The sequence below is a fragment of the Neophocaena asiaeorientalis genome, unplaced genomic scaffold (assembly GCF_003031525.2).
Source record: "Neophocaena asiaeorientalis asiaeorientalis breed wild unplaced genomic scaffold, Neophocaena_asiaeorientalis_V1.1 scaffold206, whole genome shotgun sequence".
NCBI lineage: Eukaryota > Metazoa > Chordata > Mammalia > Artiodactyla > Phocoenidae > Neophocaena > Neophocaena asiaeorientalis.
The window spans coordinates 1,334,362-1,478,540 of NW_020174578.1; the positions used below are offsets into that span (position 1 = coordinate 1,334,362).

The 144,179-nt window shown below is 42.3% G+C and overlaps 3 protein-coding genes across 5 annotated transcripts in view; all 3 read left to right on the plus strand.

Annotated features, from left to right (window-relative positions):
• Positions 1-19,815: 19,815 nt before the first annotated feature.
• On the plus strand, positions 19,816-65,498 carry TCAF1 (TRPM8 channel associated factor 1). Of its 3 annotated transcripts, none has more exons than XM_024758090.1 (9): positions 19,816-19,869; positions 44,659-45,292; positions 53,698-54,692; positions 54,982-55,079; positions 56,214-56,427; positions 56,743-56,982; positions 58,025-58,362; positions 60,033-60,283; positions 62,856-65,498. In XM_024758090.1, exons 2-9 carry the CDS (start codon positions 44,673-44,675, stop codon positions 62,863-62,865), a joined length of 2,766 nt encoding a protein of 921 aa, XP_024613858.1. In that variant the 5' UTR covers positions 19,816-19,869; positions 44,659-44,672; the 3' UTR covers positions 62,866-65,498. The 3 variants fall into 3 exon arrangements, with proteins under 3 accessions (XP_024613858.1, XP_024613857.1, XP_024613856.1); XM_024758089.1 differs by lacking the exon at positions 19,816-19,869 and adding an exon at positions 35,896-35,976; XM_024758088.1 differs by lacking the exon at positions 19,816-19,869 and adding an exon at positions 37,950-38,073.
• A 12,900-nt stretch (positions 65,499-78,398) lies between these two features.
• Positions 78,399-106,546, plus strand: TCAF2 (TRPM8 channel associated factor 2). Its single transcript, XM_024758095.1, has 8 exons — positions 78,399-78,475; positions 80,899-81,532; positions 96,890-97,881; positions 98,163-98,260; positions 99,170-99,383; positions 99,723-99,962; positions 101,467-101,804; positions 104,481-106,546. Exons 2-8 carry the CDS (start codon positions 80,910-80,912, stop codon positions 104,733-104,735), a joined length of 2,760 nt encoding a protein of 919 aa, XP_024613863.1. The 5' UTR covers positions 78,399-78,475; positions 80,899-80,909; the 3' UTR covers positions 104,736-106,546.
• A 28,045-nt stretch (positions 106,547-134,591) lies between these two features.
• LOC112408468 (olfactory receptor 10AC1) overlaps positions 134,592-144,179 on the plus strand; it is a 31,814-nt gene continuing 22,226 nt past the window's right edge. Inside the window, 3 exon segments of the mRNA XM_024758072.1 lie at positions 134,592-134,708; positions 142,325-142,521; positions 142,671-142,968. Coding sequence (XP_024613840.1) covers positions 134,592-134,708; positions 142,325-142,521; positions 142,671-142,968 — 612 coding nt within the window.

Here is a 144,179-nt window from a genome sequence, read left to right on the forward strand (position 1 = left end):
TGTTCTCCTATAACCCAAGTCAAACTTTAGTCTTCAATGCCCCAATCTAGGGAGAAGTGATGCGGCTGCATCTAATTCTAGTGTAAATACCATTTCTCCCCTTTTGGATCCAGATGCCCTTATTTCTTCTCCTAGAGACAGGAGAGAGGTACACCTCAGTCCCCTGATGTACGTGCAGTCTCATGGGCTTCTGTGAGCACTGGGAGTATAATGGACATCCTAGTACATTTCTCATAGTACTACGAGCTCAGAAAATAGACATCAGCATTAAATAGACAGATTTTAAAATCCAGCTCTACAGAAAGTTGATAAAGGGAGCTTCAGCAACTACTGAAAAAAATGGAAAAGCAATAAGGTCACCCAAAATCCTTAACACAGAAGGGTGAAACTTCTACACCTCTTTAAACATTTTTTCAGGCTTACTGATGTATAATTAACAAATAAAATTGTAAAATATTTGATGTGCACAAAGTAATTATTTGATATATGTATACATTGTGAAGTGATTCAAACTATTTTTTAAATTAAATTTTGTATTTTAAAATCATTGTGGATTTACATGCTGTTGTATTAAATAATACGGAAGTATCACTTGTACCCTTTTCTAGTTTCCCCCAATGGTAATATCTTGCAATTTATAAATTTATAGCTTTACATGTAAGTCCATGGCCCATTTAGGTTAATTTTTTAAATAAGCTGTAAGACCTATGGAGCTGCTTTTTTTTCTTTGGCCTATGGATGGATGGCCAATTGCTCCAGTACCATTTGTTGTAAAGTCTATCTTTCTCCATTAAATTGCTTTGGACCGTTGTCAAAAATTAGTACGGTACATACATGTATTTATTTCTGGGTCCCCTATTGTGTTCCACTGATCTATGCATCTATCCCACATAGATGGGATACCACATAGTCTTTATTACTGTCGATATATAATAAACCTTAAAACTGGATAGATTGATTCCCCCCTCATTTTACATTCCTTTTTCAAAATTGCTTCACTATTCTACTTCCTTTGCCCTTCTATATAAATTTTAAAATAGTCTTCTGTATACGTACAAAAAAACTTGGGCTTTTGATAGGAATTGTGTTTAGCCTATATATAAATTTGTGGAGAATTCAAATCTTTGCTGAGTCTTCCAATCTGTGAACACAGTATCTCTCCATTTATTTAAATAATTTTTATTTCTTTTATTTGCAATATGTAGTTTTAAGCATATAAATTCTGTGTATTTTGTCAGATTTACATAAAATTATTTCATTTTTGAGCTCTTGTAATTGGTATTGTATTTTTAATTTCAGTGTTCACATATTTATTGTTAGTATATAGAAATACAATGGATTTTTGCTTCTCTTATATCCTGTGGCCTTGAAGAATTAATTACTCTAGGAGATTTGCATAGATTTCTTGGGATTTTCTAGGTAGACAATAGAAACTGTCTAGTAGGGACAGTTTTATTTCATCGTTTCCAATCTGCATGCCTTCATTTTCTTTCTTACTTTACTGCATGGCTAGATGCCTAGCACTATGTTGAATAAGAATGTTGAGAGCAGATATTACCACCCTATTCCTGATCTTAGGGGGAGATCATTCATTTATTATTTAGTATAGTGTTAGCTGTGGGCTTTTTGTAAATGCTGTTTGTCAAGTTGAGGAAGTTGCTCTCTATTCCTATTTTTTGAGGATTTCTATTATGAATGTATGTTGAGTTTCATCAAATGTTTTTCTGCATTAGTTGATGATTATGTAATTTTTCTTTCTTAGTCTATAAATATTGTCTATACATCGATTTATTTTCAAATGTTGAACCAGACTTGCGTTCCTGAAATAAACTCCACTACGCTGTATATTTCTTTTTCTATATTGATGTATGCTATTTGCTAATACATTGTTAAGAATGTTTACATCTATTTTCAAGAGATATATTGGTTTGTGGCTTTATGTGTCATCTTTTTTATGGTTTTGGTATCAGGATAATACTAGCTTCATAAAATGAATTTGGAAGCACTTCTTTCTTCTAATTCTGGAAAATATCACAAGAATTCGTGTTAATTCTTCTCTGTCTGGTAGAATTTTCCAGTAAAACCATATGGGTCTGGAGAGTTATTTGGGGGGAGTTTTTACATTATGAATTCAATTTTCTTAACAATGAGAAGATTAAAAGGAGAAGGGTACCTCACTACAGCCAGGTAGGGGTGAAAGTCTAGGCTCTCCACATAGTTTCCACTGATGCCCAGGTGGAGAGGTAGCTCACTGCTGGCTGGCATGGAGGAAAATCCTGGCACCCTACTTGGTCATCTCTAACACAACCCCAACAGGAGCTCTGCAGAAGGTCCTTGCCTGAGACTTGGGAACAAAGGATGAGCCTAAGACTGAGAATCAGAACGAGAGAAAAGAAACCTCTACCCCCATCAAAACTATGTGCCGGGGTTTCCCTGGTGGCGCAGTGGTTGAGAGTCCGCCTGCCGATGCAGGGGACACGGGGTCGTGGCTCGGTCCGGGAAGATCCCACATGCCGCGGAGCGGCTGGGCCCGTGAGCCATGGCCGCTGAGCCTGCGCGTCCGGAGCCTGTGCTCCGCAACGGGAGAGGCCACAGCAGTGAGAGGCCCGCGTACCACAAAAAAAAAAAAAAACAACTATGCGCTGGAAGGCAATGGAGTGACAATTGTTAAGTGCTGACGAAAAAAGAAAAGCTGTCAACCCAAATTTCAGAGAAAATATCTTTCAAAGATCAAGAAGAAATAGGAGTTCATCAGAAAAAACAAAAACAGAACTTATTGCTAGAAAAACCACACTACAAAAAAGTTCTTGGAAATTTGTCAAAGGGAACATAATACCAGACAGAAATCTGGATACACACAAAGACATGAAAAGTGCTGAAATGATAAAATTGAGGATAAACATTAAACTCATTTTTAGAAAGTTTTAACAGACGACTATATAATAGAGTCTAAAGCAGGGTCCACTCAGTGTTACCTCATGCGAAGGACACAGGGGCAGCATGTGGTCTTCAGCCTCTACAGACCAGACCATCGCAGGGTCAGATCCAGGCTGGAGATTCAGTGTGCTTCTAATATAGTCTGCTTTTAATTTGGTGTATCCCTGATCTAATACCTAAACAGTACAAAGAATATTTCTAAAAATTAGGATGCAAGTGGGAGAAAAGTAGTCATATGAACGTTTAATGGATAATTGATGATTTAAGGAACTATTGTTAATTTTATTAAGTGTAATAATAGTATTTTGGTAATAAATTTAACAAGTCTCTGTCTTTTAGAGGTACATAATGAAATAGTGCTTCAGAATAACTGAAGGAAGGAAAAATGGTGGTGTTATATATAAAACAAGGTTGGCCATGATTTGATCACTGTTGAAGCTGAGTGTTGTACACATATAAACACGGAGATTCATTACTATTCCTTCTCTTTCATAGATTTTTTAAATTTTGTATTAAAAATGTCTTTAATCGTATCAAGAGCCAATCATTTTAATGTAAAAATGAGTAACTCCTTATATATTAATGACATAAAATGGATTCCAAGATATGTTGAAGAGTAAAAAAAGTAAGATATAAAGCAGTCTGTATGTGTACAAATTGTGTTAGAAGGGCTATTTGTATATACATACATACATACAAACTGTGTTTGCTTTGGAAGAAGACTACAGTGAATGTGTAGAAAAGATTTATGTTTTATAATATACCCTTTTGTACTATCAGAAAATTTTGTCAGCCCCAAGTAATTCAAAATAAAATAATATGTTCTAAAAATCAATTTTCAAAATCTTGGCTCTATCTCCTACTTGCAGTGTGGCCTTAAGACATTTCTTAACCTCTCTGGGCCTCAGGTGCCTCTTCTATAAAGTAGGGATAATAAAAGTGTTTTCTGCAAAAGACAATGTACTAAATGAGTTAACAGTGAAAAGTGCTTCCAACCACGGCTCATAAGAACTCAAAACTCATAATTTTACTTGTATTCTTCAGAAAAATAAATAAGGAAATGGTCTAATGCTTAAGAGATTCAAAAGTTTTACCATGTAGCCCATTACCCAGGTGGAAGAGTCTATTGAAAAATTCGGATATTTCCAGCTGGGAAACAATGTTTTGTGAGGGTTTTGGGTTGTATACACTGTAATCCAACGGCTCTCAACTGGGGGTGATTTTGCTCCCCAAAGGGCTTGCTTTGCAGACAACCTTCAAGGATGCCTTTATGGTTATTAAATTCTGAATCAGATTTTTATTCTCAAACATTTTTAGCGTCCAACTTTAAAAAACAAGGTTTTTCTTAATGGTTTTATTGTTTAGAATTTCCTCTTCTGTTGCTTCTGTATTGACAGCTCTCTCCTCTCGCCTACAGACCCAGAATGGCTTTCATAAGCAGCTACTAATTAGGAATGCCTGTAGCCTCCAGGTGGCCAGGAGGAATTTAATTTATCGGCACTGGCTGAGAAAATACCTCCCTGAAAAAACATAATGTCTACAAAATGAAAAAGAGAAAAACAGAAGTCAACAGATAGACTCTGTGGTACTCTGTGGTACACGGTATTATGTTTCTACATAGGTAATGCCCACTCTCAACATTTCTGTTTTCTCAGAATGAACCTTGGTTGACTCTCTGAGTGAAGTGAAACAAGCAGTGAAGCTGGGTAAGGGTAAAGATATCATGGGACAGATGGTGGACCAAAGTCACAAGTACTGTGACCTCAATAGCAGTCACAGAAATAAGGATTCGGCATCTTCACACATTTTCTTCCTTGCTGTGTCCTGTGTGCACTTTGCACATCTGACCCATTTTCTTTTCATTCCCTTTCCCCCTCTCTGACATAATGTGTGTGCTCATGGTGCCGCATTTTTCACATTATCCCACCAATCACAGAATATCCAGAGAGGATTTTCACATTCTAGAGAAGGAGCAGGGTCCATCTAGGAATTCTGGTCTTAGAGATGGATGAGTCTTTGACACCACGGGAGAAGTCAGCTAGTGCACTTGAGTTGTGCATTGTGGCAGACGAGTTTTTTTTACAGGGGAGGAGTTGTTAAGGTTATAAGAAGGAAATATGTTTTTTAACCCACATCTGAATATTCCCTCTCTGTTTGGGGTATCCTCCCTCATCAGAGACTAGAATGTTCTCAACATCCCTTGCAGCAGGGGCACAGGCGTGACCCAAGCTCCGTCGCTCAGGTGCTTTTGTGCCAGAATTTGGCACAAAGACCAGTAATGGTAGAGGGAGGAGCTGCCCAGAATTAAATGTGATAAGGTTGGCACTATAAGCTGTAGCAAGTCCAGCACACACCACACTGTCCAGGCCCACGAAAGACTGTTTGGGGTGGTGTCTTCATGGAATCAGTCCTGCAGAATGATTTTTGACCGTTTTGCATGACACTGGTCAACTCCAAGCCTGATTCTCAGAGACTATGTGAGCTATTTTGTACCCCTTCATAAATGTGTTTTCTGCTTTAATTAGCCAAAGTTTGCATCTATTGCTTGCAACTATGAATACTGGATGATGATGATATATGTGGAAACTTGGTAAATAACAGGAGTGGTATAATGACTGGGGTTTTTTCTTCTTTCCAATTACCTGTTAAAATGCCATAAGAGAAGAAAGAAAAAGAGCAAGTTTCCTTTTTTGTTTGCCCATCTGATTTTTCTTTAAAAAGCTTGGACCCAGGCTATAACCACAGGGAGGAGACCCTCAAAGAAATGTTGCAAAGATTAACCCTTGAAACTTCAAGGCAGCAATCTCAGTTCACCATCTTGCCCTGACCTGAATGCACCAGCAGGACAGCTTTGCCCTATAAATGGATGACTCACCACAGACAATCAGGAAAATTACTTCCAGCTCCCTGAGCAATTGCCTCTGATAGTTTTCAACGCCTGCCTTCTGTCCCTGCCAGAGTCAATTTCCTAGCTTAAGCATCCAGAGCTAATTGACGAGATATATTTGGTTTGTTTTCCTATCTACCTTCCTTATCTGGAAAAATCTTCAGTATTTCCTGCCCTCAATCTCCTCAATCTTTTTGTCCCATCCACTTGAAACCCAGAATACAGCTTTAGATTCATAGAGGCATGCCTTTCCTAAAATCATGAAAACACCCATGACTAGTTCTTTCCAGTCCTAAAAGCCTTTTGATTTTTTTTTCTACAGGCATACCTCATTTTACTGAGCTTCCCAGTTACTGCATTTTTTACAAATTTAAGTTTTGGTGGCAACCCTGCATCAAGCAAATCTATCAGCGTCATTTTTCCAACAGCAATTGCTCACTTTGTGTCTCTGTGTCACATTTTGGTAATTCTTGCAGTATTTCAAAGTTGTTCATTATTACTGTATTTGTTATGGGGATCTGTGATTAGTGATCTTTGATGTTCCTACTGCAAAAATATTATGACTCGCTAAAGACTCAGATGATGATTAGCATTTTTAAGCAATATTTTTAAATTAAGGTATGTAATTTTTTTAGACGTAGTGCTATTGCACACTTAAAGGACTACAGTATAGGGTAAACATTAACTTTTATGTGCACTGGAAACCAAAAACTTCATGTGACTCCCTTTATTTCAATGTTCACTTTATGGTGGTGGTCTGGAACTGAACATGCACTATTCCCAAGGTATGCCTGTATTCATTTTTTAAAATTGTTTATTTTCTGTCTCTTCTCAATAGAGTAGGGACTTTTGCTTGTTCAATAATATTTTTCTAGGGCCATAACAGTGAAACTGTGCAAAAATTAAAATTGTATGTTAGGGTGCATGTGGCTATAAAGGGGTGGCATGAGGAAGCTTTGTGGTGATGGAACAGTTCTGTACCTTGACTGTGGTGGTTACACAAATGTACACGTGATAAAAACAGCACAGAGGGCTTCCCTGGTGGCGCAGTGGTTAAGAATCCGCCTGCCAAGGCGGGAGACACGGGTTCGAGCCCTGGTCTGGGAATATCCCACATGCCACGGAACTAAGCCCATGCGCCACAACTACTGAGCCCATGTGTCACAACTACTGAAGCCCACGCGCCTAGAGCCCAGTGCTCCGCAACAAGACAAGCCACCGCAGTGAGAAGTCCGCGCACCTCAACAAAGTGTAGCCCCCCTCACCACAACTAGAGAAAGCCCGTGCGCAGCAACGGAGACCAAACGCAGCCAAAAACAAAAAAAATTTTAAAAAAAACAGCACAGAACTATTTATACTATACATACACACAAATAAGTGAATATAAAACTGGTGAAATCTGAACAAACTCTGTGGATTGTACCAATGTCTGTTTCCTGGCTGTGATACTGTAATATAATTATACAAGATGTTACCATTAGGGAAAACTAGGTAAAGGGTACACAGAAACTCTCTGTACAGCTTTTTACAACTTCCTATGAATCTACGATTATTTCAAAAAAAATTTTTTTAATAATTGTTGAACGATTTAATTAATTAATTAAACCCAATTTGCAACTATGTTTTTAAAAACAGGAAAAGGAAGAATATATTTAAGGTTAAGAGTAGCTTTCTTTGGATCTTGTAATGATGGGAGGTTTATTTTTATCTTTCTACCTATCTGTTTAAATTCTTAATGGAAATATTTCACTTTTGGCTTTAATTTTTGGTCCATACCTTTGTTATTCCTTTAGATATTCTTTCGGTCTCCTACCACAGAAGGAGGCCTTTAAATAATCTTTGAAATTTAAAGATATCAACCTTCCTTCACCCACAGCCCCTAAACTGAGCCCCAAATTTGCGCTAAGGTGAAAGACCATCCATGGAACATGGTGAACCACATGGATAATTATGGAAGCTGTCAATTATAATCCCTTTAGACGGCCTTTTTAAACTGTTTTCCTTCCTCTGCCACTGCAGTGATCAATTTGTAGTATTTGTGGTATTTGAAGTTCACTGAAAGAACACATTTGATTTTGTTAGTATGACTAAAGGAAATGTTTTCTGCTTGCCCCATCCCCTGAAACAGAGAAGTTCTGAGGGCAGGCAGAAGCACGGTGTTCCTAATGCCACTGGAGAGCCCACATCCATGACTAATTATCTCCATCCCCAGACAGCAGCTCAGCTTTTTAATTGTATGTATGTATTTTAATGCAAAACAACCTTCTTCCTTCTCCTGTATGCTCCTTTACCTGAAAGCCCCTTGGTGATAATTTTCAGAACCGTGTTGGAACTCGCCACCTCCAGCTGTGCAGGATGTGTCTGACAGCACTTCAGTGAGAAAGCTATGTCAGACTTGACCCTTTAAAAGAAGAAAAATCACATTTTAATAAGATTAAAATATTTTTAATAGTTTTGTAATTTCTTTGCACCCAGCTTTATGAGTTTCTTAAGCATAGGAGCCCCATGAGCTGTGTCTATAAATCTTGTTGAATCAGAAGTGTCTCCACAGAGAACGCCAGCTCCTCGGGCCTCCAGTGAAGCCCAGCAGGAACAAAAGAGGCCTCTATGGATAACAACTCTCCTTTTTAACTCTCTTTTCCTACTTTTTAAAACTGCAGGCTGTTTATCTGTCTCTTCATCACTCCTCTGACAATGAATCTCTTTCTAAGCACATTCTGAGTGGGAAGAGTAGCACAAAAGAGGGAGATTTTACCTCTAAGAGTTGCAGGAATATGGCAAATTTAGCTTAACAGGTGTCAAGGATGAGAGGACAGATGGAAAGTTCCGTGGGTGCGGGTGGGGAGGAAGGCAGTCTTTGAGCACTCATGTGGTTGGAATCTCGGATCTTTGTAAATGTGTGGAACGTAGGAAGGTGTGTCTCTGGGTTAGAGACTGTGAGCCCAAAGTGGGCAAAAGTTTTCTTGACGATTATCTGTTTCTGTTGCACTCCACTTGTGTTACTCTTGCGCCTTATTTCTCATCTCAGAATTTCACAGTCCTGACATATCCCTTTTTTCCCCCTAAGGCATGAAAACTGAGGTCCAGAAAAGAAAACGGACAGCATCACATAAGGAATCACGGATGGAGCACAGGCAGGAGTTCCCAAGTTTGCTACCTTCCATCTGCTCTTTCTGCTACATAACCCCTGGAGCTGAGTATACCCACCCCCGTTTACACATGTTGGAGGGACTGGAGATGGCAATCCGCCACCCAGCACTAATACATGTGGCATCCAGGCCCGGGTGCAGTCTCCACTCATGATGGCAGATGTGGATGCAGCTTTCCTCTCCCGTCTACTTTTACCATCTCACTTTCTTCCTATCCTCCCGTCAAGTCCTTCTCCTCTTTTGAAAATCAAAATTGCATTTTACATATGATTCCCTAACAACCTAATTTAGACAAATAATTCTAACACATATATTTTGTTTTTATATAGAATAAAAGGATTTTTCTAATTAGTCTTCCTTATAAAGGGTTGTATAAACTTGAAGAAATATACTTTCTGCACAGTAATTTGTATGTTCAAAGTGAGATATTAGAAACCAATGGTACAATGTTCCTACATATGAACTGTTCTAGACTGAAGCAGACTAAAGAGATAATGACAATTAAATGCAACACCTGTTGCCATTTTACATATTCCTTTGTCTTTTATATTTCTAATAAAATGATAGTTGGTTTTCTCTACATTTTAAAGTATCCAATATCAAAAGAAACTACTGTCTTCTAGGCAGAGGAGTGAATCATGATGGAGTCACTATTGCCTGGGCATATGTAAATTTAACCATCTGAAATATAGGCCTTAATCGTCTTGCCATCTTTGTTGAGTTTTTTCACATAGAAAATAACACAAGCAGTTGAATTTTAAATTTAATTTGGAAGCCTAATTGTAGTTAAATATTCTTCAGAGATATTGCTCTGAAATTCAACTTTCAATAAAAAGTCTAATTGAAATGAAGTGTTTGTATATAGAATAACACTTAAGTAAAGGTGTGGAGTATAAATTGATCATAAATGAAGCAAGTGTTCATAACAAGAAAAACTCACAAACTCCCATATTTTCTTGTAAAGCAACAGGCAAGTGCTTTATAGGACCTAATACAGGTAGACTTGCACAGATAGAGATGCATTTCATTTTGTCATCAAGATGCATGCAAAACCATTTCCAGCCACACATTCTAGGTAATTCCATTTAGAAGCATAGGTAGTGCCAAATTCTTCAGAGGAGATAACGGAATCTCCAAAGGTCAGGGAGGTTTTGTGATCAATAATGAGTTGGGCCGGTCTCTGATCCAAATGCACAACATCTATTTAACAAAATCATCCAAATGACTATTAAGACACTTTAACTTCAGTACTAAAGTGAAATCCCTACAGGAGAGTAAAGTCTGTGATCTCATGCCCATCCAGTCTTCATGAATAACAAAAGTTGAGATGTCCTTTCCACCTGAATCCTCCCCCGGCCAAGGTGGGGTTTGCTGCATCTCAGTCCTCTCTGCCTTTAGAAGCAAGAGCCACCATCAGTTCAACCTGTCACCTTGTCCATCATACTCAGACTTAAGCTTGGGTCTAAGATGCAGTCTCAGCCGTTCTATCTTGAGTCTCGTATTTCTCCCTGGCTTTGGTTTCCTCCTCTTCCATTTCAATTATACATTAGTAAAAAGAACCCCAAATGGCTCTGAGCCTGGTTATGCCAGTGAGTCAGTCAGTTGTGTTTGACTCTAAATGCCTCCTGTCTGTGCCTTAGCTGAACCAGGTCACATTTTTAGAGACTTTATTATTGCCTTACAGAAAACTCTGTATAATCTCATTGCATAATTAGAATGTTTTGCCCATTGCCTGATAGACAGTCAGAAATCTGGTATACATTTTCTCAGTCCTCTCTATTTTAGAGATCTGTATTCTGACTTACATACGATCTCATTTCTTTAGCATTTCTTCTTATCTCAGAACACTTCTGTGGAGAGTGGGAATCCTGAAATTTTGCTGGATTGTGACTTTGTTTCTGGGATCTTTGAGTAAAGAGTACTCACAGAATTGTAGATCTTAGCACTGAGGGGCCTTCAGAGATGATGTGGTCCTGCTCCCGACTTCAGATAAGATCTTACTAGCCCCACCTGAAGCCAAGACAGCTCAAGAGACCTGCCTAGGGTCTCATAGAACAGACGGGGGATCAAAGGCAGAAGGAAGTTAGGATTTACCCAATAAAATTAGGACATTTGGGGGACTTATCTGGTGGCACAGTGGTTAAGAACCCGCCTGCCAATGCAGGGGACACGGGTTCGAGCCCTGGTCCGGGAAGATCCCACATGCCAAGGAGCAACTAAGCCCGTGCACCACAACCACTGAGCCTGTGCTCTAGAGCTCGCAAGCTCTACTTGAAGCCCGCGCACCTAGAGCCCGTGCTCTGCAACAAAAAGTAGCCCCTGCTCGCCGCACAACTAGAGAAAGCCCGAGCACAGCAACGAAGACCCGAACACAGCCAAAACTAAATAAATAAAATTTTTTTAAAAATTAGGACACTTGGTCACTTCCATTGTATGCAAGTGTCCGTGGTTCTTGGTGTCAAACCCTCAACTTCCTAAGAACCAAGGGCATTTCTATACAAAAACTATGCTTGTTCACTGCTGTCCCCAAAGGCCAGTTACAATTAGATGCTTCCTCCAGACTTAGCTATAAAAGGAACAATAATTATGATAATAACAGGTTAATGCCATTTTTCTATTTTCCTACTGGTTTTCTTTCTAGTTCTGAGAATTGCAAAATGACAGCGAGGGATGTATTTCAAGCTGGAAAAGTGACAAAGGAAGAGGGAACAGAAACAAATCCTCACCAGGAAATAAAAGACAAGTAAAGGACAAAGTGAGCTTAGGTGCCTCTCGGGACAAATCCCCGCCCGGGGCAGAAGCCCAGGCCCACGGGGAGGACGCTAAGACCCGGCCCGAGGGAGCGAGCTGGAAGGCAAAGGGCCGGGAAAGAGTGACCTTCATTTTCAATCCAGTTGGGCTGCTGGGAGACAGAAGCAAAACCTCCGCCGCAGAGCAGCAGCAGGAACAGGACACATTAGACAGAGAACATATCATCGTGTGCTTGGAATTTCCATTCGCTTCATTCTCCTACCAGGCGCCCAGCAACACGGCAAACAAAAGACTGGCCTGCTCCCGGGTAAGTGTCCTCGACACCGGCACCCGCTCCTCCCAAGAAAACCGAGGTCTGACTCCAGCGCCCCACACCATGACTTCGTTTGGACAGAGCCTCTCTGGGGAGGCAGAGGCGGCGGCTACATGCCCCATCACGCCTCAGTGCACAGCTTCACAAATGTCCCCTTGAAGTATCTGGGCCGTTTTTAACCCATGTTCTGCCCCAGAAGTGTCACCAGGTTAAGCCCATTAACTATTTCCTGGCAATAAAAATAAAATCGGGTAATAAAATAAGGCCTAACCTTTCTTTTTCCTTTGTACTTAGTCGGGTTTCACTTGCTCACAGGGGGCTACGTGCTGAAGCCTCGCACCCGGCTCTTCCGACCGGAGTTCCTAGGGCGGAACGACGGCTGCCGGTACCTCGCCTCAGGCGGGCGTGTGCAGAAGTGAGGCGAACGACACTGCATCCAAGATGGCGACCGGGGGCCGTGTGCAGAGAGGCTGCGCGTGACGGTGCCATCCAAGATGGCGGCAGCGGGCGTGTGCAGAGATTGCTGTTCCCGGCACTGTCGTTTGCAGTCGTGAGCAGCAGATGTATCAACCGCAAATCTGATTTTAGGCTAGTAAATCTTTCTAACGCCCCCATACACTAGCTTATATTTCAAAATATGCCTCTGTCTCGTTTTAGGCTCTACATGTGTTGGACTCCGGGAAGGAGAGAAAGTAGAGAAAAGCCCATTAGGCCACACATGTTTCAAACTATACCAAAACGGATTTCAATCAACATGTGGAAATACTACATAATGTTTAGAAAAGAAGATATTCAGTCCATTGGAAGTCCAGATGGATACATTTATGTTGAGCTGAAATATATCAAACATTTCTAGAGGATAATTTGGCACTATGTATCAAAAATCTTCTAAAGGCTATGTCTTTGGGCTCATTACTTCTGCTTCAAGGAATCCATCCTATAATCAGAATGCAGATCAAGATGTAAGTAAAACAGATGTTTTTAACCAGACGCTTTTGACTAGCAAATTTCTGGAATAACCTAATTTCAAAATGGAAAATAATTAAGTATAATTTCAGTAAATGAGTTGAACTGTTATACAGCTATTAAAAGAATATGTTTAAAGAATATTTAATGACATGGTAAAATGTCCAAAATATAAATCATGGCGAAAAGAATACAACATAGAACTGTACACAATACACACGATAATTTCAATTTTATAAATATCTGAATATACATAAATCTAAGATAGATACCTATATAGATATAGATAAATTAAAATTGATTAGCATGTTAACCACAATTATCTCTAATATTGGGAATGCATATATAGGTGACAAATATTTTTGTTCTCTGATTTTTGGTATTGTCCCAATTTTCTGTAATGAACGTGTGGTAGTTTTATAATCATGAAAAATATGTTATTTTAGTATTTTATAAATAAACCAAAATATTGACAAAGCCTTATTCATGTCTAGATTCTATAAAGTTAACATAGCTTTGGTAGTAAACCTGGCAAAGTTAGAACAAGAAAACAAACCCATAGACCAATTTGTCCCCAGTTGGTATTCCACAGAACTCTGTCCCTAGATATCCCAGAAAAAAAGAGTTTCATTTCTAAATAAATATAAATAGCTTAATAAATGTATAACAGCTTAATGAAAACAGAATTTACTATAACCAAGTACATACATTCCTCCAATGTAAGAAGTTAAAATCTAGAAATCTACTGGATCACTAAGAAAGAAAACAGAAAAAGTTCAATAAGATGCTTCACCCATTCCAGATTTTATATATTTGGGTACACTAAGAAATAAAAAGATACTTCCTTAACCTGATAAATATTATATCAATTTTAAATCAATAACTAATATCATTCTTGATAGTTTCTTTTAAAAAAATCAGTAGCATTCCTTCAGACTAGCAATGACCAGTCAGAAAATGTAATGAAAACACACACACACACACACACTATTTTAGTTGGGAAAAAAGCAGGATATAAATAGGATTTATACCCTGAAGCCAAACCCTCACATAATCACAGTGTTTGCATACCCAGGTTTGGGTTTGACCTCTTCAGCCCTGCTGCACCTGCCATTGGAAGTGCCATCAGTCACGTTGGTAGGTTGCACCATTTCTAAGGGATGTTTTTTAGTTAATCCCCATGGGTATCTAACTTAGTGAGGATGTTAATTTTTCTATCCATAAGCAAATCAAAACATAGAGGTTTGGGGTTTTGTTTTGTTTTGTTTTGTTTTGGGCAACAGCAGAGATTGAGGGCAGAGGATACCTTCTAGATAAAGAGGGTCACTATGAACATGGATTGACCATTACTAGACCAGACATGGAGACCCTAGAGTGTGATGGGTTCGGGGAAGAACTTGCAGGGTTGTGAAGAACTTAAGGGTTGTGGGTGGGTTGAGGAAACAGGCTTCCCTTACATCCAAGGGTCTGTTTGAGTCTCCTGCCTTTCAGAACACACAAGTCTAGGTCAGCTTCCAGCCCCTCTGGGACTTGCTGACCTAGTATTCAGGCCCTGGTTTAAAGGGATGAGGGTAGAGCAGCTGGCTAGCTCAAGATGGATGGATGGGTTGGGAGGCTTCCCCTGTCCCAAGCTCTGTTGAGGCAGACCCCTAGTGTCTTCAGGATCTGGGAGCTTTCTCCAGTAATGGCCAGCCTAAATCTGACTTGCCCACGGTCACATGCCTAAAATCCAGGCCCTGAATCTGAGGGAATGGGGGCCTGGGAAGAAGCTAGCTAGAGGAAAATGAGTGGATTTGGAGGCTCCCATGCCCCCAGGCTCTGGTAGTGCCATCATCAGTAACTTCTATAAGCCAAGGAATGTCTGAGAGTGCCTCCCCAAGAGTGTCCCAGCCTGAGCCTGGACCAAAAAAAGTGTCAAGACTTTTTTTGTTGCTTTTGGATCCTGCTTTAAAATAGATTGTTTTTCTTCCCTTAGAAGGATGTTAGGTTATTTTTTTTTCTTTCTTCAAAACACCTTATTTGAATTTCTAAATGGGATTTAAAGAGAGACAGACAGACAGAGAGCAAGAGAAAGAGACTGCAGATTTAGGGTAGAGAGACTATTTGAGAGACTAGGAGAAAAATGACCCATAAAACTTTTTTAAGTTAATGTAAAAAGTGTGATCACTTGAGAATTCTATAAAATAAAATAGATGAAATCTTTCCAGAAACGTGTTGCTTAGCATAAATGCTTACTTCTGTTAGATGGCAGCTGTAGGAATTTCCAAGTAAAGATGGCAGAAGGAGACCAGATCACAAAATTCCCTTCCATCAATATGTAATGAAATTAATTTAAAGAAAGGTGTAAGAGCTCAAAAGAAATATTTCTTATCATACAGCAAAGAAGGAATGGGGGCACAACCTCATTTCATAAACTTCTGAAAGTGAATATAATTTAATAATAAATGCATGGCCCTTGCTATATACCAGGCTCTCTTCTAGCCATGTCTTATATAAAAATGGGTATTTGAAGCCAGCTTCCAGATCCTGCCTCTACAAAAAATTAGATTTTGGTTCATCCTAGAATAATGTTTAAACACTACCCTCACTCATGTTGCTAACAGCCCCAGCAGAGGCTGAGAAATTGTACTGAGGGAAGAAGGTGAGTGTATAAAATGCTAAGAATTCTCACTGCTATCATCCAGTCCTGAGACAGTGGAATGACATGGTGAGTAGCCCTGGAAAAAGTCAGAGTACAATCTTTCAGGTGTAGAAACTTCTCTCTACCTCCATCATGGTCTTGGCAGAGAACAGGGAAACCTGCAGCACTCATGGTTTCCCAGGGTTCAAAAGTATCATGCCATGAGTAGAGGACACACCCAGCCCAGTGGAGAAAAACCTGGTGCATTATTATTAATACTTAACATTATTTCAGATGTTCTTGTTGTAGAGAAACATGTACCTGAGCAATTCTTCATCTTCTTTGTTGAATTCAAGTTAGCTTAAAAGTAATACTGTCATGGAATGAACGTGTCCCCCAGAATTCATATGTTGAAATCTTAAACCCTAATGTGATGGAGGTCATTATGTCATGAGGTTGAAGCCCTCAAGAATGGGATTAGTGCCCTAGGAAGTGGATGAAGAAATCTGAGCTCTCTTTCTCTGCCATGTGAGAACATCAAGAAGACACCATCTATGAACCAGGAAGAGGGTTCTTGCCAGACACCAAATCTGCTGGCAACTTGATCTTGGATTTCCCAGCCTCCAGTACTGTGAGAAATAAATATTTCTTGTTTAATTCACCCAGTCTATATTTTTGTTATAACAGCCCAAACTATCTAAGACAGATACCTTTTAAATTAAATAGTATGTACAGTATGATCCTCTTTATGTTTTTCCTTTTTTCCCCATCTATTTATGCATTGTATTGCTTTCATTAAAATGAGGAAGTCATTATCCTAAAAAAAAAAGAGATAGCATTTAACCTTTCTTTTTAAAAAAAAATTCTCCAGCTTAATCAGTCTTCCTCCAGTTTTCTCCTGTCCTCCCACTGTTCCTAATTTGATTATATTTATTTCTCAGTGAAGTTCCTACTTAAGACTGAGCAAACTTGAGTTCCAAACACAAAATATTCCAAGCTTGAGCTTTAAAAATTTTCTTCTTTGCGTTGGTGTTTGTAATAATTCCATTTTAAACATCTATTTTAGTCCCTATAAAAGTCCACAGGGAGGGACGTATGAGGAGATGAGGAAAAAAATGGGGAGAGAAGGAAGCAACCATAAAGACTCTCCTGTAGCAGATTCCCTTGGGGTTTTATCCCAGACTAGGGTGAAGAGTTACAATCAGTGTACTGAAATCTCCCCCTTCCACACTGCAAGTCCGTTTGCTGTACAACATAGATCTCTAATGGGTGGTGAGGAGAAAAAAAGCACGAGGAAACACATGGAGTAAGGCCTGTCCTGAGTTCACCCTTTGCTTCTGTGAATAAAGAGGAGCCCCTGTGAGGGGCTTGTATTCAGGAGTTAACAGGAGTGACCAGCAGCAGAGCCATGTAGAGGCTGGGAGCAGTGCGGGGGGCACGGGGGGTGTACATAGTGCTGGTGAGCAAGTTCCAAGTGAATAACCCAGGAGAAGGTGGGGGCCGTATTAGAGTTCTCCAGAGAAACAGAACCAACAGGATAGATGGATGAATAGATAGATAGATAGGTAGGGAGAGATTTATTGATATTATCAGGAATTGGCTCCCACAATTATGGAGGCTGGCAAGTCTCAAAATCTGCAGGGATTGTCTGCAAGCAGCAGGCCCAGGAAAGCAGATGGTGTAACTCCAGTCTGAAGGTCAACAGGCACAACACTCAGGAAGAACCCATGGTTCAGCTGGAGTTTGCAGGCAGGACAAAAGGCCATGTCCCAGTTTGAAGGCAGGAAGAATTCCCTCTTACTCAGGGGAGGGTCAGCCTTTGTGTTCATAGCACGACCTCTGCTCCCTTCTCCCATACCTCCTTTCCTCGAAACCCCGGCATGTCATGAGTCCCCTCACTTCCCTGCAAAGTATGATCTCCCTCAGAGCTACCCTACCAGGCCTGACCTGGGATTGGAGGGCAGACAATGGGGTTCACTTCTCAGAGGTTTCCAGAAGTGAGCAACCCGGCAACCCAGGCACAGAGGGGTAGTTTCTGACTACAAAGTCCTTTGAAGGTGAAGGGAAAAGCCAATGTTCGTGCAGTTGAGTGGGGCATCCTGGGGGACCGGGTGGATGCAGATGGGTATCGAGGGATTGCAGACTGAGTGTTGCTAAAAGACCCGGGTTCCTTGGCCTTGAGCTCTCTCTCTCATTCTCTCCGCCAAGACAGCTGCGTTTCTCTCTTGCCATATCCCTCCTCCTCTCAAAAACTGACAGTCAGAAGGCAAGCACGTGCCTGCCCGCCCACACTCTCTTCCCAGACAGCAGCAGAGCCCACCATTTTCAGCTGGGGTTGTTTTTGCTGTGCAACTGGTCACAGAGTTCCAGAGCTAAAACATCTCCTCCAGTTTCCACCTTTATCAAAAAAGGAATACTGAAACACAGGCAGCAGAAAGGGTGAGCACAGGTGGAGATGCAGCATGCCCTTGGCATTCAGATGTCTAATTAGGCTCCAGTGGTTTCGGTACAAAATCCCTGAGGCCAAGATCACCGGCCCAGTCCTTTAGGTCCTTTAGGCTTTGCTGTGAGAGAGAGAGAGACAGAGAGAGAGAGAGAGAGAGTGTGTGTGTGTGTGTGTGTGTGTGTGTGTGTGTGTGTGTGTGTGTGTGTGTGTGTGTGTGTGTGTGTGTGTGTGTGTGTGTGTATCAGCCCCCTCTCCACTCCTCTGACGTCACAGACATGCTCTTTGCAGACTGGCTCTGGGCCTGGGGAGGAGAGTCTGGCCTTGGGGAGGGCCTGGAGAAGAAAGGAGGGAGAGAGGAGCCCACGAAGACTGGGAACTTGCCTGACAGCCCCTGGGAGTTTAGAACGTCCTTCTCACGCATGTCACATGTGTGTCAACAACTCTGAGAAGCAGCAGACTTTTCAGCGGGAGTAGAACAATGCAAGTGCTCTGGTGATAAGATGTTCTACCACAACACTCCCTACCTGTAAGAAACTAAATTATCTGGGGTTCAAAGATGAACGATGTAAAAGGGACAAGAGGAACAGAAAGACCGAAGGAAATGAGCATAAAAAGGGCAGTAGATTTAGAACTGAGGGAGGCCTGCTGGGTCCAGGACACAAAGGAACTAACAGGTCAAACTCACCCAGAAACAAACGAAAGAGGAGAAGCAGAGAATGGGATGTGATGACAGAAACAGAGATCCAAGGGATGAGACTGTTGGCTTTGCAGATGGAGCAAGGGGCCCAAGCCAAAGAATTCGGGCAGCCTCTCGAAGCCGGAAAAGGCAAGGAAATGGATTCTCCCCTAGAGCCTCCAGAAGGAACTGGGAGCCCTGCCTACACCCTGATGTACCCCGTGAGATGCTCACTCGCTGGACCTCTGACCCACAGAGCTGCAAGACAGCAAATGTGATGTTTCAAGGCACCAAGTTCGTGGTCCTTTGTTAGGGCACCCATAGGAAGGAAGGCACTCCCCAGCTGGTAAGCTGAAGGCGCGGCAGTGGCTTCAGGGTCCAGGCTTTCAACAGCTACACCTTTCTGTCTCCCTCATGCCCGATATCTGTCACCTATTTGTTGGTCAGCAAAAAATTTTAACACCTTCCTGTTTTATTTGATTTATAGAACAATACATGCGATAATTTTAAAAAATTCAGTGGTTATGAAGATAAGTATCAATAGCCAACTTCTTCATTCTTAGCCCTTCGCCCTATATAAGCACCGTGAGATTGCCTTCTTCTTATATAAGCATGTAACCATACCCTCCATTTTAAGGCAACTTCATTCTTTTAATTCAAAATATGTCTAGGACCCATAGACTTAACTCGTCCTTGGAAATAATTGTGCATTATACTATATGAAAATATATTATTTTCAACCGCTCACTTGTTCATAGTCTGACGGATTTCTTTTTCGACAAATGGCCCTCCTGCACTCCCAGCGCAGGGGCTGGGGTCTGCATCCTGGATTTAAGGCGGATTTAAGGCTGCATCTTCGTGCAAAAACTGACACAAAGCGGGGCCTCTGCAACTGGGGCCGCCGGCCAGGCTCCGCCCCCACCAGCGCGGCCACCAGTCAGATCCCAGGACCGCCCCCCTCTTAGCCACCCCCAACCCCCCGTCCTTTCTACGTCCCAGTCCTCAGTCAGCCGCCCAGTCCCTTTTCGTCTGAGGAACTCCTGCCCCTTGGGAACCGCCGCCGCCCCCTCCTAGCTGGTGTTCTTTGCCCCCAACCCGCGCTGCAGGGAATAGCGGGGCTAAGGGTGAGTGTGGGCCCGCGATGGGTTCTGGACAGGAGAGGCCTGGCGATGACACAGGCCACGGTCCGGAGCGCGGGTGGCCGGGCGGGGAGACGGGCGACGTGGGCGATGCGGATGCCCGGGACGTGCGTTTGTGTGGGGTCCGGGAGGCGTGAGGGCTGCCGTGGGGCCTCTGCGGTACCCAAGGGGAGGCAGCAGGTGAGTGCCACAGAGGATTGCTTGCTGTTTATTTCTCGGCTCCTTGTGTCTCCCTGCAGCTCCATCTCTGTTCCCTTCTTGCTTCGTTGTTACTCACCCTTGCTGGTCTGGAGGCGCGGGACCCCCTGTTTTCTTGTGCTTTTTTGTGCTCCGCTGGGAGCCGTCGAGATTTCAGCTGAAAGGAACCGTGGAGGCGATGTCATTTCACCTCCCAGGGACTTGCTCTTGAATTCTTTGGGGGTGGCTTGCTTCTGCAGAGCCCGCAAGGTGAAAGTGCTTTCCTCCTCAAGTGCTCTACGCGCCCTCAGGCTCTGAGTGTGTCTGCGGTGGGGGAGTGAGGGGCAAGGTGCGGGAGAGTGGGTGCGGGGCGTCGGGCGGACTCTTCGGAATGCAGTGCCTTTGGCCTGAGGCAGTCAGGGTTGGATTGAACAGTTCCCAGGTAAACAGACCCAAGCTGGCCACTGACTTGGCTCAACCTGAAATGGAGGGAGAAGGCCTTACGTATAGGAGAAAAACATTTACGAATCAGTTAATCATGGAAACTTCTTGGAGGACGTGCAGGTCTAACTAGACATAAAGGACAGAACGTATGGCTAGCTGACCATCCATCCATCCATCCATCCATCCTTCTGTACCCCAAAATATTTATTTGTGAATTGACTTCACTTCAGTACTTTGCTTTCTTTTTTTCTTTGGTTTGATTTTTTTTTAATTTATTAATAAAAGGTATATACGCTAATAAAGTGAGTGCCTGACCATCTCCTAGGTCAAGAAGTAGGACCTAGCAGTACCCCAGAAGCCCCTTTGTATCCTAGGTCGTGCTCATCCTCCCTTCCCTGAGAGATAACATCTATCCTGATTTTTTGTATTAATCATGCCTTTGCTTTCCTTTATAATTTTACCATCTGTGTGTATATATTTTTTACTTTAGTATTAATGGCATTGTACCACACGTATTCTTAAGTTTTTGAAGTTCACGCCAGTTGATAATTCCTTCATTTTCACTGTTTATGGCTTGAGTCTACTATAATTCATTCATTCTACATTTGTTAGTTGTTGCTCCTTTGGGGTTTATATTAGTTATCTATTGCTGTGTAACAAATTACCCCAACACTTAGCAGCTTAAAACAAAACAAACAAACAAAAAGCATACTATCTCACAGTTTCAGTGGGTCAAGAATCCAGGAGGAGCTTTGCTGGGAGCTGACTCAGTGTCTTTCTCAGGCTCTAAGCAAGGTATTGGCTAGCGCTACAGTCATTTCAAGGCTGGGTGGAGGGAACCCCTTTCAGGCTCACTCACATGACTGTTGGCAGGCCTCTTGGCCTCACTGGCTTTGGTTGGCCTCACTTCTTTGCCACATGGGCCTCTGTATAAGATCGGCATGGCAGCTTGCTTCCACCAGAGTGAAGGCTTCCAGAGACAGAGAAAGACAAAAGCCAGAGACTTTTTGTAACTTAATCTCAAAAGTGACATCCCATCGTTTTTGCCGTCTTCTGTTCATTAGAAGTGAGTCACACTCAAAGGAAGGGGGTTAAACAAGACCATGAATATCTGGAGGCAGCGATTACTGGGGGCCCTTTTAAAGGCTGCCTACTACCCGGGATATTAACAAATAATGTCCTCTAACTATCTTGTACATGCCTTCTGGTTCACGTGCACCCATTCACTCTGGTTCCTTGGAGTGTACACCTAGGTGTAGAATACTGGGTTTTAAGATTTGTGTATGTTCAACTTTCTTAGGTTATTGCTAAACTGTTTCCAAAGTGTTGAGCCAGTTTGCACTCTCTCCAGCAACAGATGAGAGTTCCTGTTTTTACATATACCTGTCACAATTTGGTATTATCCAACTTCATTTTTAGCCAGTCGAGCAGGCATGAAATAGCACTGTTTTGATTTTGATTAACATTTCTCTGATAACTAATGAAACTGACCATATTTTCATATAACGATGAGCTATTTTCCTTTCTCTCTGAGAAATTCTGCTTCCTCTCTTTCATTCATTTTCAGGTTGGGTTGTTTGTATTTTTCGTATTGTCTATTGGAATGCTTTCTTTACATAACCTGGATGCTAGTCAATCCCTAGTTAACCACATATGCTGCAAGTATCTGCTTTCACTTTGGTGCTTAGCTTTTCTTTCTCCATATGTCTGCCTATCTCTGCCAATGAATTAAGTTCTGAATTTTAATTTCACTTTTACTATACTTTCCTCTAAAAGTTTTTAAAGTTTTGTATTTGGCAATGTCTTAATCCACCTGGAAGTTTCTTGTTATACTATTTACTCCATATGAATAATCAACTGTCCTAGCACCAGTGATCTGCATGAATCAAGTTTTTCATATGTGCATGAATTTGTTTTAAGCTCCCTACTCTCTCTGATTATCTATTTGTCTAACTCTACATCAATACAAAATTGTTTTTAACTACTATAGTTTTATAATAAGTCTTTAAATCTGGTAGGAAAGATTCTCCCACCTCTTCATTCTAATTCAAGAGTTTTTTTTAGCAATTCTTGGACCTTTGATCTTCCATATAAATATTTAAATAAACTTGTCAAATTCTTCAAAACAGGAAACAAACAAGCAAAGAAACAAACTTGCTGGAATTTTTATTGATACTGAATTAATTCTATGTATCAATTTTGGGAGAAATGTTCTCTTCAAGGTGAATTTTTCCATCTGTGAACTTGGTATATAATGCCATTTATTTAGCTTACCATTAATATTTTTTAATGTTTTGTAATGTTTTATAGTATCTTTCATTGTTTTCCTTTTGCTCGTTTCTGTTGACTTTATTTCTAAGTACATTATATTCTTATTGCTATTGTAAATGTTTTCTTTTATAAAAATATTTTGTAGCTATTGCTTGTTGCTGGTGTATAGAAATCCAATTGTCTTTTATATATTGATTATATATCAAACTTGATAAGCTCCATTAATAATTCTAAATTACCTATAGAGTCAGATTTGCTAAAAAGGCAGTTATATCATCTGAAAATAATGACAGTTTTGTTTCTTCCTTTCTAATCTTTACACTTTTAATTTCTTTTTCCTGTCTTACTGCATTGGCTAGGAACCCCAGCATAATGTTAAATAAAAGTAGGGAGGGGTGTCTTGTTTTATCCGTAAGATAATAAAGAAAAAGATTTCACTATATCAACTTTAAATATTGCATTCATGATGGTTATTTTGTAAATGCTTTGTCCTATGATAAGAAAATTCAGTTCTTCTTTCGGTAAGCACTCTTATTAGTAAATGTTTCATTGAATGCTTCTCCTATAGCTATTGATTTTCTCACATGATTTTTTTCTTTAAGTATGTTAATGTGGTGAAGTTTAGTTTATTCAAAGTAATATTAAATCAACTTTACATTCCTGGAATAAACTCTCTGTGATAAATATCTAATAACTTTTAGATATAGATATAAGGATAAGCATTAAATATTTGTATCTATATATGTGAATTAAGATTGGCCTGTAAATATTCTTTATGGTACTGACCTTATCTGTCATTAATATCATTTCATAAAATAAGATGAGTAGTATTCTCACTGTTGCTATTCTCTGGAAGAATTTGTGCAAGATTGGAATTATCTGGTCAAATATTACTTTAAGTCACCAGCACAACACTCAGGGTTTAGAGTTTACTTTGTCAGAGGATATTAAACCTGTTGGTCCAATTATTTTAAAGATTATAGGACTATTTAGGTTTTCTTATGGAATCAGTTTTCATAAATTGCATTTTCCAAGATATTTAACCAAAATTAATGGAACAAACTTGTTCACAATATTCTCTCATTATCCGTTTAAATATTTTCTATTATTATGACCCCCTTTTCATTACTAATGTGTGTATATTTTCTTTCTCTTTTTGGCTTGATTAATTTTGCCAGAACTTGGACTACTTTGTTAACTCTTTCACACACACACACACACAAACTGTTTGTTTTCTTCATTATTATTTATTTATTACTTCTTTCTGCTTTCTTAGAATTTTTCTGTTATTTCTTTTCTAAGCTCTTAAGGTATATGCTTAACTCATTAATTTTGAGCTGTCATTCTTACATACGCTCTTCAGGCTATAAATTTGTGTCACTGCTCTTTAGCTTTATCTCACAAGATTTGATATGAATATTTTGCTATCATACTGTAAATATTTATCATTTCTATTATGGTTTCTTGTTTGAGCCATGAAATTTTAAGAAATGTGTATTTGAATTTCCAGTCACTCCATAAAGAATATTTTATTATCTTCTAGTAAATGTTGCCTAGCTAATTTATAATTAATTCAGAGAATTATGATACCAATTCCTTTGGATTATTGAATCTAGCTTTACATCCTAGCACATTGTCAGTTTTGTGTGCTTGAAAATAATGTGTAGTCTCTAATTATATAATGTCCTGTATATACCTTTAAAACAAGTGTGTTAATTATGAAATCCAGAGCTGCCATATCTTCACCAATTTTTATCAGCTTAAATTATCAATACAAAAATAGATACATTAAAATCTCACTGTGATGGTGAATTTTGAAATTTCTCATTGTAGATCTGTTTATTTTTACTTTATATATTTTGAAGCAATGCTATTAGGGAATTGGAATAAATTGAAAATTTTATCATAATGTAGGGATATAAAATATTATGGCTAAAATAAAATAAAATACTAATGCTTTTGTTTTGAATTCTTAATGTGTTCATATATCATCAAATCAAGAGTTTCTTGATTGATGTTTACCTCATTTATCAATCTTTCATCTTTTCACTTTAAATCTTTCTAAATCTGTGTTTTAAATATATATGTTGACTTTTGTCAAAAGCTTTTCTGCATCTATTGAGATGATTATATGGTTTTTATTTTTCAATTAGTTAATGTGGTGTATCACACTGATTGATTTGTGGATATTGAAAAATCATTGCATCCCTGGGATAAATCCCACTTGATCATGGTGTATTATCCTTTTAATGTATTCTTGGATTTGGTCTGCTAGTATTTTGTTGAGGATTTTTACATCCATGTTCGTCAGTGATATTGGCCTGTAATTTTCTTTTTTTGTGGCACCTTTGTCTGGTTTTGGTATCAGGGTAATGGTGGCCTCATAGAATGAGTTTAGGAGTGTTCCTTCCTCTGCAATTTTTTGGAAGAGTTTCAGAAGCATAGGTGTTAACAATTCTTTAAATGTTTGATAGAATTTGCCAAAAGCTTTTGACAAAATTCAACACCAATTTATGATGAAAACTCTCCAGAAAGTGGGCATAGAGGGAACATACCTCAACATAATAAAGCCCATATATGACAAACCTACAGCCAACATCATACTCAGTGGTGAAAAGCTGAAAGCATTTCCTCTAAGGTCAGAAACCAGGCAAGGATGTCCACTCTCACCACTTTTACTCAACATAGTTTAGGAAGTCCTAGCCACAGCAGTCAGAGAAGAAAAAGAAATAAAAAGGAATCCAAATTGGACAAGAAGAAGTAAAACTGTCACTGTTTTCAGATGACATGATACTATACCTAGAAAATCCTAAAGAAGTTACCAGAAAACTACCAGAGCTCATCAATGAATTTGGTAATGTTGCAGGATACAAAATTAATATACAGAAATGTGTTGCATTTCTATACACTAACAATGAAAGACCAGAAAGAGAAATTAAAGAAACAATCCCATTTACCATCTCATCAAAAAGAATAAAATACCTAGGGATAAACCTACCTAAGGATGCAAGAGACCTGTACTCTAAAAACTATAAGACCCTGATGAAAGAAATTGAAGCTAACACAAACCTGAAAAGATATACCATGTTCTTGGATTGGAAGAATCAATATTGTCAAAATGACTGTACTACCCAAGGCAATCTACAGATTCAATGCAATCCCTATCAAATTACCAATGGCATTTTTCACAGAACTAGAACAAAAACATTTTAATTTGAATGGAAACACAAAAGACCCTGAATAGCCAAAGCAACCTTAAGAAAGAAAAACAGAGCTGGAAGAATCAGGCTCCCTGACTTCAAGCTACAATACAAAGCTACAGTCATCAAAACAGTGTGGTACTTTCACAAAAACAGAAATATAGATCAATGGAACAGGATAGAAAGCCCAGAAATAAGCCCATGCATCTATGGTCAATTAATCTATGACAAAGGAAGGAAGACTATACAATGGAAAAAAGACAGTCCCTTCAATAAATGGTGCTGGGAAAACTGGACAGCTAAGTGTGAAAGAATGAAATTAGAAAATTCTCTAAGACCATACACAAAAATAAACTCAAAATGGATTAAAGACCTAAATTTAAGAGCAGATACTATAAAACTCTTAGTGGAAAATGTAGGCAGAACACTCTCTGACATAAATCACAGATCTTCTTCAATCTGTCTCCTAGAGTAATGGAAATAAAAACAAAAATAAGCAAATGGGACCTAATAAAACTCGAAAGCTTTTACACAGCAAAGGAAACCGTAAACAAAACGAAAAGACAGTCCACAGAATGGGAAAAGATATTTGCAAACGCTGCTACTGACAAGAGATTAATCTCCAAAATTTACAAACAGCTCACACAGCTTAATACCAAAAAACAAACAACCCAATCAAAAAATGGCAGAAGACCTAAATAGACATTTCTCCAAACAAGACATACAGATGGCCAACAGGCACATGAAGATGCTCAACATCACTGATTATTAGAGAAATGCAAATCAAAACTACAATGAGATATCACCTCACACCAGTCAGAATGGCCATCATTAAAAAGTCTACAAACAATAAATGCTGGAGAGGGTGTGGAGAAAAGAGAACCCTTCTACACTGTTGGTGGGAATGTAAATTGGTATAGGCACTATGGAGAACAGTATGGAAATTCCTTAAAAAACTAAAACTAGAGTACCATATGATCCAATAATCTCACTCCTGGACATATATCCAGAGAAAACCATGGTTTGAAAGGATACATGCACCCCAGTGTTCATTGCAGCACTGTTCACAATAGCCAAGACATGGAATCAGCCTAAATGTCCATCGACAGATGAATGGATGTAGTACATATATACAATTGAATATTACTCAGCCATTAAAAAGAATGAAATAATGCCATTTGGAGCAACATGGATGGACATGGAGATTATCATACTAAGTGAAGTAGGTCAGACAGAAAGATATCTTGTGATATTGCTTATATGTGGAATCTAAAAAAAAACGATACAAATGAAAATATTTACAAAACAGAACAGACTCACAGAAAACAAATTTATGGGGAAAGGTTGTGGGGAGGGATAGATTGGGAGTTTGGGATTGACATATACAGACTACTGTATTTTAAATAGATAAGCAACAAAGACCTGCTGTATAGCACAGGGAACTCTGCTCAATATTCTGTAATAACCTAAATGGGAAAATAATTTTAAAAAGAACAGGTATATGTATATGTATAACTGAATCACTTTGCTGTACACCTGAAACTAACACAATACTGTAAATCAACTATAGTCCAATGTAAACTAAAAACTTTAAAAATAAAGAAATAAAAACCACAATGAGATACCAGTACATAAAAAAGCATATATGTCATAAACTTATGTGTATTTCTTTAAATCCTAGGTTTTTAAAATTTTTGTTAGACAATTTATAACATCATTGAATAATTTAATCCAGTTATATTTACTGTGATTAGTAATACAATTGGATTTATTTTTACCATCTTATATTTGCTTTTAATTTTTTCTGCTTTATCTGTCTCTTTCATTCCTAACCACTCTTTCTTTTTTCTCTTTTATTCCCCATTTTACTCCTTCTCTTATTTAGAAGTTACATGTTCTAATGTTTTAGGTCAAATGTTTTAGCAGTAATTCTAGTAGTACAGCACACTTAACTCATAACATTTATTGAAGTATAATTGAGAAATAAAACTTGCATATATCTAAGATGTACAATGTGATGTTTAGATATATGTATACATTGTGAAATGATTACCACAATCAAGCTAATTAACATATTGATCACCTTGCATAGTTTACCGTTTTTTGGTGAGAACAATTGAGATATACTATCTTAGCAAATTTCAAGTATATAATACAATATTGTTAACGACAGTCATTGTGCTATACATTAGCGCTCCAGAACTTATTCAGCCTGCATAGCTGAAACTTTGCAACCTTTGCTCACTATTTCCCCATTTCCAATCTCTCCCCAACTCCTGGTAATGACCATGCTACTCTCTGCTCCTATAAGTTCAACTTTTTTAGATTCCACATATGCGTGAAGTTGTATAGTATTTGTCTTTCTCTTTCTGAATTATTTCCAAACTTAGCGCAATGCCTTGAGGCTCATCCATGTTGTCACAAATGGCAGGAGTTCCTTCCTTTTAAAGGCTATATAAATTCCATTGTGTATATATGCCACAATTCATTTATTAATCCATTTGTTAGTCACTTAGGTTGTTTCCATATCTTGGCTACTGTGAATAATGCTGCAATGAACATGGCAGCACAGATATTATTTCCAGTTACTGATTTCATGTCCTTTGAATATATACCCAGAACTAGGATTGTTAGAAAATATGGTAGTTCTAATTTTAATTTTTTGATGACTCTCTATACTGTTTTCTATAATGACTGTACCAATTACCTTCACATCAACAATGTGCAAGGGTTTCCTTTTCTCCACATCCTCACCAACACTTGCTATTTTTTCTCTTTTTGATATTCGCCCTTCTAACAGGTGTGAAGTGATATCTTGTGGTTTAGATTTGCATCTCCATGATGATTAGTGGATTTGAGTACTTTCCCATATACCTGTTGGCCATTTGTATATCTTCTTTTGTGAAATGTCTATTCAGGTCCTTTGCTTATTTTTAATTGGATTATTTGTTTTCTTGCTATTGAGTTGTTTGAGTTCCTCATATATTTTGGATATTGTTAACTCCTTATTGGATATATGGTTTGTAAATATTTTCTCCCATTCTGTGGGTTGTCCCTTTACTCTGTTGTTTCCTTCCCTGTGCAGAAACTTTAGTTTGATATAGCCCCATTTGTTTATTTTTGCTTTTATTGCATGTGTTTTTGAGGTCATATCCAAAAATCTATTTCCCAGCCCAGTGTTAAGCTTTTTTCCAATGTTTTCTTCTAGTAGCTTTACAGTTTCAGATCTTATGTTTAAGTATTTAATGCATTTTGAATTGCTTTTTGTATATGGTATGAGGGAAGAATTCACTTTCGTTGTTCTGCATGTGGATATCCAGTTATTCCAACACCATTTATTGAAGACACTATCCTTTCCCCATTGTGTGTGCTTTGCACATTTGTCAGAGATCAGTTGAATGTATGGTTACAGGATATAAAGTGAACTTACAAAAATCAGTTGTGGGGACATCCCTGGTGGCACAGTGGTTGAGAGTCTGCCTGCCAATGCTAGGGGACGAGGGTTCGGGCCCTGGTCAGGGAGGATCCCACATGCTGCGGAGCTACTGAGCCCATGTGCCACAACTACTGAAGCCCACGTGCCTAGAGCCCGTGCTGTGCAACAAGAGAGGCCACCGCAAGGAGAAGCCCACGCACTGCCATGAAGACCCAACGCAACCAAAAATAAATAAATTTAAAGAAATAAGTGAGTACCAGTTAGGACCTAAATTAAAAAAAAAAAAAAATCAGTTGTGTTTCTATACACTAACAGCAATTTAGCAATTTCCTGAAAGGGAAATTTAAAACAAGAATCCCATTTACAATAGCATCAAAAACAATAAATACTTAGAAACCAATTTAACCAAGAAGGTAAAAGACCTGTACACTGAAAACTATAAAACATTGATGAAAGTAACTGAAGACACAAATTAAAAGCTATTCTGTTCATGGATTGGAAGAAGTAATAATGTTGAATTGTCTCTGCAAGTTTATATATAGAAAAGCTTAATAAAAGAAGTTAGTCATCTGTAAACAGAGATATCTGCAAACAAAGGCAATTTAACTTCTTTCTTTCCATTTTGGATGGCATTTCTTTTTTCTTGCCTCATTGCTCTGGCTAGAACTTCCAGTACTATGTTGAAAAAAAGTGAAAGGGGGACCCCTTGTCTTGTCCCTGATCCTAGAGGAGAAGCTTTCAGCCTTCACTCTCGAGTGTGATGTTAACTGTAGGCTTGCCGTATGTGGCCTTTATTTTGTTGAGGTACATTCCTTCTATATCCAATCTGTTGATAATTTTTTGTCATGGAAGGGAGTTGTATTTTGTCAAATACTTTTTCTGCATCTGCTGAGATGATATTATCCTTCATTTTGTTAATGTGGTAGCACATTTATTGATTTGCAGATGTTGAACCATCCTTGCATCCCTGGAATAAATCCCACCTGATCATGGTGTATGATTTTTTTAATGTACTGTTGAATTCACTTTGGTAATATTTTGTTGAGGATTTTTGCATCTATATTCATCAGGGATGTTGGTCTGTAATTTCCTTTCTTATAGTCTCCTTGTCTGACTTTGGTGTCAGGGTATGGGTAAGGCTCAAACAATGCAATAAATTTAAAACCATTTATCTTCATTAACCACCATCTTGCAGCTGTGCTCTTGTTATTGTATGTTTATTATGCTTTTATATCCCACAAGACATATTTGTTTATTTAAATATCAATATTGATATTTGCCCAGGTATTTACTCTTTCCAGTATTCTCAATTCCTGCTATAGTTATGTACTCCCATCTGGGATCATTTTTCTTAATTTTGAAGTACTGCTTTTTATACTGTAATGCTAGCAAATTCTCTCAGCTTTTGTTTATCTAAAATTGTCTTTATTTTGCCTTCATTTTTTGAGAGATATTTTTGTTGTGCATAGAGTTTTAGGTTGGCAGATTGTCTTCTTTTTTTTTTTTTTTTTTAACCAATACCACTATGTTCCGGTTTCTATCATTTTCTTTTGAAAAGCCAGATGTATTATTGTTCCTCTAAATGGAAAGTATCCTTTATTTCTCGCTGACTTTCAGATTTCCTCTCTGAATTTGTTTCTTAGCATTTGACTGTAATGTGCCTAGGTGTAGTTTTCTTTGTATTTGTTCTGCTTAGGGAATGAGGAGGGTTTTTTTGTTTTGTTTTTCTTGTGTTTTTTTTTTTGCGGTACGCGGGCCTCTCACTGCTGTGGCCTCTCCCGTTGCGGAGCACAGGCTCCGGACGCACAGGCTCAGCAGCCATGGCTCACGGGCCCAGCCGCTCTGCGGCATGTGGGATCTTCCTGGACCGGGGCATGAACCTGTGTCCCCTGCATAGGCAGGCGGACTCTCAATCACTGTGCCACCAGGGAAGCCCGAGGGTTTTTTTTTTTAATTTGAGTTTTGATGTTTTTCATCTCTTGAGAATTTTCAATCATTAATTATTAGCATATTGCTTCTGTTTCACTGTCTCTCCTCTTCTGGGAGTCTAATTACACATATGTCAAGACTTTTTACTATGTCTCATAATTCCTATTATAGTTTTACTGTATCCTTTCATCTCCTTATGCATCCTTTCTTTCCTCTGTGTGTTATTTTTACATACTTTCTACTGATTCTTGTTGCAGTTCATCAATTCTTTGGTCATTTGTGTCTAATATGGTATTACAACCAACTATTGAATTCCTGATTTCAATGATTATGTTTTATTTCTAAAATTTCTATTTTAATATTTTACGTTTTAATTCTATACTGGTATTCTCCAGCCTGTTTCTGTTATTTTTGAACACATTAATCACAGTTATTTTAAAATCAGTCCCTGTCTAAGAACTCAAATGTCTGAACCACTTGTCTGTTTCTATTTTTTGTTGTTTCTCTTGAGTTCTTGATAATTCATCCTTATTTTTAGCCTCCTTCTAAATTTTTGATTGGATGCAGGACATGATGAATGAAAAATCAGAAAGTTCTGGTTGATGTTATTGTTTATCAAAGAGGATTTTTCTGGCATGGGGGACAGATAAAGTACCAGCAGATTACTTTAATACTATCAGAGATTAGCTTTAAGCTTTCTTAGAACTGGTCCCTTTCAGGTTTTTCCTTTATCCAAGAGCATAGACCTTACTTCTCAGCATTATTTTTATTCATATGCCATGGTTTTTCTCATGTCTCAACTGAAAGCAGATAGTGTTGATAAAAATCAGTTACTTTGGTGGGACTGGACCTCCATATTTCCATAATAGTACAGCTACTGAAATGACTGCTCAATTGATTGGCATTTTAGCCATTATTTTCTGCAGGTTTTTTGGGTCTCTCCCTGTGCATGCATATAGCTTAGGAGTCAGCCAGTGACTTAAGGGGAATTTGTACATAGATTTTTAGATTCACTTCTCTGAGGTTTCTTCTTGTCTGAAATTTCACTCCTTTGAGTTTTAACTGGTTTGGTAATCTTGAACCAGTAACGCTGACACTTCCTGCTTGGCCTCAGTTATCCTGCATTGTGAACTGGAAAATGCCCTAAAAGAAGAAGCCACAGTGAATGTGCAGTTCATGTCCTGAGTTTTCCTTCCCTCAGGATTGTAGCTTCTCTCATCCTGCTTATATTGTTTGCTCTTCAAAGTCTTCCCTTGTTTCCTACATTTTATCCAACTTTTATTGCTGTTTTTAGTGGAAGCATTGTTCTGAACAAGGTATTTTCTCAATGACAGAATTGGAAGTCTCTCACCATTTTGTCTTACATCTCAGATTATTTATCTAAGATTATTTTATTTCTTCTTGAGATCTATGCTTTAGAATTTCTGTTAAAGCAGACATTTTGATAATAAATTCTCAATATTTGTGGGTCTGAAAGTAACATTTAAGACTCTTATAATAGAAAGTAGGGGACTTCCCTGGCAGTCCAGTGGTTAAGACTCTGTGCTTCCAATGCAGGGGACGCAGCTTCCATCCCTGGTGGGGGAACTAAGATCCCACATGCCTCAGCGTGGCCAAAAAATAAAAAGTAGTTTAAAGAAGGTAGTGCCGCAGTGGCACTAGGGATGAGAAAGCAGTGAGGGTAGCTTTTGGGTCACTTCCAGACTATTAAGGATGGTGCTGCTTTGAACATTCTAGTACATGTCTTTTGGTGACGTGTGTATGCATTTCTGTTGGATATATACTTAAGAGTGGTATTACTGAATAGTCTTATTTTTTATTTCAAAATAATTTTTGTAACATTTTAAAAATACAAAATACCTAAAGAAAAAATTACTGGTCAACCCTTCCCACTTCCTGAGGTAGCCAAATATATCCTTATTTTTCCTGTTAGATAAACAGAAACATACAAAAGTAGGATCATTAATTTTTCACTAAAAATATATGTTGAGAGCATTCCTCAAGGTTTGACTTGAGCTCATCTTTTTAAAAACTGCGTAACATTTTGTAGTATGGACTGTTAATAACTTCTTCATTCATTCCTATGTTGCTGAGTATCTACAGAACTTAATCTCTCAAAAGTTATTTCAGTGCTTTCAGGATTTCATGGCAGTCTCTATTACTCAGGGCAGAAACTGGAAAGTAAAACAGAACCTCTAGGGGAAGTAGAAATAAGAAAGGAATCAGGGGGCTTCCCTGGTGGCGCAGTGGTTGAGGGTCCGCCTGCCGATGCAGGGGACACGGGTTCGTGACCCGGTCCGGGAAGATCGCACATGCCGCGGAGCGGCTGGGCCCGTGATCCATGGCCTCTGAGCCCGCTGAGCGGGCTGAGTGAGAGGCCCACGTACCGCAAAAAAAAAAAAAAAAAAAGAAAGGATACAGGATTTATACTTATACTTGAGCTAGTAAGGTAGAGTCTGAAACAGAGAAAGAGAGGACAGAACCAGTTGAAATTTTGGGAGACACAGAAAACAAAAGGCTTAAGAGAGAAAATTAAAAGAGCACGAAGATGAGGAGAAAACTTACAATACAGAAAATTTGCAATTTGGTCAGTTTTCTATGTCACGGTCCTATTTGTTTCATAGAGGAGTGATCCTAGGATTGCTTTCCTCACCCCACAATCATCTGTCTTGTCCATTCAACCATCAGTTGGACATCACGGATCACCTGTTTACGGCCACATGAAGTGGAGAATCTGGAAAAGAATGACAGAGTTCTTGGCTTGTGCTCTAGTTTGGGGAGTTGTAATGAAACCCTGAAGTAGTACAAGGTGTGGTACTCTATCCACTTTACCTTGAATCCACATTCCTGTGGAAGGTCCAGCCTGGACACTGTTTTGTGCTAGGGGAGAAAGCTTTAAAATTGTCTCTTCCTGAGGATAGTTTGGTCTGGGGACATCTTCTCCTTAGATACCCAGTGTATAGGGACCAGGGTGGTGATGCGTGAGGGGTGAGGAAACAGGACAGTATACAGAGGCCCCACAGATCTTGTAGGCCTTTGGGGCCAGCCATAAAAAGGGGCTGTGGGGCTTCCCTGGTGGCGCAGTGGTTGAGAGTCCGCCTGCTGATGCAGGGGGCGCGGGTTTGTGCCCCGGTCCCGGGAAGATCCCACATGCCGCGGAGCGGCTGGGCCCGTGAGCCATGGCCGCTGAGCCTTCGCGTCCGGAGCCTGTGCTCCGCAACGGGAGAGGCCACAACAGTGAGAGGCCCGCGTACCGCAAAAAAAAAAAAAAAAAAAAAAAAAAAAAAAGGGTCTGTGGTTTTCACCCTGGTTTCTAATGTTGAGCTCACCAAGCTAGATGAGCAGACACCTGATTCAAGACAACACGTGGTCAGGCATAAAGCCAGATCCTGGCTCAAAAGTCAAGTGTTGCATCCCACTCTTCCTTGATTAAAATGAGTCAGGACTAGGAACGAAATTCAGGAAACCCATACACAGGGAGAAATCATTTTCATAGAAGGGTCACTACTGGCTGCTTGAGCAAGGATATTTTATCTATTTAGTTGATTAAATGTATCTATTTTTATCACAAAATAATATATATTACCGTTGAAACGTTAATGAGGTGTATGAAGAAAAAATACAAATAATCTTCTCTTTACTGTCCGATTCTTATAGTTTGATGTATGTCTTCCATAAAATTTGTGTTTATATAAGCATATAAAAATACTTTAAAATTTATTTGTACAAAATTGCAAAATCTGTTTTACTACCACGTTAAATGTTTATTAAAAATATAAATATAGTAAGACAGGAATAAAGACACAGACCTACTAGAGAATGGACTTGAGGATATGGGGAGGGGGAAGGGTAAGCTGTGACAAAGTGAAAGAGTGGCATGGACATGTATACACTACCAAACGTAAAATAGATAGCTAGTGGGAAGCAGCCGCATAGCACAGGGAGATCAGCTCGGTGCTTTGTGACCACCTAGAGGGGTGGGATAGGGAGGATGGGAGGGAGGGAGACGCAAGAGGGAAGAGAGATGGGAACATATGTATATGTATAACTGATTCACTTTGTTATAAATCAGAAACTAACACACCATTGTAGAGCAATTATACTCCAATAAAGATGTAAAAAAAATAATTAAAAAAAAACCTTTGTTAGCTGTGATAAAAATAAATATAGCCAAACTCCTGGCAAATATATATAGATTTAACACATCCTTGGAAATAGTTGCATTATTTTATATAAAGAACTACCACTATCCACCAACTCGTTTGCTGGTAAATAGTATCACGGATTTCTTTTTCCGCAAACTGCCCTGCAGCACTGCCAAGGCGGGGGCGGGGGTTCTCCGTCCTGCATTTGCTGGGGGCATCTGCGCGCAGAAACTGACACAAAGCGGGGCCTCTGCGGTTTGTGGGCTGCCGGCCAGGCTCCGCCCCCACCGCTGCGTCAGCCAATCAGCTCCCGGGACGGCCGCCTTCTCCCTCCCCCACCCCCGCCGCTGCTCACCTCCACCCGCAGCGTCCACCACCACCTACACCAATTTTCAAATCCCGGGTTGTGTGCCCCTTCTCCTTGTCACGTCTCTGCAGAGGAGTCCCTTCCCCCTTTGAAGTAGCGGGTGTGGATATTGCTGGACTACGGGTGAGTCTTGTACAAAGATGGTTTCTGGGACCAGAGCAGGCCACGGAGCACCAACCGAGTTCCCTGCGGCCGGGCTTCGAGAGGGAGGGACGCGGCCAGGGTCCCAGGGGAGTGGGCCCAGCGGGACTGAGAAAGTGGTCGGGTTTTTGCTCTGAGACCAGTTGGGCCTAAGGAGGCAGATGTCTTTCAAAGAGGATTCCCTGCGGTTTCTCCATGTATGTTTCTGGCTCTGCTTTTTTTCCCACCGCTCTGGCTTTTATTTCTTTAGTTCTGTTATTTCTTCTCCTCCAGGAAGGTAACCATCAAAAGTCTAATGCATTCTTGCCCTTTCTAAACATTTTTCATAATAAAATCTGTCAAAGCTACAGATAAGTACAGAAAATAATATAACAGATTTATCAGGTGTTGACATTTTATCACCTTTCCTTCAGCTCCCTCTCTCTCAACGTCACTCCCCCTCTCTCCCTCTGTGTGTGTCTCTCCTCCTATTTAAGAAACAAAATCTGACATTTAAAACCTTTTCCCCACCAAGTCTCATGCCACCATCCTGAGAGGTAAGTTAGGTTGTATCCCTCCCATGTATATTTTTGTCCTATTATTTATTTTTATGTATGCAGTATATGCATTTTTGTTTTGAAGTTTAAATTTTTCATGAAACAATGTTTCAGGTTTTACCTTGGTGCTACTAGTCTTGGCATTTCAGACCCAAAAGGGTCTTAGCAAGCAAGTCACCAGCCCTCTTTGTTTAGAAGAGGACCCTGACCCCTGGAGAAGATAAAAGACAGCCTCACCATCACTCCTTCACCAAGCAGGATCCTGAATTCAGGTCCTCTTGATTTCTGTTCCTGGCATTTCCTCTATGTAAACCCTGCCAGTGAGCTCACCTGCCCACATGCTCCTATTGAATTATTGTTCATAGGATTCAATTTGGGGAAAGAGGATTGAAGGGAGATGGAGAAAGGAAATATGACTTGGATTTGGACCAAAATCCTAGTCAAGATGAAAAAGTATGCATTTTCTTGAAACATATTTATTAAATCTTAGGATGACCAGAATATTTATTTTATTTAACAAGCAGTCATACAGTCTTACTGTATATGCCAGACATTGATCTAAGAACTTTGTATTCACTCACCAGGCTTAAGCCGAGGAACAGAGGAATTAAGTAACTTGTGCAAAGTCACTCAGCCCCTAAAGTATAGCACTAAGATCTGAATCCAGGTTATCTGGTGACAGTCTGAGTTCCTAACCATTATCCTACATTATACTACCGTAGCACCTGAGCTAGGTGAAGTCACCACACAAAGTAGGAACTTGGAATTCAGAGAAGGGAGGAGCAACTGTCAGCTGGTCATCAGAAAGGACTTTAGGAAAGAAAGAGGATTTGAAAAGTACACAGAAGAATCCATTTTAGCCACCTATTGTTTGCTTGAGATATAATATATTCTTATTTTTAATTTACCAGACAACACAGTAACACTGCAAATAATGCAGCGCTATATAAAAGTTGCCCTGCGCTATTCCTCAAATTAAACAAATATTAGCAGGTAGAGATGTAGCTATCCTTTCACCCACCATAATACAAATATATGGAGGGATGCTTTTTATTATAAAAATGAAAGCATATCCAACAATTTCTGCAATTTTTATTTTCCCCTAGGCAATATGTCAAGTACATTCCTCCAACGAAATGGAGATCTAACCTCTTCATGAGAATTGAATAATACTCTGTAGACCGTGTCCTATGGTTTGTTCAGCCATTTCCTTTACTAATGACTAGTCAGAGAAGTTTCGTCTTTAATTAGACGGCCGTCCCCACTGCCAGAATGGGGACCACCGCAACGCCGAGCCGACAGGGCCGGCGACACAAAGAAGTGCTGTCCCCTGCCAAGCGCCGCCCCTCGGGGTCGCGGTCCCGCCCAGGAGGAAGCGGGGAGGAGGAGACTAGTCCGGAACCCCACCCCCGCTTCGTCTCCGCCCAGCTCGCTCGCCCAGCGCCGCTTGCTGGGACGCCCCTTCCCCGCAGAACCCTGCGTCTCCCTCTGCCCCCAGCCCTCCTTCTTCCAGCTAGCGCCTTGGAAGTTGCAGGGCGACCTGGTGAGTGGCCCTCTCCGAATGCCCCACAGGCTGGACCAGGGGCGGGTGGCCGTGAACTGAGCTCGGGTAGGGAGAGGGCGGTGCCGGAGGCCGAGGGGGCGCGAGGGGGGCGCGGGCGGACCTGCGGGCCCCGGCGAGCGGCAGGGTTGCCGGTTCCCAGATAGGGGCACAATCCCTCGCTGTTGTGTCCGCCTTCCTGTGAGAGATTGTTCTGTGTTCTCCGGCTCTGCATCCCTCCTGCCGCATTGCTCCTCCTCTTGGGGTTCTAACATCTGATGTTTGTTTAATTGCTTTGTGTTGTCGAGTTGCGCACAAACATGGCCTAGAGAAACAGCATCTAGTTCGCAGCTTTATCGGGTGAGACTACCGTAGCCCAGGGAGGTGGCAGGGCTTGCCCAGGGTCACACGGGGAGCTGGTGGTAGAGCATCACTTCTGTCCTACTGCCCTTTGATCTTTGCAAACACTCTCTGGGACTGAGATCCCTCGCCCACTTGCATTGCCCCCACCGAGACTAGGGAATGTGTGTGTGTGTGTCTAAGAGGAGCCGATGGTCTGTGTACCTCCAACCAACCCAGACCTCCGTGCCAGCGGGCCTGGAGAATTCCCTGCCAACGCACGCGAGCTTTTCCGCTGTCTTCCCTCCTCTCACCCCTCCTTCTGCTGCTTCCCCCCACCTCAGCCCCCTCTCCACTCCTCTGACGTCACCGACATGCTCCTTGCAGACTGGCTCTGGGCCTGGGGAGGAAAGTCTGGCCTGGTGAAGGCCTGGAGAGGAGAGGAGGGAGGAGGATCCCACACCAGAACTTAGTCCTGACAGCCCCTCGGAGTCAAGGCCGGCCCTCTCCCATATTGTCCATTTGATAGGACACCCTCTGAAGCCAGATGATCAACAGCTAGGAAGAGGCAACACCTGGATTTTTTTTTTTTTTAACTCAGGTCTCACTTATGCGCTCATACTCCTACATTATGCTGTTTTCCTGGGATTTACCTAGTGAGAAAAGTGAGCAAATATGAGTGAGAGAAAGACAGAGAGCCCAGGGGGAATTAAGAAGGGAGCGCATTAAGATTAAACTAGAGGAATGGAAAAAGCAGAGTTCTGAATCATGCCTATTTTTATGGGGATGGGGGGAGGAATTGATTCTGGAGGGCCACAAGAGGGCCTTCAAAAATGTTAGTAACGGTCTGTTTTTTAATCTGGGTGATTGGTGTATGGAAGTTTGTTTAATTTTTAAATTGTTTTATTATTTTACCATCCAGATTCTTCCACGTGCATTACATATTCTTTTAAATGTATGAATTAAACCATTTTAAGTGAAAAATAAGTAAGATTGGGCTGGTATGAACCCACCCCAATTCTGGCTACTATTAACAGAAGATGGTGGACACTGGAAAAGATACTGGACATATAAGGAAAAATAAACAAAGCGTTCGCAGAAAAAAAGGCATGAAGATGAGAAAACCTATAGGATTGGATGTCTGTGATATGGATCATTTTGCAAGGCCCGAGTAGCTATATGCTGAAGAATTGATCCCAGGTTTGCCCTTACGTTCACATCCATGATTCAGTCGCCCATCCGTGGAGCACCTCTTCATTCTTGTGGGGAATCCAGATATATAAATCACGTCCCCTGACCTCAGATACTTACTCTACTTTGGGGATTTCAAATCAAGCTACAGTGCAGGATGCGGTGCCATATCCAAGGCAGGCCCACTACCCTTCTTGCGTTCTAGATACGTCTCTTAAAGGGAGACCCCGTTTAGGTGCCATGGGGCCTCTTTGTGGAAGGGGTAAGGGATCTGTAAAGCTCTCTCCTTGAGTTACAGGTCGTGCCTGAGGTGCCTTCTACTCCCGAAGTGCCTTGGGTTCCATTAGTTAGCGGGCCTGGGGAGAGAAAGCAGGATCCACAGAAGGAGAACCAAGGATGAAGAACTTAAGGGGAGAAATAAGAGATTACCCCAGGCTATGTCCATCTGCGCTCACCAAGCTAGGAGGGCAAACAGGGATTCAGGCACAAAGAAGAAGCATTTAGTTGAAAAATTGAGTGTGGGACTCATTGATAGCTGGTTAAAGTGGGGACAGAACCAGCTACAAAGTTCAGGGAACCTCCATAGAGGAGGAATTCACATTTATTGGTGGACAAACGCACAACTTGGGAGATGAAGGAAGACATTTTAGAATGAGTGAGATAGGATCAGTTGATGAATCCAATCATTTATATATTCAATCATTTAATGTGTTTACTTGATTGAACTTATATTACCTGTGCTATTTTTCATTGCAATAGAAATACATGCAACGATTCAAAGGATCGCTGTGCAGACTTACATAAAGAGAAATACTGTTCACCTCTTCCTTTCCTATGCAGTCAGTGTTAGCTTGTTGAAATGTGGCCTCCATAGTTTTCTGTTTATATAAAATCCTAGTAACAGGCTTATGTATTTCTGGTACTTAAGAACGTGGACTCCAGTGCTAGATTTCCTGGGTTTGAATGAAGGATCCACTTACCACCTATGTGACTTAAGCAAGTAACAAGTTCTCTGGCCATCAGGTTGTTTGTTTCGTTTGTTTTCTGGTCTTGCGCATTTTTAAAATTGGGATAGTGATAGTACATACCTCACAGGTTTATTGTCAGGATTAAGTAACGTATGTAAAGCGCTTATAACGATGCCTGCAACCTGGTAAGCACTATATTGCCGTCACTACTACTAAAATTGCTAGTACTACTATTGTTAGTAACTTCATCCATACAAAGGTGGGGTTTTGTCCTACATGTTATAGCAACTTGAAATTTTCACTTCAGATATATCTAGGACATTCTTCTAGGTAGAAGACAAATAGGTGTAACGCTGTTCTTTATGAAAGCCTCGTGATATTCTGTAATACAGATTATCGTGCTTTTCTCAAGCATCCTCCTTCTCAAAGCTTGTCTTGCCACGCTCAGAGCCTTGCTGTCAGACTAAGGAACAAGGAAAACCGGCAGAGAGAAGGGCGCTCAGGTGGTTCCACCCAAACCCCACTCACCTCAGGCCACCCGTCAAGCCCAGGAACCAGGTGGGAGACTCAGCAGGAAAAGCACCCCTCTTCTCCCTTGTCCCCTACTTTTCAAATCTCCAGGCCACCCTTTGTCACTTCTCTACAGATACTTCTCCCATGAACTAGCTCAGAGTACAACGAGTGAGGCAGAGCTGCGAGTTCCCTGCTCTGGGTGTGTTTGGAGTATCAACGCTGGGGGCAGCATGGCAGTTGTTTACAGTGTGTGTATGGGTGGCCGCCTGGGGGCTGTGCCCCGGGGTCTCAGGTTCGGTGCCATGGCAAACTCCGGGGGTTACATGGAAGTTGGGTAGCCGTGACTTTGGGTTAGAGATCCTGTACCCATGGGAGTCAAAAATGGTTCTAGGGAATATTGTTTGTCATCTATCTATCTCCCTGTCTAGATTTTCACTTATCTATCTCCATTTGCAGTTTTGTTGGGCAGTGACCATCCTTGTGCGTATATCTTTAATACTGCTGTTCTTATTTTTGTAAGAAAGGTTATGAGTAGGCCTGCTCATCTTAAGATGGGCACACCTTTGAAACTGAGTTGCCACTGTCAGATTGCTTTCAGATTCTCAGTCCTTCTAACAGATCGTGCTAGTGTTTCCACAGCCTTGGGGCATTGGACATTATTATCTTTACCTTCCTCTCCTCCTCTTCCTCTTTCTTTTTTGCCCCCTTCTTTCTGGACAATCTTATGGGCAACGTACATTGTACTTAAATTGCCTGATTAGTGATATTGAGCCTATTTGCAGAGATTTATTAAGTTTCCTTTTCTGTGAATATTTTCTCTCAGAAAGGTAGGATTTCAGTGGCCTGAAAGATGTGGGAGAGGGAACAGGAATAAAGAGAACGGAAAGAGAATCTAAAATGAAAGCAGGGCATGTCCAGGAAGGCCAAGTATCCTGGAAGCTGCAAGAGATATGCTGGAAAGTAAGAAGCAGCCAGCCCTGGAGGCCTTAAACCCCAAGAGGAAGCTCAGATTTTCCCCTGTGGGCAAAGGCGAAGCTCTGGGGGGTTCTTTTCTGGGAAATAATACAATCAGTGGCTGTAGAAGAATAAAGGCGAGAACAGATGCTGGTGACTTAGAAGCCGGGTCCATTTAGTCCAGGAATGAATCACTGAGGACCCAAACTAGGTTAACGGCAGTGTGATTGGAAACCATGAAGGACGAACGACACTGTGACCAGCTGGATATGGATCAGAAGAGAGAAGGGACACAACTGTGACTCCTTGCTGTTTGCTGTCCTGGCTGTTTGTGGACCCCAGGAGGAGCCAGGGACGTGACAGATTCTTATTAACCAACTGTTTGCTGATTGTATCTTCTCAGTAGTTCTCTGGGGTGGAGGTTACCCTCTTTAACAACTAGGGACCTCGAGCTCATGTTTTTACCCAAGAGGAGCTAACATGGAGGGAAAAGAATAAATTTAAGACTTTTCAGTTTCAGAGACAGTTACAAATGGCAGAGTGTGCTTTCAATAGGGGTCTTGAGTTTATGGCTTATGTCAGGACCAGGGCCTTTGCATCTGTGGCCTGGGGAAGGCACAGAGAAGGCCTCTGCCAAGGGCCCGTACAAATCCTTGAGAACTGAACAATCATCAGTATTAGTACTGGCTCCAAAATATGAAACCTGTAAAATCAAGAGTCAACAAATGCTTAATCCAGTGTTGGTAAAATCTAACCTTAGGTTAGATTTGTTTTCGCTTTACAATAATTCCCTATTTTGCACATACTTAAATAGCTTATTCGTAACCAAGTAATTTTAAGCAAAGATATATATATAATAATTGAACACGTATATGTATGTACATATCTATAGATCCATATATAATACATAATGGAAAGGCACTTAACCTATGCTATTCCTTTAATCTTCAGAACAGTCCTATGTGGTAGATAGTATTATCCCTACTTAATGAACGAGGAAGCTAAGTTCAGCCTAACTCCAGAGCCTAAGCTCGCAATTGCTGTGCCGTAGTACCTTGAGTGAGCATATTCTTTCACAGGGAAAAAAGCAGTAAGGGCCAGAGATAAACACCTAAAGAATACCTGCATGTTCAGAAGAGGGAAGAGAAGGATAGGAATGAAGCGGTTTGAGAGGTTACACATGATGAGGTTGGCTCGGGCCATAAGGCTGGAGGTGGTAATAGCCTCAAGGACCAGGAGAGCAGCACTGTCCAGACCCACCAAGTGGTCAGTGAGGCCTGGATGTCCTGACTATTCAACGCGTCTGTCCTTGAGGGAAGTGCTTCGGTGAAGTGCGTATGGAGGAGTTCAGACTGCAGAGAGACCCTGAGCGGGGAGCTCGTGGTGAAGAAGCAGAGGGGTTTTGTGAGTACGCATCCACAGACATACACACCTTTCTCTGCTGTGTCCAGGTGCAAGTAAGAATCCGCCGTAAGTTCATAAATTGTTACCTCGGCTTCTGATTGTCTGGGACCTGGACTCAAGCCAGAGGACTTCTGCTTTCCTCTTACCCAGCCTATGACTGTGACCAGAGAACCCTCTATGAGGACCCAGACTTTTCAGACTGAAATTCTGGCCCCAAGCTGAGATTAATACGATCAGTGTGGAAGCCAAATGGGGAGGAGTGGGGGTGGGGAGATAGCATGCTACACCACTGCATTGGTTTCCACTGGTTACCGCAGCAAAGTACCACAAACTGGGTAGCTTACAACAACAGAAACGTATTCTCTAACACAACGGTCCCCAGCCTTTCTGGCACCAGGGACCAGTTTCGTGGAAGACAATTTTTCCACGGACGGGCAGGGAGCGATGGGGAGTGGCAGATGAAGCCTCACCCGCCGCTCACCTCTGCTGTGCTGCTCAGTTCCTTACAGGCTGCACACCAGTAGTGATCCGCGGCCCAGGGGTTGGGGACCCCTGCTCTAACAGTTCTGGAGGCTTAGAAGTTTGAAATCCAAGTGTTGACAGGTTTGGTTCTTTCTGGAAGTTCTGAAGGAGAGTCTGTTCCATGCCTCTCTCCTACCTTCTGGTGTGTGCCAGCAATCTTTGGCATTCCTTGGCTCATAGAGACATCACCCCAGTCTCTGCCCACATGTTCTCGTAGCCTGTGTGTCTCTCCCCTGTGTACCTGTGTCTGTGTCCAAATATCCTCTTCTTATAAGGACACTAGCCATTAGATTAGAGCCCACTCAAATCCAGTATGACCACACCTTAACTTGATTACATCTGCAAAGACCCTATTTCCAAATAAGATCACACTCACAGGCGCTGGGAATTAGTACTTAAATATATGTCTTTGGAGACTCAATTCTGCCCGAATTCTTCATTTCTGTTTGCTTCCTTATGTGATGCAAAATGTCGAGCTTGTTTAGTCTGACCATGAGAATGTTAGCTGACAGCGCACAACAGGGTCTCCTGGATTGGAGACACTGAGGGCCCTGATGAGTGCTTGAGTCAGTTCACAGTGTCCGTCTCATCTGCTTAATGGGAAGAATTGCCCCAGCTAGTGGAGGATTGAACTCTTGGCTTGTTTGTTTGTTTATCTATTCTTCACCAGGCTGAGGCTTTGCTTTCCTCTCTGCAGAAGCCGATCCAGCCATGGCGACTCCGTCTGCTGCCTTTGAGGCCCTTATGAATGGAGTGACAAGCTGGGATGTCCCTGAAGATGCCGTCCCATGTGAACTGCTTCTAATTGGAGAGGCCTCCTTCCCGGTGATGGTGAATGACATGGGCCAGGTCCTCATTGCTGCCTCTTCCTATGGCCGAGGCCGCCTGGTGGTGGTGTCCCACGAGGACTATTTGGTGGAGGCCCAGCTCACTCCTTTTCTCCTCAATGCAGTGGGTTGGCTTTGCTCTTCCCCTGGGGCTCCTGTTGGTGTACACCCATCCCTGGCACCTCTGGCCAAAATCCTTGAGAGCTCTGGTGTAGAGGCGAAGGTTGAACCAGAAGTGAAAGACTCCCTGGGGGTTTACTGTATTGATGCCTACAACGAAACCATGACTGAAAAGTTGGTCAAGTTCATGAAACGTGGAGGGGGCTTGCTAATCGGAGGCCAAGCCTGGGATTGGGCTAACCAGGGCGACGATGAAAGGGTTCTGTTCACGTTCCCTGGGAACCTTGTGACCAGCGTGGCCGGCGTGTACTTCACCGACAATAAAGGGGACACGAGTTTCTTTAAAGTCTCTAAGAAGATGCCCAAGATCCCAGTCCTAGTTAGGTGAGTGCATTACCCCAATGGGGAGTTGGTCCCAGGTTAAAAAGCAGAAGGTGATTCTTGTCTTCAGGCTACTCCCAGGCTAACAGAAGAGAATTTGGCACTCAACGTGGACTCGCCATAAATCAACCAGTGTTAAAATACCCTGAGGTGCAGGAGGGGCAGGATCCCTGTTGCCTCCTCAGACCAGATCACTTAGCTCTTTGAGGGGAGAAACATCTTAGTGACCATATGTCCCCCGGCATCTTGTTTAGTAAAATATATTGCTGAATCCCAGGGTTCACATGACTAATCCAGGAAGGTGACAGGTGAAGGTTGCCTGCAACTGAAGTGTAAGGAAAAGGAAGACGGACGCGAGGGGTCCAGTAAGACAAAGTCTAGAGAGCTGTGCGAAAGGTTTTGCAATGTCCAGCCAGATAGGGTTAGGATGGAAGTAAAAACTAGAGGATTTAGAAGTTGAGATACCAGAAAGATGGCATAAGTTCTATGTGCTAGATCTTAAATCTAGGAGTCAGAGATGATTTTTATCTCTGGAAGCAAAAGACCTGCTGATGGAGGATGAAGAAGGCAGCTGATAGGTTCCAAGACAGGCTACACAGAAAGTTCTTTGAGGGCCTTGCCCGGCCTGTTCCTTTCACATTGTGCTCCAGCACCTCATATGGTGCTGAACATGGAGCAGGTTAGTAGGTGCTCAGTAAACATGTGTTGGATGGATGACTGGATGGATGAAGAGAGAGATGAGAAGCTGGAGTAGTCCCAGAAGTAGAAAAATCACACGAGGCCACGCCCTATATTGTGCATGAAAACTGTCAGCATCCTTGGAGCAAAAAGCATTGGTATTTCTGTCCAGTGGGAGCAGAACGAGGTAGAACTGAGTGAGGATGGTACACCAGGGTAGTACAGAGACTTAGGGAATGAGCTGTGGCCTCTCCTTGGCATGGAACTCCTGGAACACCCCACAGCTCCATTCTCACATGTGCAATGAGGAAAGAGTTGTTCAGAGGCACAGTGATTGATCAGATTGATCAAACTTCAGCTTACTAGTGATCTTCAGTCTAAGGAACAGGAAGGTAAAACTTGGGCGTAATTCTATTTCTTAACAACGTAATCCCCTTTAGTTGCCTTAAAAGATGTTTTTCTCTATCAAAATCATACCTCTTTTTTCTTTGGCTATGCCTATATCATCTCTCATCATCACTGAATCTGAATTTTTTGCCTTTTGGTTAAATCGTGTGTGTGTGAGTATGTGCACGCGTGCACGTGGGAAATCAACTTGAAGGCTAACGCAGGAGGAAAAATCAGACGTAATAAGGGAAGTGCATAGAATCTCCTGTGGAGATTATGGGTTATTAGCATCGGTTATTCCCTAGGTAAGACTTCACTGCAACTCTTGCCTCTGTGCTTGTGCAGGTAGGTATATCATAGAATTACCTGTATGTTATGAGGGTCATTTTTTGACTTGTGGATGGATTCAAGATGGCAGCAATGATTTCCTAAGTTAATTGGCTGAGATGAAATGAAGAGAAGTAAAAGGTACAAGAGAATATATGTCTGTGTGTGTGTGTCACATATATACATTTCTTAACTTATCTACATTAAGAAATACCTATGGGGCTTCCCTGGTGGTGCAGTGGTTGGGAGTCCGCTTGCCGATGGAGGGGACGTGGGTTCGTGCCCCGGTCCGGGAAGATCCCACATGCCGCGGAGCGGCTGGGCCCGTGAGCCATGGCCGCTGAGCCTGCGCGTCCAGAGCCTGTGCTCCGCAACGGGAGAGGCCCGCGTACCGCAAAAAAAAAAGGAAATACCTATGCATAGGTTGAGATGAGTAGGGAAAAACAAAAGAAAAACCTCTCCTCCTCACCCCAGTTTCCTTAATATTAGCTCTCAAGCACCCAGTATGTGTGTTCCATCCAACCCTCCTTCCCTCCCTCCTTCCCTCTCCCTTGCTCATCCCTTATTTCCTTCCTTCTACAAAGTAATATATTCACAGAGTTCAAAAAATCAAAACAATGCTGAAAGGTCAGCATCAACCTATCTTTCTCCCACCTCCTGTTGTGGTCGTTACCAAACTATACATTTATCCAAATTCATTCATTATAAACCTAAATTGTGTGAATTTTACTTTATGTAAATTAAATCTCAACCTTTGAAAATATATTTGTTAAAATAGGACTTTAAAAAATAAATAATCTGAGATATAATCAGATTCAGGTATAAGGATTGCAATTCAGCATTATTTGTTATTGGGAAGGGTAGAAATTATAGAACACTATACAATGGATTATTAACTAACCATAAACATATTATGTTTCCAAGAATATTTAAGGACAAGGGAAAGCTCTTTGGGGATACTATTAAGTGAAATAAAATAGGATACTAATGGTGGTTCAATATGTTCCCAGTTTTGTTAAAAAAATATATAGCCATATGTAGAAAATATTACATAAGAAGAAAGCCCCAAATATCAGTAATAGGTAGATCTCTTGATTGTGGGATACTGATAGATGATTTAAAGTTATAAACTTTAATTTTCAAACTTCCTATCAAATTTTTTAAGAAGGCATATACTTCATTACCTTGCTTCACATGCAGTTCAGAAATCACATTTAAAATCTTCCACGTCTTTATGACACACAAATGCTTTTTTATTTAATAAGCAGAAAATATTTTTAAAATTCTAACTCGTTAATAGATCACTTTTTTTTCACTTTCCTTTCTAATATTTCTGAAACATGCACACACACATGCGTGTGCAGTGTTGCCAATACAGCTGACCCTTGAACAACTTGAGGGTTTGGGTCATCCCTCTACACAGCTGAAAATCTACGTATAACTTACAGTTAGCCCCCTGTATCTTCGGTTCCGTAGCCTCAGATTCAACCAACTGCGAAACGTGCAGTACTGTGGTATTTAGTATTGAAAAAAACAACCTGTGTAGAGTGGACCTGCACAGTTCAAACCTATGTTGTTCAAGGGTCAGCTGTACTTTTGAATTACGATTCTTCTTCATTGGATACTCTTTTAGATTACTTTTTCAACATTGCTGGATCTCTTATTTTTTTATTTTCATTTTAAAATTATTAAATCATAAACCCACAATACAACTCTCTTTTCACCTTTGCACATTATTTTCCCCACTCATTCATAATTTTGCTCCCTTGTCATCTTAGTATACATGCTATTTTGAATTCTGCTCATAAACTTTTTCATTCTATGTAATCTTTAAAATTATACTTGATTCATTTTATGCAAATGCCAGTGTATATACCTCATTTATTTAATCATTTGCCTACTGTTGAAGATTTGGATCTTTCTTCAGTGTTCTTGTAATTATGTAATACTGTATAACATTATCATCAATGCATTTTCAGCAATACTAGACACCAACATGCTTCTATTAGAATTCAAGAAGGAAGATTATTTCCATCACAGGCTATCAGGTTCACATTGAAAGTCCCTGTGGGTTTAGTTACTCTGCCCAAATATCTTATTTATTTTTAAACCCACATTTGAACATGCGAGTGTGAATTAAGATAGCTTTAACCTTGCTACTTGTGCATTTCTTACTAAATTAAATTCTAAATAAGATATTAGGATGAACCTTCTAAGAATAAACTGTCCACAGGTCTTATCAAGATGAATCAAATTTTTATCAGAAGAAGTTACTAATTTTATGATGGAAAAATAAAACCCTACATAATAAAACCAGATGATCTACTTTTAGCCTGGTGAGAATACCTGCAGATATCAGGACACAAGTCTCATAGTCACTGCCCTCACTTCCTGCCTGGAAAGCACCATGATCTGCACTTAGAGCACTGGCCACCATGTTGTCTCTATGGCCACACTGCCTGTACTCTGTTCCCTGAACAATTTCTAATCTTCCATCCGCTTATCCTCGGAGGTCTCCACTGTATCTCCAGATCTGAGGGCAATGGCTATTGTACTTTAAATGCAGAACCAGTCCCACCTTCTTTCTATTAAGTATTTCATTTGAACACTGGATCCATTGTCATAAACACAGCCTCATTTCAAGACTCAGGATTCTAGTAAGAGATTTCATATCTACTGGGAAAAGCACAGATTTTAGTGGAGGCCAAATTTAATAAGTTCCCAAGCTCTGTCTGGTGCTTGCTCTAAAACCTTGAGCCATAAGTAAGCCTCATCTCTAAAGTAGGATTAATAATGACTACCTTTAAGGGTGGTTGTGAGGATTAAATGAATTAAGAAACATGTTCAAAGTACCTAAAACACTTTAATTATTTTGACATCAGCTTTCAGGCTGTGGTAATGTAAGCGTATGAGGTCATGAATATCATTTCCAAACATTGAAAATTACTTGGCAGCCATCATTATGCTCTTTTGCCCCAAGTCATGTACGTTTCTCCAGTTGTATAAGCTATCGATTTTTTTTTTTTGGCTGTATGCGGGCTTCTCACTGTTGTGGCCTCTCCTGTTGCAGAGCACAGGCTCCCGACGCACAGGATCAGCGGCCATGGCTCACGGGCCCAGCCGCTCCGTAGCATGTGGGATCTTCCCGGACCGGGGCACGAACCCGTGTCCCCCGCATCGGCAGGCGGACTCTCAACCACTGCGCCACCAGGGAGGCCTAGCTATTGATATTTTAACTGGTAGTTTTCCTACTTTATCCACCAAACTGAGGCAGCAGCATCATGATGGATTGCCATGTTTTACCCTTTTTCTACATTTAACAAAACAGGGACTAGACACTGAATTGGCTTTACCGATAAAGGGACTTGATGCTGATTAAACATATCATTAGATAACCGATCTGAGGGAGGTTTGGGGAGAATCAACCACAACAGTTTAATCTGTTTCATGGATAAGAAGGCCCTTGTCTCATTTTAACACAAATCTCAGGCTTCTGTTAGAGTTCTAGTTCTATGTGTGTTCATTCATCCATTCATTGAGCCAGCAATTTATTCGGTATATGCTATGTCTCAGGCTTTATTTCTTATTTCAAAAAAATGATTTCCAAATATCTGAGAATTAGAAAAGCAGAAACGTCTCCAATAACCAGGCCTGGAGGAAGTCACAGAAACCAAGTAACTGTTGTAGGAAGAAGGCTTGTGATATCAAGGTTCGGTAGAACCTGGAAACCTGGGCTTGCTGCCAGCAACTGCACGCCGTGACCTTAGCGTGTGCTTTCAACTCTCTTTCTCCCTCTAAATGGGAAGTGCTGGAGTAGAAGGTCCTTGCCCTCATTTCAGCCATTACTCCATTGAGACTGGTTTTCAGTCTTCAGTAATCCCTGTATATTCACGGTCATCAGAGATGCAGAGAAAAGCATGTCGAACAGTGGTCATGCTCTGAAATGTCCACATGCTCCAAATTGCTTGGCTTGAAAACACCCCTGTGAAACCTGAATGGGCAAACATTATCTAAATTGATGCCATATGTGTATATATACACACACATATATATATGTATATAGACATCTCTACTTCATTTTGAAAGATGGCCAAGGGATATTATATAGAAAAGTCTTTTGAATTCCAGATTTTGAAGATTTCAGGATTTTGAAAATAGACTACTTCAAATGAGCCGAAATGCAACAAGAGAACTGCCAAATTCCTGAAGATAATCAATGTGTATATGACTCTCCAAGTAGTTTGGAAAACAAAAATACCTGAACAGATATTAATACGCTTATTTGTAACAAGGATCCACAAGTCTTTGGAGGTCATTGCTAGGATAGATAGAATGCTAACTGCAGATGTTGGTCAGGGTCATGGCCCTGCGAGATGGGGTGAGCATACCTACCTAACTCTGAGCATCTTACTACAGTCCTAGCCATGTATAGTAGAATTGTATTAACTGGTTCTCACAAAATAAATTAGAAGTTTTTAGAGAGTGAATTCAAGTGGGAAGATATGCCACTTTAGAAGAGAAATTGCTAGGTCACAATTCAGTTTTCTTTTCCTTTTTATGCACATTTTCCTTTTTTCAATTTCAAAATAATATGCTTACTGGAAAAAAGAGAAATAGTCCCAAAGTATACAAAGTAAAAAGTGAAAGATCTTCGTCCTCCACCTCAGCCTCTTACTAATTCTTCCCAGAGGTAATCACTGCTTAGTTTGGACTGTATCTTTTTTGATGCTAACGCTACATGAACTCTTTCGGAAAATAAGAGGAGAGGAAAGTTTTTGTAACTTATTAAAACATTATTTCTCTGATGCTAAAACCAGAAAAAGACATTGCAAGACAAGAAAACTACAGAACAATGTCCCTCATGAACATAGATAGAAAAATTCTTACTAAAATATTGTAAGCAGACTACAATATATAAAAAGGATACTACATCATGACCAAGTAAGGCTTATTCTAGGAATGGTTGGCTGGTTTAACATTCAAATATCAAATTAATTATTCTGTTCATACAGAATAAATGAGAAAAACCATATATAGTCAATAGATGTACACAGACCAAAAAAAACCTTTGACAAAATTCAGTGTCAAATCATGACAAAATTTCAGCTAACTAGAAATAAAAGGGAACTTCTTCAGTGTGATGAGTCCTCTTTGAAAAACCTATAGCTAAGAACATACTTAATGGTGAAATACCCTGAGACTGAGAACAAGGCAAGGAAGGATAGCTGTTTTCACAAATGATGATTAATCCCTGTTCTTTAGTTTTCTTGATCTTCTCTTTCACATATGTGCAGTTACAGACTCTTCTGTTCTCTTGGGTTTCTGATCAATCTGATTTCATTTGATTTATATTTCTTATAAATTCCTCCTGTCCCAGCTTGCGGATTGCACCCTTCTTGAAATATAGTGAATCTAGTGCTATCATGATTTTATTGTCTTTTTTTTTTTTTTTTTTTGTAAATGCTACTCTCACTTCACCCCAGCTTCCCCGACCCACTCCAAGCCCTCAAGTCCATTCTCTACATCTGTGTCATTATTCCTGTCCTGCCCCTAGGTTTTTCATAACCTTTTTTTTTCTTTTAGATTCCATATATATGCGTTAGCATACGGTATTTGTTTTTCTCTTTCTGACTTACTTCAGTCTGTATGACAGACTCTAGGTCCATCCACCTCACTACAAATAACTCAGTTTCGTTTCTTTTTATGGCTAATATTACATTGTATATATGTGCCACACCTTCAATAAAGATCTATTTAAAAAAAAGAACTAAAACCTTTTCTATTTAATCTTGTATGCATAAAGTACTTAAATTTTAAAACGAATGTTTTTTGCTTTAGAATCAGCAAATTAAAGATATACTAAGATGTTGCTAGAGAAATATAAATGTCACAAAAAAATAGAAGATTTTGGTTTTCCTGGCCAGTGACTTCTTTCTTTAGGCAGATGATCCTGGGAAGTACTATTATTATCACAAGGTTGTTTGGTAAATTTGGAATCAGGGCACGAACAGCCAGTTGAATGATTTTAATGGCTAGTGCTTCAAGGAGGTGGAGAGTCATCTTGTAGGGTGATACCTTTATCTTCAGGAAAGGTTTGTACCTGCTAAGAGGACTGTAGTTTCCCCATCAGTTAATTACAGCTCTGCCAACCACAGAGAGTACAACACAAATACTGTAAATATGCCACCTACCTGACCCCCATTTTTCAGTGTTTCCTTACAACTGCCTCTGACCATACGGTTGCCAGAGATTTACCTAACGAGAGTGACTTAACCAGCTCTGGGACCTCAAGCTTAGAGATCACTCTACCTCTTACCCCCTCATAATCCCACTACCTGGGGCTGCTTCCCCCATTTTGGGGGTTATAGGGGTCCTGAGAGTCTTATAGGAGTTGGTTACCCTTAGAGAGGAACAGGTGGTGATGAGAAAAACCTTATAGCATGGATGTGTATCACTCCTGTTGGGCCGGCAATGAATGTGTGGGATTCTGGGTGTAGGCAGTCAGTCCTCTTGGATTCACATAACCCGAGAGTCCCACTAGAGTTGAGGCCGGTCTGCCCCACCTTTTGAGATAATAGTGATTCTTCACTAGCGCCACTGACTGACTCAGCTCTCCGTTAACTTTATTTGTAGAAAATTAGATGCATGAAATTATAAACAAGCCTCCTTATAGGAATGAAACCATGATTTTCCATTCAGTTCTTTGTATAGTGCTTAAAAGGCCGAAACACACACTTAAATCCAGAATATTTAAGATACAGTATTGGGTACACCCAGCAGGACTTCTTTCGAGATTTCCTTTGGAGGGTTTGCACACAGAGAAAGAGCAGAATTAATGCCGAGTGCCTCTGTCTTCCCTCCAACAAGTCTCTATACCCAGTGAGGCCAGGTCTGCCCACTTTGTTCTCCCAGTTCCCTTGTAAGAGCTAAAAATGGTATTGATAAGTCTGACACTTGCTATATGCTGGGTGCTGTTCTGAGCGCTTTGTAATAGAGAACACGTGTGTCTTTTGCAGTTGTGAAGACGACCTCTCCGAGGACAGAGATGAACTCCTGCACGGGATTTCTGAGCTGGACATCAGCAACTCAGACTGTTTCCCGTCCCAGCTGCTAGTGCACGGGGCTTTAGCCTTTCCCCTGGGGCTAGATTCCTACCATGGCTGTGTCATAGCGGCTGCCCGCTACGGCCGGGGCCGGGTGGTCGTGACTGGCCACAAGGTCCTTTTCACTGTTGGTAAACTGGGCCCCTTTCTGCTCAATGCTGTGCGCTGGCTGGACGCGGGCCGCAGAGGCAAGGTCGTGGTGCAGACAGAACTGAGGACTCTGAGTGGGCTGCTTGCAGTGGGGGGCATAGACAGCAGCATTGAGCCCAATCTGACCAGCGATGCCAGTGTCTATTGCTTTGAGCCCGTGAGTGATGTGGGAGTCAAGGAGCTGCAGGAGTTTGTAGCAGAGGGCGGGGGCCTATTTGTTGGAGCCCAAGCCTGGTGGTGGGCCTTCAAGAACCCAGGAGTGTCCCCTTTGGCTCGGTTCCCAGGAAACCTCCTCCTCAACCCCTTTGGCATTAGCATCACCAGCCAAAGCCTCAACCCTGGGCCCTTTCGTACTCCTAAGGCAGGGATAAGGACCTATCATTTCCGTTCCACTCTGGCCGAGTTCCAGGTTATAATGGGCAGGAAGAGAGGGAACGTGGAAAAGGGCTGGTTGGCAAAGCTGGGACCGGATGGTGCAGCTTTCCTGCAGATCCCCGCAGAAGAGATCCCTGCCTACATGTCAGTGCATCGGCTCCTAAGGAAGCTGCTAAGTCGCTATCGGCTCCCAGTAGCGACCCGAGAGAACCCTGTCATCAACGACTGCTGCAGGGGTGCTATGCTCTCCCTGGCCACTGGGCTGGCCCACTCTGGAAGTGACCTCTCTCTGTTAGTCCCAGAAATTGAGGATATGTACAGCAGCCCCTACCTGCGCCCCTCGGAATCTCCTATCACTGTTGAGGTCAACTGCAACAATCCAGGTAAGGAATGAGGGGTGGGAGCCTGGCGGGTGGGAACTGGAGGGCAATGGGTCGTGATGACTTGAGCAGCTCAGCTCCAGATCTGATCACCCCCAGGAGGCCATCTCCGTCCTCTGCTGTGCACTCTCAAGGAGATGGGGGTTGAGGTTTTAGGTGATGTTTGGAAGAGTAGAGCCAGGGCAGCATGGAGGCAGGAAGATGTACAGAGCTCGTGAAGGGACTCTGGAAGCTGCGTGGCGATGGAATCACGGAGGAAGGGTAACGTCTACTCTTCCTTTGCTTTTGGCAGGCACCAGGTATTGCTGGATGAGCACCGGGCTCTACATACCCGGGAGGCAAATTATAGAGGTCTCGCTGCCTGAAGCCGCTGCCTCTGCTGACCTGAAGGTAAGGCATGCCCCATCTCACCACCTAACGTGGAACCCAAATACGGAAGCCAGATGCTCTTGCTTTCATAGTGGGCATCTTACCTGACCTTCCTACAAAACCAGCTGGCACTACAGGGCATGTACTTGTACCCCCTTAGTTGCTTAGGATGAAGCAGCTAAGGTGCAGAACAGCTATAACTGATTGATTGAAATGTGTGGATCTGATACATTTCAGCGCCCAGGACTCAAACCTAACCAGCTTCTGGCTCAAGTTTTGTGCTTTTAACTTAGGTCATAGAGTGGGGAATAAGAAAGGTACCAGACGGCTGGTGCCCTAGCACACAGTCCAATAAATCTTAGCCCACGTTCCATCCCGTGTACATTTCACATCAAAGCATGAGGTCCTTCTGACTCCAGCTTCTTCCCTGTGACACCATAGGCTGTTCCTAGCTTGCGCGGTCCGCGTCAGCTCTGTCACTTTCACGTGAACACACACGGTATTCACAACATTAAGCTGCTGTCCTGCTCCATCCCCCTCGCGGGTCATCGTGATGGTTAGCGTCCGTTCTGTGCCTGTATCTGTCCTGGAACTTGTTTAGCATAAACCCGGGAGAACAGTCCCAGGATGCCTCTGAGGACAGGGGTGACTCCACTGGCGCAGGAATAGGGGCCTGCGAGACCAGGTGGAACTGAATCCATCTTCCACGTCAACCGGTCACGTTTTCTCCCACTGGGCCTCTCAGGTCAAAAGGCAGGATCCCCTCTGCCCCTTCCCAAAGCCAGAGTCACCACGGGGGAATAGGCAGCCGAGGATTCTGGTGTTACAGAGACAGCAAGGGACTCTGTGTGGGAGTCGCCCACCTCAGAATTAGCATCTGGGCCACACCTGGTGCCCCTACATCAGCGTCTCAGCGTGACCCTTTGTGGAGCTGTTTGACCCGCCCCGAGAGTGAATTTACACGATCTGGTCCATACGACCTTGAGGGATGATACAATTTCATGGGTTTAGCGCACAGGGCTTATAAATGGTGGGATGCCTGGACTTGCCTAGGGTCATGGCCCCATGACCCTTCCTGTCCCCATGTCCTGGGCGCTCTCCCCTTTGGCTCGTGCATGCCCCAGGGTCACTACGTGGGGGATCTCTCTGCTCCAGGTACAGATTGGCTGCCACACCGACGACCTGACCAGGGCCAGCAAGCTGTTCCGAGGCCCCCTTGTGATTAACCGCTGCTGCCTGGACAAGCCCACAAAGTCGATAACCTGCCTCTGGGGGGGCCTCCTGTACATCATTGTGCCTCAGGGCAGCAAGCTGGGCTCCGTGCCTGTCACGGTTAAGGGGGCTGTGCATGCTCCCTACTACAGGCTAGGTGAGTGGACGCCCTGGAGCGAACCCGAGGGACAGGGGGAGCTGGGGGTGAGGAGGTCATCTGGGGCTGCCTGGTATGGGAAGAGGGAGATTCGGATCCGTGGAGTGAAGGGAGGGAAGCTTCCTTATCGTCAGCTTTGAGGCTGAGGGGATAAAGACCAAACCGTATCACATCCATGGGACCTTTGTAGGAGAAGGATAGGGCAGGTATGTGGTCGTTCATGGCATTGGTGTTCTCCTGCTGGGGTTCAAGTTGAACGTGGTAATGTCAGGGGTTTGGGAGAACAAGTTTCAAGCGCTGTGGCCTGTCTTCCAGGGGAGACATCCCAGGAGGAATGGAAGAGGCGTATCCAGGAGAATCCAGGTCCCTGGGGAGAGCTGGCTACAGACAACATCATCTTGACGGTGCCAACCGCAAACCTTCGCACTCTGGAGAACCCTGAGCCGCTGCTACGCCTCTGGGACGAGGTGATGCAGGCCGTGGCCCGGCTAGGTGCTGAGCCTTTCCCCCTTCGTCTGCCTCAGAGGATCGTTGCCGACGTGCAGATCTCAGTCGGTGGGTACCTGGGGCGAACCTCTGCATGCTGCCCCCCCCCCCCAGGGCCTTCCTTCTTGCAACAGCCATGCAGTGGGCAGCCAGCAGGGTAGAAATGTTCTTATGGCAAGGCATATAAAATGTAATCCTTGCTATTTAAATGGAAAGGGAAAAAATGCGTCAAAAAAAAAAAAAAAGACTCACTGTGTCCCCCAACAAAACATTGGAAACTACCTAAGTGCCCAACAGTTATGGAATGGTTCAGTAATGTATTGTGTATACCTTCAGTGGACATTAAGGAAGACATTTAAAGTGATATTTTGATGGCATAAGGAAATATGATGAGGTTATGTGACACATAAAAAGCAGGCTGTAGAACTATATGTACACTGTATGTTAAAATATGTAACAGTTTTAGTCAAGAGATGTTATCAAACAGTGGGAATGGTGCAGAAAATACATGCTGGGTTTTCACAGACTTCCATCAGGGGACTTCAAGGAGTGGATAAAACCGACCGAGGGCCTCTTCCTAGGTCACAGGTGTTGGGAGAAAGCACTGAATAAAGAGATCTTTGCCAGCAGGTCAAGAGGCCTGAAAAGTGAAGGGCGTATAGAAATTAAAGAACCGAGGAAATCTCTCTGGACCTTAGTTTTCTTGGCTTATGTAGATGATCACTATAAGGTAGTCTCGACGTGGGCAATTCCATGTCTAAAGAATGAGAACCACAAGTTCTTAACTTTGAGAAAAGAGTATAATGATGGGTTCACAGGACAGAGCACTCCCAGAGAAACAGAAAAATTGAATAGTGACACGAACGGTGATCTGTAACCTGCCTCGGCTCCCATAGCCAGTCAGAGCGGCGATGAAAGCATTATTACAGAATGAGAGGGTAAGGAGGAAGGCCCAGGAGGCTCTGGGTTTTGCCTTTCTGAGCATTACAGGGTTCTGGAAGTCATGGGATCAGCGGGGACTGGGTGTTTGGGGAGATACAATAGAGAGAATAATTTTGTTAGATGGGTGGGGAGCGCTCTAACCTTCTTTTCCCCCTCCTGCATCTCCCAGGCTGGATGCACGCAGGCTACCCCATCATGTGTCACCTGGAGTCGGTGCAGGAGCTCATCAGTGAGAAACTCATCAGAACCAAGGGGCTGTGGGGCCCTGTGCACGAGCTGGGCCGCAACCAGCAGCGGCAGGAGTGGGAGTTCCCCCCGCACACCACTGAGGCCACCTGCAACCTGTGGTGTGTCTATGTGCACGAGACGGTCCTGGGCATCCCTCGAGGACGAGCCAATATCGCTCTGTGGCCCCCAGTTCGGGAGAAGAGAGTCAGAATCTACCTGGGCAAGGGTCCCAATGTGAAAAACTGGAACGCGTGGACGGCCCTGGAAACGTACTTACAGGTGCTGGGCCAGTGTGGGCGGTGGTGGGAGCCCCGCAGTGGGGACCCTGAGCAGACGGTAGCGTGGTGCCCGGGGGAACTCCCGCTGACCCGCCTCCCGCACCAGGTTGGGGAGGTCCTGACAGCGCCCAGGTGTGAAGGTGCTAGTTGAGGATGCTTCTCAGGGCATCACTTTGCATGGCCCTAAGGTGGACTTAATTGCCTCAGCCCCACCCTTCACCCCAGGACTCTGAAGAGATTTTTGAGAGTAGACAGAAAGCACTGAGAAAGGTTAAAAATTGGTAGAGGCAAATGTGATGCTACATATATAGTTGCTGTCACTGGCTTTAAACCTAGACATACCTGAGACTGAAGCCAAACTGCGCTGTTTAAATAGCTCCCTAAAGCTGAACACACCCTGATTTGCGCGCGCACGCGCACACACACACACACATACACACACACACAAATATGTGGGAAAGGAGCTGTTTTTTCCCTAGGTGAGTAAACTGTCTTCTTATTATGACTTGGCTGTGCCTCAGTTTCCACCTTATAAGCAAGCCAGGTTTCCTCACTGAACTGGACATGGGGGTGGCCTTTGCCTTTCAGTTATCACACAACACCCCAGTGGATCAGTTCCCAGCTCACTGTGGAGAGTTTCATCACCTTGGATTCTGGAACTCAGTCTCAGGCCAGCCACACTCCATTCTGGCCCTTCCACCTGCTGGAGTTCTCACTGCAGATCCCCTCCGCCACAAGAATGACGATGACACTGCTAGAAAACTGCTTTAACCTTGTCATCGGGACAGAAGTTCCTCCTCTGTGAAATCAAGTTGAGGTTGGAACTGCTTCCCTGGTGGCGCAGTGGTTAAGAATCCACGTGCCATTGCAGGGGACACGGGTTCGAGCCCTGGTCCGGGAAGATCCCACATGCCACAGAGCAACTAAGCCCGTGCACCGCAACTACGGAGCCCGCGCTCCACAACAAGAGAAGCCACCGCAATGAGAAGCCCTCACACCACAGCAAAGAGTAGCCCCCGCTTGCCGCAACTGGAGAAAGCCTGCGCACAGCAACAGAGACCCAGCACGGCCAAAAATAAACAAATTAACATGGGCTGTTTCCAACAGCCTCGGGATGGCTGCCTTTTCCCAAAATTATGCCTTACTCTTAATTCTAGCTACCTAGACTATACATTGTCTTCTGCTTCTACTGGACTCACCTTTTTTCCCAAAGGCCGTTTTTGGTCGCCTTGCAAATTGACATAGACCTACAGTTAGTGTGGATTATGTCAGGATACGGCTGGGAGTTCCCTAATTGTTGGGGTTTAACTTTGCAACTATGAAAAACAGTGGATTTTTTCACTTCAACCAATTTTAAATCCTCGTGTAATATCCGATGACTACTTTCATGGTCTAGTGAGATAGGTGAATAATGATATTGGTAGTAAATCCTACAGTTTTCACCACAGCTGTCTTGAGTGTCTGCTTTGTGTTGAGCCCTGTGCCGGCTCAGAGGCCCTTCTCGTCGTCAGAACATGAGAGCAGCAGCGAGGCTGGCAGGTAAAACAGGAGAGGGTCAGTGATAGATACGAAACTGGTGTTTAAGGGGTGAAACGTGTTAACTCATTTAGAGTGTTTGTTGGGTCTCTTGTAGATCAGATGTCTCATCCTCCTCCTTCCTTCTCTTTCCAGCTCCAGGAGGCCTTTGGGTGGGAGCCGTTCATCCGTCTCTTCACTGAGTATAGGAACCAGACCAACTTGCCCACAGACAATGTCGACAAAATGAATCTGTGGGTGAAGATGTTCTCCCACCAAGTGCAGAAGAACCTGGCTCCGTTCTTTGAGGCCTGGGCCTGGCCGATCCAGAAGGAAGTGGCAACCAGCCTGGCCTATCTGCCTGAGTGGAAGGAAAATATTATGAAATTGTACCTCCTCACACAGATGTAAGGAGTGCCCAGCGAGGTGGCAGGTAGAGAGGTTTGGGGAGTTAGGCAGAGATGGGGATTCACTCCTCGACCTCTGTCTCTTAGGTTCTAGCCTTGCCCTCTCAAGCTCACTGCCCCTAGATCTTAGTCATATCTCTGGGGAGTGGGTTCAGAACATAGAAAAAAGTGGAATCATAATTCCTCAGGAGCAAAGCCTTCTGTTTATGAGCTTGTTCCTCTGCTCCCAGCCATCAGATGCCCTCCTGACCCTGTGCTGGGCCAGTGCTGAGAGCTTTGGCCCCTGCTCCTATGCCAGCCCTTGGTTCACCATCGTGGGCCATAGCCCATAGAGGGTGGCTCTCACCCTGAGGACTCCCTGGGCTTTTATTTTGATCATTTCCCCAAAAACCTGACCATAGAACCCAACTGAAATACTAACTTACCATGATATTCAGACAGCTCCCTGATGACTCATATATTTTATGTCTTGGGTAGTTTTCCAAAAGCTGTCTGGTGGATTACGAAGAGCCCATAACTCGGGTTAGCTCTTGGGAAAGTCGTTTTACCTCTGAACTCCCATTTCTTTGTGTGTAAGGTGAGGGTAAAGATCCCTGCCTCACAGGGTTGTGGGTGAAGACAGACCGCTCATTCTGAGGAGTGTGGAGACCGGGCATGCACTCTGAGGGGTGGTTTTATTTCATGATGGTCCACAGAGTAGTGAGTTTCCTACTCCCCATTCTCTTCCCACAGCCCAGGGGTTAAGGTCATCATCTCTCACAGTTGACTTACCACATCCAAGTTCTGGTTCTTTCACCAGTTAGTCATATGACTCTGGGCAAGCTCCTGAACTTCTCTGTGACTCAATTTCCTCATCTATAAAATGGGATCTATTTCATAGGACTATTGTGAGGATTAAATTTTAGTACCTCTAAAAGTGACAGTACCTGGCATTTAGTAGGTACTGAGAAACTGTCAGCTGCCACTGTTACTGTCAGATTAACTCAACATCATTTTAGATCAGGACTGCACTTTCAGATGGCATTTACAGATGCAGTGAATTAACCCTATCCCATCCTACACTTTTATACACTGACTCTGAAAGGATTCTGGTATATTGCCCTATGATCTAAAGGAAGGTCTCTATATTTATAGTGGGGTTTTAAAAGCTGCTTGGGGTTTGGTCTCCTTCAATTCCATCTTTCAGGTAAAATCCCTTCTTTGATTAAGAGTGGAAGTCGCTTGAAAACCAGAACAATTCCACGAGGATGTTCATCCTTAGCAAACAAGGAGCATCCGGCTGAGTGATGGTGTTTATATTTCCGCAGTGACACAGATTCCTGTCGCTGTTTGGCAGATAAAGTCCATGCACAAATAGAACCTTTACACTGGAACAAGATAACTGGATGCAGCTGACCCAAATTTCATTTAATTACAGTACATTCAGAGATTTTTAACTTTTCTTCCAATCTTACTCAGAACCTCCCAATTCTTCGTAGTTTCAGCTAGAGCTGGGGCTCCAGGATTAATGCTGTGTACATCCAGCCAGTTTTCCTTTAGCTCACTTCTTTTGATTTAGTTGCTTTAATGCACTGTTTTATTTGCTTAATTGGGAATTGGATGGATGCATAGACAATAAGATTTGACCTAGACAATGTTTTTCTTTCGATTCTTTTACTGTGTCATTTCTTAATACTAGAATTATTTTCCCTTATTTCATGAGTATCTATCATCCAAGTACTTCAAACATAGATGTTAAATATTCATTCAGCGTTGAAAATAATTGCTATCAATTAGTGGGTTGTTGAGTATGTGCCAAGTATATAGACTGTTTCATTTAATCTTCACAGTAACCTTACGGAATGGAAACTTAACAGCTCCCATTTTTCAAATGAGTGAACTGAATGTTATGGAGATTGAGTAAATTGCCTAAGCCTTTACTGGTAATAAGTGATAGATCTGGGATCTGAACCCAGGCATTCTGAATACAAATGAGTTTTAGTAACTACAGTGCTTTGAACAAGCAAATAAATGAGGAAATGAAGAAATGAACCAGCAAATAGAAGGAACTTTATGTCCCTCCTCGCCAGCACTTTGGCTGTTTTTACTTAGCTCTCATCTAATTTTATCAGAACAGAAAGTCCTTTTGTTTACCCCAAATGCCAGTTCAAAGGAAGACTTTGAGGTAGGCTCCTGAGGTGCTCCCAATGGACAGTGCTGGGATGGTCCCTTTAGTACGGTCCCAGTCATCTGGGTTCCGGGATCTTCGGGTTTCAGTCCTTATCTCCAGGGCACCATGAAAGCATTCTACTAGCTTATTGGATTTTGAACGATGGGCTATTTTGGTAAAGTGTCTGACTCCCAAAAGTCTCAGACACTGTATGTTTTCAGAAAGGAAATTAGATCCTCAGTCATTTAGAACAATTTTTATACCCATTCTTGCCCTCCTTAGTCCATTTTCAGCAGTACAGCCCCGGGGACCTTTTAAAAATATCGAGTTATCCATGTCACTCCCCTGTCTAAAAACTTCCAATGGGACTTTGAATTTAAGATGATGAACTGAACATGTAAGTTTACTTCCCTCCCTCCCCAGGCCCCACTGAAACCGAAGTCAAGAAATGTAAAAGAGAATTGACACATCTCAGCAAAGAAAACTGAAGGAATTTGGTTATAAGTGAAGAAGATCTCAACACATTTCTGGAAGAGAGAAAGCGGAAGAAGTGATAATGAAAGAGTGCAGCTCCTTTCAGATGGAATATAAGCTGATCTGAACATGTAACCCCAAAGAGATTTGGGCACCTGAAAAGTCTGTCTACTGAAGAATTATGTCAGTTGTGAAACTGAACCCATCTCATTCTACCCCAACCTTTGCACAGAATACAGGCAACCTACCACTGGTTTCTGTTAAGTCTGTTGTTGTTGTTGTTTATTGTTGTTGTTTGTGTAAAGGAGTCGAATAAACTGCTTGAGGAAAGGTAGGAGTTGGCGCTCCAAAATAAATTTCTCTTCTGGGGAAAAAAGTGAGCCCCTAGCAGTTAGTTCTCTACAGATGGCTGAGATCCCTACTCAAGTAACCAAGTGCTTTTAGTCACAGAAAGGCTTACTGGAGAAGCAGACAGACCACACAATGGCAGAGGGAACCCACAGCAACTCCTATAAAAACAGTTATACTGATTCTTCAATGCAAATGGTCAGCTGGGAATTCCCAGACATTGAGCCTTAGGGGTAGGGGTTGGGGGAGGGACCAGGGGAGCAGCATGTGAGAAAAATAAACAATCAGGAGATTTGAAAAATATAACAGACTCTAGGGGCAACAGTTAACATGGAAGAAAATGACTTAAATATCTTCGGAGACATCTAAGGTGCATTTGTAAGATAAAAACAGGATGCTACAAAGAAGGGGAAAACCCTGAAAATAAGAGGAGCCCTTAAGTTGAAATAGGACTGCCAAAATTATTTAGTAGACAGGCTGTAAAATAAGGTTGAGGGAATCTCCCTAGATATAGAGCAAAAAGAAATAGAAAATATAAAGAGAGGAAAGAGACACAGACAATATCTAACTGTTATGAGTTTCTGGAAGAGAGAACACAGGAAATGTTGTGAAGAAAAAAAAATTGAAACGAAATAAGTCTCCAAATTGAGAGGACCCTATACAACCTACATCTAGACATAATCTTGTGAAATTCTGGATATATATTAAGGATAGAGCGAAGATACTGAAAGTGCCAAGAGAAAAAAATAAAATTAGGTCATCATAATTAGCTCAACTAAAAAGGGATGAGAAATAGACTGGGAGCCGATTTTTCATCATCAACACAATGCTAGAAGCCAATAGAGAAGTGTCTTCACACGTGGAAAATCTTTGTACCCAGAATTCCATAGCAAGCCAAACTGTCAAGAGTCAAGTCGAAAGGAATTTTCCAACATGCGCGTTTTCAGAAAGTCTACCCTCTTAGCACCTGGAAAGGAAGTTCTCTCTCACCTACTGAGGAAGTTCTCCAGCAAAATGAGAATGAAAATCAGGAAAGAGAAAGAAATGGAATCCAGAAAACAGTGGACCTCACCAAGGATGGCTGACTCCAGAGTGACCATTATCCAATAGGATAGCTCACTCCAGAGTGACAGTTATCCAACAGGAAGGCTCACTTCAGACTGACAGTTATCCAATAGGATGGCTCACTCCAGAGTGACCATTATCCAACAGGAAGGCTCACTTCAGAGTGACAGTTATCCAATAGGATGGCTCACTCCAGAGTGACAGTTATCCAATAGGATGGCTCACTCTAGAGTGACAGTTATCCAATAGGATGGCTCACTCCAGAGTGACAGTTATCCAATAGGGTGGCTCACTCCAGAGTGACAGTTATCCAATAGGATGGCTCACTCCAGAGTGACAGTTATCCAAGAGACCCATTTCAGATGAGAGTACACAGTTTCAGGCTCTCTGGGGAGAACATGCATTCTGTGCCATAGATATTATCCTTGAGAAGCTGGAATGTTTGAGAATATGGAGGAGATACATTCTTTAGTAAACAAGAGAACAAAACAAAAATGTCAAATTCAGGTTCAATTATGAGACAATAATAAAAAAAAATCATGGAATGTAAGAAGAGACTCATTTTGACATTGGCAGTAGGTACACTTCATTTCAAGTGACACAGGAAACATGACATTGGATATGTTTGGAAGAAAATATCCTAGCTTCTACTTAGTTCCCAGTAAACAGTATTTACAAAGCCAAAATAATGTAGATACTATTTATTGGTATTCAGTGTTCTGATCAGCCTATAGGTAAAACATGAAAGGCTTGATCTTTTATTCAGAAATAAAAGGGAAAGTAATCCTGAAAAGGAAAAGGAAAGCAGAAAGAGGTTGAGAATTAGTTGGGGGAAGAGAGGTGGAGGGAAGAGTAGAATTACTTACCTATTCAAAATGGGGATGAAAAGATAAAGTCTACAGTTAATGGAACAAGGACTAAAGGATTGTTACTGTTCAAAACTATAAACCAATAGAAGTATTAAAAATTTGGAAAAGGACAGGCAAATGAAAGGTGGGAATAGTGTAAGTTAAATCCTTATCTTTTGTAATGGGGGATTATTAAAGATTGTCTAAAGTTAATAAGTCAAGAAATTATTGTTCAAACATTATTTAATGTTAGGAAGTTAGTTAACAGAATATCTAAAAATAGAAATTGTTAAATGCATTGCCTCTAGGGTATGGGACTAGGGTTAAAAGGGTGGGGTGGGAAACTGTGTTTTTCATTTTAAGTCCTTCTGTACTATTTAATTTTTTACCTTGTGCATGTATTACTTTGAAAATTTTTTAATAAACTTAAATAAAAACCCTTCAATGGCTTCATATTAACTAAGATACAGTCCAATCAAAACACTTAAAATGGCTTATAAGGCCCTCAAGTATTTGGATCCACCCAGTGTGTCCAAGGCTCATCACATCTCCCCATCCCTCTCTAGTTCTAACCACACTAAATACCCTCCAGCTATTCAGACACACTTCCCCTTCTCTTGTTTCTACAGGTGTTCCACAGAAAACAAATCCTGTCCCGGTCTCACCATGTGTCTGATTAAGCTTACTGTCTAGCAGGTTTTCAGTATCTGTTGAGTGAATGAATGTGCAACAGGGTGTTCATGAAAATCACCAACTAGTGCTCTTTCCCAAGAAGGCACGTGATGTCTGTCTCTATTCCAGGAGCATTTCAAGACCATGATGTACGCTTTCCTGAACTATTCATTTGACAGTTTTGACAAGTTTTAGTCATATACGAGACCAGGTGATGTCAGAGGATTTCTATCCATCTGTTAGTCTCTTTGGTATGTTCTTTGCCAAACTGCCTCAATATCATAATCGATTTTCAGCTATTTTTTCCCTGTAGTTGGGAGAAACAGCCAGCTATCTAGTGGACATCTTCAGGCTCCCAAGTTTCATGTGTCCTGCTATGCCTAGTTTCTTGGTGGCTCTTCCTTCTTCATTAATTTACCCTCTTCTATTGCCTACCTTCCAAGGCCAACTGGAGCTCTCTAATGAGTATTGACTGACCTTACTGCCAATCTTCAACAACTGCATTTATTGGAAATCTTTCCTATCTCCTCTTAAGATCACTCTCTGATTTACCTAGTCCCTAAGCCAATGTCCCCACCCAATGTCACAACCTCACCTAATGCATGTACTTAACAGGCCAGTAAGTAATCAAACACTGCCCTAGATATTGACTATTCTTGCTGACAAAAGTAACACACCCTTCTTTCAAGACTAATTCACGCCTATGTTCTTTACTCCTTCAAAGATTTTGGACCCCTACTTGGCTTCCATTTTGAAACAGATTTCTTTCATTGACCCACATAATTGGAGTCAGTCTTCCAAGTGTGGTAGAGAAGGGGTGGAGGTTATCTTTAACTTTTCAGACATCTAGCTACAGATACACAAAAACAATTCCACATCTAATTCGAGAGAGTTACAGAAATGTTACTTATTTGGATTCTTGTGATTTAAATGCTGTAAAGAGAAGCGTTTCTTTGATAGGAAAGCTTGAGCAGTTTATTTCCAAGGTTCTAGTGTCATGTTAGGTGGTTGGTTTCATAGGTGCTCATTATATTAGAAACAAATAGAATAAATAAATGAGTACATTAAAAACAAGGTGCGCATTGACCAGTGATGACTGTCAGAAGGCAAGGATCATGCTAATACAAATGTGTGCACCTGAGGGCCATCAGAGTTTATCCTCTTCATCTGCACTATACGGGGCCTCATAATTAGTTAAGAAATATGTACGTGGAGGCGCTAAAAAGTTCTTTGCATGAGCTGCCTAAATTTGGACATCACAGGCACTTTCACAGACTGCCAAAATTATTTAGTATAATTTGAGAACTGAGATAGTGCTGAAAGGGTAGGAGGGAGGGCAAAATGATCAAATGCACAGTATAAAAACAAGTCAGGTGGTTGGGAAGAGGCCCCAGAGACATAGAGAGAAGACCCCTCTCCGCTTCTCAACAATACAGCAGGCTCTGCCTATGCCTAGTCCTCTCATCTGTGAAGCGTCTGATGTAAACAGGAGCCAAGAACCTGGAAAGATCATAAGCCCATTCCTCACCCTTTGTCAAGGTTAATAGAGACAGGAGAGGAAACTCCAACTTTTTTTTTAAATAGTTTCTCCTTTTCTTGCTATCTGTGTAGCCTTGGAACCAAACTGTTACAAAGTAGACAATAACAAGCCTTAGTTAAGGCTTTTGACATTTAATCACAGGATGATTGGCACTATAAACTTATTTATTGATGACGAACTTAATCAAAACTTAGAGCAGACTTAAATCTCAGGTCCTCATAGGGAAACTTTCAGATAAACTTTAAAAGGGCAAAGATCTGACTTATCAGAAGTGTTTGAATGACCTTTGGATAAAACCTAGTGGATCTCTGGTAGTGGATAAAGAAGGGCCTTTGGGGCTTCCCTGGTGGCGCAGTGGTTGAGTGTCCGCCTGCCGACGCAGGGGACATGGGTTCGTTCCCCGGTCCGGGAAGATCCCACGTGCCGCAGAGCGGCTGGGCCCATGAGCCATGGCTGCTGAGCCTGCGCGTCCGGAGCCTGTGCTCCACAACGGGAAAGGCCACAACAGTGAGAGGCCCGTGTACTGCAAAAAAAAAAAAAAAAAAAGGGCCTTTGATGGGGTGGGGAGGAGAGAATATGCTCAGGTATAGCTGGTGATGGTGTTAATGCCCTCCAGCCAAAGACCATCAGGAACACACCTGTAGTTGAACAAGTTGGATGTATTACTTATCGCAGCTGGGGGAAATGCACACCACAGGGAACTGTGGGAGTCTCAGTAAAAGAGTGTTAGAAAGAACCTGTTATAGGATTTGGGCTTGGGTAGGTAGTTTAAGGGAGGGTCTAAGGAAGCAAGGCTTTGTTCTGGATTGGATGCTCTCAAGAAGCAGTGGCACTTCTATGAGTGAGTTTCTCAATAAATCTCATCTCTAAGGAGGGCTGACTAAAGTGAGCTTAAAGCTGGAATTGGCTTTTTTTAAAAAGCAGCAGTTACTCACTTTAGACAAGAGAGAGATGTGTCTGGTATTTTGTGGTTGCCCAGAGATCTTGTTTCCATCTAACTTTATTTATCATAGTCTCAGAGTGACCTTGTCTGATGTCAATGTTCTGTGAAATTTTTATGTCCGACAGGGCAAACATGGCCATGTTCTAGCTGTGAGTGTCAGACAACTTCCTGGGTGTCAGGGGCTGCCTTTTTTTTATTTTCCTTATGCAAAAGAATAGAGAAAGAGCCTTTGTTTCTCTTACAGAAAATTCAAAACTGTACTTCTCTTGACTGAGCATAAGGGATAAGTTAGAAAAAAATTAATATCACAAGAGATATCCTGGGAAAGGATGGTTCCCTAATGATCCCCTAGACTTGGTGGAAGTCTCGGTTGTAAACCAAAATGAAGTTGGGACCGTGCTCAATACTCAAGGGGCACTCACTTATTGTCTGAAACATGCCCACTCCTTAAATGTAGGTTCTGGGCCATGCCTAGGAAGAATAGGAAGCAGTCATGAGAGTAGCAGTTTGCTTTTACATAGGAGGGATAACAACAAACTTTTACAATTCATGTAATTTCATTTGCTAACTGTTATAATTGGTGCACACAGAAGGAATTGAAATTTAAAATGGAAACTGGAAGATGCATTTCCCCAGTGCTCAGACTTCCCTTGCTAAACTTAAGAATCTCTGTTGGGATAGGAGATTAAGGTAGTAAAGGTCCATGGCCTCACCCAGATTTTCAATATTTTTTTAGCACTAAACTAGATGAAGCCACTAGAGAAACACTTCTCCAAGTTAAATTAAAAACCTTTTTTTTTTTTTTTTTGCAGTACGCGGGCCTCTCCCGTTGCGGAGCACAGGCTCCGACGTGCAGGCTCAGCGGCCATGGATCATGGGCCTAGCCGCTCCGCAGCATGTGGGATCTCCCTGGACCGGGGCACGAACCCGTGTCCCCTGCATCGGCAGGCAGACTCTCAACCACTGCACCACCAGGGAAGCCCAACCTTCTTGTTTTATCTGCCCTCTTTTAAGAAACATTCATAACATGTTTCTTAAACATTCATAAAACCAGTATAAAATTTTGGTTTCTGAAAGATACATTTCCCACATTTGGGCATCCTCTTCTAGTCTAGCCATCAAGTCACCTAAAAATTCATTAGATAAACATGTATTGAACACAGACTGCAATGCTAGTTACTGTTACAGGGTCTGGAAATACAAGGTAAACATAATAAAGCTCCTTCCAGTTAGAACATAAAAATGAACAAATAAACATATATCAGGTATGTTAAGTCCTGTGAAGCATTATAAAACAAAGGATGGGGAAGAGAGTGTTCTGGGATAGAGGAGTAGACAATGGGTAGTGAGGTCCAGGAAAGCCTCTCTGATAAGGCGACATTTGAGCAAATTCTTAAAGGAAATGATGGAGCAAACCCTGCAGATAATTCACGGCAAAGAGAGGTAAAATTATATTTGGCATATTGAGAGCAGCAAGACAGACATGAGTTTCATCCCTAGGATAGTCAATAGCTACTTTCTCAGATGTAAGTCTTGACCACAGATTTCTGACCTTAACAATCTATTAGGGGCCATTAACCTAATGGACACTTGTAACTTTTGAATGTCTGTCCTCAAAGTCAAGCCACATTTCACAATGAATTTTGCAGCTGCTCCCCTCTGAAATTTCTCTGACTAAAAAGAAAGAGGGGCTCATCTCAGTAGTTGTTATGGCCTCTACCAAAGGGACTGAATGGAGACATGACTCTATACTTTTCTATACTAATTTCTGGGCCCCTGTCAATGACCCGATGGATCCAGTAAGTAGAATTTGGAACCAAATTCATATGGAGAAAATTGATCTGGAAACAATTGACAAAATTTGCATACCAATGAAAATTTTAGTCTTATATGTTGATGCCCATCACGACAAATGTGTAGAGAGTAGCAGGAACCTTAGACTCAGTTATTCCTGGCTTGTCATTCTATATCCACCCTTCCCCCTTTTCCCCACCTGCCCAAGCTGAATGATGTCCATTTGACCTCAGTTCAAATTAAAAGACACTTCGGATCACAAGTCTCAATATGTAACGGGAAGACTTAAAAAGGAAGGCCTTCATGTCACAGGAACTTCAGAATAAATTCTGAACTAACATCTGCAGGAAAAAGAATTATGTTGCTGGTCTTTATAAGAGTAGGAACTTTGACACACTCTTCCTCTGTAGGAATTTTGTTATGGAGATATTTGGCCTTCCATGATTCCCAATGCCCATACAACAGCCCCTCTGGCATCTTGATAGTTGCAACCCTTGCGGGATTGTGTATGAAGATGTATAAACCACACTGGTGTAGATGCGATCATAGGAACTTGGATCTGTTGTGTGCCTACCCATTGGGTCTGATATTTCAGAGCTGGAGGAATAACATCCATTCAGCCTTGGGCTAAGTCAGCTCCACTGGTTCCCAGATGGCTGAAATCTTCAGTACAAAACCAAAGTTTATGTCTGACCTGGAAATGGGAGGAGTTTAGAAATGTAAGAAGCCCCCTCCCTCATTCATCAATGGAGGGAGAGAGTTTCAGCCTGGATATCTCTGGAGTGGCAGTGATTTTCTCCAAGACATCTTCTGTGGTTGGAATATTACTGGCTCCTACCATATATATTCCATATACTTATAACCCAAAAAAGAAAATATCACCCCACATTAATTTCACAAATGTACCAAAGGAGAATATGAAAACTTTTATAACTCTGAATTAGGGCTGGCCACCTGTCAAGATGGCCAGCAAACTCCACCTTATTGCTTTAAACAAACATGCAGGCAGGAACTTGCCCCTGGAAATAGACCATGCTATAATTTGAATAAAGGTTATCATACATGTACTACAGAATGAAAAATGTGGATGAGTCTTCCCTAAATGCTCAAGTTGATGACTTTGCTCTTTACTCCCACTACAACGCAATTTTAATGAATACACTTGAGCATTTTAATGTTAGGAGATATAATTATAACAGTACTTATATTAGCCTGGGTCCTCCAAGAGGCAGAAGCCTGATGAGGTCAGGTGTACAAGAGGTTTATTAAGGGAAACACTTGTGAGAGAAGATGGAGAGAGACCCAGAGGAGGCTGGAAGAGCCATCAGACTGCGATGTAGTTTTAACCTTTGTGAGGAGAGAGTGAAAGAAGGAATGGTTTGCATTGTAGGTCTCAGAAGGTTTTGACAAGGCCTCTGGAGAGTCCGTGAGCCAAAGTCACAAACCAAAAAAGTCCCATGTCTCCTTAGTGCCCCCACCATACTTAATCACTGGCCAGCAGAAGCTCCTGGGCCACGTGGCTTTGGCGCCAAGGATTCTAGAGCACAGCAGCTGGGTCCGTCCGTCAGCTGCATACCCACTCCCTGCAGTTGGGAGATCTGAGCCGAGCGTTTTCATAGCCACAAAAACACTCCTTCTTAAAACAGCTGTAGACACCTGTTCTGGATCATCTTAGTGACTTAATTAACCTCGCCAGTGACTCATACCAGTACAGGCACATAGGTGGATTCATCCATCTCTATTCCTAAATTAGAGTGTGGCTAATCCTTTCCAGATTCTTGAGGCCCTTTAGGGAAAGACTATATGGGACCACATTAAGTTTAACTCGTAACTAAAAATAATTGAAGGAGGAGGCCAGTGACTATTAATGCTAGCCCACAGTTGGAAAGCATGTGTATAAAGTAACCCCTGCATTTGGCTTAGTGAGAAATTGGAATTACTGCAGAGATTTTCCTCTATTTGACAGAAATGGACTGATGTAACACTAGTAACAATGAAAATTCTGATCTGTGTAGGCTAGACAATTATTACACTATTTATAACCCAAAAAGAGCCCAGCGTTGCAGTGCAAAGGGCATGGATTAGCATGCTTGGCTTAAGCTAATTCATATCTACCCTTGGAACTGGAAATGGCTTCATTTCCCCCTGAATCTTGTAGGGGAGAGGTAGATTATCTGAACAAAATTGGGATTTGGTTAGAAAGGACAAGAGAGGTGAGGTAGAAAACAGATGTTGAGGAAGTAACCTCAGTGTTTCTTACATGGCATTTCTTAAAAACCTTCCTACAAATTGGAGACTACAATCCAAGCTCCTTAGTGTACCAGCTAAAGTCCCTTAAAATCTGGCCCAAATGCCTCGTAGAGCTAGCACTATATATACAAGTCCTGTTAACAAGCTTCACTCACAATGAACATTTTTTCTCAAACCAAGCTTTTCACACACACATCTTCATGCTGCAGACTATGACACAGCCTCACTTTGTAATGTCTGCCACCCTCATCCGCCCACAAAGATCATACATGTTTCTCCAAGGCTAAGTTTTAGTGTTACCTCTGTAACACTAACCTCTGATATCTTGTTACCTCTGTAACACTAACACTAACCTCTGATATCTTGATTAGAAATCATTGCTTCTTCCTTTCTGTTCCCTTGCACTTAATTTGCAGCCAATTCAGCATCTACATAAATCCACCTGATACTACAGTTGTTTCGTGTCTCCTGTCCTCTCTCGACTTACTGACCACAGTATCACCGTCATCTCCCAGAGTGCCTCACAGAATATGTGCCCCGTGAGAACATGCTGACTTTCATGGACTAGTTTCTGTGTTCTCCTGGGTGGGAGGAAAGGCCTGGGGGTTCACACCTTCACATGAGCAATGATCCTTAGTCACATCCATGCTGGTCACCATCTTTCATTTCCCAATTTTTTAAAATGGACCCTTATGCTGTGCCTTATGTGGCTTTGTCTCCATTCTTCAGCCAACCCTTGCTCCCAAATGGCAGGTACGTTACTGATGGTGGGTCTGCTTCTGCTCTCTGACCCTGGAAAAATCACCTTTGTTTGAAATCCCTTCTTCTATTAGATCAACACTGAAATAGGCTCAGGAGTCCTTTTAGAACAGTACGGTAAAGTAAATATGGTATTTTACCATAAAGACTGAGATTGATGTAGGTAGAAACCGGTTAAAACCTAAGAGCACAAACTCTCAAAAGAGATCTTGAGCTCAGCGCTGACATGGAACTTGCTTGACCCTCCCTCAGTGCTCGTTTCCCACTTTGCTTCTCAAAGGTCAGTTGTTTGCTGGTATGAGACCAAGAACTCAACTAACTTCACCTCACATTGGGTTTCCATCCTGAAGTATTCGGAAATTCTGATCTGTTGTATCCAAACTGTCTTCCTTGTATAGGTTTCGCCATGCTCCTTCTTTCTGCAACATGACTGCATTTGGTTCTCTGCCAATCAGGTTTGCACTAATCCTCCAAAGACTTATTTACTCACCAATTCAATAGACATTTCTTGAACATTCACTATATACTTATTTATTCAACATACATTTATATATTTATTAAGATACGACATTCCAGAAATGAACCAAAATCAATGGTGGGCAAACAGGAGACAGACTCCACACTCATACCATGAGGGCCTATGAGAGAGAACATTAATCAGATGAGCATACAAGTAACTGTAGAATTACAACCTGGGTAAGAACAGAGGTTTATCAGGAGGATTTAGTACAGTTCTGGAGGTTAGGACAGTCTTTCCTAAGGAAGTGATGACTGAGCTAAGATAGGAAAAAAGAGTCATTTTCTAGGAGAAGGAAATTGCACTTTGGTAGGAGGGAGTTTTGTACATCGAGCAACCTTAAAGAAAACCCCTGGAGGGGAGTTTGGCCAAGACGGTGGAGTAGGAAGACCCTGAGCTCACCTCCTCTCACGGCCACACCAAAATTACACTATTTACAAGGATAGTAGAGCAAGGACTGATGAGAAAAACCAGAATCTACCAGAAAAGATCTTCTACAACTAAAGGTATAAAGAAGGAACCACAACAAAAGGGGTAGTCGGGACAGAATCATGGTACAATCAAGACCCATACTCCCATGTAGGTGACCCACAAACAGGAGAATAATGAAAATTGCAGAGGTTCTCCCCAAGGAGCGAGGGGTCTGGGCCTCACACTGGGACTCCCCAGCCTTAGGGGTTCTGCACTGGGAAGACAAGCCCCAGAATGTTTGGCTTTGAAGGCTAGCACGGCTTACTTTCGCAATAGTCAAAGGGCTGTAAGAAATAGAGACTTCACTCTTAAAGGGCACACACAAAATCTTACACACTCCGGGACCCAAGGCAAAAGCAGTAATATGAAAGGAGCCAGGGTCAGACCTGCTTACTCATCTTGGAGAGCCTCCAAAAGAGGCAGAAGGCAACTGGGACTCATTCTGGGGACATAGATGCTGGCAGCAGCCATTTTGGGGTGCTCATCCCACGGTGAAGCACTGGTGTTGGTAAGTGCGATTTGGGGATCTGTCCTCTAGCTTATTAGAACTGGGACCTGACCCCACCGACCAGCCAGCCAGGCCCAGTCCTGAGACACCCCAGACCAAGTAGCTAGCTGGGTAGAAACACAGCCCCAGCAGACAGCAGGCCAGCTACCATAGGACCCCTTGAACCCCCAGTCACCCCAGGACACGCCACTGCCCACCAGAGGGGCCAGAACCCAGCCCCACCTGCCAGTAGGCCAGCACTAGCCCTGGTACCACCAAGGCCCTGCAGCCCCACACAATGGAGTATTACTCAGCCATAGAAAAGAATAAAATCCTGTCACTTTCGACAACATGGACGGACCTAGAGGGTATTATGCTAACTGAAATAAATCAGACAAGACAAATACTTTATGATTTCACTTATATGTGGAATCTAAAAAACAAAACAAATGAACACACAAAACTAAACAGAGGGCTTCCCTGGTGGCGCAGTGGTTGAGAGTCTGCCTGCCGATGCAGGGGACACGGAATAGGCACAGAGAACGAACAGACGGCAGTTGCCGAGGGGTTGGGGGTGGTGGTGAAGAGGTGAGGGAGATTAAGAGGTGCAAACTTTTAGTTACAAACTAAATCAGTCACAGGTATGAAATGTGCAGTGTGAGGAATACAGTCAATAATTATGTAATATCTTTGTACAGTGGTAGACAACTAGACTTATCAAGGGGATCATTTTTAAACGTACAGAAATATCAACTCACTGTGTTATGTAACAAAAAAACTAATACAGTGTTGTAGCTCAATGATACTTCAAAAACAAACTCCTAGGAAAAGAGATTATATTTGTGGTTACCAGAGGCTGGGTGTGGGAGGAGGGTGAATTGGAGGAAGGTAGTCAAGAGGTACAAACTTCCAGTTATAAGACAAATAAGTTCTAGAGATGTAAGATACAACATGATAAAGATAATTTACATGCTGTACCTGATATACAAAAGCGGTTCAGAGAGTAAATCGTAACTGTTCTCATCACAAAGAAAACTTTTTTCTATTTCTTTAACCTTGCATCTATATGAGACGATGGACGTTCACTAAACTTACTGTGATAATCGTTTCCTTATGTATGTAAGTCAGATCATTATGCTGTATACCCTAAACTTATATAGTGCTGTACATCAATTATAACTCAATAAAACCAAAAGAAAAAAGAAAGAAAGAAAAAGAAAAGTTATATTTAAAAAAAGAAGGACTTCCCTGGTAGCTCAGTGGTTAAGAATCCACCTGCCAATGCAGGGAACACGGGTTTGAGCCCTGGTCCGGGAAGATCCCACATGCCACGGAGCAACTAAGCCTGTGTGCCACAACTACTGAGCCTACGCTGTAGACCCTGTGAGCCACAACTACTGAGCCCGCATGCCACAACTACTGAAGCCCGCGTGCCTAGAGCCCGTGCTCTGCAATAAGAAAAGCCACCGCAATGAGAAGCCCACACACCGCAATGAGGAGTAGCCCCTGCTCGCCACAACTAGAGAAAGCCCGCACACAGCAACAAAGACCCAACACAGCCAAAAATAAATAAATAAAATAATTAATATATATATTTTAAAAAGAACTACAGTAGATGAAAAGTATTCTCCATTCCCAAACACCCTGGAATCACTTATCAGAGGTAACTATGGTTATCAAGTTCTTCACACACACACACACACACACACACACACAAGGAAGCTGTGTGTCTCTATAAAATCTTTTTCTATATTAAACAAGATATTACACACACTAACCAACACATTTTAAACATTAAGCTTTTAAACATTTCCGTACTAGTACCTGCAGAGTTATTTCATTCCTTTTAACAGTTGAAAAGTGTTCCACTGTATGATGTAGCTTAATTTAACCACTAACTTACTGTTAGAATTTACTGATTAGGTAATTTTGAGTTGTCTTTGGCTTAAAGAACAGAAGTTTACTTTCTCATGTTCTGGAGACTGGAAGTTCAAGATCTAGGTGCCAGCAGGGGTCAGTTTCCCTGAGGCCTCTCTCAGTGGCTTAGGGATGTCTCCTTCTCACTGTGTCCTCATATGGCTTGTCCTCTCTGTGAGGGCATCCCTAGTGTCTCTTCCTCTTCTCACAGGGACACCAGTCTTATTAGATTAGGGCCCCACCTCACTGGCCTCATTTTAACTCAATCACAATTCAGCCCATAACAAAAAGCATTTCACAACATATTAAAATAAGTATCAGCACTTCATTCCTGATTGCCCCCACTCTCAAACAAACAAAAAAAAACTGCTTTAAAATCCTGAAAGTATATTTTCGTAAAGATCTAAAGAAAAATAGAATAATAATTAGCATTATGTTAGTTTAACACCAAAGAGGGAAAATGAAAGAGTCAGTCAGCACTACCCAGTGTACACTTAAGGGGAGGCAGGGGTGGAGCCTGGACTTGGGAAGGGAATGAAGTGGAAGAAGCAGAAGCTGGATTGCAAGGTCTGAACTTCATTCTTGGCAAAGGTGAGGGTGAGCTGCAGGAAATAAATGACATGTTCTATACAGATAGGCAAGAAATGGAGTCTACCAAAGTATATTTTTACCCAGGAAGAAGTCAAAAGAGGTTTAAAAAATGAAAATACATAAAAGGGAACTCGACAGCAAGATCCTGGAGGAGGTGCTACCTATTTTACAAAGAGAATGGGCTCGAGATCTGGTGAAGGCACTGGCCTTGATAAGCCCCGAGACAGAAGAGAATATGAGTGAAGTGTCCACAACATGTTAAAATCAACGAGGATGTAAGATTAACTGCTACTTTTAATTCATGCTTATAAAAAGACAGTCATGAACCTTTAAGAAAAATAGATACATCCGGTAACTTTATGAACAGTGCGATGATTTACATGTATAACCAGTGTTAGCCCCAAACGGGGGTGGGGGATTATAAAATAGGGATCTAAAGCCCCCTTCTCCATAATCACTCTCAAGTACGCACGCGTGTCCCCACCCCTACCTGTTTCTCTCTCCCCCTTTAGCAAAACAAAACAAAAACTCCATAAAAGTTAAAACAGCGCATCTGCTGCACAAAGCTGTGCAAAATCAGATTCGCGGCAAACTTAGAACTCTTTAACCTTGATTTTGACCTTCCCACCAGTTTTAGGTAGAAATCCAAGCAGCAGCCACTCTACAGCTTTAGCTGGAACGGACGTGTCTGGTGTTGTAACGGGCACGTTTCCTTCCCAGCAAGCACATCACTGGGCGGCATTTCCGCCTACACTCCCAGACTCAGTTCTCTTGGTGGAGCTCCGTGGACCGCCGAGAATCCCGCCCGGCACGGGGTGCAAGGCCGGTCGCTGGCCACCAGGAGGCAGCCCCTCAACTCAGGAGCCGCCCTGAGGCAGCGACACGACAGCCTGGGTTCTCCGGCGCCGCACCCCCGGACCGGAGGGGAGGGGGCCCAGTTCCACGCGGGGCCCAAGCAGAGCCTCGGCCGTGGGTTACGTTGCTGTTGGGGGATTCTTCGCCCCGAGTCTGCCTTATTGGAGACTTGGCGTGAGCTTTCCTCACCAACTGTGACAGCAACTTTGCGAAGCTCCCTCTCGCTCCGACGCGACCCTCGGAGAGCCCGGGGTAGCCGGTTTCGGCCCGGACACCCGAGGGCCGAGAGGCCCCACCTCCCGGGGGGGCGGGGCGGGGCGGGCTGCGAACCCCGCAGGAGCCCGGCCCCGCCCCTGGCGCGGCGGGGAGGAGCCTCCAGGGCACCGCCCCCCCGCCCGCACCGCCACCTCGCCCCGCACCGCCCGCAGCTCCTGCCGCGCCGGGACCGCCTGCCGAACCTCGGCTCCGGCCTCCACGCTCTGGCCTGCACCGCGCACCCCGGCCGCCCCAGCGTGAGTTTGCCGATCCGAGCGGGTCCGTAGGGTGGACCGGGGGCCGAGCACCTGGGGACACGGGTACGCCCCAAGGTGTCAGTTACAGATCCGAGAAGGTTCCCGGCAATCGGGGTGTCTGTCTTCTTAGGTTCACGTTCCTGTTTCGTTTCGCCCTTCTTTCCCTATTTGCTGTTTGTCTCAAGACACTTTTCTCCCGCCTCTTTGAATTTGTGAGCCAAGAATTTGACAGATGTGTGATCGTGTATGGGTGTGATTCTGGGTGCGCGCGCGCGGGCATGTAGTTATGGAGTTGTGGGCCAAGTTCTGAGAACGTATTACTCATCTCCTGGGTTTTTTGGTGCTTTTCCTGTAAAACTAGGGAGGCCCGGTTTCGTGAAAGCCCTCCCTTGTCCTGTCAGAGGTGGTTGGCTCGACCTCAGGCTTCCTGATCTCTCGCTGCCTTTTCCTACCCCAAACCCGCAAGCTGAGCTTATTCACCCACGGGCTCCATACTCCAGCTGGGAACTGGTGCTTTTTTGTGAACTCACTTTACTGGGGGCAATATTAAGAGGTGGCAGATGGGAACGGCAGTTTAAAACCAAAAAAAAAAAAAAAAAAAAAAAAAGAGCTGGAACTTTACAAGGAATACAGGGCATGCTCAGGGAGCCAATAAAAAAAAAAAAAAAAAAAAAAAAAAAAAAAGGAGCTGGAACTTTACAAGGAATACAGGGCATGCTCAGGGAGCCAAGCGTACCAGAGATTTGGTGGAGAAAGTGAAGGAAGAAGTCTAAAAAACTGTGGAGAGCCCGTATCCTGGAGGCTTAAAATCCAGGGTGAGCCACTCAGTTTTTACCTGGGGGAGTGGATGAACCTGAGAGATCTGATTAGGAAGACGTGTGAGTAGGATGGCTTGAGGGAGATTGTTGGTGGGAATGTATCCTGGGGACAGAAACCAGATTGGTTTCATCTAGATATGAATGTAAACTGAAGGGACTGATATTTGAGAGATACGTGAAAGAAGATGAACAAAATGAGGTGGCTGACGGTGTACGGAAGCAGGAGGGAGGAAGGACAGAGGCAGATGTAGTGGAAGGGAAGGGTTTGGTGTCTGTCAGTTTAGATTGTTCCCCAAAGCAAAACCTGATAGAAGGACCTGAGTGCAGGTGGTTTATCTGGGAAGTGAGCCCAGTACTGCACAGTGAAGACATGGGGAGGAAGAGACCAGGAAGGAGGGGAAGCCAGCAGGGAAGGGCTGTCGCTGAGCTGTTTACCGCTGTGGGCAGCTGGAACTCAATTCCTTGGGTGACCTTGTGAGGGGCTCCAGAATGCACCTAGGACAGCCCTGTGGCATTTATCCGTGACGCCCTCCCCCGGGTGAAGCTTACCCTGTATCAGCTCACCGCCACTTCAGAGCACCTGCCAGGTGAGAAAGGTTTCCCAGTGCCCAGGAAAGTCCTCCAGGGCAGTTGCTGGAGTCACAGGCGGTCCGGGGCCCCCAGAGCACCTACTACATGGCTCTTGTCACTTAGGAAGCTAGAAAAGACAGCAGAGGGACAGACACTAGTGTTTTCTCAGTGCTCATTGTACACCTGACACTGGACAAGGCATTTTTATTCGCATTCTCTTCATCTTCAAAAACAATCCTCCAAGGGCTGTACTATTCTCCTTATGTAAGTGGAGAGACTAAAGTGTAAGTCATTTACCGAAGAGGAGCTGCTCTGAAGGGAGTGATTAACTCAGTTCTAGGCACACCAAATTCTAAAAGACCTGGCAAACCTCAGCATGCTCCCCAAGTAGAGGCGGGGAGCTCCCTGGTTAGGGCAGATATGATAAATTGGGAGGCGTTTCCAATTCATTTGGTCAAAGCTACCAGAAGAAATTTACTTTCTGAAAGGTCAACTGACCTTTTCTTCCAGAGAAGAAAATGCTAAGTCAGCTCAGGTCTCACCTTGATCTACCTGCTCTGTGGGATCCAGCCCCGCCCTCACTCCATTCAGGTCCGGCTCCTCCCTGTGTGTTCCTCCAGCCACCCCTGGGGCTTCTCACTGCTAAAATGCTCTCTTGCAGCATTTCAGGCCTCAACTTAAATGTCAGGTTTCAGCTTCAAGGTCACTTTTTCCTGTAGGCCTTTCCTGTCACCCAATCTAAAGTAATTTTCTGGTTGCTCGATATCACATCATTATGTTTTATTTTCATCTAACACTTATTAATTGCTGCATTTTATCTGTTTACCTATCTAATTATTGTCCTTCCCCTTCTCAAATATTAAATTCGTGAAAGCAGGGACCTTGTCTGTTGTGTTCCTTGCTGCACCCCAGGCCGTGGCACACAGTGGGGGACCTGACAAGTAGTTTTCATCTGAATGCATTTAGTTGTTTTTGTTTTCACTCATTCCTTCATTTGTTCTGACCAAGCTCAGTCTTTGCTTTCTTCTTCTGCAGCTGACTGAACCATGGCGACAACTCCTGCTGCTGCCTTTGAGGCCCTCATGGATGGAGTGACAAGCTGGGATGTCCCTAAAGGCCCCATCCCCAGTGAACTCTTTCTAACTGGAGAGGCTGCCTTCCCGGTGATGGTGAATGATCAGGGCCAGGTCCTCATTGCTGCGTCCTCCTATGGCCGAGGCCGCCTTGTGGTTGTGTCCCATGAGGGCTACCTGCTGGACGCCGGCTTGGCCCCATTTCTTCTCAATGCAGTGGGCTGGCTCTGTCCCTCTCCTGGGGCTCCCGTTGGAGTGCACCCATCCCTGGCATTACTAGCGAACATCCTGCAGGGCTCTGGGGTTGAGGCACAGATTCAGCCAGAACCGAGAGAACCCCTGGGGGTTTATTGCATCAATGCCTACAATGACACCATGACTGCAGAGCTGATCCAGTTTGTGAAACGTGGAGGGGGCCTGCTCATGGGGGGCCAAGCCTGGTATTGGGCCAGTCAGCATGGTCATGACAAGGTGCTGTCCAAGTTCCCAGGGAACCAGGTGACCAGTGTGGCTGGTGTGTACTTCACTGATACCTGTGGGGACAGAAGCCGGTTCAAGGTCTCTAAGAAGGTGCCCAAGATCCCTCTCCAGGTCAGGTGAGTGGTGTTTCCCTATGGGGAGTCTGATGTATGTTCACAATGGATTTGATCCCCCTCTTCGGTGAGCTTCCAAATACACATGATTTTCCACTGCTTTTCAGAACCACTACAAGTAGAAAATAGGACAATTAAAATGCACTGAAGCCCAAGAGCGGCTGGGTTCTCACTGCCACTCCCACCTGTGGCCAAAGCGACAGTCTAAAACTTGTCTTATTCATCAATCTGTCTAGCGCCTGAGACTTGGAGAGTGTGTGTCAGTATCTCTTAAAGGAATGGAAAAGCATTTGTTTCTTTGTGTGAGGCACATACCATGTGCCAGGCCCCATGCAGAAGACCCTTGCTGTCTTGACACTTACATTCCAGTGGAAAATTAGGCAACTAAGGAAACAAACATACATACTCTAGCAGGTATTGATAAGAGCTACAAGGAAAGTAAAGCAGGATGAGTGATCAAGTGACCGTGAGGGGAGTGGAGAATGTTTTAGTTAGGGTCATCAGGGAAGGCTTATCAATCAGGCCTGGTCAGCATTAACTGGTGTTTCAAACAGAAGGGATTTAATATGGGTAGCTGAGTAAGCAGGCGACATAGCTGAAAGCTGCACAGGAGGCAGCGAGGTAGCCAGGAGATGAGCAGCAGAGGACTGGCAGAGGCAGTGGTGGTCCAGCAGCCCAGGGGCTGCAGCCACCTGGTGGAGGCCTGTCCAGCAGGAGCCGGGACCCCAGATGCGGGGGCTGTCTGATGGGACCTGGAGCCTAAGAGAAGACGCAGTGATGGCCAGAGACACAGCCTGAGAGAGACACATACCTCCGCTCCTTCCTCCTTCCTGCCTTCGGGCTTGGCTGATGGACTGAATGTGGAGTGAGGGGGGGAAAAGAGAAGTCAAGCATTTTGGTGGTCGAATGACTTAAAGGTGAGTGTTGGGGCTTCCCTGGTGGCGCAGTGTTCGAGAGTCCGCCTGCCGATGCAGGGGACGCGGGTTCGTGCCCCGGTCCGGGAAGATCCCACATGCCGCAGAGCGGCTGGGCCCGTGAGCCATGGCCACTGAGCCTGCGCGTCCAGAGCCTGTGCTCCGCAGCGGGAGAGGCCACAGCAGTGAGAGGCCCGCTTATCGCAAAAAAAAAGGTGAGTGTGTTGCCACGTAAGGAGCTGTGAAAGTCTATGAGAAGACAGATTAGAGGAGGTCTGGAGTTTAGTTTTGGATATCTGGGGTTCTAGGTAACTTGTTGTCAGTGACTCACTGTGCTTGGCCACATGTAACAGAAGCCTTATCGTAGCGGATTGACCACGCAGGAGTTAATTTTTCTCATGTAACAAAGTGCAGGCAAGATAATCAGGCCTGGGGCACTGAGTCCCTGCTTCATGATGACCAGGTTCGTTCATGCAAATCCATTCTCTCCCTCTCTCGCTCCCTTCGTCCCTCGCCCTCCATCTCTCTCTTGCTCTCTCCCCACCCCCGTGGCCCCCACCCCTCCCATCACAATGTTTCACTTTTATCTTTATGGTTACAAGATTGGTACTACTGCTTCAGGCACTATAATTTCACCTCCGCAAGAATAAGCTAGAATGAATACACCTGAATATGTCCCTTCTAATGCAGAAAAGAATATATTTTCTGGGAGCCCTGACCATTAGGCTTCTATTATATTTCAGTGGCCAAAATTAGCTCACCTGGCCAACTCTAGCTGCCAGAGGGTCTGAAGGGCTGAATATTTTTAAATGCACCCTGGCATCTCTGAAGAAATCAAGACTCTGCTACAAGGAAGGGCGTACACATATTTAGTATGCATTTAGCAGCGGCCTCAGCCCCAAGTCCTGGCTCCCTTGGTCTTCCTTCCCTCTGAGAGGGTTGGGAGGTGATGAGTTACTCAGAGAGGCAGGGTGGATCTGATTCACTCCAACTTCTCTTTAATTCGAAGGGACAAACAAGGTTAAATCCCATCAACCTAACTGCTCTTAATTGTTCCAAAGGACTCCTGTCCATCAAACTAAACCTGTTTTTCTTCATCCACGCCTACATTTTTCATCTCTGCCACTGAATCTGAAGTATGTTTTATGTTTGTTTTAACTTTTAATTATGGAAAAGTTCAGAGATATGCAAAAGTAGAGAGAACAGTACAAAGAGCCCCCATGCAGCCATTACCCAAGCTCAGTAACAGCCAACTCAGTCAATCTAATTTTATCTATAGCCACACCCCCGCTTCACCCCAGATTATTTTTTTTTTTTTTTTTCACCCCAGATTATTTTGAAGCAAATCACAGACATCATATCATTCCATCTGTTTTTTAATATGTATCCCTAACGATGTAAATCGTTTTGAAAACATAACCACAAGGCACCATTATCATACCCAAAAGAAGTAATACTCAATGTCATTATTCGTTTCCATAACTGTCTTATTTTTTCAGTTTGTTGGAATTGGTCTCTTATTAAAACCCAGATATTTTGATTGCTTGATATGAATTTTATGTCTCATATAATGTTGTTTCTTTTCCAATTCTTTTTATCTCTTGCTGTTTTGTTGAAGAAACTAGGTACTTTGTCATGAAGTTTCCCCACAGTACAGAATGTGTTTCCTTCAAAACAATCTGAGTTTTGCTGATTGAATCCCTGTGGTGGCATTAAATGTATTCCTCTGTTCTCTATATTTCTTGTAAATTGTTAGCTAGATCTGGATTCTACAGCAGGGATTGGCAAACTATGGCCTGTGGGCCAGCCCCGTTTACTACATAAATAAAGTTTTATTGGAACACAGCGGTGTCCATTTGTGTCCATATTGTCTGTGGTTGTTTGCACAGGCTCCGGATGTGCAGGTTCAGCGGCCATGGCTCACGGGCCCAGCCGCTCCGCGGCATGTGGGATCCTCCCGGACCGGGGCACAAACCCGTGTCCCTGACTCCCAACCACTGCGCCACCAGGGAAGCCCTGTGGTTGTTTTTGAGTTACAGTGGCAGAGTTGAGTTGTGTCAGTGGAAAACATGTGGCCCACAAGCCTAAAATATTTATTATTGGGCTGCTAAGAAAAAGTTTCCCACCTCCTGGTTGAGAGGCTTCATCAGATTCATGTTCGAATTTTATATAAGTCAGTGCGTGACCGCACTGGCCAATGGCTTGATCCTTGTAGAACTGGGATGGCAGGCAACATTTTTTCCTTACAGTTTGTCTTACAAAATATCAGATATTTGGAAATTCAGTTAATCGAAAAAATTACACTGGTAGCTCCGGCAAAGCTGAATGTAAGACTTGGTTTTCAAATTTCTCTTCCTATTCTGGATCTTCCTTCAGCTCCTGAAAAGCCAATTTATTTTCCTTATTCAGTTTCAGCTCAAACACCCTCCTCAGGGGAGTCTTCCTCAATGACTCTCTTGAAACTAAGACTAAACTTCCAGTTTCACTTTTCTCCATCTCTTGCCTGAACATCAGTGATCACAATCTGTAAATACCCAACATGTGTGCTTGCTGGTACCTGTCTAGCCAACCAAAGACTAAAGTTCCACGGATGCACTGATCTTGCCTGTCACATGTGCTGCGTTATTCTCAGTGCCTGATGTGTGAAACATGGTAGAGAGAAACAGGTATTTGTAGACTGTGTAAAGTAATGAATAAATATATGAACGAATATACATCCTAAACCACGAGAAAGGAAAGGGTGGCCTGGGTACCAGGGTTGAGCCTACAGACAGCTTCATGTTATAGAATGTGCTGTGACTCAGGCTTCCAGCCTCAGCCCAAAACTGAGCTGGAGTTGACTGACCCCATCAACTCTAAAGTCTTAAAAGGCCTGTATGGTGCCCAGGCCCTCAGCTCAGATTCCTGCCGCCTTCACGCATGTCTCCTTTGAGGTTTTCAGTGAACTTTCCTGCCAACAAATCTTGGTCAATGGCTCCTGGGCTGACCGAACAGGTTTGCTGACTTTAAATTGCTGCAGGAGGCTCTGGAGCTCCTTAAGGGAACTGCCCTGTCTGCCCAGGGGAGGAGCAGTCTCATAAAACCAACAAAAGATCCTCTCAAGGGTCCTATCCCCAAGGGCAAAAGCTGCCTGCACACCTAGTTTTACACACCTGAGGAGGTCCTGCCTGTACTTTAACGTGCAAAGCCAGACCCAAAGGCATTTGCTGCTTTTATACCGACACACGGGAGAGTCTGGGGAAAAATTAATCTCAGATCAGCAGCTCATTACTCTTACACATGGCTTAACCTACAAGGTCTAGAGTGTATTAGGAGCTGCTCATATAAAAGTAAATACAAACTAGTAGCTTAGGTGTATGCCTCTCTTAAAGATTATGTGTTCTCTCTCTTGATCATCACCACATTCCCATAGAGTGCAAAGGTCTTCGTCTGAGGACTCTCAGCTTGTAAGCAGCACTGCTCTGTTTTCACCTTCAAGATCCATAAATGTAGAGAGTTTCCAGGTAAAGGTAGTGTGAAATGAGCCTAGATCCCAGAATTGCCCTCTCCACCAAATCTGACCAAGTGAATGAAAAATAGTAAGCAAACAACTAAACGTGGGGCTTCTGATGCTGATCCCACGTACTGCTAAAGCACAGTCGGTGGGAGTGCCAGGTGACTGATGTGTGGCCGGGTGTGCAGCATCTCCTGAGACTGTACCTACCCACGATGCACAACCACAGGAAAAAGTTGAAACAAATCCAAGAATTATCACTGATGCCTTCTCATGTTGTAGAAGAATGAACAAATTGGGTGAGTAGACACTTAAGGGAAAAAACCCTCAAATGTAAAAGCAGCAAAGCTCCTTCAGAATTTGGTGGAGGCAGAAAGGGATGCTGGAGTTTGCCATCTTCCAAAGACAATGGTGGGCTGAACACCTCCAGTGCATTCCATGCCTGGCTGGGTGGAGCAGACCTTGCTTTAGGTCCCTAAAGAGGGGAGGGACACGCCCCCAGTAAGGACAGCAACAGGCCCCAGCTCATCTTTGCCCTTCAGTTAGAGATACAGACGGTAAGCAATAAGAAAGTGGAAGGAAGCATTATACAGACCCCCATATGACTTGAGAAGGTGGTGGATGTGGTACGTGGCTACAAACAAACTGGCCTGGGGTAACTCAGAAAGAATATCAAGAGGACCTCACCCACACGGTATCAGAACATGCAAAAGGTCTCCTCACGCCCATGGTGAAAAAAACTATGTAATAACTATATAAAAAGGCTACATTAAATTTAAAAGGGAAATATTCGACAGAAATTTGGTGTGGAAAGACAACAGAATCAATCATGGCTGGAAGAAAAATATGACCCAATGAACAGAACAGAATATTTGCAGACTATATAATTAGTGAATAAATACATGAATGAGGACACATTCGCTCCTTGAGAATGCTTCACGCTCTAACAGAACTTTCTAAAACTGTACGTTATATAAAACAAGAGACAGAATGAGATGAAAAGGGGGAATTTCAGAGTGAAGAAAACAAATTAAGAAGCAAACACCCCACGTGAAATAGGTCTAGTAGCCAGCACATGGGAGAGAAGAGACAAGGCCAATGCATGGTGACAATGACAGCAGCTCGCCTCACACTGAACTCTCTGATCATTGCTGTCATTACTATGACAGGTTTTAAATCTCCATGAGAAAGCCATCTCCTGTATCACCTGTTTGCTCAGGTGTGATTTGGTACCTGAGCACTGCCACCTCTCCCTTCCTTTCCTCAGTGCCCTCTCTTGCACTTCCAGCTCTGAAGGAGCACATGCTTTTCCTTTTCCATAAATGCAGTATATTCACACTTTCGTGTCTACTTAAAGCCTCTTTTGCACAAAATATACCTGTTGATTGCCGCATACCCAACTGTGGTCTTCATTCAAAACTCAGTAGTTGAGAGATTACTGGTGTGTGGACAACATCATTGGCTTTAGAGACAAACCACCCTGGATTTGTTTCCTGTCCTTTCCAGTTACTAGCTAAGAAACATAGGGCAAATAGCCTAACTTTTCTGTCTCATCTATAAAGCGAGAATAATAACTTTCAGGTTTATTATAATGATTAAACGAGATGATCTGTATGTGCAAATGCCTAGAATATATTAAACCTCGTTAAATAATAGCTACTTTCATTATGTTATTATACAAACTTAAATACTGTAAATAGATATTATACAAGACTCAAATATTGGTAAACAGAAACATCTGTTGAGAATTCCTTGACATCCCATCTTCTATGCTTGCTTGTCCAGCCTTCCTCCCTTCCCTTCTTCCTTCTCTCCTCCCTTCCTCCCTCCCTCTCTCGCTCCTTTCTTTTGAGAAACATTTCACCTTTTTAAAAAATTTTTTTAAAGATTTTTTTTTTGATTTAGACCAATTTTTAAGTCTTTATTGAATTCGTTACAATATTGCTTCTGTTTTCCGTTTTGGTTTTTTGGCCGCGAGGCACGCGGGGTCTTAGCTCGCTGACCAGGGATTGAACCCGTAACCCCTGCGCTGGAAGGCAAAGTCTTAACCACTGGAACGCCAGGGAAGTCCTGAAACATTTCACCGTTTTACAAAAAATATTTCAAAATGAATTCAAGCTTATAATGAAAAATACAAGGGCAGGAATACAGACGCAATGTAGAGAATGGATGTGTGGACACGGGTCGGGGGGCGGGAGGGACGGGTGAGATGAATTGGGAGCTTAGGTTTGAAATAAATAAGATACATAGATACCATGTGTAAAATAGATAGCTAGTGGGAACCTGCTGTACAGCACAGGGAGCTCAGTTCAGTGCTCTGTGATGACCTAGATGAGTGGGATGGTGGGGGGTGAGGGAGGTCCAAGCGGGAGGGGATATAGGTATACATAGAGCTGATTCACCTCATTGTACAGCAGAAACTAACACAACATTGTAAAGCGATTATACTCCAATTAAAAAATGTATAGAGGAGAGTGGCAAATTGTCTTTCATCCCACACCACCGTTCCCAGTCTCATGCCTCTGGACTAAGGTAGCCGCTCTTAGAAGTTTGATATGGAGCCTCTCAATTGCTTGTCTATGCCTGTGTGTGTGTTCTAAAAAATTATATTTTTAATGTATCACGTTTGTCTTCATTTTTGTTATATTTACACAACAAACTGACAGAGCACAGCATTCTAGGCTCTCACTTTCTCACCCTCAGATTCCAGGCGATATTGCACCATTGTGTTCTGGTTCTAGTCAAGTTTGTCAGTCATTCTGCTCAAATCATCTCTATCCTTTTTTTCTTTTAATTGATCCATTGGATGCTGAGAGATCTGTTACTATTTTCAAATGTGATTATGAATTCATCAAATTTTAATTTTCTTTGTAGCAGTTTTTGCTTTCAGCACTTTGTTTTTAGGCCCATAAAAATTAATGAAAATTATATCTTTGGAAGGCTTAACTTCTATTCATAGAAAATATTCATCTTTTGTTTAATTCTTTCCTCTTTGAAATCAACTGCATCTCATATTAATACCGGCACTTCTGCTTTCTTTTTGTTGTATCTTCCAGATATACCTTTGTTGATTTCCTCATTTCAATCTTTGTGTACCATTTATTGATAGTTTCAATTGTGTCTTTTGTAAGCAACTTATACCTAGATGTTTTTAGCCCAGTCTGAGAGCATCTGTCTCTTCGTATACAAATGTAATCCAGTCCTAGGTAGTGATAATTCAAGTGTATTTCTTACTCTTGCCTTGTTGTTTCCCGGTTTTGTTTTTATACTTTGTTTCTTTTTACATTTTTTCTTCGTTACAGTATTTGACCTAGTTTTCTCTACTCCTTAAATTCTCCCAGCATGTTTGTAGATTATGCTTCTCAGTTCTATTTTTCCATCAGTTACCTTAACATTTAAAATTTAATTCTTAATTACCTGAGAAATATATTCATACATTCTCCATATTTGAAAAAAAAATACTGATGAGACAAGTCCCCTTTGAGCAGCTCTTTCAATACCAACCCCTTGTCTCCATCACACAATTCAGAATACTTCTTACACTCTTGTGATTTTTGTCCTGACTTTTTTGACATATATATTGACATATATTTATTTTGTTTTATTTTTGTCTTATATAAATTGTATCACCAAATTGTTAGCTTTTATTTTTAAAATTTTTACTCAAAAAAATGTTTTGGAACATCTGACCACGTTAGTTCTCAGAGGTCTCCCTGTTGTTTGTAACTGATAAATAGTAAGCTGTAGTATGACTAAATGCCAGGCTTTTATTTGCTCCTCCTTCATGGTACTGTGCACACCGCCTTCCCACCCCTTCCCCAGGAACCATGTTGACAACCCAGGATGTCATCTTCCATAGTTTTCCTCAGGCCCATATGATCATTTCATATATAGTATATGTATGCATATATGGGTGTGCACACATGTCTCTGTGTACATATGCATGCCTATGTGTATATATAAACACATATAAATACATATACACATATGTACTCCTGTATAAGTGAGAGGGTGAGTCCTTTTTCAGAAGAAAGGTGAGAGGCATTGCAGTTCAGAGGGCTGCTCTCAGCCCATTGCATGTTAATTTTACATGATTGCCCCCTCACTTCTGTGGCATGTCTTACTACCGCTAGGTAGTGCTTCCCACCGGACACCACACTAGGTGCTGTTGGAACTAGAGACACACAAGATATGGTCCTACCCCTGGGTAACTTTCTGATTCAGTTATCAGTGTTTTTAAAGTAAGCCCAAGGGGCTTCCCTGGTGGTGCAGTAGTTGAGAATCCACCCGCCAATGCAGGGGACACAGGTTCAAGCCCTGGTCCGGGAAGATCCCACATGCCGCGGAACAACTAAGCCGTGCACCACAACTACTGAGCCTGCGCTCTAGAGCCCGCGAGCCACAATTACTGAAGTCCGCGTGCCTGGAGCCCATGCTCCGCAACAAGAGAAGTCACTGCAATGAGAAGCCCATGCACCACAACAAAGAGTAGCCCCCACTCGCTGCAACTAGAGAAAAGCCCGCGCGCAGCAACCAAGACCCAACGCAGCCAAAAATTAATTAATTAAAAACAAAAAAATAAGTCCAAGAATGTTAGGATACATCCAGACCAATTTTACAGATCACCTACCCCCAGAGTGTCCTGTGTGGATCAGTTTTCAGAATTGTGACTGTGTTAACGTCCTAGGGCTGCCATAACCAAGTACCACAGATTGGCTGGCTTAAACAGCAGAATTTTGTCATCGCACCACTGAAGGCTAAAAATCTGGGATCAAGGGGTTGGCAGGGTTGGTTCCTTTTGAGGTTGTGGGGAGAATAAGCTCCAGGCCACTCTCCTGCTTCTGGTGGTTTCCTGGCAACCTTTAGCCTTCCTTGGCTTGTAGAAGCATCACCCTGATCTCTGCCTTCATTTTTACATGGAGTTCTCCCTATGTGTGTGTGTGTCTGTGTCCAAATTTCCTCTTGTTATAAGGACACCAGTCATGGTGGATTAGGCCCACCGTATCCTAACTTAGCTAATTATATCTGCAATGATCCTATTTCCAAATAAGGTCACATTCTGAGGTCCTGGGGGTTAGGACTTCAACAAATGAATTTGGAGGAGACACAACTCAACCCATAACCCTGTATACCCTTAATACTTTTAGGTAGTAAGGTCCCTGTCTATCAGATATGAAGTCTTTCATTATCAGATAAATATTCTGTGTGTATTTGTGTGTTTTATATACCCACTAACACGTGTTGAAGACTTACTATATATCAGGTACTATGTTAGCCAACTTAGGGACGTCGTCTTTATTGAATACTCCCAGACACAAGTGGTGGTAAGCAAGTGGTGGCTTGGAGAGGGGATGTAGATTTCACAGGCTCTTCCAGCTACTCTGCCAAGGGAGGAGGCAGGATCATCCTGACCAGTCAGAGCCAGAGTCCATCAATGACCTGCTCAGCTGGACAGCGGCAGTTACACATTTTCATAAGCACATGAGTGTAAACCTTCAGGTTCCCGGTCTCATTATCACACCTCTCCATAGTGAAGGTGTTTTATCAGTAGCTGGACTTCACAAGGTGCCCGTCAGAAGATTCTGGCAGAACACTTAGTGTGGAAGCTAAGCCTATAAACTAAGTGTTGTGGCTCAACGTCATTGCCCCACAAAGTAAGTCTTTAAGCCTCTACAGGTGGAAAAAAGGTACAAGCTAAACTGATGCCAGAAACCTTTTGACATTTGGCCATGTTAGTTGAAAACGGAATGACAAAATTAAAACGTGTGTCTCCATTTTCATGCTAAAGAGAAATTAAGGAGAAACTGTACAGGAGGAATTTTCTTCAGTAATGTTCTGCTACTTGAGTGACTAAACCTTTTTATTAACATTTGATTTTTATTATAAGACAAAGTTTTATAAAGGTAATTAAAATCATCTAAATCCCACTAGCCAGGACGATCACTGAGGACATTTTGATAAACATACTATGGATAATGTTTCTCTGTCTGGTCTTGTGGATTTTGTTTTTTGTTTGTTTGTTTGTTCTTGGCAGTTTGTTGTGCAAAATGTGGCTTATTTAGAGCATAGTATATTAGAATCTGACTTAAAATTTTTTCTATGAAGCATTTTCCAGTAATTATTTTAATTGCCATATGATATGCTATCTACAGTTAACCATAACTTATTTAACCAATCTCCTGTCGCTTGACAAAGTATCTACAAATGGGTTTTAAAAATTCTTGAAATACAAAATCTTTCCTCAATTCATTACATTTTGACCATTTCTCAATAAGAAGTAGTAAATATGCTCATCAGATTTAAGTGACAATATTTTAACATCTTTATTAGAGTATAATTGCTTTACGTTGTTGTGTTAGTTGCTGCTATATAACAAAGTGAATCAGCTATACGTATACATATGTCCCCATATCCCCTCCCTCTTGCATCTCCCTCCCACCCTCCCTATCCCACCCCTCTAGGTGGTCACAAAACATCGAGCTGATCTCCCATGAAATGCAGCTGCTTCCCACTAGCTAGCTATTTTACATTTGGTAGTGTATGTATGTCATTGCCACTCTCTCACTTCGTTTCAGCTTTCCCTTCCCACTCCTCATGTCCTCAAGTGCATTCTCTACATCTGCGACTTTATTCCTGTCCTACCCCTAGGTTCTTCAGAACCACTTTTTTTTTTTAAGATTCCATATATATGTGTTAGCATATGGTATTTGTTTTTCTTTTTCTGACTTACTTCACTCTGTGTAACAGACTCTAGGTCCGTCCGCCTGACTACAAATAACTCAATTTCGTTTCTTTTTATGGTTGAGTAATATTCCATTGTATATACATGCCACATCTTCTTTATCCATTCATTTGTCGATGGACACTTAGGTTGCTTCCATGTCCTGGCTATTGTAAATAGAGCTACAATGAACATTGTGGTACATGACTCTTTTTGAATTATGCTTTTCTCAGGGTATATGCCCAGTAGTGGGACTGCTGGGTCATATGGTAGTTCTATTTATAGTTTAAGGAACCTCCGTACTGTTCTCCATAGTGGCTATATCAATTTACATTCCCACCAACAGTGCAAGAGGGTTCCCTTTTCTCCACACCCTCTTCAGCATTTATTGTTTGTAGATTTTTTGATGATGGCCATTCTGACTGGTGTGAGGTGATACCTCATTGTAGTTTTGATTTGCATTTCTCTCATGATTAGTGATGTTGAGCATCCTTTCATGTGTTTGTTGGCAATCTGTGTATCTTCTTTGAAGAAATATCTGTTTATGTTGTCTGCCCATTTTGGGGTTGGGTTGTTTGTTTTTTTGATACTGAGCTACATGAGCTGCTTGTATATTTTGGAGATAAATCCTTTGTCAGTTGCTTCATTTGCAAATATTTTCTCCCATTCTGAGGGTTGTCTTTTCATCTTGCTTATAGTTTCCTTTGCTGTGCAAAAGCTTTTAAGTTTCATTAGGTCCCATCTGTTTTTGTTTTTATTTCCATTTCTCTAGGACGCGGGTCAAAAAGGATCTTGCTGTGATTTATGTCATAGAGTGTCTGCCTATGTTTTCCTCTAAGAGTTTTATAGTGTATGGCCTTATATTTAAGTCTTTAATCCATTCTGAGTATATTTTTGTGTATGGTGTTAGGAAGTGTTCTAATTTCATTCTTTTACATGTAGCTGTCCAGTTTTCCCAGCACCACTTATTGAAGAGGCTGTCTTTCCTCAATTGTATATCCTTGCCTCCTTTATCAAAGATAAGGTGATCAAATGTGCATGGGTTTACCTCTGGGCTTTCTATCCTATTCCATTGATCTATTTTTCTGTTTTTGTGCCAGTACCATACTGTCTTGATTACTGTAGCTTTGTAGTATAGTCTGAAGTCAGGGAGCCTGATTCCCTCAGCTCTGTTTTTCTTTCTCAAGATTGCTTTGGCTACCCGGGGTCGTTTGTGTTTCCATACAAACTGTGCAATTGTTTGTTCTAGTTCTGTGAAAAATGCCAGTCTGTAGTTTGATAGGGATTGCACTGAATCTGTAGATTGCTTTGGGAAGTAGAGTCATTTTCATACTGTTGATTCTACCAATCCAAGAACATGGTATATCTCTCCATCTATTTGTATCATCTTTAATTTCTTTCATCAGTGTCTTATAGTTTTCTGCATACAGGTTTTCTGCCTCCTTAGGTAGGTTTACTGCTAGATATTTTTTTTTGTTGCAATGATAAATGGGGGTGCTTCCTTAATTTCTCTTTCATATTTTTCATCATTAGTGTATAGGAATGCAAGAGATTTCTGTGCATTACCTTTGTATCCTGCTACTTTACCAAAGTCATTGATTAGTTCTAGTAGTTTTCTGGTAGCATCTTTAGGATTCTTATGTACAGTATCATGTCATCTGCAAACAGTGACAGTTTTACTTCTTCTTTTCTGATTTGGATTCCTTTTATTTCTTTTTCCACTCTGATTACTGTGGATAAAACTTCCAAAACTATGCTGAATAATAGTGGTAAGAGTGGGCACCCTTGTCTTGTTCCTGATCTTAGTGGAAATGGTTTCAGTTTTTCACCATTGAGGACGATGTTGGCTGTGGGTTTGTCATATATGGCCTTTATTATATTGAGGTAAGTTCCCTCTGTGCCTACTTTCTGGAGGGTTTTTATCATAAATGGGTGTTGAATTTTGTTAAAAGCTTTTTCTGCATCTATTGAGATGATCATATGGTTTTTTATTCTTCAGTTTGTTAATATGGTGTATCACATTGATTGATTTGCATGTATTGAAGAATCCTTGCACCTCTGGGATAAATCCCACTTGATCATGGTGTATGATCCTTTTAATGTGTTGTTAGGTTCTGTTTGCTAGTATTTTGTTGAGGATTTTTGCATCTATGTTCATCAGTGATATTGGCCTGTAGTTTTCTTTTTTTGGTAACATCTTTGTCTGGTTTTGGTATTAGGGTGATGGTGGTCTCGTAGAATGAGTTTGGGAGTGTTCCTCCCTCTGCTGTATTTTGGAAGAGTTTGAGAAGGATCGGTGTTAGCTCTTCTCTAAATGTTTGATAGAATTCGCCTGTGAAGACATCTGGTCCTGGGCTTTTGTTCGTTGGAAGGTTTTTAATGACAATTTCAATTTCAGTGCTTGTGATTGGTCTGTTCATATTTTCTATTTCTTCCTGGTTCAGTCTCGGAAGGTTGTGCTTTTCTAAGAAATTGTCCAATTTTCCTTCATCACTTTAAGTATGTCCTACCACTCCGTCCTGGCTTGCAGATTTCTGCTGAAAGATCAGCTGTTAACCTTATGGAGATTCATTTGTATGTTATTTGTTGCTTTTCCCTTGCTGCTTTTAATATTTGTTCTTTGTATTTAATTTTTGATAGTTTGATTAATATGTGTCTTGGCATGTTTCTCCTTGGATTTATCCTGTATGGGACTCTCTGTGTTTCCTGGACTTGACTATTTCCTTTCCCATGTTTGAGAAGTTTTCAACTATAATCTTTTCAAATATTTTCTCAGTCCCTTTTTGTCTTCTTTTCTGGGACCCCTGTAATTCGAATGTTGGTACATTTAATGTTGTCCCCGAGGTCTCTGAGACTGTCCTCAATTCTTTTCATTCTTTTTTCTTTATTCTGCTCCGCTGTAGTTATTTCCACTCTTTTATCTTCCAGGTCACTTATCCGTTCTTCTGCCTCAGTTATTCTGCTAATGATTCCTTCTAGAGAATTTTTAATTTCATTTATTGTGTTGTTCATCATTGTTTGTTTGCTCTTTAGTTCTTCTAGGTCCTTATTAAATATTTCTTGTATTATCTCCATTCTATTACCAAGATTTTGGATCATCTTTACTATCATTAGTCTGAATTCATTTTCAAGTAGGCTGCCTATTTCCTCTTCATTTGTTTGGTTGGGTGGGTTTTTACCTTGCTCCTTCATGTGCTGTATATGTCTCTGTCTTCTCATTTTGCTTAACTTACTGTGTTTGGGGTCTCCTTTTCGCAGGCTGCATGTTCATAATTCCCATTTTTTTTTGGTGTCTGCCCCCTGTGGGTAAGGTTGGTTTAGTGGCTTGTGTAGGCTTCCTGGTGGTGGGAACTGGTGCCTGTCTTCTGGTGCATGCAGCTGGATCCTGACTTTCTGGCGTGCTGAACCGCATCCGGTGGTGTGTCTTGGGTGTCTGTGAACTTAGTATGATTTTAGGCAGCCTCTCTGCTAATGGGTGGGGTTGTGTTCCTTTTTGCTAGGTGTTTGGCATGGGGTGTCCAGCACTGGGGCTTGCTGGTCACTGAGTGGAGCTGGGTCTTAGCACTGAGACGGAGATCTCTGGGACAGCTCTCACTGATTGATATTACGTGGGGCCAGAAGGTCTCTGGTGGACCAATGTCCTGAATTCAGCTCTCCCACCTCAGAGGCTCAGGCCTGACACCCGGCCGGAGCACCAGACCCTGTCAGCCACACAGCGGGAGTGCCTTCAGAGTCGGAGGCGGTGGCCTGCAGTGGCTGTCCTTCTGCGCTGCCCATTAGAATCACCTAAGTGACAGTTTTTAAAAGGAGTGAGTTTGTATAAATCTTCAAGTGTAGGATTAAATAGTTTACTTGTAACATGTTCCTGGATCAGTGCTAGCATGTGGAGAGGGGGATTTGATTTTTACTGCCTTCTTTTACAGAAATGTTACTCTGAAAAATGTCTAAGTAGGATTACTTTCTCTAAGAATAACAGATCCATTTTTCTAACAATTCATTTATACGTTCAGTAACAGGCAGACTTCGGAGATACTGCGAGTTCAGTTCCAGACCACTGCAATAAAGCGAGTCACACAAGTGATTTCAAATCTCAAATCTTAGCGAGAATAAGAAGATTGGCATGAACTGTGTATCTTTGTACCCACACAGATTGCTCTATTCAGTGAGCTCATTTCGATGGTTCACTCACTGACTATAGCCCCTTTGTTCCTTTTCCTTTGTCTCTTTTCCAGGTTTGGGGAGGATCTCGGGCAGGATCAGCAGGAGCTCCTGGAAGGGATCTCAGAGCTGGACATCAAAACAGGGGGAATCCCCTCGCAGCTGCTGGTGCATGGGGCCCTGGCCTTCCCCCTGGGCTTAGATGCCTCTCTCGGCTGCTTCCTGGCAGCTGCCCGCTATGGCCGGGGCCGCGTGGTTCTGGCTGCCCACGAGGGCATGCTCTGTACGCCCAAGATGGGGCCCTTTTTGCTCAATGCTGTGCGCTGGCTGGCCAGAGGCCAGACGAGCAAAGTTGGGGTGAACACGTGTCTAAAAAATCTGTGTGCCCTGCTGTCAGAGCATGGCCTGGAATGCAGTCTGGAGCCCCACCTGACTGCTGACTTGAGAGTCTACTGCTGTGTGGCTTACAGTGACAAGGAGGCTAAGCAGCTGCAGGAGTTTGTGGCTGAGGGTGGGGGCTTGCTGATCGGGGGCCAGGCCTGGTGGTGGGCCTCCCAGAACCCCGGCCGCTCCACTTTGGCTAGTTTCCCTGGTAACATCATACTCAACTGCTTCGGCCTCAGTATCCTAGCTCGGACTCTGGACCCAGGCTGTTTCCCTGTCCCTACCCCTGAGAAGCAGAGCTACCACTTCCGCAAGGCACTATCTGAATTCCAGCTTATCGTGAACCGCGGGGGTGGGAACCTGGAAAAGAGCTGGCTGGCCAAACTGGGAGCAGATGCAGCAGGCTTCCTGCAGATCCCCGCAGAGGGGGTCCCTGCTTATGTTTCCTTGCACCGGCTCCTGAGGAAGATGCTGCATCTGTCGGGGCTCCCAGCTGTGAGCAGGGAAAAGCCAGTTGCCAGTGACTCCTATGAGGCTGCCCTGCTCTGCCTGGCCACGGAGCTGGCACGCTCCGGCACAGACTGCTCTCAGCTGGCACAGGGGCTTGGAACCTGGTCTTGCAGCTCCAGTTCGTACCCCTCAGAACACGCCATCACAGTGGAGATCGATGGAAGCAACCCAGGTACAGAATGAGGGACCTGGGGGAAGGTAAGGTGGGGCTAGCGAGATTTGCAGGACATTGCAGGTGCTGAAGCTCAGGTAGGCCAGCTCCATTCTCTAACAGGTACTTCCCAGGAGACGGGGGTTGGGGTTCTGCTCAGGGATTAGGTGGGATGGATGCAAGAAGCATGGATGAGATGAGGTGCGCAGGGCAGGGCTGCACCTCTGGGAGGGGCTGTGAGGTTCCAGGTGGGGTGGAGTCAGGTGGGGGAATAACTCAGCCCTTCCTATGGCTTTTGTCAGGCAGCGGTGATTCCTGGGTGAGTACAGGGCTCTACCTCCCAAATGGACAAAATGCAGAAGTCTCCTTGTCTGAAGCTGCGGTTTTTGCTGGCCTGAAGGTAAGGCCAGAACGCCACTGCCACATCTCAGAGCCACAGGGCTTCATTCTCATCCAGCTCGCGACACTTCTTCCAGGAGTGCAGGAAGGCATTGTTCTGCCCACGTTACAGATTTCACAGATGAAACAGCTAAGTTTCAGGGAGCCTAAGGGAGTGACTGAAGATGCCAGAGCTCCTAACATCAGATCCAGTCCTCAAACACAAGCCCTCAGGTTTCCACCTCCCGACAGGGCTGTGAGGCGAAGGAGCGCCTGTTACGTATTCGGAACCTCACTCATTTCTCCAACGCGGCCTTTCTGGGTTTTACCTCTTCACCCTGATTGCTGAAGGGTGTACTTAACCCCGTCACTCACAAAAACAGGCCGTCATGCAGAAGTAAAATTATTCCCGCCTCAATTTTGAGGGTCACTTCCTACCATAGTAAGGGTCTCTTTTGGGTTCGTCTCCTTTCTCAAGCTCACTTACATTAAACCTAAGAAAAGCAGTCACAGGACTCCAGACAAAATGCACTCCATCTACCTGACCAGGAGGGGAGGCTGAGACAAAGAGGGAAGACAGAACCAGTTCTCCCCCGTCACCCCATATCCCACTGCCTCTGGATAGGCCTCCAGTCTGTGCACAAAGGGCAGATGAAGATTCCCTCTGCCTCATTCCCAGCATCGGAATCACCTTAGGGGCTTGAACCCTGGAGCGAGAGCCCAGGTTCTGCCTGGTACAGAGGCACCACGGGACCCTAGTCAATATCAGCCTCGGGGTTATGCCTGGTCTGCCTGATCATGGTCCATTGTGGAGCTGCTTAAATCCCTAGAAAAATGATTCTGCGTACCTTTCAGTCCATATGGTTTTTGGAGTGCTAAAAGCTCACAGTACCACACACCCACAGCACACATGGTGGAATCGCCTCTCCAGGTACAGATTGGCTGCCACACCGATGACCTGACGAGTGCCAGCAAGCTGTCTCGAGCCCCTGTGGTAACTCACCAGTGCTGCATGGATAGGACCAAACTGTCAGTCTCCTGCCTCTGGGGTGGCCTTCTCTATGTCATCGTGCCCAAGGGCAGTAAACTGGGCCCCGTGTCCGTCACCATCAAGAGGGCTGTGCCTGCCCCATATTACAGGCTGGGTGAGTGGACTGAACGTGGAGGGGAGTGGGAGAGTCGGGGGTGCTGTGGTGTTGATGGGCTTGTTGAAGGAGGGGAGGGAAGAGGATTGGTGGACAAGAGGAGGAGGGACTGTCTGAGGTGCCAGTGGAGGTAGGAGATGAGGGACTCCCTGTGTCCATGGAGACTTCCGGGCAGAACAGAGGGAAGGGTCTGGGGGCCTGTCCTTCACTTCACAGCACATAGACCCACATGATAGTAGTTCATCATTTCACTGTCCTCCTCCTGGAGTTCCAGTTGTGTTTTTCGGCTCAAGGAAAGTTGAGGAAGTGGGTGACAGGTTCCATGCCCTTTATTCCCAGGTAAGACATCCCTGGAGGAGTGGAAGAGGCGTATCCAGGAGAGCACAGCTCCCTGGGGAGAGCTGGCAACAGACAACATCATCTTGACGGTGCCAACTGCAGACCTCCAGGCCCTGGAGGACCCCGAATCTTTACTCCACCTCTGGGATGAGATGATGCGGGCTATAGCCAGGCTGGCAGCCCAGCCCTTTCCTTTCCTCCGTCCAGAGAGGATTGTTGCTGATGTGCAGATCTCAGCCGGTGGGTGCTCCAGAGGGATGCTCCTAGTCTGTGGACACCATTTACTTATTATTTTGCCTTTTCTTGGCCCGTAGTTTTTTATTTTTATTTTTTGTAGTGTCTTTGTCTGGTTCTGGTATCAGGGTGACGGCGGCTTCATAGAATGGCTTTGGGAGTGTTCTATCCTCTTCCATCTTTTGGAAGAGTTTGAGAAGGATTGGTATAAGTTCTGCTTTGTATGTTTGGTAGAATTTCCCTGTGAAGCCGTCCAGTCCTGGACTTTTGTTTATAGGGAGTTTTTTAAATTACAGGTTCTATTTCACTTCTAGCAATTGGTCTGTTCAAATTATCTGTTTTTTCTTGACTCAATTTGGGCAGGCCATGTGTTTCTAGAAACTCATCCATTTCTTCTAGGTTGTCCAATTTGTTGGCATGTAACTGTTCATAGTATCCTCTTGTGATTTTCTGTATCTCTGTGGTATCAGTTGTTATTTCTCCTCTTTCATTTCTTATTTTGTTTATTGGAGTCCCCTCTCTTTTCTTCTTGTGAGCCTGGCCAGGGTTTGTTGATTTTGTTTATCCTTTCAAAAAACCGGCTGTTGGTTTTACTGATCTTTTCTATGGTTTTTTTAATCTCTATTTATTCCCTGTCTGATCTTTATTTCCTTCCTTCTGCTGACATCTATTTTGCCTTTTTTAAACGTCCAATATGCGTAACGCATAATTTTACCAGTAAAGTAAGGGAAAAAAAGATGTTCAAGACATGGACTTTGATGGAGATGAAAAGATGTTTACATGTGAAAAGGTAAATCATGTTCATCTAAAGCGTAAGATTTCACAGGAGGGAGAACAGTCTCAGAAAAATTGGTACCAGGAGTTCAAGATGGCAGTGAGCGTTGTTTCAAGGAGAGTTTAAAACAGAAATATCTCCTTCAAACGTGTTGGCAATGAAAAGAGAGAGTAAAGAGGTTTATGTTAAGTATTCAGTGGTTTAGAGGAAAGAAGGCCATCTTAAAAAAAAAAAAAAAACAAACACGGAAATCTGGTTCCAACATGTGGAAAATTCCTCTGGACCTGTTTTCTAATCTTCAAAAAACCACAAGATTTTCACTGTTAAAAAGTATAACTCTGGCCAACAGTAGCGTACACAGGAGAAGAAACGGCACTGCCCTAGCCTCAGGGATCTCAAATTCAGACACAGGACCTAATGTCGTAGACTCACATGCAAAGAAAACTCACACAAAAGGAAGCACTGAATTATAGTGAGAATGACTATATAAAGTGTTAACATTTGGGGGGCCAGAGAGAAGGCGAAGCATAACTCCAGTGTGGAGGCCGGGAAGAAGGGTCGGGACTCTTCAGACCAAGTCAGAGAAAGCATCTGCTTTCCAATCAGCATGGAGATTCTGGAATTATGGTAGCAGCCAGGATGGCGAGAAAAAGTTACACCATGGAGAGGAATGAAGTGAGATGGGTTTGGGTGGACCACGCCCACCATGCCTCACTCTTCCTTTTGCGTTCCCAGGCTGGATGCACTCAGGATACCCTATCATGTGCCACCTGCAGTCGGTGCAGGAGCTCATCAGTGAGATGGGCATGAGAAGCAGAGGTCTGTGGGGAGCCATCCACGAGCTGGGCCACAACCAGCAGCGGCACGGGTGGGAGTTCCCCCCACACACCACCGAGGCCACCTGTAACCTCTGGTCAGTCTATGTGCACGAGACGGTCCTGCACATCCCCAGGGCTCAGGCCCACCCAGCTCTGAGCCCTCCAGAACGAGAGAAAAGGATCAAAACACACCTGGGAAAGGGAGCGCCCCTGAACGACTGGAATGTGTGGACAGCTCTGGAAACGTATCTAAAGGTACTGAACAGAAATTCAGGGAGATGGGGGCCACTAGACCCTCAGTCGTGTAGCATCCTGAACCCCAGGAGCTCTCCAACTCCTTCACCACCCCTATCAGCCTGGGCCCACCACCTCCCCTGGCTGCATGGCGGTGCTTCTCAGGTCATACACCTCTAAGATGGAGATAATGATGCCTGTCCCACTCACGTACTGTGGTTTTGTGATGATATGTAAGAGGAAATGAAAACTACTGTGAAAAGAAGATAAGTAGAGAATGTAGTCTCTGGGTATATTGGTCAAGAGCAGAAGCTCTGAGTGAGACACTCCTGAGACTGAGTCAAAGCGCTCCCACTCATTCGTCCGTCCTTTGTCCCCAAGTAGGTGCCTTGGAAATGCTGTGATCATTTTGCTTTGCTTTGTTTTCCCTCACCTTAGTTTTATGCGTCAAGTGAGTGTTGCATCCCTTCCTAATTACAGTGATGTGTTAGGGGCAACTCCATTACAAGAAGGCCTCTTAGGAGGTAAATCTGTCAATGTGATTCTCAAATTTCCATCACCCATTTGATCCCAAAATGTCTTTAGAATGAATAAGTAAATAACCAACCCAACAGAAGAACACCGAAGTCCCAAAGTGAGTCGATTTCCTATGAAATAAGCATAAATCCCTTTCCCCTCCCCTATCCTGCTTTGAATTTTTGTATTTTCAAGTTGTCAAAGCCACTCCCCATATCAGATCTCCTATAATGTCTACCATGACTCTTTAGATAGTGGGTATTGCCCACTTTTTACAGGCACATGCTGAGTTAGAGAGTTTAAGCATCCTGTCCAATGTCACACATTTAAATGATGGAACCAGAACCTAAAATCAGGAGCTAATGACAAGCCCAGGCTTTTGCACTTCTGAACCCTCCCTCTGATTTCTTTTTCTTTTTTCACTCATTTTCTGAAGAGTGAGTGTGAGACAGCCCCAGTCAATGAGATAACTGTGCAGCATCAGCTCAGGATTCTAGAGCCAGTCTGAGGGTCTACAGGGAAAGAGACCTTACATGGTAGTTGCCACTGAAGTGTAAGGCAAAGCTCTAATTCCACCCTACCTACTGACCCACTCACCATGAATATCATTTTGCAAAAGCTTTGGGGAGACCCCTCACCTTGGAGCCTGAGACTTGGTCCCAGGACAGAGAGATACCTTCTGTTTTCTTCACCTGTGGGAGGTCTGCTCGCCATCATTCCTCCTGCCGTTGCCTTAGTGTAGATCCTCAGGATCCTCTTCTGTTTTAAAAGCCTCCTCAGTTTTTCCAGCATCTCGCTTCAACCACCTATAATCCATCTTCCACACCACTTCCAGAATAATCTGAATATTCCATGTTTAAGCTCGTCAAGTGTTCTCCTTCACACACAGAATAAAATGGAAGCTGCTTAGCTGGGTGCAGAAGGCCCTTTATCATCAGGCTTTGGCCAACACCTCCATCTCCATCTCCCAATTTCCTGTCTCCATAATTATCCTGCAGTTTACTGAGCTGCTTCCCGCTATGAACACATCTTGCTGTTTTTGTTCCTATACCTCCTCACGTTTCCTTCCTGCAGCTGCAACGTGCTTGAACCCCTTGTCTGTTACCTGTCAAGTCACCTGTCAAAATTCAGCTCTCTTGTCCTCTTCTCCCGACATCATCTCCTTGACAAGCCAACTTTTTTTGTCATTTGTTTACTTACAAGTCTGTCTCTCCCATTGACCAGTGACCTCCAGATAAACAAGAGCCTTAATCATTTTGCCTAGAAATACCTGGCACATTGTAGATATTTTTTAATGTTGTATGTGTGATAAATGTTTAATTTGTGGATTACTAATTAAGAGAGACGAGCAGGACGATTGTCAAAGGCCAAGCAGTGAGAGCAGATAAGCAGTGAGAGCACAACAGTGAGGTCAGAGGGAGGCTAATCAAAATGCCGTCTGTCCTCGGGCTTCTACACCTCAGAGTCAGAGGATTCTCCTCCATAAAAGGGGGTGGTCTCGGAAACCTCAAGATCCCTGCTACTTCTAAACCTCTATAATCTTGGCAAGAGTCTCCTGCCCATGGCTTTCAGGTGGGCTGTTCCCTATAAAGTATGAGTCACTCTCATTTTGAGCTCCTTGTGACATACCTGCTTCTTCCTTGTTTTGTCCCAAAGGCAGTGTTCCACAGAGAAAAACAGTAGCCTTGAAAATAGTCACAGCTCTGAGACGGCTGAAAAAGAGAAAAAAACAAGGGCTTTATTCTGTCTGGAAGGTTTTATTATGTCTGGAAGGTGTCGGAAGTTCCCAGATTTTGGCTCCCAAAATCCCCATCTCAGTCAGGCTCAAACCTGTCTGATGCCTGGGAAACACTTAGGAACTGGGGATATAATTTTTTAAAATAGGGATAATAATGATAACTGTCATTTATTGAGTATTTACCTCTTTTCAGCCATTAGGGTCTTCATGTAGTCCCCTACTACATTCAGGGGGTACAGAGTTTGTGGCCAAGGAGTGGAATGAGCCAGTAAGATTGTGTTTATGTGCAGGGTTGAGATGGGGAGATAAGGGCAAGCAAAGAAGTGAAGCTGGTGAATGATTAAGGGGAAGAAATCACCAGAAATGAGATGCACTCATGAACACGCATGTTGCAGGTATTTTCACAAACTTGTACCTCATCCTGCCCCTTCCTTCTCTTCCAGCTCCAGGAGGCCTTTGGATGGGAGCCATTCACCCAGCTCTTTGCTGAGTACCAGACCCTCTCTGACATCCCCAAAGACAACACTGGCAAGATGAATCTGTGGGTGAAGAAGTTCTCTGGAAGGGTACAGAAGAATCTGGCTCCTTTCTTCGAGGCCTGGGGCTGGCCTGTCCAGAAGGAAGTGGCTGCGAGCCTGGCCTGTCTGCCTGAGTGGCAGGAAGACCCCATGCAGACGTACATCCAGACTGAGGGTTAAAAGATGTGCACAAAGGGGTGTGTGTGCAGGACGGGGGGTGATCACTCACCAACTCTGCCACCCTTTTTCTTGCCTAGTGTACCTTGAGCCTGAATCCTACTTCCTACCTGTCCTCAGGAAGGCCTTTAAGGTCCTAAGACAAAACGGGACCAACTTTCTCAGGCTGCTGTGCTGCTTTTATTGTTTCTCTACTGGTACTCTTGCTCTCATCAAGAGACTTGCTTCACCATCCTCATCCTCCAGAAGAGGATGTTTCATCTTGGCATCTTGAGTTTCTGCAGGCTCTTTGCTTCTATTTATGACCGGTAGCATTAAAGACCATGGATTCCATTATAATCTGATATCACTCCCTCACCCCAGCCAGCCCTGAACAAAGCTCTTAACTTCTGCTTTGAGAAGCTTTCTAACAGCAAGCGAGACAGGCTGGTATAATGGAGAGAGCCCTGAACCAGCTTCGGTTCTATGGAAAATCACTAAACTCCGTCTGCATTTGGATTCTTATCCATGACATGGGATAAAAATCTATTGTTTGATGATGGTGAACGTCTTTGAACACAACCTGCAGATGCATAGAAGGGAGCTCTTCAGCTTTCACCAGGCCCCACAGTAGCCTGTCTGCCCACTTTCGTGTGGACAACCTGAACACTGAATCTCCCTTCAGAGTCAACCTCCCTGAGGTCAGCATTCAGTCCTCGTGTGAGAGTATTTAGTGAACACCAGTGTTGTTCCCAGACATGGTATCAATGATAGTCCTCAAGATCCTAGCCCATCCTATGTGTCCTTTCTTCTGCCTCTGGAAAGATTCTTGGGTATAACCTAACCCCAAGAATGTGGTATGAACTCAAACTGGAGGTTACAAAGCTACTGGGGTTTGGTCTTCTTGGTTAGTTTCATCTTCGAGTACATTTGCTTCGACCAAAGGAAAAAATCATTCCAGCAGCCCTACCAACTCCATAAGCCCATTGGTTCTTAGCACAAAACAGGTGTCTGACTCCTCTGGTCACCTTGGAATCAAGGCACTGTCAGTTATCGACAGCTACTGTGCTGAGAGGGCCATGGCCAGGACAGGCTCCAACGGAACAGGATTCCTGAGTGCAGCAGACCGAATTAACCCACACTCACTTATTACCCCACAAACCAGCAACCCCAAGCTTTCTCATAATCTCATTCTGAGATTATATTCATGGCTCTTTGGGTGGGTGGCATTCCAATTAGAGATGCATCCTCAGGATTAATGGGGTGTACATCTACCCATTTTCCTCTAGCTCACTTTTAAACCATATTTTTGTTGTTTTCAATATCATTCCATTAGCTTTGTTGAGAATAGAGAGACTCCTCAGGTGGAGAACTAACCTAGGGAATGTCTTCTTCTGAATCCCATCAGCACATCCTTCTCCCAATTCTAGGATAATTTCCTTCTATTTCACTAGTGTCCTTCGTCAGGTGCTTTTCACATGAAAAGTACTCAGTAAATATTTGTTAATTGAAAGAACAGTAAAGACACCTAACACATAATGAACAGTCTTTATGTCCCAGACATTGTGTGAGGTATTTCCTATGAGTTATCTTACGGATATTATTATCCCATTTCATAGACGAGAAAACGAACACTTAAGGATATTAACTAGCTTCTGAAGTCACAAAGCTAGTAAGAGGAAGCGTCGGGGCTTGACCGAAGCCCACAGCAATGAAAAAACTGTAGAGCTTGTCTCCAAGAATGATTTTCAATTTAGACACAAATTCACCAAGAAAATGGAAGTTCAACTAAGTTCTGACTTATGCCATGCTCACTATTGAATTTTTATTAAATATAAAATGTAACCTCTAAGAAAATATTGGTACCTGATTTTCTGGTTGTCTCAGCATGTGATTAGCTTCCCTATAGGTAGAGAAAGGATATGAGCCCAGGCAACTCAACTCCAGAACTGGTGTTCTTACCCATGATGCTAGGGATGAGTAAATGAATGGATAATGCTGGGTTTAAGAGGTTGCCAAAGAGACAAAGACAAAACCTGACTTTTCCCCACATTCTCTGTAGTGGAAGTTGGAGCCCTTCTCCCTCTTACAGAGAGACTGTGGCTCTGCCGCTTGTTTCTAAGTTCAGAATTAATTGCGTGTACCTGTGACACTCTCAGAGTATTCTGTATTCCAGAGCAAACTTACTCCGAAGGATGTCTATGCAGGTGCGGTGAATGCCATTTGCCAGGGAACTGTTATAAGTGCTTTTTATTTGTTTATCCTCACAACAGTCCTATGGAATAAGTACTATGACTGTCTCCATTTTTCAGAGAAAGAAGCAGAGATACAGGGGTAGCAAGTTGTGAAACCACATTTCCGTCCCTGGAAGTTGGACTCAGGACGCACGCTTTAGCCCGCACACTATATACTACCGTATACTATATTACTGGGTCTGCCACGGCCTGCAGCTCTACGTGCATGGAACTATGTGTATGGCTACTGCGTCACAAATGACCACATAAAAACTACTAAAAACCAAACAGACTACTTCTAGTTACTCAAACAGGAGTTATTTAACCATAAGGGTCATGCATCCAAGGCACACATCCCTCAATACCAAGACCCTGCCCTACCAAGTCTGAAAGGTTTTAAAGATCCTATGCTTCAAATAACAACTTCGTGGAGTCCTGGAGGAAGCTTGTCTTAACCTCAGGGCTTGTATCCAAGTGTCCTTTGCTCATTCCTAAGGATACCCAAACTTCCATCCTCATGCCTGAGACTGTTATTAGACAAAGGAGCCCATGCATTCTTATAGGTTACTAGATCTAATATCTGAAATACCGAAATTTCTAGCAAATTGGATAATTTTCTAAGGAAAGAAATCACCATAGGATACTTCAGGGAAGTAGTAATGGCTACCTTAAAGTTTTAAAGGAGATTAAAAAGGACTATACCTCTATCTTATCTCCCCTGAGCACAAGATACCAGCAACTTATTAGAAGAATGGACAATTTCAAAAAATTAAAGCATTAGTGGTTGGTCACACTAAATGGAACCACAACACCTCATACTTGTGGCAAATACTGTTGAAATAAAATAACAAGCACTTCTAAAGGGGATTAAAGTGATCTTCTATCTTGACTAAATCTCTGGCATTGTACATTCCCTGGTCGCCTATGTTGCTCTTTGTCTCCCCCTTATGGCCACCTAGAAAACCTTACAGCTCCTGACCATCAATTGTAACAGTGTAATTATTCCCATGGAGGCAAACTCTGTTTCTGTCTTAGTTTTAGTTTAAAAGACATATTCATGTGACTCTTCCCATGAAGAAACAGATTGGTCAATATGCTCTCCACTTTTAATATCCATAAAAAAACCACCCAAATCAATTTGCTTCAACTGGAATGGAAACAAACTCATCTACTCTTTAGCTCGTAACGTTGTCAAAATGGATTTAGATTCTTGGCATACAAAAGAGTTACTGCCGTTATCAATTACACATATGAAGTTTTAGTTAACACTTTTTACTAAATTTATGATTTTCATAAAATAAATGATTATCAGAACAAGCCCAAGAGGCTTCCCAAAATATACCTTTGGGGCCATCCAGACCACAGAGAAATATTCTCCCAAAATAAACATTACCTTTCTCTCATTTACACTAGCTCTTGTAAGAAAGAGGTACAAAGATTAGTAGCCTTATAACTAGTGGTAGCCCATTCAAGATTTGGGTAGGCTTCTCCAGCCTAATGCTTTGGGACATGTGTAAATTAGTGACCTCCCACTGGGGAAAAGAAGTAGTAAGATGTTTACAAGCTTTTCAGGTCACAGTACAAGCTGCCTTTCCATTTGTCTCATGCCACACAGAAAAGGAAACTTGGCCGCTTGGTGCCTCTAAGGGCCAATTTTTGGGGAAAAAAAGTTACTCACAGAAGGACGTCAAGTGCTACAAACTACTTATTAAAAATTGAGTAATGGGGCTTCCCTGGTGGCGCAGTGGTTAAGAATCCACCTGCCAATGCAGGGGACACGGGTTCGAACCCTGGTCCAGGAAGATCCCACATGCTGAGGAGCAACTAAGCCTGTGTGCCACAACTACTGAGCCTGCGCTCTAGAGCCCGCGAGCCACAACTACTGAGCCCGGCGCCTAGAGCCCGTGCTCCACAACAAGAGAAGCCACCGCAATGAGAAGGCCACGCACCACAACGAAGAGTAGCACCCGCTCGCCACAACTAGAGAAAGCCCACGCGCAGCAACAAAGACCCAATGCAGTCAAAAATAAATAAATAAAATAAATAAATATATATATTTTTAAAAATTGAGTAATGAAAATATCTCCAGCCACAGGACAATTAAGGCTAATGAGACCTCTGCCAAAAAAATGTCCAAGTACGTCTGGAAATAAATTCATGAGGAGTTTCCTCCATATCTCGGTCATTCATCACCTCATCAAAACAGGATCCATGACCAGGGAGTTCTAACACTACTCTTAAGAGCAGAGTTCTGACCTCATGGGTCTTTAGTTTTGATTCTCTGTTCTCCAACTTTTTGTCAAGAACTTTGTGGCCCTGCTTAAGACAGCACTGAAAGCAACATCTATGTCCTGCCCAAAGATCTTGAAAGGCTGCAGAATCAAATGTTTAGGTACAAAGAAAATTCCTGCACCACCTCCAACGATCTGGGACCTGGGGTCAAGCGCTAGTGTGGGGGACAATTAGTATACTGGATCCAAACTAATATGGAACAAGTAAATCTGAAAAGCGCTGGTCAAATATACAGATTAAGTACAATTTTAGTCTCATATATTGATACCAACCAAATATACATAAAAATGTGTGTGTGTGTATATATATATGAAAAGATTCTAAGCAGAATTATGCAGTGGATATCTTAATCAGAACTCATGTTCTAGGGAGCTCTAGCTATTCCTCAAGTGGCAAGAAATTGATGTATGAATGTGAATAGCTGGTTGCCCTTACAAGGATCTGAGTCAATGTATTCCTTTAATTGTTACCAAAATCCTACACTCAAGTGGAAAAGGACAAAGAAGAACAGATAGTACTGAGGGAGATTCTACTCTATTTTTCTTTGTCTTTACTTGAAGCAAGACTCCTTGATGTACACAGTTCTCAGTTTAAGGCAACAGTGATTTAAATTAATTTGACTAGGCTATTATGATTTCCTATCAAAAATACTCAAACCTCTTGGGAACCCCTCCAGAGATAATGAGACCTTGGAGTAGGGGTTGGGAGTTGGGATATAGTCTTAAGACATTTAAAGATCAAATTTAGAGGAAACATGGAAATTCTTTGAATCTGTGCTAGGGACAGACAATTTGAATGAAGAAGCAATCAGATACGACTGAGAAGCAAGTAGGACTTTTATCTTTACTTGCCATAATCCTGTTGTTGTAATACAGACTTTAACAATGGGGGGAAAAGTATTTTTATGAACACTGTCATGATTTCTACACAAGTTATAATGTGCTCTAATAACTAAATTTGGAGTTTTTAGAGTCACAATAAGCAACCCAACAATACTCTTATTATTATGAAATGCATCATGCTCACAAAAAAATTGCATAAAACATATGCACAATTCAAATAATAATTGTAGGAGGTGTGGCCAAGATGGCAGAGTAGGAAGACCCTGAGCTCACCTCCTCCCATGAGCACACCAAAATTACACTATTTACAGAGCACCTATCAATGAGAATGACCTTAAGTATAGCAGAAAAGATTTTCCACAACTAAAGCTGTAAAGAGGAACCACAGGATGGGGAGGCGGGGTGGAGATGCAGTATAGTCAACACCCACACCCCGGGTAGAAGACCCCTGAATGAAAGGATAACCACAACTGCAGAGGCTCTCTCAAAAGAGCGAGGGGTTCAAGCGGCCAGGGGTCCTGCACTGGGAAGATGAGCCCCAAAACATCTGGCTTTTAGGCCTGTGGGGCCTGTGCACAGGAGAGCCAGAGAGCTGTAGGAAACAGAGACTGCTTTTAAACGACTCATGCAAAATCTCACATGTTCAGAGATCCAGCACAGAGGTTACTAATGAGGTCGAACAGTTTCCATACATTAATTAGACATTTAGATTTTTTTTTTTGGTTTTGTTTTTGTTTTTGAGGTGCCCATTTAAGTCTCTCATGCATTTTTCTGTTGGATTTTCTGTGTCATGATATTTTGTGTATATAACTGTGGTCAGTTCTTTGTGTAGCTGATAACTTCTCCCACTCTGGGTTGCCCTTCTTCTTAGGGTATCTTTTGATAAACATTGTTTCTTAAATTTATGTAGTCAAAGTTAGTAATCTTTTCCTTATGGTTAGTGCTATCTGTATCTTGATTAATTTTTTTGTTTACCCATACTTCATGTAGATATTTTTTCTACAGTATCCTTCTAACGTTTTATAAATTTTCTTTCAATTTTAGATCTTTGAATGAGTTTTGTGTGTAGTGTGAAGTAGAAACACAATTTCAGGTTTTAAAAACATGGATTCCCAGTTATCATAGCACTGTTCATTAAAAAGCTCCCCCCCTCTCCTCTCATCTACAGGGTCAAGTGTCTGTATATGGGTGGGCCTTCCTGGATGCTCTCTCTTCCTCTCTGTTGATTAATTTTTCTATCTCTATGACAATGCTATGCTTTTGCAATATTCCTACAAAAAATCTTGATATTTGTTCTACCTTTTTTTTCCTTCAGGAACATTCAACTATTCTTGGTTCTTTGTTGCTTTCATTTAAATTTTAGAATCAGCTCATTGCATTCCACCGGAACAAATAAGCCAACAACTACAACAATAAACTCTGCTGGGATTTGATTCTAAGTAACTTCTTAAACATACAGGAGGAGCTTCAAGATGGCAGAAGAGTAGGACGCGGAGATCACCTTCCTCCCCACAGATACATCAGAAATACATCTACATGTGGAACAGCTCCTACAGAACACCTACTGAACGCTGGCAGAAGACCTTAGACCTCCCCAAAGGCAAGAAATTCCCCACGTACCTGGGTAGGGCAAAAGAAAAAACAGAGACAAAAGAAAAAGGACAGGACCTGCACCAGTGGGAGGGAGCTGTGAAGGAGGAAAGGTTTCCACACACTAGGAAGCCCCTTCGCGGGCGGAGACTGCAGGTGGTGGAGAGGGAAGCTTCGATGCCGCGGAGGAGAGCCCAGCCACAGGGGTGCGGAGGGCAAAGCTGAGAGATTCCCGCACAGAGGATCGGTGCCGGCGTGAACACAGCCTGCAGGGGTTTAGTGTACCACGGCTAGCCGGGAGGGAGTCCAGGGAAAAGTCTGGACCTGCAGAGGAGGCAAGAGACTTTGTCTTCCCTCTTTGTTTCCTGGTGCGCAAGGAGAGGGGATTAAGAGTGCTGCTTAAAGGAGCTCCAGAGACGGGCGCGAGCCACGGCTAACAGCGCGGACCCCAGAGACGGGCATGAGACGCTAAGGCTGCTGCTGGCGCCATCAAGAAGCCTGTGTGTGAGCACAGGTCACTCTCCACACCCCCCTTCTGGGGAGCCTGCACAGCCCGCCACTGCCAGGGTACCGGGATCCAGGGACAACTTCCCCGGGAGAACGCAGCACGGCGCGCCTCAGCTTCGTGCAACGTCATGCTGGCCTCTGCCGCTGCAGGCTCGCCCCACATCCGTGCCCCTCCCTCCCCCCAGCCTGAGTGAGCCAGAGTCCCCGAATCAGCTGCTCCTTTAACCCCGTCCTGTATGAGTGAAGAACAGACACCCACCGGCGACCTACACGCAGAGGCGGGGCCAAATCCAAAGCTGAGCCCCGGGAGCTGTGCGAACAAAGAAGAGAAAGGGAAATCTCTCCCAGCAGCCTCAGAAGCAGCAGATTAAATCTCCACAATCAACGTGATGTACCTGCATCTGTGGAATACCTGAATAGACAACGAATCATCCCAAATTGAGGAGGTGGACTTTGGGAGAAAAGATGTATTTTTTTTTCCCTTTTTCTCTTTTTGTGAGTGTATATGTGCATGCTTCTGTGTGAGATCTTGTCTGCATAGCTTTGCTTTTACCATTTGTCCTAGGGTTCTGTCCGTCCATTTTTTTTGTTTGTTTGTTTTTAATTTTTTTCTTAATTATTTTTTAATAACTTTATTTTATATAGTTTACTTTATTTTATTTTATCTCCTTCCTTCCTTTCGTCCTTTCTTTCTCTCTTTCTTTCTTTTTTTCTGCCTTTTATTCTGACCCATGTGGATGAAAGGCTCTTGGTGCTCCAGCCAGGCGTCAGGGCTGTGCCTCTGAGAGGAGAGAGCCAACTTCAGGATACTGGTGCACAAGAGACCTCCCAGCTCCACGTAATATCAAATGGCGAAAATCTCCCAGAGATCTCCATCTCAACACCAAGACCCAGATTCACTCAACGACCAGCAGGTTACAGTGCTGGACACCTCATGCCAAACAACTAGCAAGACAGGAACACAACCCCATCCATTAGCAGGGAGGCTGCCTAAAATCATAATAATGCCACAGATACCCCAAAACACACCACCGGACATGGACCTGCCCACCAGAAAGACAAGATCCAGCCTCATCCACCAGAACATGGACACTAGTCCCCTCCACCAGGAAGCCTACACAACCCACTGAACCAATCTTAGCCACTGCGGACAGACACCAAAAACAACAGGAACGACAAACCTGTAGCCTGTGAAAAGGAGACCCCAAACACACTAAGTTAAGCAAAATGAGAAGACAGAAAAACACACAGCGGATGAAGGAGCAAGATAAAACCCACCAGACCTAACAAATGAAGAGGAAATAGGCAGTCTACCTGAAAAAGAATAGGAATAATGACAGTAAAGAGGATCCAAAGTCTTGGAAATAGAATAGACAAAATGCAAGAAACGTTTAACAAGGACCTAGAAGGATTGAAAAGCAAACAAACAATGATGAACAACACAATAAATGAAACTAAAAATTCTCTACAAGGGTTCAACAGCAGAATAACTGAGGCAGAAGAACGGGTAAGTGACCTGGAAGATAAAATAGTGGAAATAACTACAGCAGAGCAGAATAAAGAAAAAAGAATGAAAAGAACTGAGGACAGTCTCAGAGACATCTGGGACAACATTAAATGCACCAACATTCGAATTAAAGGGGTTCCAGAAGAAGAAGAGAAAAAGAAAGGAAATGAGAAAATATTTGAAGAGATTATACTTGAAAACTTCCCTAATATGGGAAAGGAAATAGTTAATCAAGTGCAGGAAGCAAGAGAGTGCCATACAGGATAAATCCAAGGAGAAACATGCCAAGACACATATTAATCAAACTATCAAAAATTAAATACAAAGAAAACATATTAAAAGCAGCAAGGGAAAAGCAACAAATAACATACAAATGAATCTCCATAAGGTTAACAGCTGATCTTTCAGCAGAAACTCTGCAAGCCAGAAGGGAGTGGCAGGACATATTTAAAGTGATGAAGGAGAAAAACCTACAACCAAGATTACTCTACCCAGCAAGGATCTCATTCAGATTTGATGGAGAAATTAAAACCTTTACAGACAAGCAAAAGCTAAGAGAATTCAGCACGACCACACCAGCTTTACAACAAATGCTAAAGGAACTTCTCTAGGCAGGAAACACAGTACAAGGAAAAGACCTACAATACCAAACCCAAAACAATTAAGAAAGTGGAAATAGCAACATACATATCGATAATTATCTTAAATGTAAATGGATTAAATGCTCCAACCAAAAGACCTAGACTGGCTGAATGGATACAAAAACAAGACCCATATATATGCTGTCTACAAGAGACCCACTTCAGACCTAGAGACACATACAGACTGAAAGTGAGGGGATTGAAAAAGATATTCCATGCAAATGAAAGCTGGAGTAGCAATTCTCGTATCAGACAAAATGGACTTTAAAATCATATCTCGGGTCACAAATCAAGCCTTGGTAAATTTAATAAAATTGAAATCGTATCAAGTATCTTTTCTGACCACAACGCTATGAGACTAGATATCAATTACAGGAAAAAATCTGTAAAACATACAAACACATGTAGGCTAAACATTACACTACTTAATAACTAAGAGACCACTGAAGAAATCAAAGAGGAAATCAAAAAATACCTAGAAACAAATGACAATGAAAACACGATGACCCAAAACCTATGGGATGCAGCAAGCAGTTTTAAGAGGGAAGTTTACAGCAATACAATCCCACCCTACGAAACAAGAAACAGGGCTTCCCTGGTGGCGCAGTGGTTGAGAGTCCGCCTGCCGATGCAGGGGATGTGGGTTCATGCCCCGGTCAGGGAAGATCCCACATGCTGTAGAGCAGCTGGGCCCGAGAGCCATAGCTGCTGAGTCTGCACGTCAGGAGCCTGTGCTCCGCAACGGGAGAGGCCAGAGCAGTGAGAGGCCCGCGTATCGCAAAAAAAAAAGGAAAAGAAAAATCAATTAAAAAAAAAAGAAACATCTCAAATAAACAACCTAACCTTACACCCAAAGCAATTAGAGAGAGAAGAACAAAAAAACTCCAAAGTTAGCAGAAGGAAAGAAATCATAAAGATCAGATAAGAAATAAATGAAAAAGAAATGAAGGAAACGATAGCAAAAATCAATATAACTAAAAGCTGGTTCTTTGAGAAAATAAACAAAATTGATAAACCATTAGCCAGAGTCATCAAGAAAAAAAGGGAGAAGACTCAAATCAACAGAATTAGAAACGAAAAAGGAGAAGTAACAACTGACACTGCAGAAATACAAAGGATCATGAGAGATTACTACAAGCAACTATATGCCAATAAAATGGACAACCTGGAAGAAATGGACAATTTCTTAGAAAAGCACAACCTTCTGAGACTGAACCAGGAAGAAATAAAAAATATGAACACACAAATCACAAGCACTGAAATTGAAACTGATTAAAAATCTCCCAACAAACAAAAGCCCAGGACCAGATGGCTTCACAGGTGAATTCTATCAAACATTTACAGAAGAGCTAACACCTATCCTTCTCAAACTCTTCCAAAATATAGCAGAGGAAGGAACACTCGTAAACTCATTCTACAAGGCCACCATCACCCTGATACCAAAACCAGACAAAGATGTCACAAAAAAAGAAAACTACAGGCCAATATCACTGATGAACATAGACGCAAAAATCCTCAACAAAATACTAGCAAACAGAATCCAACAGCACATTAAACGGATCATACACCATGATCAAGTGGGGTTTATCCCAGGAATACAAGGATCCTTCAATATACGCAAATCAATCAATGTGACACACCTTATTAAGAAACTGAAGGAGAAAAACCATATGATCATCTCAATAGATGCAGAGAAAGCTTTCGACAAAATTCCACACCCATTTATGATAAAAACCTTGCAGAAAGTAGGCATAGAGGGAACTTTCCTCAACATAATAAAGGCCATATATGACAAACCCACAGGCAACATTGTCCTCAATGGTGAAAAACTGAAACCATTTCCACTAAGATCAGAAACAAGATAAGGTTTTCCACTCTCACCACTATTATTCAACATAGTTTTGGAAGTTTTAACCACAGCAATCTGAGAAGAAAAAGAAATTAAAGGAATCCAAATTGGAAAAGAAGAAGTAAAGCTGTCACTGTTTGCAGATGACATGATACTACACATAGGGAATCCTAAAGACGCTACCAGTAAACTACCAGAGCTAATCAATGAATCTGGTAAAGTAGCAGGATACAAAATTAATGCACAGAAGTCTCTAGCATTACTATGCACTAATGATGAAAAATCTGAAAGTGAAATTAAGAAAACACTCCCATTTACCACTGCAACAAAAAGAATAAGATATCTAGGAATAACCTACGTAAGGAGACAAAAGACCTATGTGCAGAAAATTATAAGACACTGATGACAGAAATTAAAGATGATACAAATAGATGGAGAGATATACCATGTTCTTGGATGGGAAGAATCAACATTGTGAAAATGACTATACTACCCAAAGCAATCTACGTCAAGTGCTGAGCGGAAAACATAGGCAGAACACTCTATGACATAAATCACAGCAAGATCCTTTTTGACACACCTCATAGAGAAATGGAAATAAAAACAAAAATAAACAAATGAGACCTAATGAAAATTAAAAGCTTTTGCACAGCAAAGGAAACCATAAACAAGATCAAAAGACAACTGTCAGAATGGGACAAAATATCTGCTAATGAAGCAACTGACGAAGGATTAATCTGCAAAACATACAAGCAACTCATGCAGCTCAATATCAAAAAAACAAACACCCAATCCAAAAATGGGCAGAAGACCTAAACGGACATTTCTCCAAAGAAGATATACAGAATGCCAACAAACACATGAAAGAATGCTCAACATCATTAATCATTAGAGAAATGCAAATCAAAACTACAATGAGATATCATCTCACACCAGTCAGAATGGCCATCATCAAAAAATCTAGAAACAATAAATGCTGGAGAGGGTGTGGAGAAAAGGGGACACTCTTGCACTGCTGGTGGGAATGTGAATTGGTTCAGCCACTATGGAGAACAGTATGGAGGTTCCTTAAAAAACTACAAATAGAACTACCATATGACCCAGCAATCCCACTACTGGGCATATACCCTGAGAAAACCATAATTCAAAAAGAGTCATGTACCAAAATGTTCATTGCAGCTCTATTTACAATAGCCAGCAATCCCACTACTGGGCATATACCCTGAGAAAACCATAATTCAAAAAGAGTCATGTACCAAAATGTTCATTGCACCTCTATTTACAACAGCCAGGACATGGAAGCAACCTAAGTGTCCATCATCAGATGAATGGATAAAGAAGATGTGGCACATATATACAATGGAATATTACTCAGCCATAGAAAGGAATGGAACTGAGTTATTTGTAGTGAGGTGGATAGACCTTATAGACTGTCATACAGAGTGAAGTAAGTCAGAAGGAGAAAGACAAATACCGTATGCTAAACATGGGATAGGGAGGGTTGGGAGGGTGGGAGATGCAAGAGGGAAGAGATATGGGGACATATGTCTATGTATAACTGATTCACTTTGTTATAAAGCAGAAACTAACACACCATTGTAAAACTATTATACTCCAATAAAGATGTTAAAAAAAAAACAACCCTGGAGTAAATGTAGGTACTTAGAGAAAAATGAGGAAGTCTGATTGCCGTCCTCAGGCTCTCAAAATGATTCCATAAAATGGATTAAGACTAAATTAGAGAAGGGAGAAATTATAGTGTTTTCCCTCATAGTCCCAAATGCAGACACAGGACATCATGGCACTGAAACACATCACCCACATAGCAATTCACGGGAATAGTCACCCATGCAAAAATGGAAAAAAAAAGAAAAAGGAATGATGACACTAATAGTCACATTACATGTACGTATACCCCTGGGGTCAAGTAGAGATGAAAATGAAAAAGTCCAAGAAACTGGGAAGGAGACCGGCTAGACTACAAATAAGCTTGGACAAGAGGGTAAAGTCGGATGCTTTTCTGATTAATCTGGGACTACTTAAAGTATTCTGGGCTTCCTGGGATAGTGGGAGAGATATAATCTACAAAGAACATCGTTCATCACCTCAGTTCTTCTTTCTTATTGCTTCCTTCAGGTTGGATGCAGTCTGGATACCCCATCACGTGCCACGTGCAGTCAGTGCCTGTGTTCCTTGATGAGACGATCATAAGATCCAAAGGCATCTGGGGTCTCTTCCAAGAGACGGGCCGCAACTTGAAGCATTCTGGATGGATTATCCATCCTCATACCAGTGAGGCCATGTGCAACCTCTGGTCAGTCTATGTGAGTGAGACAGTGCTGGACATCCCCGGGAATCAGGCCCACTCTCGTCTGAGTCCTCAAAATCGGGAGCAGAGGATCAAAATGCACATGGACAAGGGAACCCCCCTGAGTGACTGGAACATGTGGACGGCTCTGGAAACGTATCTTCAGGTACAGAGCAGAAATGGAGGGAAACGGGGACCACACTACAACTCCTTCAACACCGCCACCAGCCATGGGTGCACCGCCTCCCCCTGGACATGGGAGACGGCTGCATGGTGGTGTCTCTCTGTGGCTCAGGTTTTACATGTCTAAAATGGATAATGATATGTGTCCTACTCCTCCCCTCCACCTCAGAACTTTGTGGAAATAAATGCAAGTGGGTGGAATCATTGTGAAAAGTATAGCACGATAACAGAGTTCTGGCCATGAAAGCTTGAGGTAGACTCGCAGCTTTGCCAAATACAAAATTGAGTGGTTTCTCCTGAGTTATCTTTATAGTTCAGAAGACAAGAACATCACCTCACTACAACAATGCATTACGAGGACACAGGCTGGGGAAAGTGACCTGGTAGCAAGTTTCTCAAAATGGTATCTTCTTACTCAAACCCCAAGTGTGGATAAGTCCTAGTTCCATTATAAAATAAGTAACATGTGTAGTGTTTTTCAGCTTTTCAAAGCCTTCCCTTCCGTTTCCCCCATCTAATCCTTGCCAGCCTCATGAAACACATTAAGGACGTATTATCACAATCCTCATTTGGCAAGTGCAGAAGCTGAAGGTTAAAGGGCATAAGCAGTCTGTCATCGACCTTAAAACTGAGAGAAAGGGGAAGACCTAGAACTCAGGTTTGGTGTCCTGACTCCAGACCCCCGCGCCTTTGGCACTACCGCACGCCGTCTCTGGATGTTCACGATTCCAAAGATTCCGAGATTACTTCAGGCCGCACAATAAATCCAGACTGTTCCATTTTCCTTAGCAATAACTAATCTGTCTGAGCACATGCATGAAAGAGTCAGTGTCCCAGAAGCTTGACCTACAAGTTCAATTCAAAGCCCTTGGGGGCAGACTCCCTTCACTGCTCTCTCTAGCTTTGGGGCTGGATTCAGGCCAGGCGGCCACCTCCCTGACCCCTCACCTTCCATTCCCACCACATGGTCAAAATTCAAGTCCCGGGCATCTGTCATCCAAGCTATTCCAATAGCCTCTTCACTAGTCTCCCTGCTTCTATCCATGATCCCAACTGACCTGTCTTCTAAAGGTGCTGACAAAAAAAACATACATTTCAGCTACTAAAACTTCAGTAACTCCCTGGTGCCTCCAGGTAGAATGCCACGCTCTTTAGTAACTGGCTCTGCCTTCTCCTCCTGCCTCGAGATCCAGATTCTTGCCTTCTTACTCATTCGCCAGCAAATCCGAACTGTTTACAGTTTTCAGAACACATCGCCATGGTCCATGTTTCTGTACGTTTGCAAATATTGCTCTTTCTCACCGAAATAGTTTTGCCTTCTTTATATACCAAGAAAACTGTCCGTCTTTCAAAATCAGACCATTGTCACCTTCTCCAAGAAGCCTTCCCTGAATATGTTCCTTTGAGATATTAGTTACTTGCTCCCCCATGTTACAATTGTGTTGAAGTGACCCCAGGTTGTCAGTTATTTAATTCAATTCAATTAATTAAAATTTAATTTAACTTAATAAGTTGATTATAATTAGTATTAGATATCTCCTAATGGCTCAGTCTGTGATCTCAGCTGAGCAATAATGAAAGAATGATAGTGGTGTTGGCTGAGACATTCTACTTTAACTTGTCTTCAAGGCAGTGCTTCTCCAGGGTCATAGATTCCTAAATGATGGACCAGGATTGTGTCCTTTCTAGCTCTCAAGTTCTATAATCCCAACTATCCATTTCACAGGGCCTTCCAGGAACTGACTCTGAGTACACATCTCTCCCTATGTCTGAGTTCATCCTAGCTCTACCCACAAAAAAAAAAATGCATTCTTTTTACACATCTGCCTGTCTCCATAAGACAATGTGGCAGACTTACTAAGAGTCGAGTCTTCAACAAAGAACAAAAATATCTTTACATATGGGTGGTGTCTGTGTTTTCAAGTGGAAGGATTCCACTTTTCAGCTACACAAGATGATCCTCACCTATGTCAGATTAAAATCTTTATCTACCTCTAAGCTTAGGAGAAAAATAATAATACTAAAAGTAACTACCATTTATTAGAGACCAAGTAAAGTGCAAGCACAGACTCCATCTCTGAGACTGGAGTGAGGCAGAATAAGATATGACACCAGTCACTGGAATGAGCATATGAGAGAATGGAGAAGGAGAGAGCCACTGTTGAGAATTAAATCAGTGTTAAAAGATAGCTTACACCTAAGCATTACCATGTAATTTTATGTGAGTATGGGTCGGGGGGGCGTGGCTTTTGTAGACCAGACACCTCATTCTGCCCCTTCCTTCTCTTCCCAGCTCCAGGAGGCCTTTGGGTGGGAGGCATTTGTCCAGCTCTTTCCTGAGTACCAGACCCTCTCCGGCATCCCCAAAGACAACACTGGCAAGATGAATCTGTGGTGAAGAAGTTCTCTGAAAAGGTGCAGAAGAATCTGGCTCCTTCCTTTGAGGCCTGGGGCTGGCCTGTCCAGAAGTGGCTGACAGCCTGCCCTGTCTGCCTGAGTAGCAAGAAAATCCCATGAAATCATATGCACACTACAGAAAGGAGTGAAGAATTGTAGAAATGTTCACTTTAAAACAGATCATTGGATATAACAGATCTAATCCTCACATAATCAACCCAAATTTCAGCTTTATTTTTTTTCTCAGTCTTGTTCAGAATATCCTAATTCATTTGCAACATAGAGATTAAATTAGACAGTGATTTTTCAAAATTAGTAATTTGCATAACTCAACCATGTTTTCTCTAGTTTTATTTTTTAATCTTAAGAGATTTCTTTCTTGATTTGTTTAGTGTTTTACATTTGCTTTATTAGGTGACAGGAACTGCTCAGACCCAAAGACTTAACCTCAGGAATGTCTTTCCTTGGATCCCTTTAGAGCACTTTTCTCTTTATCCTAAAATTATTTCATACGTTTCACAAATATCTTTTGTCTGCATGGTTTGAACACAGTAGTTGGTCAACAGATACTTGATGAAAATGAATAATAGGGGCTTTCCCGGTGGCGCAGTGGTTGAGAGTCCGCCTGCCAATGCAGGGGACATGGGTTTGAGCCCTGGTCCAGGAGGATCCCACATGCCGTGGAGCAACTAAGCCCGTGCGCCACAACTACTGAGCCTGCGCTCTAGAGCCCGTGAGCCACAACGACTGAAGCCCGCGCACCTGGAGCCCATGCTCCGCAACGAGAGAGGCCACCGCAGTGAGAAGCCTGCGCACCGCAACCAGAGAAAGCCCGCGTGCAGCAACGAAGACCCAATGCAGCCAAAAATTAGTAACTAAATTTTAAAAATAAATATAAATAAATAAGAAGAAGAAAAAGACAATGAATAACAACAACTACATGATAGAGAACTCACTGTGTGCCAGCCAGCAAGTGCTTTAACTGGACCAAGTCATTTCCTGATTGCAGCGACCCTGAGTTAGGAACTATTACAGGTCCTGTTCCAAGTAGGAAAACGTGTTCCTGGAAATTAAAGCTCTAACGTTATAATAGGTTAAACTTCATGAAGATATATTTCATATGCATAGGGGAGGGGGTGCTGATTTACTACTTCACAAAATTCTTTAGAATTATTCCTGCAGCATAGAGGACCACGCACATCCATTTCACCTCTACAGATGGGAGCTGCCACACGGCCTACCAAACACCCCATGTGGCTCCTTTGGGAAATGATCAAACAATTTGCTGACAATTCAAAACCTGTTATCTGAGAAAATCTGATGTTAGTGTCAGAAAGATAGACCAAGGCAAGCAAACGAAAGAAATACTGGCTTGATAAAAAGAAACGAAACTGAGTTATCTGTAGTGACATGGATGGACCTAGAGTCTGTCATACTGAGTGAAGTAAGTCAGAAAGAGAAAAACAAATACCATATGCTAACACATATACATGGAATCTAAAAAAAAAGAAAAAAAAATAGTTCTGATGAACCTAGGGGCAGGACAGGAATAAAGACGCAGATGCAGAGAATGGATTTGAGGACACAGGGAGGGGGAAGGGGAAGCTGGGACTAAGTGAGAGAGTAGCGTTGACATACATACACTACCAAATGTAAAATAGATAGCTAGTGGGAAGCAGCTTCATCGCACAGGGAGATCAGCTCGGTGCTTTGTGTCCACCTAGAGGGGTGGGATAGGGAGACGCAAGAGGGAGGAGATATGGGGATATATGTATACATAAAGCTGATTCACTTTGTCGTACAGCAGGAACTAACACACCACTGTAAAGCAATTATACTCCAATAAAGATGTTAAAAAAAAAGAAATATTGGCTTGTTCCATGCATATCAATGAAACCTTTGCAAGGCACGTGGTTGCATTTTGGTCGGTATCTTCTGTGCTGGAGGATTAATGCTGCTGCAAATCCATGCTGAATGGAGTACTGCTAAGCCATGTATGCATATATAATCTTCACTGGCACACAAGGATGCTTAAATTTCAAAGTGACAAGCTACCAAGTGGCAGAGCAAGGATTAACTGTAAGAACAGTTAATTTGGATTAACTGTAAGAACATATGATCATACCTACTCTTCCTCTAGTTACAGGAGCCCAATGTAAGCTCAAAGGAGAAAAATACATAAATGCGCCTTTCTTTAGTGGACTTACTCACTTTTTCATCTGTTCTATGAAGCCTCCTCTTGAGAGCTGCCTCTACTTTCTCCATGACTGGAATGGGGTTGTCAATCAAGGAACGACAGCATTCCCACCATAAGAGCTGGCACAAGACCATGGACAACCAGAGTACTCCATCCTCTGGACCTAGTGACTGGATTGCGGATGTTCACGTGACTTAAGTAGAACCAGGCAGTGTCCTTTTTTGATAAGTAATAAAGTCACTGGTGAGGAAGAACAATTTTTTTTCTGAGATCACAGGTTCCATGAGCCATTTAAGCCAGGAGCTGCCTTGTAATATCATCTTTGCATAAAGAGAGGCTGACGGACAATGAAACCCACACAAAGAAAAACAATGACAAAGACAAAGATCTATATCCTTAAGGACATTGTTCAAGAATCTAGATCTAGTAGTGCTGCAAGCTCCATGGCAACACCCAGACTCTTCTGTTCCTTGAATCAATAAATTGCTTCCTTTTGCTTCTACCAGTTTGAGCTCAGTTCCTGTTACCTGTCATCAGAAATGTCCAAATAAAATTTTTCCCCGTTTTTAAGTCCTCTCCAGTTTGCTATTGGAGCAATGTGACTCCTGCCTTTTCTCAGGAAGGATTTACCTGGAAGAGACCCTCCTGCTTTCACATCCCTCTCCTCTACTCACAGTGGGCAGCTGCAGTATAACATGAGTTGAGACAGTGGTAACACAAGCCAGTTTTCCGCTGATGGTAAAGATAACCAACAGTCACCAAAGCCTTCGCCTCTAGAATTCCATGATTCTGAAACCATACACTCTTGTTTTTAAAGGTACCGCTGGACAGAGAGGCTAGACAAAGAATTTGGGTTTTATTTTCCAGCTTTGGAAAGACAGGAATCTGGTCGGAAAGGCTGACAATGGTTCTTTGTCTTCTCTTTTGGGTCTCAATCTAAAAGTCATTTTTTAGAGGAAACGCCATGCCCAGCTGTGTCCTGACCATGCATGCTGCTTACCAGCAGCCACACCACCCATGCTTCACTCAATACTTCTCATCACATTCACATTTAATGTGTGTTTAATGTTCTCTTCCCTCACCAGACTGCACACTTCATGAAGGCAAGGCTGCCATCTATATTTCTCAGACTTTATCCCCAATAAATAGCACAGTTCCTGACGCATCGCAAGTTTTTTATGGATAGGTATTTGTTGGCTGACAAGACTGATTAAGGACTCCCAACGCCTGTCCACAATGAATATCTTATAGAGCCCTATGATATTTGCTGAAATTCAAAGAAATTCTTCCATTATTCTAGAAGGAAGCAGTAATATGACTTTAGCCTTTCCTCTATTTTTTTACACCTCATACCCGGCTACAAAAATTTTGGCCATATTTGTGGTCAGACTGGATGAGTGGGAACTTTCCATTGGTCTCCTCCCAACCACTCATATATTCAAGATTCAGTACTTATGAGAATGTTTGTTTTTAGCAAAATTTTTGTGGGTAATGAAGATGGAAGCTTTCAAGGGATGTAATCATTTTTAAAATAAATTTCTTAGGTCTTGACATTTTATGGTCTCTGTCTTCACTTCTTCGCATACCTGTTTCTTTTCTCTCTTCACTTGAACTTCAAGCCAACATTAATTTTGGAGAGGTTTTTCTTTTCTCGGAATCATCACTCCCCCTAGTCCTGCTATATGCCGTTAAATTCTGGATCAAGGGCATTCCTCTAAGTCAGGATGATCCCCAAATCTTTTTATATCATCAACCAAAGTAATCCCGTCCTTTCCTGTCTGTCCTCAAGATGGCACACTGAGCACAGGCTCCAGCCTCTTTCGACTCCTGGCCCTAGATTACTAGGAAGACCAGATCTTTTCTAAAATTCTAACACAGCATCCCCTAAAAGATCCAGGGAGATGGTATCACATGGTAAAAGAAAACCAAGAATCTGCTCAGTGCAAAGTGCTTTACAGAGAGGAGTGACCACAGGAATTCTCCAAATCCAGAGAAGGTAGCTTGGGGGAACAGATCCATCTCAAGAATGCAAGAATGACGCATTTATAGTATACCTAATACATTCGCTGAATTTACAGATCGTAAGAGAAAAACTTTACAATCGTGACAGAAAATAGCTTAAAAAATTCAAGACACAGTCATGATTAAACGTTTTGTAAGACAGTGAAGTAGAAACTTCCTATAACAAGTAGTGTACGCACCAGAAACCTTTAGCAGGCATTATACTCAGTAGTTAAAAAGCAGAAGCACTCACATTACACTCAAGAATGTGAAAAGAATGTTCACTCTTAGTGCTACCTTCAGCATATCCTTGGAGGTCTTTATTAATGCATTTGGACAAGAAAAACAGACTGCAAAGGAAGGGGAAAACAGTCATTATTTTCAGAAAATATGACCCTCTATATTTTGGGATTGTATATAATAGTGATGAATAGTGATGAAGTGGATGTGATGGGGACAGGTAAAGAGAGATCGAGGATGACACCTAGGCTCTTGGCTTGAGCCCTCAGTGGGTTTTGTTTTGTTTTAATTTTTTGTTGAAATTTATTTGTTTAATTTTTTGTTGATTTACAATATCGTGTTAGTTTCAAGTTTAGTGCACACCAATTTAGAGATAGGTGATAGGTAGGTAGGTAGGTAGGTAGATAGATTCTTTTTCAGGTCCTTTTCCCTTGTAGGTCATTACAAAATATTGAGTATAGTTCCCTGTGCAATCGAGTAGGTCCTTGTTGGTTATCTATTTTATATATAGTAGTGTGTATATATATATTATTCCCAACCTCCTAAGCTATCCCTCCCCCCAGCCCCCTTTCTGCTTTGGTAACCATAAGTTTGCTTTTTACGTCTGTTTTGGAAAGAAGTTCATTTGTATCTTTTTTTTTTAAGATTCCACATAAAAGTGATATTATATATTTGTCTTTCTCCATCTGGTTTCCTTCACTTAGTATGGAAATCTCTAGGTCCATCCATGTTGCTGCAAATGAGCCCTCAGTGTTTTTCATACCTTTAACTGAGATGATGGGAAATGAGAGTATGGGATTAAGAGAAAACATGAAATAGTTTGATATATGAGTCTAGACTTTAGAGGTTTGGAGTACAAAATTAAGAGGAGTTATTAGATAGGCAGTTTGATAGATGAGTCTAGACTTCAGAGCAGAGGTCCAGTGTGAAGATATAAATTTAGAACTCATCAGAATATAGACGGTATTCAAAGCTTTAGGCCACACTGAATTCCTTAAGAAAAAGAACACTAGTACGCTGCAAGCCACTATTTTAGTGAAAGCAAATGAGATTGGGAAAGACTAGCTTTTGGTGAGATAAGAAGAAAGCCCAAATTTATTACAGTGTTACAGAACTGTGGAGAAGAAAATAGTTTTTTATAGCAAAGAAGGGGGGAGATGTCAACAGTTCATGTTGCTGAACGCTCGTGAAGAAGTCACGTAAAACGAGCGTGGAGACAATTTTGGGGTCGGTCCTTGTGGGTGGTGGCTGAGTCAGAAAACAGGTCGAGGAGAATGGGAGGTGAGGGATTTGAGACAACCCATATTCGAAACACTTTTGACACATTTTTCTTGGTATGGAAGCAAAGAAAAAGAGTGATAACTAGAGGGATAAAGGACTAAGAAAAATTTGTTTTTGAAGATAATGAAATACTAGAGAATATTTCTACAATGAAGATGTGAATAATCCAGTATGGAGCGAGAAATTTTGACACGTGCTTGAAAGGGGGGGGGAAGTAAATTAAATTTAGTTCTATAGGAAATTATGAAGTAGTTCTCAAGTAAAAGGAAAGAGATTAGATAGAACATGATCCGTAAGTCAGCCTAAGTGATCTTCTATTAATTCAATTGGATTTGAATTTTGTTATATGCTTGACATTTAAGAGACTAATGTGTAAAAGATAGTTTTTCTTTTACAGATATCTAATTAGCTCAGAGATTATTTTCATTATAGTAAAATATCTGGGAGCTTTCCCCCTAATCATAGCACCTTACTTCCCAATATATCTTTGGGTATCTAGGATAAACCTGTTAACAAAATATTTATTAATTCATACCTAGAAACCTTCTATGGATGAAAAAGTGGAAATTTGACTAAATTTATACAGATTGCCTATTTGGTCTCAACTCAATTATATTCAATTTTAAACAGACTTTTTAGAGTTTTGGGTTTTTTTTTTTGGCTGCTCAGCATTAGGACCCTCATTTTGTTGGGGGTCTTCTCAAATAGTCCAAGTCACCGTGTAAGACAAGGTTCTTCTTTACAACACACGTGCTAAAAATGCCAGATACATATATATTTCCCCTCAACCCTGTAGCTAGTAGTTGACACACGGGGAGTGTAAAGTATGGAATTAATTCTGTTGGTGGCATCCAGTGACCAGTGACCACAGCAGCCACATGTCAACCAAACTCTTCTTGTGGCATCATTTTTGCTGCTCTTCCAAACATCTAGATTTTGGTGCCTAGGGTATTCAGGCCCAGTTCTCCATATATAACATTAGTTATGAGAAGTACCCAAATTGCTTCTAGTAAATTTCCTTCCTGCAAAATTTAGCCAAGGCTTTCTTTTCTGTTGCTATCCAGCCAAGATCCCCAAGTGCTATACTAGATATACCCACAACTGTAGGATCCCCACGCCAACTTCACAGCCCCTTCCTCCAAGAATTCCACCCAAATCTTAGAGTCTCTGGAAGCCCAAATAGTAACTACATTTTCCCCTTTGCATTAGGTCCTGCATTTGGCTCCCAATGATCAAAGTCTTGGGCACCTAACTTGGTTTTCGAGTTAGGCAGAGGGAAGAGAGAAAGAATGAGTACAAGAACATGTACATGCAGAGTACACATCCCTGGAAAATATAATTCATTTCCTTTTTATCTTTCCCCAATGGCTAACCAGTGCATTGCACATAAATTTTCAGTAAATATTTGTTGAATAAGTAAATCCATTAAAAAATGAGTAAACAGTACAGAATCATGGAGGGAGAGCTGAAATAAGGGTCAGAAAACAAAAGCATTCTCTTCTTTTCTCTACTACCTTGAGGTACTCTCTGGACATCATTTTCCTTATTTGTAAAATAAAGAGGCAAAATAGCTCAGATTACCTTTCAGCTCAGAAATTCTTTGATTTGGGAATAAATATACTGAAGATTGGATACTAGAACTCTGTTGTGTGCAAGTTTTTTAAAAGAGGATTCTTTCTTTGGTGAGGAAAAAATGGGGTTATATATCTCATTTATTTTCCCCAGCACTCAGCACTCAGAATAAGTGTAGGTTTCAATAATTAGTAAAATGGTACATGCCAGTGTGTCAAGTTTGAGCACAGCAGCACGAGTTCCCACAGGAAGATGCCGAGTTCCTGCCATGAGCTATACTGCAATGTCTATGGGAAGTGTTACCTCTGAGGGGCCAAGCAAACCCATATTCCCACAGCATTTCCTAAGACTACCTTTTCCTTCTCAGAGTTAGATTCACTGATGCAAATTGCCCAGCTGGGTTTTAACTGAAGCTCTGCACTCACTTTCCCTCGTGTCATTCTATATGTACACTTCTCCTCCCTTAGTTACTTCTCTCCTTCCCCCTAAGTCCCTCCACACAGGCCCATGGTGAAGAGAGCTGACAACAGTGAGGCCCCAGGAACTGGCTCAAAGCCCGCTGTAAAACTTTTAAAATTAAACCCTCAAGATTTTAAGAGTTGTGATTAGAATGCATGATTTGAAGTGAACTAACATCACCCTGCCATCCAGCTGGCATGGTCCTCTGTCCACGGGTCTGCTGGGCTCTGGTGCTAACGCCCTGGCAGAGACAGCTGTTTCCTGCCATCCACTGTCCTGCCCTGAAAGTGGTCAAAGTCTTCCTTAAACCTTTGGGAAGTGCCCCAGATTTTCTTCTTGTTGAACAATTAGGATGTGTTTGATTTTCCACTATTAGCATCAGTTGCTCTGATGAGTGTCTATGGGTATAAGTCTTTGTATTTGTGAAGATTTCCTCAAAATAGATTCCTAGAAGTGAAATTAGAGGTGAAAAGGCCAAAATATATTTAGGACTCAATATGGATGTCAAATTCCCTTCCTTTCACTCGTTCATACAAGCAAATATGTAATAAGCATCTTTAGTGCCAGGCACTCTTCTAGGTGCTGGAATATGGCTGTGAACAGATAGGCAAGGCTTCTAATCTCATGCAATACCTAATCTACGGGTTAAGGAAGACAATAAACAAGAAATAAAAAATACACAGTGTAATTATAAATGGTAACTAATGTTATAAAAATACATAAAATGGAATGATAGGGACTGGGGGTTGGCTTTTTCCCTTCTTTTGAACCCCCATACAATTTATCAGCAGGTATGGTCAGCCTTACTTACTAGATAGAAGCAGAATTCATCACTTCTCACCATCTTTGTTGTTATCTTCCTAACGCAAGTCACCACCCCCTTTTGCCTGGACCTTTGCAATACCTTCCTTTGCCCCATCTTCCCTGTGTTCTACTCTCCCCACAGCAGTCTGAGTCTTTTAGCATGTAAGTCTAAAAGATCACGTAACTCAGCTGCAAAAGCACTTCAGTAGCTTCCCCTTTCTCTTGAGTAAAATCCAGTAATTGCCAAGGCCTGTAAAGCCGTCCATGGCCTAGACTCTACGACCTCTCTGCTCCCATCTCTACCACTCTCCTCCCGCAATGTTCTCCTCTCTAGCTCCTTGATCCTGCCTCAGGGCCTTTGCACTTGCTCTTTCCCCTGTTTAGAATACTCATTCCCCAGCTATTTCTCATTTCTTCATTTCTCTTTTAAGAGAAATAGTCACTAATTCTGCCAGATAAAATAGCCTGGCATCCCACGTCTTTCTCGTTTATCCTGCTTTACTTTTCGTCATTGCATTTATTACCACTTGACATACTTATTTATACATTCTGTTTATTAACTACTTTAGCCACTAAGATAGAAATATCATAGGTAAAGGACTGCTTTATTCACTGCTGTATTCACATTACCTAAATTGATACCTGGGTTCAGTGTTTGTCAAATGGATATATAAACCACCACATGCAAAGTATCAACATATTCATTAATGGCTCTGTTTCAACCTCTCAATAGATTTCTAGGGATATGCTGTTGGACTAGATAATGTATCTTATCTTGTTTTTTTATTTTTATCAATGACATGGATCAAGAAATAGTAACCAGTTTCACGAAGTGTGGTATATATGACCTGTTAACAGAATAATCTTCAGCAAAGTTTCTCAAATTGTAGATCACTAACCATTAGCAGTCAGTGAATATAGTTAGCAGGCTGTGAACAGATTTTTCTTAACAAAAGAGAATATAGCCAGGTTGGAACCGAAGGGAATTAAATTAGGGAAAAATGAAATTTATCACACGTAATACAAGAAAGTTTGTTGTAATTATATGTATGTAGGCTTTCTGTACCCATATCAAGATATGATGTAAAGAGTATTTCTTATAAGTCACAATTTATTTTAAGTTTTAAACACAGTGACCTAGAGTGTTGATTCATGGAAATTGTTCCAGAATTCCCAGGAAATAATATAAATAGCAACAGATAAAAAATGGAAAAACACTGAAAGAATCAATGAACCAAAGAGCTGGTTCTGTTGGAAAAAAATTAAAAATTATTAAATGACTAGGTATATCGACAAAGATAAAAAAAGAGAAAAGATATAAATTACCAATTAGAGGAACAAAGGAGGGGACATCATTGCAGATCCTACAGACATTTATAACTATAAAGGTGAAATGGATATGAAGAAATATATAGATTCAATAATCTAATATGTATTTTAGAAATAGAATATGTGGTTAAAAAACCTTCCAAGAAGAGCTCTTCAGGCCAGACTGCTGTACCATCAAGTTTTCTCAAACATTTCAAAAAACAATATCAATTCTACACAAATTTTTTCCAGAAAATAAAAAAGGAGGGAATGCTATCCAACTCATTTTATGAGGCTGGCATCACTTGATATTAAAAACAGATATTACTAGAAAACTACAGACCAAATATCCCTCACAACAAAAGATCCAAAACTCTTCAATAAAATACTAGCAATTGCAAACCAACAATATGTAAAAAACGACATCCTGATGAAGTGAGGTTTGTCTCAGCATGCAAGGATAGCTGAACATTCCAAAGTTAACGAATTAGTTCACCACATCAGTACACAAAAGAAGGAAAAAATCATATGCTCATTCCAAGAGATGCAGAAAATCATTTGACAGAATTCACCATCTATTCACAAAAAAAAACCTCTCAGGGAGTTAATAACAGAATGGAAATTCTTAAAACTAAGGAAGAACATCTACAAAATGGCCTGTTAACATCATAGTTAATGGTGAAAGATCGAATGTTTTACCCCTAAGATCAGGAACAAGGCTAGGAGGTCCACTCTCACCACTCTTATTTGACATCATACTGGAAGTTCTACTCATTGCAATAAGTAGATATAAATAAGAGACTTGAAGACATGAAGACATACAGTTTGCAATGGAAGAAATAAAAATGTTTCTCTTCACAGATGACGTGGTTGTATACTGAGAAAATCCCAAAGAATTTACAAGGAAGCTAATAGAGCTAGAAGGTAAGTTTAGCAAGGTCAATGGATATTAGGCCAATATAAGTTCAATTTACTGATAGTATAAAATCAATCATGTTTCTGTATATATTCTATATATTACCCATGGAAACTGGAAAATTGCAAACAGCAACGTCATAATAACACCAAAAAATACAAAATAATTTCGTGCATTGTAACACAAAAACTTTAGCAAAATATGTTTATGATCTCTGTACTGAAAACTCCAAAAAAGAGGTGAAAGAAATCAAAGACCTAAACAAATAGGAGATTTACCTTGTTCATGAGTTGAAAGTCTTGATGTCAATTCCCCATCAACTGTTTTATAGATTCTATGCAATCCTAATGTTACAGTGGGATATTTTTTGTACAAATTGAGAAGCTGGTTCTAAAATTTACATTGAAAAAAAATCGAAAGAACTGCAAGAGCTGAAACAATTTTGAAAAAGACAAACCTGGAGGACTACCTCATATCAAGGCATACTATAAAACTGCATTAATCAAGACAGTGTAGTGTTGGTGGAAGGACAGACACATAAATCAATGTAAAAGCGTAGAATTCAGATATAGACTCACACATAAATGATCGACTTATTTTTCACAAGGATGTAAAGGGAACTTGATGAAGACTGCATAATCTTGTCATATAACATTGAGATTTGTGGTTGTTTGTTACATAGCAATAGCTGACTGAAACACAAATTGAAACATAGATGTGAGGTACTGACATAACAAAAACTTGGAATATGTGGCATTAGCTTTAGGCTATAAGAAGACTGTTGGTGGAAGCTGAAAAAATGCTGGTGTGTATTATATAGAGGCAAGGCATTTGGCATAAACTGTGACTGTGATCATTTGTAAGACAGAAACTGTCATTAACAAAATTATAACGTTGGGCTTCCCTGGTGGCACAGTGGTTGAGAGTCCGCCTGCCGATGCAGGGGACACGGGTTCGTGCCCCGGTCCGGGAAGATCCCACATGCCACGGAGCGGCTGGGCGCGTGAGCCCTGGCCGCTGAACCTGCGCGTCTGGAGCCTGTGCTCCGCGGCGGGAGAGGCCACAACAGTGAGAGGCCCTCGTACCGGAAAAAAAAAAAAAAAAAAATTCCTTACCAAAATTATAACATTAAGCAAAGATGTTTTGTAGAAGAATGTTGAAAGATGAGCTGACTGCTACTAGCTACATTATTGAGGTGCTACCTAAAAGAGCTGAACTGAGGAAAGAACTGGTCAGTTTGCAAGAATTTAGAGAAAACTTAGTGAGTTGGAAATGTGCAGGGTTGGGTAATGAAGCAGCTTTTCGCCAAATCAAAGTTATGGCAACTTTTACACAGCCTTAGAGTAATGACAAAATCTAGTGTGAAATTACTGAAACATTATCAGAAGCTAATAAAATTGACTGGAAGCCCATAGAATCAGATTTGAAACCAATGGTAATAAAAGTGTCAACTACAACTTGGCACCTGCCATCTCCCTCTACAAGGATTAAAACATGTGCTGCTGCAGCTGCTGCTTTTCAACAGCCCTGAAAGGAGTTCAGGGGGGAGAGCAGAAGTGAGGCGCCCCTGGGAGAAACTGGCAGAACAGGTCTTCAGATAGATATTTTCAGGCGCCTATTTTATGATCCCAATTCTTGCATCTCCTCATATCTAGAAAAGCGCTAAAATCTTTCATGGTGATGACTACTCCTCATGACTAGCAAACACCTTCTGCAAACAATATGTGCTTGATTGCATGTACTCCCCCTCCACCAAAATCACAAATATATACTGACCTTCCCCCCACCTCTTCGGAGCAGCTGTTCAGAGCTATCTGAAATGCTGTCTCCCAGGCTATATTACTCATTTTGCCCCAAATAAAACTTAACTAGAAACTCTCACATTGTGCATTTTTTAAAGTCAGCAGTCATTTCTGAAATCTAGAAGGCAAGAAAACCAGAAATTGTCTAATAGAAGAAGAAATCTAGTTAGGATGCCATGGATGGGATGGACGAATGGCAAGTATCTTCAGACTTGTCTTACATCTTCTGAAGACTGAAATCTTAAGGGGAAGAATCAGTCTGGCTCAGCATGGGCCACATGCCCAGCCCCTGACTGGAGAGAGCAGGACCAGTGGTTATTGTTTCATCTGACTATGAAGGAGTTAAATCCTAAAACCAAATCTGGCTGCTGTCAGGAAGGAAAATAAATGAAAAAAACAAAAACAAAACTATCTTCCATGCTTGGTAACCACACATGCCCTGCCGAAGACGGTGCAAGTGCTTCTCAAGAAACGTCCATTTATGCATGAGATTTACCTCTTCTCCCTCTCATACCTCGCTAAAATGACAATTAAGGAATTACAAAAGGTGTAAATCTTCAAGGGGATCAAGAGAACAGGAGCAGTGATGAGAGCAACACAAACTGATGGGTAACCAACTTAGCAGATCAAGGGAAACAGAAACCAAGCTGGAAATATAGTAGCTCTTAAAGGCTAGATTTATGCTGTAGATTACTAGAAAGTCTCTGGAATTGGGGAAGAGTCGGGATTTGAAAGCTGAAGAAATAAGGTCTGGTTAAAAAGTCTGCACAAAAGCAGTGAGATCCATACAGTCAGTGAGCTGCCCCCACTCTACCCCAGGTGAAGATGAAGAGGTTGAACTAGAGGAACTCTGTACTCAGGGACTCCATACACATCCGAGAACAGGGGTAGTTTACAGACACTGAGTGAGGCTTCTTCCCCATTTCACCCTCAAACCCCTTTCACCCGAGATGTTGGCAGCCAGACTTATACCCTACCAGCTAGAGATATGTGAATTTCTTTCTGAGTACACTGACAAGTCAGTAGAAGAAATTTATGATCGTGACATTGAGAGGTCCCCTGTCGAAGTAGCGGAGGCACCACTCAACTGCTGAAGCCTACCAACCAGCAAGAATTGTCTGTACATATTGTGCTTCTAAACAGTTTTATTGTCTCATAAATACGGCAGAAAGCTAGGAAGCATCAGTCATTTTAAAAACCTCTAACATTAGAGAAAATATACACACAAAAAATTCTCAGGAGAAAGAAAATTATTACAAAATATATATAATGCATCTCCCCAGAGAAATTACAAGATATTCCATCTATCAAGTGAAAACAAATAGAACATCACGTCACACAAGAAAAAGAAACAACAGAGAATAAAATGCTCTTTAAAATCAGAACTTTGACAGTAGAAATGAAAAATTCAATGAAAGTTTAGGAAGGTATTCAAGAAAATCTCCCTTATATAAGTAAAGAAAAAAACATACAGGAAAAACTAGAGAAAAATCATACCTGAGAAAAAAGAAAGAGGAGTGGTCCAGAGGGTCCTGAACAGAAGTTCCAAAAAGAAAGAACAAAGAAAGTGAAGAATATTATCTAACACATAATAAATGAGTATTCCTAGAAGCGAAAGCCTTGAGCTTCAAGACTGAACCCACTGAAGTACTCATGATTCAATTTTAAAATGACCCACCCACAGGCACAGTGCCATGATATGTCAGGTTATTCTGGACAAACAGAGGACACAAAATGTTTTCAGAGAGAAAGACGGAAATAGGTTATGTGAAGAGGGTTGAGATTCAGAATGCGATTGGACTTCTCAAAAGCAACACGGGAGGCCAGAAACAATAGAATGATCCTTCACAATTCTGAGGAATAATGAGTTTCAGCACAAAATCTTATATCCATCCAAAGTATGAATCCATTGTGTGGACAGATAGACATTAACAGATGTTAAAGACAACAACATCTTTATTTTCTCATATTCCTTATATTAAGGAAGTTTCTAGGGGAATATTTTCCAACAAATAAGGGAATAAATGAGAGAGAGAAGCATTGGGCATCCAGGAAACAGGGACCCCAGAGAAAGTGAAGGTAATCTCCAGGATGTGCATAAAGGGCCATCAATGCGAGGAAGACAAGATGTACATACAGTGAGCAAAGACCAACCATCCAGCTGGAGCAGTAGTTTTCCACTCCAGGGGGGACGTCTCCATGACAACGGTGAAACTGACATATTGCTGATATGTTTAAATGTACTCACAGCTTTACACTATTGGCTCAGTGCTATGGGGTGAAGTACTAACAGCTACCTAGAAAGCTAAGCAAACAAACAAAAATGAGGTAATTATTAACTCTAGGGGAAATGAAAGTTTTACAAGAAAGGAAATTTAATAATTGGTGATAATAGTGTAACCTACGGCTCATCCATGAATACTCTTAACATAATTACAATAACGGATACAGTGAATATTGCTCTATACCAAGATAATGATGTAATTATTCTATGGGGAAAGGAAGTATGTGTATTTGTCTTGTGTGTGTTTGTGTTGGGGAGGAGTGTAAGAAAGCCAAATTCCCATCTTCCACAATAGAAAGTTGAGAAATACGTAAAACTAAAAAAAAAAAAGAAAAAAAATATCAACCAATAATAGACTAAGATACTGAGGAACAGAAGTCAGAGGCAGACAGGGGCAGAGTAGGGGAAATACTGTTTTCAGTCTTACATAATTTTTTAACTTTGATAAAAATAAAACTCCAGCTAAAACAGAAGTGCTTTTTCCTGCCAGGAGCTTGAGGGTGAGGTAGGGTATGTGGTAAGATTCATGAAGCAAGCTTACAAGGGGTCATCTAGCCAAAAGTAAGTGGAGGTAGCAGACTTGCCAGCCATCGCTCCTGAAGCCACAGAGCCACGCCTTGTGAGGGCTCTTCTGGAGGGCTAAGGGCCCTGCTGCGAAGCCTTCAGAGAGCGACAAAGGGCAGGAGAGCGCTCCAGGTGAGACCACAGAAAGGAGCTGGGAAGATGTTGCCCTGCGGCCAGTAGTCGAAGACAAAAATATCTCTCTGTATTCTGGAATCAGTAACAAGACTGAATTTTAGATTCAATCCTACCTACAGGCCGTCTACATTCAAGAGATACATCCCCTAAGAACACGCAGAGGTTCAGTCCTCAAGGAAAAGAATGAGGGCCGTGCACTGCTGTTGTTCTGTGGTAAAAGCATTAGGATAAACAAGGAGATAATAACATATGAGGTCTAGTGAGGACTCACTCTGTGCCATGTACTGCACTCACCACAGCACAGAATGAGCAACTTTGCACCCTCTCCATAACCCTATAAATTGGCATATAGAGAACACTGACTGAGCCTCAGGTATCGGGGCTAATATTCTATTAAATCCTCAGAACAGCTCTCTGGCACAGGTATGATTGCTGTTATCCCAATATTATACATGGGGAAACAGAGAAACAGAAAAGTCCATCATTTTCCCAACAGCACACAGCTAATAAGAGGCCAAGTCAGGATTCAAAGTGTGTGATTCCAAAGCCTGTACATGGACTCCTCACACACAATACTAGTCTAAAGCAACAGATGAAAAAACTGGGGCTTGGAGAATTTAAGTTAACAGCCAAGGGCACACAGCCACACAGAGTGGGGTCAGCCTCAAACCCAGCCTTCTCAGAGCCCTGGGCCCACCCCGCATTGCTCTGCCTCCGTAACAGAGAATCCAGTAGACTAAGAAAAGCCACCACCCTTTGTCGCAGGACTAATGCAGTGACTGTGACTACGCTAATTAATGGTGGCGATGGAGAGTACAGAGGTATAAAGAACAAGGATTAGCAATAAAAATCTCCAGACCCCCGGAATGTGGGTTGTTGAATGGATTATCCACCCTCTAGGAAACCTCCTCTCCCTTCTAACACTAGAACTGTGGCCCAAGGTAAAAGGCAGACTCTGAAGCCAGCCCACTCCCTGCGAATCCTGACCCTGCTACTAACCAGCAGTGTGAACCTGGGCAAGTCACTTCACTGCTTTGGGCTTCAGTTTCCTCATCTGCAAAAGACTGAGAAGCCTAGGGTTGTCTCTAAGGACCAAATGATTCAGTCAGTATGAGGAGAGCTTATAGTAGAGCCTGGCACACAGTAAGTGCTGGAGAGTTAATTGTTATTGTTGTATTTTTATTGTCGAAGGACCCCCATAAGTATTCTCTGCTCCAAACTCTGAGACCAATTCTGACTGTTGCCAGCCTTGCTCTTGCTAATGCTGAGCTCTTGGCATTCCAAGGGAGTGGGTGTCCTTATCTTCCACCCCAGGCCTGCTGCTTAGATTTCTTCCCTCATATAGTGCACCCAGGGGCTGGCCCCCACCTGCCCCAGATTCCCAATGCGTAGATCTCTAATAATTGCTAACAGAATTCCTTGTTACAAACTATTTGCCCACTCTTACCCTACGTTACCTCCCCCATACCAGTTCAGCTCCTCAGATCCTGGCACTTTTTTTGTGTGTGTGGCTGTGTTGGTCTTTGTTGCTGCACACAGGCTTTCTCTAGTTGCGGCGAGCGGGGACTACTCCTCATTGCGGTGTGCGGGACTCTCGTTGCGGTGGCTTCTCTTGTTGCGGAGCACAGGCTCTAGGCACGCGGGCTTTAGTAGTTGTGGCGCATGGGCTTAGCTGCTCCACAGCATGTGGGATCTTCCCGGACCAGGGCTCGAACCCGTGTCCCCTGCATTGGCAGGCGGATTCTTTTTTTTTTTTTTAACATCTTTATTGGAGTATAATTGCTTTACAATGGGGTGTGTTAGTTTCTGCTTTATAACAAAGTGAATCAGTTATACATATGTTCCCATATCTCTTCCCTCTTGTGTCTCCCTCCCTCCCACTCTCCCTATCGCACCCCTCCAGGCGGTCACAAAACACCAAGCTGATCTCCCTGTGCTATGCGGCTGCTTCCCACTAGCTATCTACCTTACGTTTGGTAGTGTATATATGTCCATGCCTCTCTCTCGCTTTGTCACAGCTTACCCTTCCCGCTCCCCATATCCTCAAGTCCATTCTCTAGTAGGTCTGTGTCTTTATTCCTGTCTTACCCCTAGGTTCTTCATGACATTGTTTTTTCTTAAATTCCACATATATGTGTTAGCATACAGTATTTGTCTTTCTCTTTCTGACTTACTTCACTCTGTATGACAGACTCTAGGTCCATCCACCTCATTACAAATAGCTCAATTTCGTTTCTTTTTATGGCTGAGTAATATTCCATTGTATATATGTGCCACATCTTCTTTATCCATTCATCCGATGATGGACACTTAGGTTGTTTCCATCTCCAGGCTATTGTAAATAGAGCTGCAATGAACATTTTGGTATATGACTCTTTTCGAATTATGGTTTTCTCAGGGTATACGCCCAGTAGTGGGATTGCTGGGTCGTATGGTAGTTCTACTTGTAGTTTTCTAAGGAACCTCCATACTGTTCTCCATAGTGGCTGTACCAATTCACATTCCCACCGGCAGTGCAAGAGTGTTCCCTTCCCTCCACACCCTCTCCAGCATTTATTGTTTGTAGATTCTTTGATGATGGCCATTCTGACTGGTGTGAGGTGATACCTCATTGTAGTTTAGATTTGCATTTCTCTAATGATTAATGATGTTGAGCATCCTTTCATGTGTTTGTTGGAAGTCTGTATATCTTCTTTGGAGAAATGTCTATTTAGGTCTTCTGCCCATTTCTGGATTGGGTTGTTTGTTTTTTTGATATTGAGCTGCATGAGCTGCTTGTAAATTTTGGAGATTAATCCTTTGTCAGTTGCTTCATTTGCAAATATTTTCTCCCATTCTGAGGGTTGTCTTTTCGTCTTGTTTATGGTTTCCTTTGCTGTGCAAAAGCTTTGAAGTTTCATTAGGTCCCATTTGTTTATTTTTGTTTTTATTTCCATTTCTCTAGGAGGTGGGTCAAAAAGCATCTTGCTGTGATTTATGTCATAGAGTGGTCTGCCTATGTTTTCCGCTCAGAGTTTGATAGTTTCTGGCCTTACACTTAGGTCTTTAATCCATATTGAGCTTACTTTTGTGTATGGTGTTAGTGAGTGATCTAATCTCATACTTTTACATGTACCTGTCCAGTTTTCCCAGCACCACTTATTGAAGAGGCTGTCCTTTCTCCACTGTACATTCCTGCCTCCTTTATCAAAGATAAGGTGACCATATGTGTGTGGGTTTATCTCTGGGCTTTCTATCCTGTTCCATTGATCTATCTTTCTGTTTTTGTGCCAGTACCATACTGTCTTGATTACTGTAACTTTGTAGTATAGTCTGAAGTCAGGGAGTGGCAGGTGGATTCTTAACCACTGAGCCACCAGGGAAGCCCCTGGCACTTGTGTAGGCATGAACTATAATGGTCTTTACTCACTGCCCACTTATTCTGGGACTGATCTCTGAATCTGGAGTTTACATTTTAGTTTGCTAACTCTAACACTCATAGCAGTAACTAATATTGGTACCGCCCTTTACAGTTTATACTGTACAAACATTATCTAAGTCAACCTTCACAACAATCCTTCGAGACAGACATTTTTATTGTATATCTATCTATCACCTATCTATCATCTATCTATCTATCTATCTATCGAGGTTCAGGAAAGATAAATAATTTGTCCAAAGTGCCAGAGATAGAATTAGAAACCAGATTTTCTAACTCCAGACAGAGTCTATTCTTTCTGGGGTACCACACTGCCTATAAAATCTGCATGGACTCTTACTACCAGCCTTCCGCCACTCAAAATCCAGCCACAAAAATTTCCAAGTTTCCATGTCCTGCCCTGCCCTCCCTCTCCTGAGCTTCACGCCCACATCAGCAGCTGTTGTGCATCATCACCTGAATGGCCACGTGCAGCTCAGTGAGTCCCGTTCTGACCTCAGCATCCTTTCCAGCTCACTAGCTCTCTCTCTGCGTATGCCTCCATTTCTGTCAACGGTCACAAATTTTGCCTACACTCAAAAACTCTGAATAACACTTGACTTATCCCTTACCCTCACCTTTCTCATTCAGTTATCTATTGAACCTGAAGGTTCTCCCGTACGTGAGCTTTCTCTTTTATTCACACACCCACTGCTCAAATCCAGGCCCTCATGACTTCACCTTTCAACTATTACTATAGTGTTCTCTTTGTCTCCATTTTCTCCCTTTTCATTCCATCTTAAAACCACACAAGATTAATCCTGGTGACATGTCACTTCGTCTCCTGCAGAAAAACTTTCCATGACTCTTCATATCCTTTAAGATAAGATCAATTCCTTACCTTGGTGTTTCCCAAACTATGTGTTGAGAAACACATGCTCTTTGGATAATAGACACTTCATTTAAAAAAAGGAAAGAAAGAAATGCTACCTACTATCATCTCTTCTCCATTTACATGAACATTAGCTAACAGCCTGAATATGTGATCAAGACCAGAAACTTTTTTTAAATTTGCATTTCAAAATGCACTTGAGAAGAACACTGTTTTCAATGAAAACTTAAGAACATCTGCTTGGCACTAATGTTCCACAAAACAACAGTTTATGACATCTACGTCCTCAGGTCCACATCCTTTTCTGAACTTACCTTCCACTAGTACCCTGTACAGATCCCTCCTGGCCTTTAAACTGGCTCTTGACCAAGTAAGATCAAGCCCACCTTTGAGCTCAACACCACACTTCTCTAACTACCTTAGGCCTGCTGAGGGCTCAGCTCACTCGTCCCAGATTGTCCACATGGCCCTGGGCTTATACGATTTATTCTTCTAAATGAAGATGATTCAAACATAGCATGAAATGTGATTTTTTTGAAGGGATCTCTAAGGTAAGTAAATTCACATGTTAGGAAAGACATCCTTTATTAAGTTATATGTTCTGATTGCTGACTTACAGCTAGTTCACTATAATTACTGAGCACACGTATTTTGGTACCGCTTATTGGAGGCACCGTATGCAGTACTGTGCTGTTAGTTACGCTTTATATTCCTTCATGCCTCTCCTGATGGTCTGGCTCATTTATCTCGAGTACTTATTTGTCTCCCAGAGTTAGCTGCTCTATAGCTCAGATTGATTATGATGATGATTCTAATGTTGCTTATCAGACTAGCTCAGAGACTTTCAAATAACAAAATCCTTTTTACCCAAAATACAAATTTCAACTTTAAAGACTGCTTAAGAAAGGAATAACCTGCTTTAATTTATGGAATAAGGTCTAGTCCTTAGTGGGGCCTCTTAAAGCCACAAAATTTGAAGGAGGCAGAAGATACTAGTTCCAGAGTCCTTATTACATCCATTTGCAGAACCCACTGGGCTTTTAGGCTACTACTCCTTCTTAAGACTCATCTGGTACTCAAATATCGTACCTGAAGAGCTACATGAATAATTGTTCCAGAGCAGAAAATGCACCAGTGTGTGCAGGTGCTTAGATACAAAACAAATGAGTGCACTTACTTATCTGTGTGTGAAATAACAGGATGCTCTGGATCTGCTTTAAAACACTGCAGCAAAAGCAAATATCCAAAGGGTGTGGGGCAAAGACAGATTAAACAGGATTGGCAAAATGTTAACTGCTGAACTGGATAATAAATACATGAAGGCTTATTGTACTACTCTATTTTTAAGTATATATGAAACTTTCTACAATAAAAAGCTATAAAATGTGTGGATGGCTGATGTTTACTAAAGAGGAAGGATGACGATGGTCCAAGTGCCTTGCTTATTGTATCTGTACCTCTGCCAGGTTCTACTCTTTCCACTGCCAATAAGCAGACCAACCCAGGTCTTCACCTTGCTCTCACGATCACCCAGTCTGCTGCTTCGTGCTATAATTACCCCCAGGCCTCTGAGCAAGGTCAAGCCAAGATTAACTTCACTAGGAGGAGGTAAGTAAATGGTGCCAAAACTTCTTCTCTTTAACCCTTTTCCTTGCTTTCCATCTGTTCTTCTGCCCACCAACCAACCTACTTCCCTGTCACCCTGCACACCTGCAACCAACTGCTCCCTGCACACCTTCTGCCCTTCCTTCATCCAGCTCCATCAGTTTTTGTAAACCCTTTGACAAACTATGCCCAGACATTCATAATATTTCACCTACAACTGCAGCTATCTCAGCTCTCAACTGGCGCCAGGAATATGAACCTTCTGGCTTTCTCTACCTTCTTGTGTCCTCTTGGTTTCTCTGCAACAACGTGAATAATGACTCTGCTGCTGCCTCAACCCTGACCTTCTGTGCATGCTCTGTTTCCAACATCCCTCAGGTGGTACCCTCATATCATGCTCACCATCTGGCCTTTACGAGGCAAGGAGAGCCAGGAAATGTGCACAGAAAGGTATGCAAGAATCAAGAATCTGTCCTGTAATACAAATGAAAGAAGAGTTTTAAGGATACGATAGTCAAAGGGGCAAATGCACTAGAAAAATCTATGAGACTAAAGATTTAGAAGACGGTTTGGTAACTAGGAAATCATTACCAACTATGATTAGTTCAGAAATAATAGAGGTGGGTTCTAGGAACATAGAATTCAGGCAAGAAGAGGTGTTAAGATAGTGAAAACTGAAGGAGAAAAATATAATAGAATCTTATACAGAAATCAGTTCAAACTTGGGGATTTTCAAGACGAGTTAGGCAGACCTGAGCATATTTGAAGACTGAGAAAGGAGCCAGCGGAAAGAGAGAGACTAAAGAATCTAGAGTCAGAAAACAAGAACACATGGTCTTGAGAGTGAGAGACAAGGATTGAGAATGAAATACACATTGAAGTGTTGGCCTTGGAGAGGAGGAACACACCTCTTTTTCTGAGATAAAAAGGATAAGAGGAGGGCTCAAATTTTAAGGAGATCAATTTTGTACAGCCTAAAGATTTTTCTTGAACGGTTTCAGTGTTCTCAGTAAAAACGTATTAAATTAAGTGAGATAACATACGTAAAATCCTTGGCACTAGGCTTAATGTATAATAATCGTTTGACATATGGTGGCCCCAGGAGACTGAATAGCAGTAGATGGTAGGAGTGGTGGTAGTAAGAACAGCAGGACACATTTACAGAGCATTTACTGTATTCCAGGAACTTTTCTAAGCTATTATATAGTGGGGATGGTGGAATTAGACAGAGAAACAGTGGCAATAATCAATAAGAAATATCTGTTTCAGAATAAAGTGAGCAGAAGTAAGCATAAGAAAAATAGAAGAAGGTTGGTGGACAGGGAAGCTGTGGAGATTTCATCAGCAAATGAGCAAACTATTATTAAGCATCTGTAGGAACCCACTTGAAGTTTAGCCAGGCATTGGGGTATTGGGAAAGGTTGGGAGGTGTCTGGTCAGAAAGTAGGCTAGTATAATGGGTGAAATTTCAGTAAGTAGGCAGTCATACAAGGGTGCAACTAGTTAAAAGGTTTAGTAGATGTTATCTGAGAGGAGTGTTGGTGATAGTAATGAAGTTTAAATCATCTCCTCATTACTAGTTAAGCAAAAAGGTGGGAATAGTCAAGGATGGGAAGTATGGTTAGTATATTACAACTTAAGTGCCGAAGTCACTGAAAATG

What these genes read in the sequence shown, in the direction of transcription:
- TCAF2 (XM_024758095.1), top strand. Translation starts at nt 80,910, where the DNA reads ATGGCGACAACTCCTGCTGCTGCCTTTGAGGCCCTCATGGATGGAGTG. An exon ending in AAGATCCCTCTCCAGGTCAG is followed by an intron (nt 81,533 to 96,889) that starts GTGAGTGGTGTT and finishes TCTCTTTTCCAG; the next exon opens with GTTTGGGGAGGATCTCGGGC. An exon ending in CGGTTTTTGCTGGCCTGAAG is followed by an intron (nt 98,261 to 99,169) that starts GTAAGGCCAGAA and finishes TCGCCTCTCCAG; the next exon opens with GTACAGATTGGCTGCCACAC.
- TCAF1 (XM_024758090.1), top strand. Translation starts at nt 44,673, where the DNA reads ATGGCGACTCCGTCTGCTGCCTTTGAGGCCCTTATGAATGGAGTGACA. An exon ending in CTGCCTCTGCTGACCTGAAG is followed by an intron (nt 55,080 to 56,213) that starts GTAAGGCATGCC and finishes TCTCTGCTCCAG; the next exon opens with GTACAGATTGGCTGCCACAC. An exon ending in TGCTCCCTACTACAGGCTAG is followed by an intron (nt 56,428 to 56,742) that starts GTGAGTGGACGC and finishes CCTGTCTTCCAG; the next exon opens with GGGAGACATCCCAGGAGGAA.